Source organism: Elephas maximus, chromosome 6 (assembly GCF_024166365.1).
Source record: "Elephas maximus indicus isolate mEleMax1 chromosome 6, mEleMax1 primary haplotype, whole genome shotgun sequence".
NCBI classification, from domain to species: domain Eukaryota; kingdom Metazoa; phylum Chordata; class Mammalia; order Proboscidea; family Elephantidae; genus Elephas; species Elephas maximus.
In genome coordinates this window covers 33,955,605-34,099,783 of record NC_064824.1, presented here as the reverse complement: position 1 = coordinate 34,099,783, position 144,179 = coordinate 33,955,605, and the positions used below count along the sequence as shown (strand labels likewise).

The 144,179-nt window shown below is 38.9% G+C and overlaps 1 protein-coding gene across 1 annotated transcript; it reads right to left on the bottom strand.

Annotated features, from left to right (window-relative positions):
- Positions 1 to 31,618: 31,618 nt before the first annotated feature.
- SPOPL (speckle type BTB/POZ protein like) lies at positions 31,619 to 103,933 on the bottom strand. Its single transcript, XM_049889255.1, has 11 exons — positions 103,693 to 103,933; positions 58,578 to 58,706; positions 58,276 to 58,397; positions 57,841 to 57,992; positions 56,203 to 56,330; positions 49,676 to 49,853; positions 49,540 to 49,595; positions 47,106 to 47,228; positions 40,550 to 40,692; positions 40,407 to 40,460; positions 31,619 to 36,085 (listed from the first exon to the last, which is right to left on the bottom strand). Exons 2-11 carry the CDS (start codon positions 58,653 to 58,655, stop codon positions 35,941 to 35,943), a joined length of 1,179 nt encoding a protein of 392 aa, XP_049745212.1. The 5' UTR covers positions 58,656 to 58,706; positions 103,693 to 103,933; the 3' UTR covers positions 31,619 to 35,940.
- Positions 103,934 to 144,179: the final 40,246 nt, after the last annotated feature.

Here is a 144,179-nt window from a genome sequence, read left to right as displayed (position 1 = left end):
AATGGTTTGGCTGGATGGTTAGGGACTTGGAAGGAACTTGATTGGAAAATTGGTGACAAAGAGGTATGGGGAAGAGACATGTAGACAGACCTCTCTGAATGGTCTAAAGAAGTGAAAATATTTGTGTCTCATGTGAATGCTCACCAAAGGGTGACCTCAGCAGAGGAGGATTTTCACAGTCAAATAGATAGGATGACACGCTGTGTGGATACGAGTCAGCCTGTTTCCCCAGCCACTCTTGTCATTGCCCAATGGGCTCATGAACAAACTGGCCTTGGTGACAGGGATAGAGTTTATGCACGGGCTCAGCAACATGGACTTCCAGTCACCAAGGCCAGCTTGGCTACAGCCTCTGCTGAGTGACCAATCTGACAACAGCAGACACTGAATCCCTGATATGGCACCATTCTTCAAGGTGACCATCCATCAACCTGGTGGCAAGTTGACTGCATTGGACTACTTCTGTCATGGAAAGGGCAGTTTTGTCCTTACTGGAATAGACACTTACTCTGGATATGGATTTGCCTTCCCTGCACGCAATGTTTCTGCCAAAACTACCATCTGTAGGGTTACAGACTGCCTTATCCACCATCATAGTATCCCACACAGCATCGCCAAGGATAAAGGGACTCACTTCACAGCAAATGAAGTGCAGCAGTGGGCCCACGCTCATGGAATTCACTGGTCTTACTATGTTCCCCATCATTCCAGAAGCAGCTGGCTTGATAGGATGATGGAATGGTTTCTAAAGACACAATTATAGTGCTATCTAGGTGGCAATACCTTGCAGGGTTAGGGCAATGTTCTCCAGGAGGTAGTGTATGCTGTAAACCAGTGTCCAATATACTTTGCTGTTTCTCCCATAGCCAAGATTCATGGGTCCAGGAATCAAGGGGTGGAAATGGGAGTGACACAATTCACTATTACCCCTAGTGACCCACTTGCAAAATTTTTGCTTCCTGTTCCTGCAACCCTATAGTCTGCAGGTCTAGAGGTCTTAGTTCTGTAAGGAGGAAAGCTCCCATCCGGAGACACAACATTGATTCCATTGAACTGGAAATTAAGAATGCCACCAGGCCCCTTTGGGTTCCTCATACCTCTGGATCAACAGGCAAAGACGGTAGTTACCATATTGGCTAGTGTGATTGATCCTGATTACCAAGAAGAAATCGGATTGATATTACATAATGGAGGTAAAGAAGAGTATGTCTGGAATGCAGATGTATCTCTTAGTACTACCATAAACCAAAAACCAAACCCAGTGCCGTCAAGTCAATTCCAACTCATAGCGACCATATAGGACAGAGTAGAACTGCCCCATAGAGTTTCCAAGGAGCGCCTGGTGGATTTGAACTGCCAACCCTTTGGTTAGTAGCCATAGCACTTAACCACTATGCCACCAGGGTTTCCAGTACTACCATACCCTGTGATTAAAGTCAATGGAAAACTACGGCAACCCAATTCCGACATGACTACTAATGGCACAGACCCTTCGGGAATGAAGGTTTGGGTGACCCCATCAGGCAATGTACTATGACCAGCTGAGGTGCTTGCTGAGGGCAAAGAGAATATGGAATGGCTGGTGGAAGAAGGTTGTTCTAAATACCAGCTATGACCACGTAACCAATTCCAGAAACAACAGTTGTACTTGTTATGAGTATTTCCTCCTTGTTTTATTACATGTGTGTTTGTATGTATGTACATATATATACATACATATGTATATGTGTATAAACCAAAAAACCAAACCTGTTGCCATCATGTTGATTGCAACTCATAGCAACTACATAAGCAGAGTAGAACTGCCCCATGGGGTTTCCAAGGAGTGGCTGGTGAATTCGAACTGCTGGCCTTTTTGTTGGCAGCCATAGCTCTTAACCACTGTGCCACCAGCTCTCCATAGATATGTGTGTGTGTGTGTGTATACATATATATAGTATTTTTGTTTTCTTCCCTCCCTTATACCATCACTTATAAAATATAAGATGTAAATTGGGCGAGTACGTTTGCAGTTCTCCGTTTACTAGTTGCATCATGTTAGGCACAAGTATGACTTTATTACTGTCTTAATTAGGGATTTCTTATGGTTTAAGTAGATGTGTCCTCACATGCCTGTCAGTTTGTCGTACTGTGGGGGCTTGCATGTTGCTGTGATGCTGGGAGCTATGCTACCAGTATTCAGATACTAGCAGGGTCACCCATGGTGGACAGGTTTCAGCTGAGCTTCCAGACTAAGACAGACTAGGAAGAAGGGCCCAGCAGTCTACTTCTGAAAAGAATTAGCCAGTGAAAACCTTATGAATAGCAGTGAATAATGTCTGCTATAGTGCCAGAAGATGAGTTCCCCAGGTTGGAAGGCACTGAAAAGGCGACGCCTCAAAGGAGAGTCAACCTTAATGACGTGTATGGAGTCAAGCTTTTGGGACCTTCATTTGCTGATGTGGCATGACTCAAAACGAGAAGAAACAGCTGCAAAAATCCATTAATAATCAGAACCTGGAATGCACAAAGTATGGATCTAGGAAAATTGGAAATCATCAAAAAATGAAATGGAATGCATAAAGATCTATATCCTAGGCATTAGTGAGCTGAAATGGGCTAGTATTCACCACTTTGAATTGGACAATCATATGATCTACTATGCTGGGAACAATAGCTTGAAGAGGAATGGTGTTGCAGTCATCGTCCAAAAGAACATTTCAAGATCTATCCTGAAGTACAACGCTGTCAGTGATAGGATAATATCCACACACCCATAAGGAAGACCAGTTAATACAACTATTATTCAAATTTACGCACCAACCACTAGGGCCAAAGATGAAGAAATAGAAGATTTTTATCAGCTTCTGCAGTCTGAAATTGATCGAGCATGCAATCAGCATGCATTGATAATTACTGGCGATTGGAATGCGAAAGTTGGAAACAAAGAAGAAGGATCAGTAGTTGGAAAATATGGCCTTGGTGATAGAAACAATGCCAGAAACCTTATGATAGAGTTTTGCAAGACCAATGACTTCTTCATTGCAAATACCTTTTTTCACCAACATATACAGTGACTATACACATGGACCTTGCCAGGTAGAATACACAGGAATCAAATCAACTACTTCTGTGGAAAGAGACGATGGAAAAGCTCAAAATCATCAGTTAGAACAAGGCCACAAGCTGACTACAGAACAGACCATCAATTGCTTCTATGCAAGCTCAAGTTGAAACTGAAAAAAATTAGAACAAGTCCACAAGAGCCAAAGTATGACCTTGAGTATATCCCACCTGAATTGAGAAACCATCTCAAGAATAGATTTTATACTTTGAACACTAATGACTGCAGATCAGACAAGTTGTGGAATGACATCAAGGACATCATACATGAAGAAAGCAAGAGGTCACTGAAAAGACTGGAAAGAAAGAAAAGACCTAAATGGATGTCAGAAGAGACTCTGAAACTTGCTTTTGAATGTCAAGTAGCTAAAGCAAAAGGAAGAAATAATGAAGTAAAAGAATTGAACAGATTTCAAAGGGTGGCTTGAGAAGACAAAATAAAGTATTATAAAGACATGTGCAAAGAGCTGGAAATAGAAAACCAAAAGGGAAAAACATGCTAGGGATTTCTCAAGCTGAAAGAACTGAAGAAAAAATTCAAGTCTTGAGTTGACATAGTGAAGGATTCTCTGGGAAACATATTAAATGATGTTGGAAGCATCAAAAGAAGATGGAAGGAATACACAGAATAATTATACCAAAAAGAATTGGTTGATATTCAACCTTTCCAAGAGGTAGCACATGATCAGGAACCCACGGTACTGAAGGAAGAAGTCCAAGCTGCACTGAAGTCACTGGCGAAAAACAAGGCTCCAGAATTGACGGAATGTCAATTGAGATGTTTCAACAAACAGATGCAGCGCTGGAAGAGCTCACTCATCTATGCCAAGAAATTTGGAAGACAGCTACTTGGCCAACCCACTGGAAGAGATCCATATTTATGCCTATTCCCAAAAAAGTTCATTTAACCAAATGTGGAAATTATCAAACAATATGATTAATATCTAATGCAAGTAAAATTTTGCCAAAGATCATTCAAAAGTGGCTATAGCAGTATATTGACAGGGAACTGCCAGAAATTCAGGCTGGATTCAGAAGAGGACATGGAACCAGGGCTATCATTGCTGATGTTAGATGGATCTTGGCTGAAAGCAGAGAATACAAGAAAGAGGCTTACCTGTGTTTTATTAACTATGCAAAGGCATTCGACTCTGTGGATCATAACAAATTATGGATAATATTGTATAGAATGGGAATTCCAGAAGACATAATTGTGCTCATGAGGAACCTGTACATAGATCAAGAGGCAGTTATTCAGACAGAACAAGGGGATACTGTGTGGTTTAAAGTCAGGAAAGGTTTGCATCAGGGTTGTATTCTTTCACCATACCTATTTAATCTGTATGCTGAACAAATAATCCGAGAAGCTGGACTATATGAACAAGAATGGGCATCAGGATTGGAGGAAGACACATTAACAACCTGCGTTTTGCAGATGACACAACCTTGCTTGCTGAAATTGAAGAGGACTTGAAGCACTTACAAATGAAGATCAAAGACCACAGCCTTCAGTATGGATTACACCTCAACATAAAGAAAACAAAAATCCTCACAACTGGACCAATGAGCAACATCATGATAAATAGAGAAAAGATTGAAGTTGTCAAGGATTTCATTTCACTTGGGTCCACAATCAACATCCGTGGAAGCATCAGTCAAGAAATCAAAGGACGCACTGCATTAGGCAGATCTGCTGCAAAAGATCTATTTAAAGTGTTGAAAAGCAAAGACGTCACCTTGGAGTCTAAGGTTCGCTGACCCAAGCCATGGTGTTTTCAGTCGCCTTATATCCATGCAAAACCTGGACAATGAATAAGGAAGGCCGAAGAACTGACAAGTTTGAACTGTGTTGGCGAAGAATATTAAATATACCATGGACTGCCAAAAGAAGGAACAAAACTGTCTTGGAAGGAGTACAAACACAATGCTCCTTGCAAGCAAGAATGGAGAGGCTATATCTCACATACTTTGGACATATTATCAGGAGGGATTGGTCCCTAGAGAAAGACATCATGCTTGGTAAAGTAGAGAGTCAGCAAAAAAGAGGAAAACCCTCAATGAGATGGCTTGACACAGCGGCTGCAAGAATGGGCTTAAGCATACCAACGATTGTGTGCATGGTGCAGGACTGGGCTGTATTTGGTTCAGTTGTACATAGGGTCACTGTGAGTTGGAACCAATTCAACAGCACCTAACAACATGTGTTCCTATATATATATATATATATATATATATATATATATTTCACTAGTTTTGCTCCTCTAGAGAACACTGCCTAAGACAGTACCTTATGAGTATTATTTCATTTAGACATTATTAGAAATATTTTACAGATAAAAAAATAAAGACTCAAGAAGTTATATAACTTATACAAAGTCACAGAGCTGGTAAGGATTAGAATCAGATTTGGATCAAAAATTAGTCTGACTATAGAATTCATGCCCTTAAAAACTATGTTGCATGATATTTAACAGGACAATACAGTACCAAACATTACTCTATTTTTCCCCATGTTTTAATTCTTAAAATTAAAATAATTACACAAGTAATGAAAGACAAAATTCCCATGTTAAAAGATTCAAGAAACACAAAACTATATAAAGCAAAAAGTGAAGATCTTCTTTTACCTTCCTCTCATGATTGTTTTCCCCTTCCCAGATAACTACTGGCTATAACTTCACGTGTTTTCTTTTATATAAGTCAAGAATTATGTATTATTCAGTGACCTCTTCAACATAGCAATATTACTGAGATCTTTTTACATCTGTATCTATAGATCTACCTCATTATCTTCAATGGCCCAGAATTTTTACTTTTCCTCTATCACTAGAATTTAGACCATGTATTTTTTTATTTTGCTATTAAAAAATGTTACAGTGAACAACCTTGTACATACCTATCTGTGTACATTCAAGCATTTTTGAAGGATAGATGAATAAGATTTGTATTTTTATATTTTAAAATATATTCATTTTTAACATTTTAATTAAAAAACCAAACCATTTGCTATCGAATTGACTCTGACTCATGGTGATCTCATGTGTCTCAGAGTAGAACTGTGCTCCATAGGGTTTTCAGTGACTGTTTTTTGCCCTCTAACAGTATTTTACTAATTTATACTCATACCAAGAGCATGCATGACTTTTTCTGCCATAGGAGATGTTTTTGTTCAAGAAAGTATATTTGGAACTCTGTAGCTAAACCATGTCACCTATATTTAAATGGTGCTAAAGTTCCTACAAACCTGTTCAATGCATCCAGCTATCAATAGCTAAAGGAGTAATAAATGATTTTTCTATAAACTTAGCCCCTCTGTCTGCACAAGTCTACTACAACATACTGCCCATAACTTTTTCTTCCTCAAGAAGGTATCTACTGCTTGCCATTGAGTTGATTTCAACTCTTGGTGACCCAATGTGTGCCAGAGAAGAATTGTGCTTCATAGGGCTTACAATGTTGATTTTTTGGAATTAGATTGTCAGGTGTTTCTTCCCAGGTGCTTCTGGGTGGATGTTTTGGTTAGCAACCGTTAGCCTTAACCGTTTGTACAACAAAATGCGAAATCAATGGCAAATTCAATTTGAATTTGATGTCTTCCAGGCTTAGGCATGGTCATAATAAAACTTGCATTAGTATTACACTTTTTATTTTCAAAATACTTCCATAGATCTCATTTACTCCAAAAAGGCATAGAATTTTAAACATGGAAATAATCTGATAAATTTTTTTTTTGTAGTTGGCTGCATATGTAATTAGATAATGAACTTTACCCTGGCAGTAATCTGATCTCAAGAGTAAGGACTTGTGTTTTGTTCTTCATGGTCTGTAAATTGTTTCATCCTTTATTTGACATTTAGGAGGCAAATAAATGAAATAAAATCTACTCCAAAGTTTCCTTTTGTAGAATAGGAAAGAGAGTCCTGGGAGTCTGAATTACTTACCCAAGGACATGGAGTTTATTAATGGCAGAATCAGAAGTCTTAGCAGCTAAAAATATAACACTGTCTAGGCCACAGTTTGGCGTGTTCTGCTGTTTAAACATAGCTTTGGTCACATGTGGAAACTTCACCCATGACTGAAACTTGCCTTGTGGGTTGACCATCTGGTTCTTCAATCTGAGGATTTCTCTGAAAGTATTTTTCACTTGCCCCCTGTGTGTGGAATGGGAAGTTACATTCAGTTCAAATTTTCATTTTCTAATTTACAAGCCAAAGGCATTCAGTAATATCGGTAGACAAAATAAACAATCTGGCTAGGCATCCAACTAGCTTTCCCTACAGACTCATTTGGAAAGGTTTCATTCTTCCCCTCCTCTCTCACTCCCTCACCACTGTATTTGAAATTTAATCTGGCATTTCATGCAGATTAGAAGTTTGTGGGGAAAGACCATACATATCTACCTGAAACTTCTAATTTATTTAGCCAAGGAGCCTGATGTTAAAGAAAGCCAGGTGGAAATTTAGAGCAGAAGTAGACCAGACTGTCATGGAGAGCTTTTCCCTGAAGGATTGGCTCACAGATGGGCACACAGCTGCTGGTGACACTCTGACAAGATAGGGGCTCCTGAGCAGAGAAAATCCTGAATACTTACCTTTCCATACTCTTTTTAGCTTGGGGCTTCCATTGGCAGTCCACAAGAACTTACTCTGGCAATCTAGGTACTCTTGTTCAAAGCATTTCAAATTTAGAAGGTCCTGGAGCCACATATGGAGCTCTAGTGGTGCTGTGGTTAAAAGCACACTTGCTAACCAAAAGGTCAGCAGCTCAAATCCACCTGTCACTCCTTGGAAGCCCTGTGGGGCAGTTCTACTCTGCTGTATAGGGCCACTATGACTCAGAATCGACTCAATGGCCGTGGGTTTGGTTTTTTGGTTTTGGAGCCAAATGCAGCATCAACTAGGCTACCTCCTCCAGGGAAGGCCAGCAGCGTCAGTGTTTGATAGCCCCAGTGCTGTCTCTGTCCCCAGACTTCTGGAGATTCAGAAAGCTTAATCATATACCTCCTAGTTGCTAAGCACTGGGCCAAACACAGTGGTACCTACAAAGATGATGAAGACATGGTTCCTGTCCTCAAGAGGAATGTTTTAGTAGGTGAAGTAGAATATGTCCCCAAATAACGGTACAAACTAGCATATGATTAAGATCCTAAGAGGGGAGCTCAAGCATTCTAAGTGGAAGGAATTAATTCTAGCCAGGGTGGCTCAAGAGAAGATAAAAGGCCTGGAATAGTACCACATGCATCTCATCCTTCCACCAACAGCCAACACCACCTACTGACTGTATCGTTCTTATCCAGGAGAACTACTTGAATGTAGACAATTCAGGTATTCAGGGTTATGGAGCATCAGGTCAGCAGATTATGCTTAAATACTTTTGAAGAAGTAAGTTCTTTGTTCTATACTTCCAGTTTTTCTGTAAGTGTGTGATTATTTCAAAGAAAATTTTTTTTTAAAAAAAAACAAGTATTCTATATAAATATACAGAGAGCTTGAACGGTGGTCACATTTGGGAAAGGTAGTAGATTGGGGAGGTTAAGAAAGGATTCTTGTTTGTGATTCAAAATATTTCTGTATTGTTTGACTTTTCTACAATGGTAATATATTCATGTATTGCTCAGGAGGAGAAAAAACTCAATATTTGTAGATGGTATGATTATATACTTGTAAAAATAAAAATAAAATCAACTGGAAAATTACTACAAGCAGTGAGAGAATTCAATAAGGTAGTAGAGTAGAAAATAAACATATAGAAATCAATAGATTTCACATATACCAAAAACAAGCCAGGGAAGTTAATAAAAAAATTCATTTCTAATTGCAACCACAAGAAATATATATATAATTCCTAGGGGAAAAAACAAAACAAGAACTGTGTAAGTTCTATGTGAGGCAACCATTACAGAGGACACAAAGAAGACTTAAACAAATGAAAAGACATTCCTGAGTGGAAGACTCAACAGCACAAAAATGTCTGTTCTCCCTAAATTAATTTAGAAATGTAATCTCAAAAGTACCAATAAGATACTTCTTTTTAATTTAAAAAAAGGTGATTTTAAAGATCATATGGAAAAATAAACATGAAAAGTAGCCAGGAAGATTGTGAAAAATAAGAGCATTGAAAGGGGTCTAGAACTATTGGATATCAAAACAGATTATACATTCTCCATAATTAAGACAGTATGCTATAGGTACAAAAATAGACAGCATGGCCAATGAAACAAATGTCCAGAGATAGACTTTTATAAAGGTGGCATGTGAAATGAGTGGGGAACAAGTTGGACTTTTCAATAAATGAGAAAGCACTCAAAAACTAAAAAATGTTTGTCCAAACCTTGCATTCTAAAATATGTTAAATTCTATATAAATCAAATAATTAACTGTTTTTTAAAAAAAGGTACTGGAAGAAAACATGAGCAAAATTCTTTACAACCTTGAAGTAAGGCCTTGCTAACAATGACTTAAAATCTACAAGCTATTAAAGATAAGATGGATAAATTCACCTCCATGAAAATAAAAATATTTTACATGTTAAAAGAAAAACAAAACAAAAGAAAAAAACAATAAGAAATGTGAAATACAAGGGGAATGGGAGAAGTGTTTACAATTGATATTAGAAACATAGAGCTATTCTCCATAGTTTTTAAAGAGCTCCTAGAAAATGATAAGAATAAGATCTACAACTTAACAGAAAAAGAGAGAAAAGATATTGTATGGATTGAATTGTGTCCCCCCAAAATAGGTGTTGTAAATCCTAACCTGTATGCCTGTGGTTATAACCTCATTTAGAAATAGATTGCCTCCATTAAGAGGCAAGATTAGTATAGGGTATATTTTGAATCATTCCCTTTTGAGATATAAAAAGAGATTAGGCAAGCAAGCAGAGATGGGGTAAGACAGATGCCAAGACACGTGGAGATCTCCAAGGAACAAGAAAGCAGAAGCTGAAGAGACAAGGACTTTGTTCCAGAGCTGACAGAGAGAGAAAGCCTTCCCCTAGAGCCAGCACTTTGAATTCAGACTTCTAGCCTCCTAAACTATAAGAAAACAAATTTGTTAGTTAAAGCATCCACTTGTGTTATTTCTGTTATAGCAGCACTAGAGGAGTAAGACAGAATTTGGTACCAGAAGAGTGGGGTGCTGCTCCAACAGATACCTAAAATGTGGAAGCAGTTTCGGAATTGGGTAGTGGTTACAGGCTGGAAGAGTTTTAATGTGTCTGGTGGCATAGTGATTAAGAGCTCAGGCTGCTAATCAAAAGTTCAGTGGTTCAAATCCACCAGCTGCTCCTTAGAAACCCTATGGGACAGTTCTGCTCTGTCCTATAGGGTCACTATGAGTCATAATCAACTCTATGGCACACAACAACAATAGTAAAAGCCTAGATTGCCTTGAAGAGAGTGTTGGTAGAATTACAGACAAAAAAGGCGATTCTGATGAGGGCTCAGAAGGAAATGAGGAGAGCTATAGACAAAGTCTCTATCGTCCTGGAGAACACATATGGTGCCAGCAACAGACTGTTGCTAGAAATGTGGGTGGTAAAGTGCTTTTGGTGATGCTTTAAGAGACAATGATGAACATGTGATATGACAATGGAGGAAGGGTGGTGCTTTTTATGCAGTGGCAAAGAACTTGTCTGAATTATGTTCAAATGTTTGGTGGAAGGTAGGACTTGTCAGTGATGTGCTTGAATATCTGGCTGATGAGCTTTCTAAGTATGATCTTAGGGGCCAAAAGTTTTCTCCTTGTGGCTTATAGTAAAATTTGAGAGAAAAGAGATACTTAAAATGAACTGTGCAAGAAGAAAACAGAACTTAAAAGATTTGGAAAATTCTGTTGCACAAACTAAGGACACGTGACCTAGAATGTTCACCAAGGACATGACTACACAATCTTTTGTTAAAGAGATTAAACCTGTGACTGATGGAGCTAACCAACTACTACAGCAGAAAACCCATTAGTTTAGACTGAAGGGGATAGGGAAAGAAAGAAAGGAAAGAATGTTGTCTGCTTGTTGGAATTCTACAGGCAGGAAACAGGCCAAAGAAGCTACATCTGTTTTCCTCCAAGAACAGAAAGGGATTATCCCTGCAACAGCTGGGAAATCAGCAGAACTGTTGGAGCAGCATGGGAGGCCTGGCCTTCAATTTCATGGTCTCCTGGATCTCAAAGGGTGGGGCCACAGTCTCCTAGGTTTCAAAGAGTCGGATATTCCCCAACTTGGTTCTCGAGTGTGGGGCTGCTGTTAAGGTGTGCCAGGGGGATAGAGCTGCCACCCAAAGCTGAGGGGGTGGGGATGCCATGTCCAAGGGGCAGGAGAATATAGCCTGCCAGGACTGAGCGGGTAGGGTTCACTTAGATGGGCTAGGAGAGTTGGACCTCCAAAGCTGAGGAAGCAGAGTTGCCATCCCAGTGGGTCTGGAAGGCAGAGCTGAAACCCAGGGCCAAGGGGCTTACACCCAAAAGCCAGAGGGCGTGGCCAATACCCAGAGTCTGGAGGGCAGGGCCATTGCCCAGATGTTCTCAGAGAACAGAGGATTATTTTCAAGACTTGTTGGGTGCCCCTTATCCCTTCTTTCCCTCTAATTTCTCCCATTTGTAATGGAAATGTCTACCTTGTACCTATTCCACCGCTGTACTTTAGAAACAGATAACTTTTTAGATTGCACAGGTTCACAGATGAAGAGGAATTTTGTCCCAGGATGGAATACGCCTAATGTCTCACCCATATTTGATTTAGATAATTCATAAGATGAGATTTTGGAGTTGATTTAAGACTTTTGGGATGATGTGATGAGGTGAATGTGTTTTGCATGTGGCAAGAACATGAGTTTTGGGGGTCAAAAAGATGGACTGAACTGTGTCCCTCCAAAATATGTGTTATAAATTCTAGCCTCTATGCCTGTGGTTATAATCCTGTTTGGAAATGGGTTATCTTTGTTATGTTAGTGAGGCAGGATTAGTATAGGGTGTATCTTGAGTCACTCTCTTTTGAGATATAAAAAGAGAGTAAGCAAGTGAGCAGAGAGAGAGATGGGGTAAGACAGATGCCAAGACACATGGAGATCTCCAAGAAACCAGGAAGGAGAAGCTGAAGACACAAGGACTTTCCTAAAGCCTTCCCCTAGAGCCAGCACTCGGAATTTGGACTTCTAGCCTCCTAAACTGTGAAAAAATAAATTTCTGCTTGTTAAAGCCATCCAGTCGTGGTATTTCTGTTATACCAGCACTTGATAACTGAGACGAAATTAAATACTCTTTATGGAAAAAAAAATGCAATTACTTAAATAAATAAAAAGGTGCTAAATTACATTCAAAATAATATAAATATAAATTAAAACCACATTAAGTTACTCCTTTTCCCTATCCCATTGCAAAAATTTCAACCATTTAACAACTAATTTTGTCGGTGACGCTGTGGGGAAATGGTGTTTTCATTCATTGTGGAGGCTATGTGGCAGTAACTATCAAAATTGCAAATACACTTATCATTTGACTCAGTAACTCAATTTCTGAGAATTTATCTTAATGGTACCTCTGCGCTATAGGAAATGTCAATATTACTTACTATAACATTGTTTGTAATAGTCTGAAGACTCTAAGCAGTAGGTCGCTTAACCTGAGACAATTTTGGAAATCGGTTCTCAGCATCCTTTTCACTGAACCAACTCTAAGAAGGACAAATATTGATCAGGAAAGCAAGAAATCACTAAATTTAAATGTGGGTTAGATACAGAGATAATTTTTTTTTTATATACTAAGAGATATGAAAGGAATACAAAAATATATACAGTCATCATTTAAGGGCCATTCTATGGATCTGAAAAAGAAAGGAAATTTTTGGCAAGGAAGGGAAGGAATGAAATGCTGCCTGACTGGAACACAAAAACAGGCAGATGTCTGATCCAGGCAGAAGGGATACAGACCATGTGAGGACTGTTTAATTTACAGATTAGCAAAATGCTGCAGCTTCTCCTGTTTGCTATGCTGGCTTTTTGTTCTTGGAGCTTTTAGCTCAGGAAGCTGGTTCAATATGCTTTTTTGAGAGTCGAGAAACCAGAGCACAGGCCTTCTTACTGAAGGGACAGATTGTTTCAGTCACAATAAAGGAGAGGAACATCAAATTTAAACTAATTATATCTTCCCTAAATTGATCTGATCCTGTTCACCTACTCTTTCTTTACAATCTGTGGTATTGAAAGTCATTTTTCTCTCAGGGAAACACCAACGGACTTGCCCTTAGGAAGGAAAAAATTGGTAACAGAAAACCTTGAATAAAGAAGATCACAGGCAGCTGAAAAAATGCAGAATGATAAATGTCCCAAAATGAGAACGGATCTTATTGCAAATCAGTCTATTGGGCTGGCTTGCTCTTTACAATTCTATGAAGAAGAAAAAAAAGTATCACAGTAGAAACCTCTTTCACCTCTTACTTGCAATTTTCAATGTGAATTTAATGACGAGATTATAGAAGTTAGACGTTTACAGAGATTCTTAAAGGCTGGCAACATAGATGAGTTCAAGGAATTCTTAATAGGAGTTTACATTTGAAATATGACATTGTCGATATCCACAATATCAATATTTCATTTGTAGCCAGCACTACAAAAGGCACCTGGTTTTATCTCAGATATAATTGAAGCTCAATTTCTGCTTCCTAAGACATAGACAGAATTTTCTAGATCCACTCTCCATTAAAAAAGAGAGAAATTAGTGTAAAGCATTTACATAGAACAATGGTAGACAGACCATCACCAACTTTTCTTTTGGTATCCCAAGGTATTGTGTCCTGACTGCCTCATATTGCTGGGAGGAAACAGGGAGCTTTGAGAAGCCTCATGCTAATTTGAAAGAAAAAGTCATTAAGCACAAGGACACCCAAAGGCTTTGGCCAACATCTGCTCTAGGATACAGCTGATACGTTACAGAGAATTAAGAGCCCATAGCTAGGCACTAAAAGCAAAAAAGTCATTTCTGAGAGTAGTTGTGTCTGTGGAATGATTCATTTGAGTTTAGTGATGATCTCGGATGTATAAGGAATCAACTAATGTCCCTTTCTGGAAAACCTGTTCTATTCTGCATTATCTCATTGTCAGGGGCTGTTTCAAGTTTTGAGAGACTTTATGTTTATACAGTTTGGCGGTTGGGGTAGGGCTCTTTAGGAAAAAAGAACTAAATTATTAATACAAAATTTGTTAGAAAAGTGAATATTTTGAGTTAGAAAAGAAATAACAATAAATAACAATTTTTTTAAGCTGACAAATGCAGAGATCACCAAATTAAGATAAATAACACAATTTATTATTATTATTATTAATTAACTGCCTGACACACACTATACCTTTTTTTTTGGCTGCATAACCTTTGAACATTTTCTCATAATGACAATTTCTTAATATAATAATCTCTAAAGAGAGATAGAAACATAATTCAGTCTGAAACATGACTGATGTAATTTGTTATGGCATGGCACTGAGAGTTTAGAAGAAAATTCCTTTCGGAAGCTGTTATTGGTAATGAGATGCAATATGTAAGGATGCATAAAACATGACTTCACACCCAGTTGTACCGCTGTCTATAGTAGATTTTGTACCTTACGTACACAGAAATTTTGATAAATTTCACACCAATTTCATGAAAAAGAAAAAAGTTTATGCATTAATAATTTTATGTATAATTGGTGAGTAAATTCTTTATAGGACAGAACTTCTATTGTGTTTAGGTATTAATGAGAATGGGATTTGCTTCTTGAAATTTAATATATGTGATGGCTGGAAGAGTTTTCCACAGGCTATTTGGCTTCACGCATTTCAAATACCATCTCTCCTTCAATACATGTATACTTCAACGCCAGGTGCAGTAGAACATGTTCATATCATGATACAACACCTGGCCCTGGCCCTTTTTTACATGGTATGAAGGAATTAATATCATTAATATCACACACAAGCAAAATTTTGCTTAAGATCATTCAAAAACGACTGCAGCAGTGTATCAACAGGGAAGTGCCAGACATTCAGGCTGGTTTCAGAAGAGGATGTGGAACCAGGGATATCATTGCTGATGTCAGATGGATCCTGGCTGAAAGCAGAGAATGCCAGAAGGATGTTTACCTGTGTTTTATTGACTATGCGAAGGCATTCGACTGTGTGGATCATAACAAACTATGGATAACACTGAGAAGAATGGGAATTCCAGAACACTTAATTGTGCTCATGAGGAACCTGTACATAGATCAAGAGGCAGTTATTCAGACAGAACAAGGAGCTACTGTGTGGTTTAAAGTCAGGAAAGGTGTGCGTCAGGGTTGTATCCTTTCACCATACCTATTCAATTTGTATGCTGAGCAAACAATACGAGAAGCTGGACATGATGAAGAAGAGCGGGGCATCAGGATTGGAGGAAGACTCATTAACAACCTGCGTTATGCAGATGACACAACCTTGCTTGGTGAAAGTGAAGGGGACTTGAAGCACTTACTAATGAAGATCAAAGAGCACAGCCTTCAGTATGGATTACACCTCGACATAAAGAAAACAAAAATCCTCACAACTGGACCAATGAGCAACATCATGATAAACGGAGAAAAGACTGAAGTTGTCAAAGATTTCATTTCACTTGGGTCCATAATCAATAGCTGTGGAAGCAGCAGTCAAGAAATCAAAAGACGCATTGCATTGGGCAAATCTGCTGCAAAGGGCCTCTTCAAAGTGTCGAAGAGCAAAGATGTCACCCTGAAGACTAAGGTGCGACTGACTGAAGCCATGGTATTTTCAATCACATCATATGCATGTGAAAGCAGGACAATGCATCAGGAAGACCGAAGAAGAGTTGATGCCTTTAATTGTGGTGTTGGCGAAGAATGTTGAATATACCATGGACTGTCAAAAGAACGAACAAATCTGTCTTGGAAGAAGTGCAGCCGGAATGCTCCTTTGAGGCAAGGATGGCGAGACTGCATCTTACATACTTTGGACATGTTGTCAGGAGGGATCAGACCCTGGAGAAGGACATAATGCTTGGCAGAGTACAGGGTCAGCAGAAAAGAGGAAGACCCTCAACAAGGTGGATTGACACAGTGGCTGCAACAATGAGCCCAAGCATAACAACGATTGTAAGGATGGCGCAGGACCGGGCAGTGTTTCATTCTGCTGTGCATAGGGTCACTATGAGTCGGAACTGACTCGACAGCACCTAAAAACAACAACAACATAAAGGAATTGGCACAGTGGGCAGTAGGATTATTCCTGGAAGCTATTCTTACACCAGAACAGATAGCAATAGCTTTGGAAACCCTGGTGGCGTAGTGGTTAACAGCTATGACTGCTAACCAAAAGGCTGGCAGTTCGATCCACCAGGTGCTCCTTGGAAACCCTATGGGGCAGCTCTACTCTGTTGTATAGGGTCACTGTGCTTAACTATACATAAATGTTTCTGTGAGTCACATATATATCTCACAAAGCTCAAACTAAATGTATTGCCAATTCAGTTTCCTTAGTTAGAGCCCCAAAATAACTACGGCCAGTCAATCCAACACTAGGGGAAGAGTAGCAAGGTTGGAGTAGAAAGAGGCAGAAGTCTTAACCAATGGCAATCAAAATATCTTATTTTGCAAACTTTAGGAAAACATGAATATGTAATCACATTCCAGGGTCTCTTCCAGGGCCTTGGAAGGTGCTCACCTGTGCAAGTGAGAGGTCTTGAAGCTTCAACTTGATTATGGTAAATCCACATTTGCACAATGACCACATCAGCAGTTTGGAAATATTGGATCTGCCCTTCCCTCCACACTCATGGTTATCAACCTGAGTTATGGCTTCAGAATCTGATGTACAGCAACAGCTCTCACACTCACTTTTCTGTCTCCAACCTTGACCTCTCCCTATTCCTAACCTTACAAGTTAGCCTCATCTTTTTCCATTTTATCTTCTAACTTCCTGCCTTAGAAACTTAAAGTGATTGCCAATTGCCTTAATGAAAGGTAAAAACTCTTGATTCATTAAAGACCAAGTTTCTTTAAATTTAGAAGAACTTAGTGTTTTGTTTAACTAATCAACAGTTATTCTTAACTAGTATTAAGAGACAATGTTTATTTAATTAATGATTAACCAGTTAATGGTAGCGTTGGGGGGTTGAAAGCTACTTTACCCTGAGAGCCCAGCAGGTATCAGACGTCGTTATAGTTGCATTCACATCCATTCTATCATTCATTCCTCACAACATTTCTAAGAGGTAATAAAGTTATCAGCATTTTTAAGGATGAGGCAATAAACTCAGAGTTTAAGTAATTTGCCCAAGATCGTACAGTTAATAAGCAGTGGAGGATTTGATTGCAGTAACACTGATTCTCAGTCGCTCAGTTAAATCAATGTGTGCTCAATAGCAAAAAAAGTGGAAAAACAACCTAAGTGCACATCAACAGACGAAAGGTTTAACAAACTGTGGTACATAAACAAGATAGAATACTATGCAATATAAAGTATAATAAACTACTAAACATTGAGGGGAATGGAGCCAAAGCCAAGAAATACTTTATGTACGAACTATGGAATGGAAATCTAAATTGCTCTGTAAACTTTCACGTAATGCACACATGTACATACACACACACAAAATCTATGTGTGCTGAGACCAGGAAAATACAGCTTGTTGGCAGACCCAGGTTTTAATCATATGGCTCAGAATGAGTGTCTCTTCAAAGTCTAGGAGGCTCTCTCTCTTAAGCCACTACCATCCAGTTTATTAGATCCTTTCTCTAAACCCTGAGCACATCTATCTGGCTCTTCAAGACAGAAAGTTATGCATAGGAGGAGACTTTGTTCTACACTCCTGTTAGATTTGGACAAAGTACAACTAAGGATGCAAAGAAATCTAAGTAAAGAAAACTCCAGAAGTGACTAGTTCTTCACATGGGAGAGGAGATCCATGGTTGTTCTCTTGTGATGGAGCAGCAGGATTAAGAGGAACTCACCATAAACATAAGGGGGAAACTAGCCATCTGTGCAACTTTAAAAAACACTTAATAGCCATGTGTAGACTGGCATAACAAATTAGAAATCTGAAAAGCCACAGTCACGGAGCAAATCTGCACTAACCTGCAAAATCTTTCCCCTAAGACTTTATAAAGTGCTAGGAGCTGTACGGCCAATCTGGGGGCAGATCAGGAGAGAATATCCCTAGGCATGCGAAAAAAAAAAAAAAGCCACTGCCACGGAGTCAATTCCAACTCATAGCCATCCTATAGGTCAGGGTAGAACTGGCCCATAGCATTTCCAGTGCTGATGTCTTTATATGGAAGCAGACTGCCACATCCTTCTCCTGCAGAGCAGCTAGTGGGTTAGAACCACCAACTTTTCGGACCGGCTTCCAAATGTAAGGGAGCCACCTACTGAAGAGAATGAGCAGGGCAGAAATGCTGAGGGAAAGTAATTCAAGGTACTCAGTTAGGCCTTTTACCTACCAAGCTTTGGGGTCTGGGCCAGAGAACTGAGAGAACACTTTTCCCCATTCCGCACTCTGGGTGCTTTGAACTTTCGGCTTCCGAGAGGTGGGGTGAGGTAAGAGATCTCTCTCCACTGGATTTTTCTAGCCTAAAAACTTTTTTTTTTTTTTTTAATACAAACTAGCATTGAATTGTAAACCTCAATTTGCCAGGAAGATAATCTTATATAATTTTCAAACACTTATTTGGCCTCTTTTCCTATATGTTTACTTCTGGTTTTTGTTCTGTTGTGCATGGGGTCACTATGCATCCCCAAATAAAAAACAATTTTCAATAATAAACATATTGTCAAGTTTCCTCTGCTTTGATTCTGATTTTAATGGGAAAGATTCTACCGCGTCACCATTATGATGATGTTGACTACTGGTATGAGAGTGATACTTTTAAGAGTTGAAAAATTATCTCCCATATCTCATCAGTAAGGATTTCTTTGCATTTAATGGATACGGATTTTGTATATTCTACTAGATGGGCATGGCTTTTAGTTTATCTTTTGATATGGTGTAAAACTCACGCCCTAATACTGAATCATCCTGAGTCCGAGTTAGCCTCAGGTAATATGGCTTGTTTTTTATTTTTATTACTGAATTCTAATTATTAGCATTTTCTTTAGGACGCTAACACTCATATTTACAACAGAGATGGGTCTGTGAATCTCACTTTTCGGTTGTTCTACTGGTAAAAGGGGAAAAGTGACTGGGAGCCAGCATTTATGAGGCTATTATTCTGTTTTATGTATATTATCTTATTTTTCAGTTTTTTAAGGCTGTTATCTGGTTTATGCTAGCTTGATTAATAAAAGCACTTGTTTTATTTTATTTTTCAGTATTTATTTCAATTGATATATCACAATTCCTATAAAGTTTGAAATCTCACATAAAGCCATCCTAGTTCCAAGCCTTTTGTGGAGGTAATTATTTGATAAGTGTTTCAATTTCTTCCTTGACTTAGTGTCTTAGACTGGGTTCTTTAGAGGAGCAAAACCAGTGAAATATACACACACACACACACACATATAAAGAGAGAGAGAGAGAAATTTAATTCAAGGAAATGGCTCACACAGTTGTAGAAGCTGGCAAGTCCCAAATCCATGGGTCTGCCATCAGGTTGGAGGCATTGCCTGACTCACATGGTTCCAGTGGCTGATGAACCCCAAATTGGCAGGTCAGATGGTAGGCTGCTGGCTCATGGGCTTTGGGAGCCAGTGAATCCCAAAATCTGCAGTCAGGCAGTAGGCTACTGGCTCATGCCCCAAGAAACAGAGGTCAGATGACCCCCAAGGAAACTCCCCTTTCAATTGATAGGCTGCTCATAGCAGATCTCATCATGGAGGTGTTTACAGTATATCAGAGCTCATCATGGAGGTAATTACATTATATTAACGTTATGGAAGAGCAATCAGTTGAATGTCTTCCATACCAGTGAGAATCGTAGCCTAGCCAAGTTGACTCATAACATTAACCACCACAGTCGTTTGGGCAATTTAGAGCTTAAAAGGGCTTTCTTATCCTAGTCCTACCTACTTACTGCTTCAGAGTTCTCTCATTTGTATTCCTACCTCCATCAAAAAGCAACACACACACACACACAAGCATCAAAAAGCATCACTCTCCATCACTGCCAAATTTCAGTCACTTGAATTACCATGTCTCTTACCTCTCAGCCTTCACACTTGTACCTCCAAGAATACTCTTCCTCCTGGCCAGCAAATAGGTACCGTGGAGATGTGTCCCCTAATGCCCTCTATTTCCCCTTTCACAGTGCTTATATTTTTTTGTTAAGTTTCATCAGACCAGGGCATGTCTCTGTCACTATTACATGCCCAGCTAGCATAGTCTGATGAGATCATTGCTAAATAAGTTTTTGTTTGTTTTTAGTAGGTGAGTTTAACCTATTGAATTTGTCATATTAGTTCTGCTAGACCCTTGTAACCTTATCTTTGTTTTCCCTTTTAGTGTTCTAATTGTTTTAATATTTTTCTCTCTCTCAGACACACACACATACACATGCACACAATGTTTTTGCTTTGAAGGTTTATACGGTCTATTTTAGGAGCCCTGGTGGCGAAGGTGTGCTGCTAACCAAAAGGTCGGTCGTTTGTATCCACCAGCAGCTCCACAGGAAAGCTAAGGCAGTCTGCTTCCTTAAAGATTTATAGCCTTGGAAACCCTATGAAGTAGTTCTACACTGTTCTACAGAGTCGCTATGAGTTACAATTGACTCAATGGCAATGGGATTGGGTGGGTGGTGCAAAGGATAAGTGCTCAGCTGTTAACTGAAAGGTTGGCAGTTCAAACCCACCATTGGCTTCATGGGACAGAAGCTGTGGCAATCTGTTCCTGTAAAGATTTATAGCAAAGGAAACCTTATGGGACAGTTCTGCTCTGTCCTGAGGGCTGCTATGAGTCTGAACTGACTTGACGACACACAGCAACAACAGTCTATTTAAATTCTATCAGAGGATATTTAAAGTTTACTATTATTAAAAGAAAAAAAAACCTTAAATGTTTACCACTTGAAGTTTAAATATCATTAAGAAACTATTTTTAATTCTCTTTTATGGAAGAAGAAATCTACAATTTTATTTCCCTCCTTTCTCTTGATTAGTTTCCTTTTTATTCATATCAAAGGATCATTTTGTCTTTTGCACTTATATTTATAAATAATACTACAATAAATTAGACTTCCTTCTAACAGTTCGATTATTTTAATACTCATTGCCACTACTTTTAAGCCTCAACTTTCTATGCTTGGATTAATTTTTATCAAGTTTTGGCATTTTCTATACTATAGATACTATGTTAATATACTTTTTAAAATGCTTCTATATAATGTACATGCTAATTTTAGAAATGAATCACTAAATAAGAATTCTTCTTTTTGTCTAGAAAGAATCAACAAGCCCAGAGTTAGGTCTTTGAAAAGATCAACAAAATCAACAAACCATTGGCTAAACTGACAAAAGAAAAACAGGAGAAGCAAATAATCCAAATAAGAAATGAAATGGGGGACCTCACAACAGACTAAACTGAAATAAAAAGGATCACAGAAGAATACTATGAAAAACTGTACTCCAACAAATTTGAGAGCCTGTATGAAATGGACAAATTTCTAGAAACACACTACCTATCTAAACTAAGACAAGCTAAAATAGAAAATCTGAACAGACCCATAACAAAAGAAGACATTGAAGAGGTAATGAAAAAACTCCCAACAACAACAACAACAAAATGCCCTGGCCCAGATAGCTTCACTGGAGAATTCTACCGAACATTCAGAGAACACCTCACACCAGTATTATTCAAATAATTTCAGAGCATACAAAAGGAAATGATACTCCCAAATAATTTTATGAAGCCAGCATAACCCTGACAGCAAAGCCAGGCAAAGATACAACAAAAAAAGAAAATTATAGACCAATATCTCTCAAGAGTATAGATGCAAAAATTCTCAAAATTCTACCCAGCACAATTCAGCATCATATAAAAAAAAAAATAATAATACACCAAGACCAAGTGAGATTCATACCAGATATGTAAGGATGGTTCAACCTTAGAAAGTCAATCAACATAATCCACTACATAAACAGAACAAAAGAATCACAAGATCATCTCGATCTACACATAAAAGGCATTTGATAAAGTCTAACACCCATTCCTGATAAAAACTCTCAATATAATGGGAATAGAAGGGAAATTCCTCAACATAATAAAGAGCACCTATACTAAACCAGGAGTCCTAGTGATGCAATGGTTAAGAGCTACGGCTGCTAACCGAAATGCCTTCAGTTCAAATCCACCAACCACTCCTTGGAAACCTTATGGCGCAGGTCTATTCTATCCTATAGGGTTGCTATGTGTCACAATTGACTCGACAGCAATAGGTTTGGGTTTTTTTTTGGTATACTAAACCAACAGTCAACATCATTCTCAACAAAGGGAAGCTAAAAACATTCCCCATGAGAAGAATAGGGCATGGACACCCTTTATCACCACATCTATTTAATATTGTGCTGGAAGTCCTACCTAGACAAGAAAGCAAGAAAAAGAAATAAAGAGCATCCAAATTGGAAAGGAAGAAGTAATACTATCTCTATTTGCAGACAATATGATATTATACACAGAGAACCCAAGGATTCCATAAGAAAACTACTGGAACTAATAGAAAGATTCAGCAGAGTAGCAGGATATAAGATCAACGTACAAAAATTAGTTGGATTCCTATACACAAAGAGAACTTCAAAAAGGAAATCAGGAAAACAAAACCATTTATAATAGCCACTAAAAAGATAAAATACTTAGGGATAAATCTAACTAGGGACGTAAAAGACCTATACAAAGAAAACTACAAAACACTACTGCAAGAAACCAAAAGAGACCAACATAAATGGAAAAACATACCATGCTCATGGATAGGAAGGCTCAACATTGTGAAAATGTCAATCCCACTCAAAGCAATCTACAGATATCACACAATCTTGATCCAAATACCAAAAGCATTCTTTAGTGAGATGGAAAAACTAATCACCAACTTTATGTGGAAAGGAAAGAAGCCCTGGATAAGCAAAGCATTACTGAAGAAAAAGAACAAAGTAGGAGGCCTCATGCTACCTGATCTCGAACCTTTACTATACAGCCACGGTAGTCAAAACAGCCTGGTACTGGTACAGCAACAGACACATACACCAATGAAACAGAATTGAGAACCCAGATATAAATCCATCCACCTAGGGTCAGCTGATCTCTGACAAAGGCTCAAAGTCCATTAAATAGGGAAAAGACATTCTTTTTAACAAATGGTGCTGGCAAAACTGGATGTCCACCTGTATAAAAATGAAACAGGGCCCATACCTCATACCATACACAAAAACTCAAAATGGGGCTTGTGGACCATGATCTTGGGGACCATCTAGCTCAATTGGCATAACATAGTTTATAAAGAAAATGTTCTACATCCTACTTTGGTAAGTAGCATCTGGGATCTTAAAAGCTTGTCAGTGGCTATCTAAGATACTCCACTGGAGCAAGGGAGAATAAAGAAAAACAAAGACACAAGAGAAAGATTAGTCCAAAGGACTAATGGACCACAAGTACCACAACCTCAACCAGACTGAGTCCAGCACAACTAGATGATGCCTGGCACCACCACCAACTGCTCTGACAGAGATCACAATAGAGGGTCCTGGACAGAGCTGGGGAAAAATGTAGAGCAAAATTCTAACTCATGAAAAAAAAAAGAACAGACTTACTGGTCTGACAGAGACAGGAGAAACCCCAAGAGTATGGCCCCTGATACCCTTTTAACTAAGTACTGAAGTCACTCCCGAGGTTTACTCTTCACCCAAAGATTAGAGAGGCCCATAAAACAAAATGAGACTGAGTGGGCACATCAGCCCAGGGGCAAGGATGAGAAGGCAGAAAGGGACAGGAGGGGACAGGAAAGCTGGTAATGGGGAGCCTAAAGTCAAGAAGGGAAGAGTGTTGACACATCGCAGGGCTGGCAACCAATGTCACAAAACAATACGTGTATTAATTGTTTAATGAGAAACAATTTGCTCTGTAAACCTTCATCTAAAGTACAATAAAAAAGTAACTCAAAATGGATTAAAGCCTAAACATAAAAACCTAAAACAATAAAGATCATATAAGAAAAAATAGGGACAATACTAGGGACCCTAATACATGGCATAAATAGTACACAACCATAACAATGCACAAACACCAGAAGATAAACTAGATAACTGGGAGCTCCTAAAAATTAAACACTTATGCTCATCAAAAGACTTCACCAAAAGAGTAAAAAGAGAACTCACGGAGTAGAAAAAAATTTTTGACTATGACATATCTGACAAGGAACTAATCTCTAAAATCCATAGAACACTTCACAACACCTCAATCACAAAAAGACAAATAATCCAATTGAAAAATGAGTAAAAGAGCAAGCGGCCATCTAATATGCATCAGTTGGTCTCCACCCACCTGGAGCAAAGAAGAATGAAGAATACTAAAGACACAAGGTAAATCTGAGCCCAAGAGACAGAAAGGGCCACATAAACCAGAGACTCTATCAGCCTGAGACTGGAAGAATTAGATGGTGCCCGGCTACCACCGATGACTGCCCTGACAGGGAACACAACAGAGAATCTCCGATGGAGCAGGAGAACAGTGGGATGCAGACCTCAAATTCTCATAAAAAGACCAGATTTAATGGTCTGACTGAGACTGGAGGGACCCCAGAAGTCATGGCCCCCGCATCCTCTGTTAGCCCAAGACTGGAACCGTTCTTGAAGCCAACTCTTCAGACAAGGATTGAACTGGACTATAAGACAGAAATTGATACTCATGAGGAGTGAGCTTCTTGGCTCAAGTAGACACATGAGACTGTGGTGTACACAAGTTTTTGTATGAGAGACTGACTTGAATTCTAAGCTTTCACTTAAAACACAATAAAGAAAAAAAAATGAGCAACGGATATGAACAGACACTTCACCAAAGAATACTTTCATGCAGCTAACAGACACATGAGGAAATGCTCACAATCATTAGCCATTAGAGAAATGTAAATCAAAACTACAAATGAGATACCATCTCACCTCAACATTACTATCACTAATCAAAAAAACAGGAAATAACAAATGTTGTAGAGGTTGCAGGGAGAACTGAAACTCTTTTACACTGCTAATGGGAATGTAAAATGGTATAACCACTATAGATAACAATATGGCGCCTCCTTAAAAAGTTAGAAATAGAAAAACTACATGATCCAGCAATCCCACTTGTCTAAGTTACCTAGTCCTGCTATAACAGAAATACAAGTGGATGGCTTTAACAAAGAGAAATTTATTCTCTCACAGTTAGCAGGCTAGAAGTCCAAATCGAGAGTGCCAGGTCCAGGGGAAGGCTTTCTCTCTCTGTCGGTTCTGGGGAAAGGTTCTCGTCATTAATCTTCCCCTGGTCTAGGAAGTTTTCAGTGCAGGGACTCCAGATCCAAAGGACGCATGCCCCTGGCTCTTCTTGCTTGGTGGTAATGAGGTCCCCCAGTTTCTCTGCTCTCTTATCTCTTTTATATCTCAAAAGAGATTGACTTAAGACACACCCTAATTTTGTAGATTGACTCCTGTCTCATTAATATATTTGCCTCTAATCCTGCCTCATTAACATCATAGAGTTAGGATTACAACATAACAGGAAAATCACATCAGATCACAAAATGGTGGACAACAATGCCATACTGGGAATCATGGCCTAGCAAAGTTGATACACATTCTTGGGGGGACACGATTCAATCATGACATCACTGCTGGGAATATATCCTAGAGAAATAACAGCCATCACATGAATAAACATATGCACACCCATGTTCATTGTGGCATTATTCATAATAGCAAAAAGATGGAAACAACCTAAATGCCCATCAACCCATGAATGCATAAATTAATTATGGTACATACACACAATGGAATACTACCCAACGATAAAGAACAATGACGAATCCGCAAAACATCTCACAACGTGGAGGAATCTGGAGAGCATTATGCTGAGTGAAATAAGTCAATCACAAAAGGAAAATTGTTGTATAAGACCACTATTACAAACACTCAAGAAAAGGTTACACACAGAAAAAAACAATCTTTGATGGTTACGAGGGAGGGTAGGGCTGCGGTGGTAAAATCACTAACTAGATAGTAGAGAAGTGTTAACGTTGGTGAAGGGAAAAACAATACACAGTGTAAGGGAGGTCAGCACAGCTTGGCCACGGCAAAGCCATAGAAGCTTCCTAGACACAGCCAAACACCTTGAGGGATGGAGATACTGGGGCTGAAGGCTGGAAATCATGGTCTTGGGGAACATCTAGGTCAATTGGCATAACATGGCTCATAAAGAAAAAGTTCTATATCCTGCTTTGGTTGAGTAGCTTCTAGGGTCTAAAAAGCTTGCGAGCTTTTAAGATACAGCTATTGGTCCCATCACACTGGTAGCAAAGGAGAATGAAGAAAACCAAAGACACAATGAAAATATCAGTCCAAAGGACTAATGGCTCACATGAACCGCAGCTTCCACCAGCCTAAGCCCAGAAGAACTAGATGGTGTCTAGCTACAGAGGGTCCTGGACAAAGTAGGAGAAAAATGTAGGACAAAATTCAAATTCACAAAAAAAAAAGACCACATCTACTCATTCGACAGTCTGGAGGAACCCCCAAGAAAATGGCTGCCGCTCCTGAAGCCTGCCTTTCAGCCGAAGATTAGACAGCTCTACAAAACAAACAAGATACATACGTGAGACACATGGTTCTTATTTCAATCAAGTATATGAGATCAACTGGGCAGCATGTACTCAAAAGTAAAGATGAGAAGGCAGGAACGGACAGGAAAATTGGATGAATGGACACAGAGAACTCAGGGCGGAAGGGAAAAGGGAGACAGTGCTAACACATTGCAGGGATTGCAACCAATGTCACAAAATAATTTGTACATTAATTTTTGAATGAAAAACTAATTTGTGCTGTAAAGTTTCACCTAAAATACAATAAAATTAAAAAAAAAATTTTTTCCACTTTTAAGTTTGGTTAATTCTCTACTGTCCACTTATGGAGAAAAGGGTTATCAGGGAAATATAACTTTTAAATATTTATTGCTTGGATGCTGTTATTATCTTTTCAATGTAAAAGTCATCCAGTATGTCTCGGTTTGGATATCTATTCATGAAATCCACCTGGAGCGCTATGAATATTCTCATTTCTAAAATTCATATTTTTTTAAGAAGAATGATTTTCTAATACCTGTAATCACTACTTCTATTCCAATTATTTCCTTGGTAACAAATTATGCAAATATTGGGTCTTCTCAGCTCATCTTCCTGTAAAGTCATGGCCTCCAGTCTCAACTGGTCCATCCGTGTTTTTTTTCCACTTCAATGATTTCTTTGTTCTCCTCAAACCTTTAAACCAGGGGCCAGCAAACTATGGCATAAGGGTCAAATCCAGTCCATTGCCTGCTTTTGAAAATAGCTCTAATAAAAGACAGCAGCACTCATTTATTTAAAATTGTCGCTGGCTGCTTTTTGTGCCACAATGGCAGAGTAAAGTAGGTGGGACAGAGGAGACCCAATGGTCTGCAAAGTGTAAAATATTTACTATCTTGCCCTTCACAAAATAAGTGGTGTGCTGACCCCTGATCTACACCCATCAGCCACCCCCTTTACTCTCAATAGATGACTTCAGAAGGAATAAATAACATAAAATGAGTATAACATCAACTTCAAGGGGGGGAAAAAAAAAGGACAAATCTTATTCTAAATATATCCATTTCTTCTTCCTTCATGTTATGAGCATCTCCCTGTCTGGGATCTGATTCCATTCCTCTTCTCTTCTGATCAGGACCTCATAAGTCCTGTTTGTATTCTATTTTAAGACTCCTTAATATATTGACACCTGTCCCATGGAAAAGAAAAGAAAAAAAATAAAAAAGGCCATCCTTTAACCCCATCCTTTAGCTACAGTTCCCCTTTGCCATCGTCACCAAACTTCTCATGTTCTATACCTGGAGCATCCATTTCCCCACTCACTCCAGTGATTCTTCCCTCGCTCCGAAGACACCGTTCATCTCCTCTCTGAAGGAGTCTTATACTTGAACACTCATCAGCATTTGACACTATTAGCCACTCCTCACAAAACATTCTCTTCCCACCTTATAGAGCGGACTTTCTTCTGGTTGTATCTTTGATTATTCTTCCACTTTTGCATGCTCCTTCTTTCTCTGCCTGCCCATTTAATTTGTATCTGCTCTGAGTTGTCTTCCCCTCACCCTATATACAGCAATTATCGTTAGTACAGACAATTCCTGACTTTATAACTGAGATCACTCTCAAGTTTAAGATTTGTGTATCCAACCAGAATGCCCCATATGGACCTTAATGTCAACAGGTTCCAAATAAAAATAACGTTTTTCTTCCAAAACTGCTCTTACTCTTGCGATTGCTGTATCAGTGAATGGTAGTACTCTCCAGCTGTTACTAATGCAAAACCTGGCAGTCACTCTTGCCTCCTTTCTCCTTTTTACCATATGCAACTTATTTCCAAGTCCTATCAATATTTCGTCTCAAACATCTCCCTTTTTCTCCATCTCAATGGCACTAGTCTAGCACAGAGTACTAATATTCTTCACCTCTCAAGAGGATCTCCCTGCTACCAATCTAACTAACCAACTGCTGTCGAGTCTATTCGGACACATGGCAACCCCACTGCTGCAGAGTGGAGCTGCACTTCATAGGGTTTTCATGGCTGTGACCTTTCGGAAGCAGATCACTAGGCTTTCTTCATAGGTGCCTTTGGGCGGGTTTGAGCTGTCAACCTGTTACTAGCCAAGCACAAACTGTGCCACCCAAGAACTCCTGCTACCAATCTAGCCCCCTTTAAATTGTCTGAAGATTGACAGCTTGTCGAACATCATAGCACAACCTCATTTAAAATTCCTCAATACTCTTGGGTTAAGTCCAACCATGGTCCCTGCTTACTGGTCCTCTTTTCCTCTTACACACTTGGGATATAACCATTTTCATTCACACAAATGTTCCACATGAACCTTGCCCCACATGTGGCATGTCATATCATGGATTAGATGACACCCCCACTAAACAGCCTAACTTCCACTCAATCTCAATTAGAGATCACTGTTTTAGGACGGCTATCTGGGACCTCCACACCCAGCTCAGATTGGGTGCTCCTCTTGCACTTCTGTCACAGCCATGTCCACACACTGTATTACTTAATTGTGCTTTCTCTGAGACAAGAGACTTCATGAAGACACGGACCTTTTCTCCTTTGCTTACCACTGTAAACAGAGTTCAGCAGAGTGTCAGCCATTCCATTTAATCAACTGTTGATATATATTAAACTGAATTATTTTTCTCTATTCTTGCCCTTATGATCTGGGGGCACCTCTCAACTTTGTCATCTACTGATTCAAATTTCTGCTTTATTATCTCTCAAGTTTTATCAAGCTAATGCATTTTATTATTCTTTTTCAATTGCCTGTCATTTTTAATCTATGGCAGTTGTTTTCATAATTACCTGTACTTCTTTTTCGCACTTTACAAAGTATACAGATTCTAAAACCTTCTGCTTATGGCAATGAATTATTTTAAAACAAAGTGAATATCAGAGTCTTCAGGGCACTGGATGCTTTTTTTTTTTTTTTGGTATTGAAATTGTTATTCATAAGCCCAATTTTTCTCTCTTTACTTTTTATTAAGGCCTGGTTTGAATTTGGTCAAAAGGTGTGGTTAGATACTGTGGGAATTATTTCGCTGCTATTTCATGGACTGGCACAAGGCTACACCTGAATTCTTTACAAAAGGAAGAAGAAGGGTGCGGGACAAGAGAGTTAGAGGTGGAAAGGAAGTAGTCACAACAGGAATGACCAACTTTTTGCCAATATCCACTGCAAACCAAAAACCTGTTGCCATTGAGTTGATTCCCACTCGTAGCAACCCTATAGGACAGAGCAGAACTGCCCCATAGTGTTTCCTAGGAGTGGCTGGTGGACCTGAACGAACCTTTTGGTTAGCAGTCGAGCTCTTAACCACCGTAAAACCAAGGCTCCAATATTCATTGCGGATGCACACAAATTTCCCTAGTACCAAAAAAAAAGCACCAACAGATTATGTCAAAGATTTCCACCAATGTGTCTTCTATTTAAAAACAATGATCAAAACAAATACCACTTTGTCTTCTCTTAGGAAACAACTTTTTTTAATTCTTATTGTGCTTTAAGTGAAAGTTTACACATCAAGTCAGTCTCTCACACAAAAACTTACATTCGCCTTGCTACATACTCCCTATTGCTCTCCCCCTAATGAGACAGCCCACTCCCTCCCTCCACTCTCTCTTTTTTGTGTCTATTTTGCCAGCTTCTAACCCCCTCTCCACCCTCCCATCTCCCCTCCAGGCAGGAGATGCCAACAGTCTCAAGTGTCCACCTGATCCAAGAAGCTCACTCCTCACCAGCATCCCTCTCCAACCCATTGTCCAGTCCGATCCCTGTCTGAAGAGTTGGCTTTGGGAATGGTTCCTGTCCTGGGCCAACAGAAGGTCTGGGGGCCATGACCACCGGGGTCAGTCAGGCCTTTAAGCTGGTCTTTTTACGAGAATTTGGGGTCTGCATCCCACTGCTCTCCTGCTCCCTCAGACGTTCTCTGTTGTGTTCCCTGCCAGGGCGGTCATCAGTTGTAGCCAGGCACCATTTAGTTCTTCTGGTCTCAGGCTGATGTAATCTCTGGTTTATGTGGCCCTGTCTCTTGGGCTCATAATTTTACCTTGTGTCTTTGGTGTTCTTCATTCTCCTTTGCTCTAGGTGGGTTGAGACCAACTGATGCATCTTATATGGCCACTTGCTAGCGTTTAAGACCCCAGACGCCACTCTTCAAAGTGGGATGCAGGATGTTATCTTAATAGATTTTATTATGCCAATTGACTTAGATGTCCCCTAAAACCATGGTCCCCAAATCCCTGCCCCTGCTACACTGGCCTTCAAAGCAATCAGTTTATTCAGGAGACTTCTTTGCTTTTGGTTTAGTCCAGTTGTGCTGACCTCTCCTGTATTGGTTAAGCACTAATTTTTGAGTTACTGTTACCAAGCTGGCCCATGGATGTTCTGCCCCAAATGTGCTGTTTTTAACAGCAGCAAATGATTAATTTGTCTGTGATAAGTGAGATTAAGAAGGGGTAGGAGGGCTAGGTAGAAGGTAATCTTAGAAGTTACATTATTGGTACATGGTATTAGAATAAGTCATTCAATATTGATGGTATGCATACGTTAAAACAAATATATGTATATATCTCATAGTTAAGGCCTAAGTCTTCAGTAGGTTCTAAAAAAACTAGCTTCCTTATGTCAAAAAGACAATTACTATACATGATTTAAAAGTCAGCATATCAAATATGGCTCTTTTGAAAGATATCATACTGATCTGAGTTAATATTTTTCAAATAAACACATAATAAACCAACTTATTCTGAATAAGTAGTAACAAGTTTATTTCAACTCGACACGCTGAAATGCAAAAAATATTTTCAGCAACAAGATACAAAAAGTATGTATCTCACCCTTAACATCAACTGATTAAAAATGAGGCTGAAAAGTTCATTTTAAGTCTTTACACATGTGAACCTCGAAAACCAGTTCCCCCCATAACTAATTTTTAAATAATCTTAGCATAATTTTATTTTCAAAAAATGGGACTCACTTAAGTTCTATCTTCATTCTAAAAACCTGAATTCAAAATTAACTGGGGTACAGTATACAATGATAAACTCTAAAAGAAAAAGATTTAAATATAAGAATTTCTTTTCAAACACAAAGTCCACATACTGCCAACAGAAGACACAGTATGGTGATTTCATTCCCAGTGAAGAGGAAGTCTTGCATATGGTAGGCACTCAATATTTGTTCAACTGGACCTAAAATTTACATCACTCCATGAACACTTAAATAAAGCAGAGCTCATAATCTGTACAGAAAAGGCTTCGGAAACACTTGTGTGTGTGCTGAAAGTGCTGTCTTCACAGCCTGAGAACACTGCAACAAACCCACCATCCACCTGATTCTGACAGAGTAGTGAGTATGTTTATTTTATCCATCAAAAGAAGAATACAAATGTCCAAGTTAGAATAATTCACTTCTTCAGGTACACATGACTATGAAAAATGCTTGTTGAGTTGGATTTTCACAAAACTTTATTCAACAAAATTCCTGTTCCACTTAGAAACACTGGGTAGCAACTATGATTTTATAAAGAATTCTTAGATTTTAAATTTTGCACAAAAAATCAAAGGGGCACGTAAATTAGTAATCATACTTTATATAATTTAAGCACTAACTTAGGTCTAGTTTAAAAATAAGCCAATAATGTTAATGACAACTTTTTAAGAGATCGTTAATATCTTTAAACTTAATTTTACAACTGATGTCCTAAAAAGGCACTGTTTTCACATTTCATCATGCAGTAAATTGGTCACATTTTTGAGAATTATAATTTCCTCTATCAGCTGTCCCCAAAATAAAGCACATTTAAATGAAATATTTCAACCAACCTGAACTTTCAACATTTAATTGAGTCCTATTTTCAGAAACTCATTCTTTTGAACATACCACACACAAGCGAATATGTATACACGCACACGTACGTACACACACCCAGACACAAATGACCACATAATACATGCAATGTTCTCCAATTACTATTTCAAGACAATGACACGAGTATTCAAGGAGGTAACATTGGCAAGCCATAATTTATGGCACCTTCATATTTGTGCTCCAAATACCAATGCATGTTAAAATTGAAAAAGAAAAAAAGGCACAAATATAGTGTTTCCTAATCTTACACTAAAGAACAGTTCTCCAATGGTTATTTTTATAATATGTAACACTGAAAACCACTGACTACATTTCTAAGGAGAAGCCCTGTTTAGGTGACAAAAGAGAACCAGGAGCAGGCAGATAGTTCAAAAGGCAAGACTGTTCTGGACAGAATCTGTTTCTACTGAAAACAATGTGTGTGGTCTAAAACTTTAAAAAGAAAAAAAAAAAAAAGCTATTAGAGTACTCATTTCAGAATAAACAGTTTTTTTATCATTGCCTCAAGAACCCACAATACCAAAAATATACATAATAAATAAAAAAATAAATCAAGTCGTATACGATTCTGTTAGTAAAATGGTAGGCATTATATTACTTAAAAAGTGGACATTTCTACAAATGTGGATATTCTTACATTTACAGCACAGTGTTTGACATTTTTGGTAAAAAATTTGCTACTTAAAAAAAAATAATAAAATCCTTAAGATTTGCAATAAACATTAAAGTAAGGACAAGCTGAAATGTTCATAATACCGTGTTATCACTGAAGTCACTGTGGCCAGAGCTGCAGATTCTAGCAGCAAATTCATTGACAATGTGCCTGTGTGCGTTTGATATAAATGGAGACACCAGTATTTTTATAATATACGATGACAAAATTCTATAGCCTGAGGAAAGCATTTTTTTCTTGTAAGACCCTAGCAAGTTCTTAAATTAAAAGTGTATGTGTGTGTTTTAAATTTCATACTGTAAACTTAATGGGCTCAATCTTACAGTGGAGTTAAGAAAGTGAGCTTCTGAACCCCATACGATAGAGTCTATTAACTGGTAAAAATCTTTCCTCTAGCCCAAGGGATTCTTCCAATCTCAAATATAAGTTAAAATAACAGATTCAACTGAACTACACAGAAAGAAACTAAGATATCTGAAAATATGATCTTTTCAAACTCCAGTTCGTTGTGGATAACAAATGCTCATCTGACAGTGTTTTTTCACTGTAAATATGAATCACCCTTTTGACAGAACAGCTTCAGTGAATACCTAATAACAAGACAGCAAAAATAAAATCTAGTTTAAAACCTCAAGCTTCATTTTTTTCCTTTTGTCCTGAATTCAAACACTAAATAAACAAATGATACAAATTTTAATCTGAAGAATACAGTTATATAGGCATATATATATAGGCATACGCATTTCTTTTTCCAGTGACACACTTCTTCCCTTGTGGTCAAACAGAAATCTCACCTAAGAGGCATACGGTCCCTGTTACAGCGAGGCAGATGCAGTGACCTGACACTGATCTCTCCTGCTTCTCCAGGACAGGGTCACTGGAACAGACCGCCACTGGGAACGGTTATCAAACACTGAGCAGGTGTATGTGTTTAAAGCTAAAACTCATTTATGAGAAAGAACTGGCCCATGAAAAGCAGTTTATATAAATAGTTTATCCTGTTCACATTATGCAGAATTTCAACATCATCCATAATGTTAGTACAGTAACTGAAACAGTAAGGAAAAGTAGGGGAAAGAAGTTTCATAGTGTGCCCTGACATACTCTAAGGGCTCTCTCCTTTAGCGTGCACACCCCACAGGCATGTAGTATCAGTTCATTGTTTCTAGAAGGAGAGTAGACTGTCCAGGATTTCTTATTGTTCAGGTGCCTTCTCCAAAGTGTGATAAAACAGGAATGAATTCAATAATGAATATCTGAAATTCAAACCAATTTAACTATAATCAAGGGTATCTTTCTTATCTATTATCACAAACAACCCAGTTGCCGCCATCTGTCTTAAAAAAAAATTCTTTCAAAAGTTAAGACACAATTGATTATACCTTATTAATTCCCTCAAAAGCAAAAAAATATATGTACCATTCAGCATACAAAAGTTACACATCAAAAGTGCATATATAGCTTTCTTAATTGGCCCACTCATTAAATTTACATTTGGTCGTCCTTACTTTTAACATCTACAGAATTCTTCATATAAATGTAGGTCAATAAACCCAAAAAACCAAACTCAATGCTGTTGAGTCGATTCTGACTCATAGCAACCCTACAGGACAGGGTAGAACTGCCCTGTAGGGTTCCTAAGGCTGTAAATCTTTATGGAAGCAGACTGCCATTATCTTTCTCCCATGGAGCGGTTGGTGGGTGAGTGGCTGGTGGGTTCCAACTGCCAGCCCTTCGGTTAGCAGCTGAGTATTTTAACCACTGCACCCCCAGTACATATAAATTAAAAAAAAAAAAATTACTTCAGCACAAAACATGCTTTCATTGTAAACATGGGATAAACCCACAAAGAAACACAAGCAAAAGTTTATGTTTCTCTTAGTTTGTTGAACAGTTACATACAAACATCACAAATTTTACTAAAAATTCAGGCCAATTCATTGCATATTTGCCCCCTGAAATGAAAAATAAATTAGAATTGAAGCAGTGTATTGCCATAACTTACCTTGAAGGTAAGCAGATTCTCCTGTATTCATAGAACTTAGACTGGAGACACTCTTGGTAATCTCCAATACAAGTGCTTTTAAGGAGAACCTAGTTTTAACCTTTGAAAAGATAGCATAGGACAAACCCTATAAAAATTCATTTTGTTTTCCTCAAAATAATGGAAGATCCTTTTGAAACTTAATATCTTCGGTTATCAATATTACTGCATTATGGAGCTAGTGCAATCCTGCATAGCCTTGGTCAAAATGACAAGGCACAATAAAAAAATTAAAGTATTATATGAACAAGAGAAGTCATTGAAGATAATTTAAGGCCTTGAAGTGAATTAGAGTATAATCAGTCTAATTTAAAGCTGAAGAATAAACCATAAATTATCCACCTGAAAAGCTAGCAATATGCTTTTTCAGTTTCTGCTCCGTGGACAAGAAAACAGAAACAACTCTTGCTTATGCTTTGTGTACTAGCATCCTTCTGGACCTGGAGGAGTAAAAATCATTTCCATTGTTCTACAGTTCATGGAAGATTTCAGGACTGTTTTAGTCGTTTGCGTGGAACGCCAAACTGCGGACACTGGGCAGATGCTAGTGCTCGGAAGGCTTCTGCTACCAGATGAGGCTGAGACTGAACCATGGATTTCCACCCTGCTGTTTCCATTATGTCCGTTGCTTGGCTGAAAAATAACAATAAGAAAGGTTTACTTAAGAGTATTTTTCAAAACGACATTGTTGCGATCTCATTTTTTTTTTAATTTATGGATTGCAGTCTACCTCAGTGCATTCAAATCATTTGAATTCATTAAAGTATTATTTTTATCTTACTAGTATTTTCTGTTGCAACTGAAACTATTAAATTTTTCTGGAAGTTCTAGTCCCCTGAAGTATGTGATATTAATTCCCATAGTTCTACTTCCACTGCTACCATTTTTGTACCAGCTGTTCCAAGAACTCGCTCTTCTTTTATTTGCTCCTTTCACACAGGTTTTTCCCTAGAATTTTAACAGTTGTCCTCTACTCTTCTCCCTTCGGAATCCCTGGGTGGCACAAATGGTTAAGCACTTGACTACTAGCCAGAAGGCTGGCCGTACAAACCCACCCAGAGGTGCCTCAGAAGACAGGCCTGGCGATCTGCTTCCAAAAGCTGACAGCTGCGAAAACTCAATGGAGCAGTTCCACTCGGCACACATGGGGTTGCATGAGTGGGAATCGACTCGACAGTAACTAACAACTTTCCCCGTTACATGCTTCATTCACTCTATCTCACCCACTCTTCACAGTTTTAAGATCATATTCTATGATAATTATTGATTCTCTAAATCTCAGGCCTCCTACAAGGTTTGGTTCCTCAACTTGCTCTCTTGGATGTACCTCTCTAACAACCATAAATTCAGTATTGTCAGATGAGAACTCATCAACCCTCCCCTCAAATCTATTCTTCTTCCCTCATGTCCAATCAGCTAATGCTTCTACCATCTACCCAGTGATTCAAATCAGAAACCTGGGAGTCATCCGAGACTCTGTCCTCTCCCATCAATTATCAAAGCCCTATTATAACCCCCAAAGACATCTTGAATCCCTGGTTAAGGCTCACATTATCTCATGTTTGGATTATCACCACGGTCTCCTAATTTGTCTTCTTGCTGCTCTCAAATCCAGCTTCCATCATGCTAGTAACATAAACACAACTATACCACAACCTGTGCTGGATCCAAGTTCTTTGCCAGTTCCCTATTTCCTCTCTCTAGTTTCCACCTCCCACTCCTGTGTGCTGACATGTTAGACTCGGATACTGAACTGCTTACTGTACTTGATGCACAACATGCTCTGGGCAACCAAAGCAAACACCTAAATGCTCAGGCAAGAAACCTAGTTACCCTTGCCTCCTCCTTTCCCTTGCACCTATCCACCAGCCAAAAAATATCCAAATATTGTAGATTCTTCCTCTAAAAAGTTCTTATATCCTTTAACTTTTCTCTAGTCTCACTGTCACTGATCAGGTCTAATTTCACCCTTCATCTCTTGCCTGAACTACTTCAACAAATTTCCCACTGGTCTACCTTGTTCTTCGATATGCTTTTACCCACCACAACCTCTCCAGTATCCACTCTCCACCCTTCATGCACAGAGACTGTTAAAAATGCAAACCTGATCAAGCCCAACCCAGGTTAAAACCGTTACTGACTTCCATTACTCGTCGAATAATGTCAAATAATGTTACAAGGCCTTCCAGAACTGCATCTCTACCTACTGCTCCAGTTTCTTCTCATAACTTTGTACTGCTCTTTCTCATCATCTCATCAAAATTTTGTCTAAACTTAGCACATCTCATTCCCTTATTTTGGGGATACACCCTCCCACCTCTCTTCACCAGGATAAATCCTAGCAATGCTTCAGGTCTTTGTTTATATACTTGCTTGGAAAGGCTTTCTCTGACCCCTAGATTAGATAGGTTAGGTGCCTTTGCTATATTCCCTATCATTACATTTTATTGCAATTATTTTTTTAATGCCTATTTATCTGCTGCTAAACCAAAAACCCCATAAAAGCAGGGAAAACATCTGTCATATTCATCACTATATTCTCTGTACTGAGCAACATGCCTTGGGAACTTACTGGACAATAAGTATCTGTCACGTGAATGATCAACCACTGCTTCATGCTTCCGTACTTGGGTCCATGCTATCCTTTCTACCTGCAATGCATGTTACTTCCTTCGTAAATTTTTCTAACTCATTCATTTCATGTTTTAAGACTCAGCTCGTCTCCAGGAAGCCATCCTTAAATCTCTAAGCTTAGCCAAGTGCCCTTGCCATAGCTTCCTCTATCATATAACTTACCATATTATAATGAAGTGATATCTACATGTATCTGTCTCCTTCAGTATATAATTTTCTCAAAAACAAGAATTTTATCTCAAAATTCTCTTTACATCTAGCACCCCAGGCATGGTGCTTGAGACATAACAGATACTAGATAAATGTTTGTTGATCTAAATGGTAGCTGATATCAACAAAACCTTTTTTTTTTTTTTTTTTGTATAGTAAACCCTTATCAGGTTTTTTTGTTTGTTTGTTTGCTTTGCTTTGCTTTTATTGTACTTCAGACGAAGGTTTATAGAATTAGTTTCTCATTATACAGTTAGTACACATATTGCACTATTGTTTTACGACATTGGTTAACAACCCCATGACATGTCAACACTCTCCCTTCTCAACCATAGGTTCCCTGTTGCTAGTCTTCGTGCTCCTCCTGCCTTTTGGTCCTTGCCCCTGAGCTGGTGTGCCCCTTTAGTTTCATTTTGTTTTATGGGCCTGTCTAATCTTTGGCTGAGGGTTGAACCTCAGGAGTGACTTCATTACTGAGCTAAAAGGGTGTCTGGGGGTGGTACTCTCAGGGTTTCTCTAGTCTCTGTTAGGACAGCAAGTCTGGTCTTTTTTCGTGAGTTAGAATTTTGTTCTACATTTTTCTCCAGTTCTGTCTGAGGCCTTCCATAGTGATCCCTGTCAGAGCAGTCAGTGGTGGTAGCTGGGCACCATCCCGTTGTATTGGACTCAGTCTGCTGGAGGCCATGGTAGATGCGGTCCATCAGTCCTCTGGACTAATCTTTCCCTTGTATGTTTAGTTTTTCTCACTCTCCCCTGCTCCACATGCAGTGACACCAGTGGAGTATCTTAGATGGCTGCCCACAAACTTCTAAGACCTCAGACGCTACTCACCAAAGTAGAATGTAGAACATTTTCTTTATAAGCAATATTATGCCAGTTGAGCTAGATGTTCCCTGAGACCATGGTCCCCACATCCCTCAGCTCAGCAATTTGGTCCCTGAGGCACTTCGGATGTGTCTATGGAGCTTCCATGACCTTGCCTTGTACAAGTTGCGCTGGCTTCCCCAGTATTGTGTACTGTCATACCCTTCACCAAAGTTACCACTTATCTATCTCAACAAAACCTTTTTTAAAAAATTTACCTGATATCAAATTGTCATTATATTTATAATTTTAATTAGTTGTTTAGAAACATACATTGCTGTGGTTGCTGTGTGCTGTCGAGTGGATTCCAACTCTCAGCGACCCTGTAAGACACAGCAGAACTGCCCCATAGGGTTCCCAAGGAGTGGCTGATGGAGTCAAACTGCCGACCTTTTGGTTAGCTGCCTGAGCTCCTAACCACTGTGCCACCAGAGCTCCTAGAAATCTGTGTATGTGTGTGTGTGTGTGTAGAAAGACATATATACCCCTTAATATACCTTATACTTATTTTCATTTATTTATTCAATGAACGCCTTTTTGAAGGCCTACATACACAGCACACCTTCTCCAGGGAATATAAAATAATATTTTTTAACACCAAAAAAGTTACATAATGCATTTTATATTTTCTTAACAGTAAAATTACAATTTCAAAGTGGCTAAGTACAAGGAATCTCAGAACTGTCATTTGTTCAAATTGTCCATATTCCTAAGATCCAGGCTTAGAAAGATGTATCAACTACTTCACCCTTTACAGTTTTACCAGGGAGAAGTACAAATCAAGTTCTTAGTACTTTTGGAATATTAGGTAGCTATCAATGTAAGACACTTGGCTAACCTAAGAGGCAGTGGGTTAGCATTCAAATGTAAAGACTTTGTAGGCAGATCTGCAGACCACACTCCCCATGGGATAAAATAAATATTCCACACGTTTTAAAAATTACTTTCTGAAGGGGCAGGGGTTAAATCTCTATCAGCCCTTAAATATCTTGATTTGGATATACATTATGTGAGTGCCTGCACTTAGGAAATTAGAGCACCCATCCCAGTTTGTACTGGAAGCTGATCTACATGGGAGCATAGGCTCGAGAATCCACTAAGTAGTCAAATGACTTTTTAAAATAACTGATAGCTTTCTTCATATAACATATGGACTTGTATTTACTGTAGATGAACCAAAGCCTAGGCAAACATTTAATCTCATTTATGCAGATCAACTTTAAGTCAAAAACTGATGGCATCTTACTTGCTGTTCCAGTTTTTCCCATCTTTACACCCAAGCTGTCGAAGTACACTGCACCTGCATTGAAGATTTAAAAACACTTAAAAAAAAGTCTGGAGGAAAAATGCTGAAGGTGTCATGCCCACTGAAAGACGAGCACAGCTTACCTATTAATAAAGTCTATGGCTTGTGCTTTCAACTGCTCTGCGCTGTGCAAATCTGCAAGAACAAGGGTATCAGCAACATTTTCTACTGAGAGGTTACTACACAGAGCTTCTTCACACATGACCTTCAGCCTTTCCAGTGCATACTGTCCAAAAGAAAAACGTCATCATTAAACATTTACTCAAATTACCAAGATTGCAAAATGCATATTTTTAATTTAAAAAATAAAGGAGACAATTCTTTCAACTGAGGGTACTTTAAAACTTTAAAAGTCTTTAAATCATTGTTTTAACCTAATGTGAAGAAAATATAAATGGATATATTTAGGAGAAAAGATTAATTTTCTTTAGGAAATTTCCATTTGCACAAGTGTAATATATTTTGTATATTTTCAATACAAGGTTTATGCTAAAAAGCCACATTATTAAATAAATTGAATATTCTCTTAGTGTATTTCTCTTCTCTACTATTTCAAACACTGGACTCTATCACCCAGTACACTGAATGTTGCCACTATTCAATCTTCAAGAATTCATTAAGCAAAACAAATCATATTTATAACTACTAAAACGTCGTGGGGTTGTTAGTGTATATGTTATGTATTTTAAACATTTTTAACAGCTTTACTGAGGTAAAATTAACATACGAAAAACTATATAAAGTTTATATTTGTAAGTTTTGACATATGCATACACTCATAAAACCATTATCAAATTGAGATAGTGAAATTATCCATCATCCCCAAGTTTCTTGCTACCTCTTTACAATTCTTCTTCCTGCCCCACACCAGGTAACAACTCTGATATGCTTTTTATCACTGTAGATTACTTTGCATTTTCTAGAGTTTTCTATAAATGGAATCATACAGTATATTCTCATTTTTGTTTGGCTTCTTCCACTCAGTACATTGGAATTACTGAGGTTCATGCATGTTGTTGCTTTTATCAATAGTTCAATCCTTTTTTATTGCTGAGTAGTATTCCACTGCATACCCATTGTTTTAAGTCAATTCCAACTTAGGGCGGAGTAGAACTGCCCCGTGCCACATCTTTCTCCCATGGAGCAGCTGGTGGGTTTGAACCATCAGCCTTTTAGTTAGCAGCCAAGCATTTAACTGGGCTCCTTATTCCACTGGCCATTCATTTGGCCATTCACTTACTGATGAACATTTGGGTTGTTTCAATTTTGGTCTATTAAAAATAAAGTTGTTATGAACACTAATATACAAATCTTTATATAGGCATATGCTTTTTCTCTTGGTTTTTGTAAAATCCTAAAAATAGAATTGCTGGATCATACAGTAAGTGTGTATTTAGTTTTTTAAAAAGCTGCCACACTATGTTCGAAAGTAGGTGTACCATTTTACACTCCCTCCAGCAGTGTATGAATCCTAGTTCTTCCACAACCTTGACAACACCTGGTACAGTCTTTTTAGATTTTAGCCATTACAACTGGTGTGTGAGGGATCCCATGATAGTTTTAATTTACATTTCCCTAATGATTAATGATGTTGAGCATCTTTTAACATACTTCACATTATTTCATGAAGTTTGTTCCAACTTTTTGCCCATTTTAAAAAATGTTTACTTTCTTATAATTGAGTTTTGAAAGTTCTTGATATATTGAATATAAAAGTTCTTTTTCAGATCTATTCTGAATAAAAGTTCTCAGATAAATGCTTTGCAAATATTTTATTCCAGTCTGTGGCAAGTCTTTTTATTCTACTGCGTTTTTTGAAGTACATGGCTTTATATTTAAAGTGAGTTTCTTGTGTGCAGCATATAGTTCGGTTTTGCTGTTTTGTCCAATCTGACAACTTCTGCCTTTAAATTGAGGCTTTCAGATGTTTACATTCAGTATGATTGTTAAGACTTAAGACTGCCATCTTGCTATTTGTTTTGTTTTCTCACATTTTTTTCTGCCTTCTTTTGGATATATATCTTTTTATTATTCCACTTTACTTCCTATGTTGACTTATTAGCTATAATCCCTTGTTTTGTGACTTCTCTAGGGTTCATCAAGTTCACTATCTTTTTGCCCATAATTATTAATCTACCAATTCTAGTGTATTTGACTTGAGGTTTTTTGTTTTTTAAATCTTCCATGTCTCTAACTTTTGAACATCTGAGAAACAGTTAAAACTGTTATTATTGTCTGCTAACATCTGTCAGTTCTTAGTTGGCTTCAGATTTTTTTTTTCTCATTATGTATTGTAATTAACTGCTTCTTTGCATTCTTGATTTTTTTTTTACTTTTTATTATTGTACTTTAGATGAAGCATTCTCAATCATTTTTGATTGGATACCACTGTGAATTTTATGTGGTTGGCTGATGGGTATTTTTAAATTATGTATTCTTGACCTTTGTTCTGGGGCAGTATGTTACCTGCAAATAGTCTAATTCTTTCAGATCTTACTTTAAAGATTTGTTAGGCAGGATCAGACATTTATTCCAGAGTTAATTATTAATTATTCTTTACTACTGGGGCAAAGAGGCATACTGTGATGCAAGACCATTCTTAGTGCTCTATTCAATGCAGCATAAACTGATGATTTCCAGTCTGGCTAGCATAAATTGCCAATATTCTCAGCCCTTATGAGTGCTGGGCATGACTAGATATAATCCACTCAAATAGTTCTTTTCCCAGCCTGGTAACTTGCTCACACATGGAATGATCAATCCTTTGCTAAATATTCCAAGGAAGACCCTTTATGCAGTTTTCTCTATGTGCACATCTCTCCTCTCTAGTACTTCTCCTGCAAACTTGATCCACTTTGTTCTTCCTATACTTTCAGCTTTGTCTCCTCAATTCAAGGAATCTGTCTGCCTCTGTCTGAGTTCCTTCTCTCTGCCCCATGGCCTGGAAGCCTTTCTCAAGGCAGTAAGCTGGGACAATCATAGGTTTCCCAGGGATTAGTGACCTTCATTGCCAGAAATCCAGTATCTCCAAAACCATTTTTTCATAAATTCAGACTCTTTTTGTGTGTTCTTTTGTTTTATTTACTTATCATTGCTTCAGGTGGAATAGTAAATCTGATCCCCATTACTCCATCTTAGTAAGCGATGGAAACAGCTATGTTATTTAATTTCTGGGATGCTTTTCGACCATCTTTATCACAACCAAATTAGTCTAGAAAAGTAATTAAGCATTGTCTTAGTTATCTAATGCTGCTATAACAGAAATACCACAAGTAGGTGGCTTGAACAAGCAGATATTTATTTTCTCACAGTTTAGAAAGCTAGAAGTTTGAATTCAAGGTGTCAGCTCTAGATGTCTGAATTTAGGGTGCTGGCTCTATGGGAAGGTTTTTCTCTCTGTCAGCAATGGGAGAAGGTCCCTGTCTCTTTTCAGCTTCTGCTTCCTGGTTCCTTGGAGATTTCCATGTGGTGTGGCTTCTATCTTCCTCCATCTCTGCTTGTTTAATCTGCTTCTTTTATGTTTCAAAGAGATTTACTCGAGACCTCATTAATATAACAAAAAAACGATTCTCAAATGGGATTATAACCACAGATAATAGGGGTTAGGATTTATAACACATATTTTGGGGGGGACACAATACAATCCATAATAGGCACCAAACTTCAACTACCTAAAGCAGTAAATTTATAAATTCTGATGGTAATCTTTGTGGGAAGCTGGAAATACAGAAATAACTTCAAGGTCTTTTAAGAAACTAAATGTTAATAGGATGACAATATATTTCAGTGTTCCCTGTTGCTTAATCAATGCTCAAAATTTTTTAAGAATCAAAGCCATAAATTTCACTGATTAATGCTGGCATGATGGGGAATTTTAACTAAAACATGAGAAAAGGTAGAATGAAGACTTTTAAAAAGGGGCTTAAGAGGGTTTTTTTTTTTAAGTAAAACTAATGCACTTTTACATAAGAGAAGGCAAAGCGGCTTATGGTAAATAAGGAAAAGCAGAAATATAAGGCAGGCTTTAAGAATGTTACCCAAAGGGCACTAAATGTTTATCACATAACAGGTAATATCCCCAGGCCCATGTAAGCACTGGGCACTGTTGCATGTAACCTTCTCAGATGGTTCCTTCCTCAGCCTTAGGTATTGCATGCACAAATCAGTTACTAAAAGCCAGAAGTTTAAGAATTATATTTTCAAATATTTAATAGCTAAGTTTAAAAAGTGGAAACCCTGGTAGCTAACAGTTAAGAGCTATGGCTGCTAACCAAAAGGTCAGCAGTTACAATCTACTAGGTGCTCCTTGGAAAACTTATAGGGCGGTTCCACTCTTTCCTACAGGGTGGTTATGAGTCAGAACTGACTTGACAGCAACGAGTTTTTTTTAAGTTTAAAATAAATGAGAGATTAACATTTGTTCAGATTTTTCTTACATATTTTAATTTTATATGAATCTTAACTATTTTGTCTAAGTAGCCCAAATGGAAAATATTATTCTAAAAACAATACAAAGAGCAATTTTTATGGTATCGCATTGAGTTTATAGACTTGTTACTTGGTAAAACATCTCTTACGATTAATTTCAGGGATAAAATATATAAATAATAGTTTAAATATGTTTGGCATTTTCCAATCATTATGTATAAAACATAACAGTAAATTATTACTATTAAGAAATGAACATGACATTTTCATAAACTGTTTCTTATAAATCTTTAAGAGTAATGCTGATTATTTAGACAATTCCTTTCTAGATTAAAGATAGAGCCCCGGTGAGCTCAGCTGCTAACCAAAAGGTTGGCAGTTTGAATCCAGCCACTCCTTGGAAACCCTATAGGGCAATTCTACCCTGTCCTATAGGGTCACTATGAGTCAGAATGACTCGACAGTGACGGGTTTTAGATTAAAGATAAAATAATCCTAAGTATGCATTTCCGTAAGTTCCTCAAATTTTACATATTTACAAATGTACTTTAATTTGCAAAATCACCAAGTGGCCTGCTTGTCAATGTATGTGCACGTGTGTGTGTCTTTCTACACCTGTACCTATCTATCTATCTCTGTATCTATATATAAAATGTTGGTAATAAAATTTAAATAATAGGTTTTTAAATCATTAATCATGCTAACATATGAATCAGGCCATCATAAAGAGATTTGTTTGTTATTCCTTTTGCTTTAACACTTTCTAGTGAGAGCCCCGGGGTGACACAAATGGTTAAGCACTGGCCTACTAAACAAAACGGTGGTGGTTCAAACCCACCCAAGGCACCTCAGAAGAAAGGCCTGGCAATCTGCTTCCAAAAGGTCATAGCCATGAAAACCCTACAGAGTATAAGAGTATTGTTCTACTCCAAAACACATGAGGTTACCATAAAAGTCAGAATGGATTTGACAGCCAGGGTTTTTTTTTTTTTCTGTAAGAGGAATGATGCTGTTACGCACTAACGATGTTGCTTTTATACTGTGTGTGGACTGTTAGTTACACATTCTTAATTTTTTAGACTTAGGTTCCCCTTTGGTTCTTTTGGAATCATCTAGCCCAGTAATCAGTTTATGTGCTTAAAAAATGGTTATAACTAGCAAAATCATTTTGCTAAAGATAAAAAGGACATGAAATACAGTTAAAACAGTAGTTTAGAGCAGTGATTCTCAACTTGACTAAGCCTCAGAATTACTTGGCAGCTTTTAAAACGAATACCAAGGCCTATGTCCCCTCCCGCTCTAATGAAATCAGGTTTTTTGCTGGGGAAGGAGTGGCATGGGCATCAGTATTTTTGTAGAAAGTTACCCAGGAGATTCAAATGTGCTTTCAGGATTGAGAAACACTGACTTCGAGATTTTCTGATATTTTTGCAGCTTCCCTACCTCCAAGAACCACCACGACAAAAGAATACTGTAAAATTGATAACATCATTTTTACTCTTTACGCTGTCTTGAAGGAGCCCTTGGTGGCACAGTGGCTAAGCACTTGGCTGCTAACTGAAAAGGTGGTGGTTCAAATCTACCAGCTACTCCACAGGAGAGATGTGGGAATCTGCTTCTGTGAAGATTTACAGCCTTGGAAACCCTATGGTGCAGTTCTGCTGTCTCCTACGGGGTTGCTATGAGCTGGAATTGACCCGACTGCAGTAGGTTTGGTTTTTTGGTTTATGCCATCATATTAAAAAAATTAATCTATGAATACAGAGAATTGAATTATACAAAATACTTAATATTTTCTCCTTTTTTAAAGACAAAGGTCATACACTATTATGTTTTAAAAACAAAGGTCATGCACAGACTGAAAATACCTGAAAACTGCAATGACATATATGCTACCAGGTACATGTTCTTATGAAAGGCTATAAAGATGCACTCAAAAATACTGAGTTTACAGTTTAATCTCCCATGAAATATTCAATCTTTTTCATATACTCTGACTATAGATATTTTTACGTTTTGATTTAAAAAAAAAAAAAATTCTCAATTCCATATTGTCCCACTGTATGCTAGTGCATACATCCTCAAGAGCCATTTACAAATAGTAAAAATTAATAAGTATTTCAAGTTATTTGGGGTTTTCATTTGATGATAGCTCTCCATATACATCAAGCTTGAGGATATTTTTCAGCTCCTTAAGACCTAATTACTTACTTTGTCTGCAGCTGCCAACAAGTTGTCAGCCATTTTGTCAAGGTTTGGTGCTTTCCCTGTGTAAACGAATCCCATCATTTCTTTAAAAACCTCAGGGTCTACATCATTTATTTCCACTCGATTCTGATATTAAAAAAAAAAGAAAACACACAAAAGTAATGTCTAAAGAAAACATGCACACAAATGAACCAAAGTGAATTTTGACAGTAACTTGTAAGTCCAAATCTGTACTAAAGGACTTTACGACTCAAATCTGCATTTAGAGATATTTCTAACCTCTGTTATAAAACTGAGAAAAGTATATCTTCAGTAAACTGAGCAGGCCAAGTAAAGCAGGCAGGTCTGAGAGGAGAATCATATACTGTGTAAGAGGTAGGACTTGACCAGCTGGAGAGCCCACGCCCTGACACTTGGACTGGCCAACACTACCATGTGGGAAAATAAGCACCAATTTCTCAATCTGAAGCAGTAAAAAAAGAAAAAAAATTACTGTAGGCGGAACAAAACAATTCAGATTCTGACCTCCCACTTACACGATGATGGCAATTAATTTTTTCTTTGTTAAATTCCTAAATTCTAATACATACAATGCCTAAGGTCCTGTAACCAATGGTTCTATTCCCAGCATTAAACAAAAGGAGGGCGGGTATTTCAGATATTGCTGGAACCTACTATCTCAGAACACTCTCTTTTGCAAAATGGCATGCTTACTTAACTTGTGACATATTCAAGTCCAAAGGGGACTAAGTTGCCTTTTTACTCCTGTATCTCTTTGCATTTGGTTTCTTTGCTGGGATCAACAAAGCTAAATCTCTGACACTAAATAATACCAAACTTTTCTGATCCTTTGCTGTCAATACTTTTGACATTAATTTCTCCACCCCAATTGGAAGTTATCAGAATTCTTCTGGTAACTTCTAAATTCTTCTCATAACTTCTGATCACAACACTTGCCCAGGTCAGTAACTGTCAGAGGAAAAAACACAACTATTTTGTCGTGGCCTCTAGTTCTGCAGAAAGAATAAAGCTCTGTCACGTGAAAAAACTCTGGAGTTGTCCAACTGCCTCCTTTGCCGTGAGACCAGAACTGGACGGTGCCCAGGTACTATTACTGAACATTTTGATCAAAGATTCCACAGAAGAATTCCGATCAAAAGGGGGAAAAGGTAGAACAGAATTTCAAATTCTCACGGACTCTAGACTTTCTGGAGCCATGGAGGCTGAATGAACCCCTGAAACTACTGTCCTGAGATAATCTTTAAACCTTAAACCAAAAATATCCCCTGAAGTTATCTTAAAACTAAAACAAGAGTTTAGTTTAACTAGTTAAAAAGGCCCGTCCTGAGAGGTTTTTTTTTTTATTTATACTTTAGATGAAGGTTTTCAGAACAAACTAGCTTCTTATTAGTTAGTACACATATTGTTTTATGACACTGGTTAACAACCCCATGACATGTCAACAGTCCCCCTTCTCCACCTTGGATTCCCTATTACCAGCCTTCCTGTCCCCTCCTGCCGTCTAGTCCTTGCTACTGAGCTGGTGTGCCTCTTTAGTCTCGTTTTGTTTTATGGGCCTGTCTAATCTTTGTATAAAGGGTGAACCTCAGGACTGACTTCATTACTGAGCTAAAAGGGTGTCTGCGGGCCATACTCTCGGGATACAGTATGCTCTTTTGAGAACTATCTAGATGGGATCAAACTGACAATTGCAGCTGGAAAGATAGGAACCTTAGGGGGCAGTGATTTTATGTTAATGAGGGAGGACCAACTCAGAAAAGGAAGGTGAGAATGGTTGCACAACTCGAAGAATGTAATCAATGCCACTAAATTGTACATGTAGAAATGTGTATGTTTTGTTGTATATATCCACAACAACAACAAAATAAATAAAATTTAGGGGGAAAAAAAAAATCTAGAGTTGTCCAGATGGACATTATGCAACCAGCAGAGAGACTCAAACTCTGATCTCTAAACTGGCTATATTTTAAGATGGTGGGTAAAAGAGAAAACCTCTGAAGATGCCAAATTGGTAAGTCTTCTTTTAGTGATGGAAAGAATATAAACATTATTTTTGTTTCTGGAAAACAAATACCAAAATCAACCCATAAAGTCTAGAAAGAGGGAATATACACTTCAACGAAAGACGTTTCAAACAGCTATGGCCAGAACAGTCCTTCTGGTAACAACTACCCAATTATTTACCCACCAGAGTGGCATCAAAATAGCTGTTACTTGGAATATCCACTGAATATCCACATTGGGCTACATTTACTATTCTAAGAACATATTCTTTTTCCATCTTCCTATTTGTTTCTAAACTTTTTCTCTTCTTATAATAGAATGACAATAAGAGTACGCACCGTTACTTTTAAAATTCACATTTCATTATTCTACATTTGTACAAATTAAATATTAGCCCTTAAAGTATGTTTACCTTTTTGCTTTCTTCCATTTCATGTTCAAACATTGCATTAAAAACTGGGGAACGAGCTGTAACAAGATTAAGCATTATTATTTAATGCATTAACTTATTAAAAAAAAATATGGTATTACTCAAAAGTAGAAAGTACCTGCAAGCACAGATTTATGAGCTTTAAATTCTTGTCCTCTTACAAAAAAACTGCAATCTGTAAATCTTGTGTTTTCCCAGAGATTACCTAAATCTTCTGCTAGTCGACATTCAGGAACCTTCAAAGTATTTGTATTAGTATGTCCTGATATATTTACTGAATCTTGGACCACACTCACCTAATAAAGAGAGCAAGAAAAACATTTTCACAAACTGATATCAATAATCAGTTACTGAATATATCTAATTTATGTTTAAAATTATTTTTAAAATCATTTGAAAAATTCAATGTACTCTTGATAAAAACTCCTAGTACCTGGAAACTGAATTTACGGATACGATTTAAAGGAGAGAAATGATATAGAGAAAAATTAGAAACAAACTAGATTTGTTTCAATAGTGAAATACTATCTAAATAGCTTATCGGTTAGAAGGCTTGATTATTACAGCAATTACAAAAACTATTTCTAAACAAGAACAAAATGCTATGATATGACTTCAAAGGCAAACAAGGAAAAGTCATTTATGTGAGGTGGAGAAAGAAATTACTTTTTATTTTCTCACACTTCAAGCCTACTGACTTTGAAATTTTGCTACACGTACAATAAACATGGCATCAGACTCACAAGGACTTTTTACACTATAAAAAAAAGTTATAAAACTATAATCTACAACATGCAAATTGGGAAGTATTTTAAGTGTCACTCCGAGATGTTCCAAATCTAGTAAAATTAATTTAAATATGTTTATTTAAAATTACAAAAATTCCCACAAAATCTACCGTAATTTTTTTTTAAAATTCATGGATTGTTTATAGAAAATCAGTGGTAAGAGCAATACGAATATAATTTAATTCAATTTGCAGACCTTGGATATTTTCCTATGAAATAATAAATAAAGGCTGTTAAGATTACAACATTGCTTTTATGAAGATTCCAATGTAATGCTTATTAAATTAACTTCCGTTAAAAATGGCTATATACTGAATACTTTATGGAAACTCTGTAACAAGTCTTCCAATACCACTTTTAAGAGGTATTCTACTGTATTATTGGAAATTTTACATTACATTTAATAAATTGAAAAATAAACACTACCTCAACTAGTAAGGCAAATGTTTCAAAGTGAACTTTTTTTTTTTTTTAAACAGAAAGTACTGTATTAGTTATCTATTTTTGTTGTTTTAAATGTTAAATCTTGGGGTAATGTGTTATACAGCAATAGATAACTAACACAAGTTCATTCATTTAAAAGACTTACTGGTCTGAAAGACTGGAGGAACCCCAGGGACTACTGCCCCAAGACATCGTCCTAACTTGAAACTGAAGACACTCCCAGAGGCCACGTTTCACCCAAATAATACATGAGATTATAAAATAAACAATAATACCCAGGAAGAATGTGTTCCTTAGAACAATTAACTATAAGAGATCTAAAGAGCAACAACTGCCCAAAACTAAAGATGAGAAGGCAGAGAGGGACAGGGAAACTGGACTAATAGAAATGGGGAACCCAGGGAGGGAAAGGGAGTGCTGGCACATCACTGGGATTGTAACCAAAGTCACAGAATAATCTGTGTAAGAATCATTGACTGGAGAACTAATTTGCCATGTAAACTTTCACCTAAAGTACAACAAAATGTTTAAAAAAAAAAAAAAAAACTTTCATAAGGTTTTTATTCAATGAAGGTAAGTTTAAATAAGAACATATATGTAAAATACAGTTAGCTACGTACAAAATACAAATTAAAAGTGATAAATTAGAGCAAATCCTATGCTAACACATAAAGTACAATAACGTTCCAGTGGAAAATGCCTAGAGAATATTAAGTCTCAGAAGTCCTCATTCACCTCAATGTACAAACATGTACCTTATATGAATTAATGAACATTTCTATAGAAAAACTGGAAAATCCGTATTTTTCGGAGGCTATTTTCATTAACCACCTTTCTCCCCCCAACCTGGATACTAACCTTTTAGAATTTTATGTGTACAGAAATCATCTAATACAATTACCTTATTTTACAAAAAGGTCAAAGTGAGATCAAGAGAATGTAAATAAAGTACCCTAAATCACATTCCTTTTTAGGGTTACTTGTACTAGCCCTGGTGGCACAGCACTTAAGAGCTACAGCTGCTAACCAAAAGGTTGGCAGTTCAAATCCACTGGCTGCTCCTTGCAAACCCTGTGGGGGCAATTCTACTCTGTTCTATAGGGTCGCTATGAGTCGGAATCGACTCGACGGCAACAGGTTTGGTTAGATTTTTGTGCTACACCATACTTCTTTGGATATATTTTTAAAATTAATTATATTACTTTAATACAGTTATGGTTCAGAAAGCATTTGTTACAACAATCTTCTGAAATATTTTTCTAAATTTGGGAACTAAGATATTGTGTACATCAACAAATCTACCAATAAAGCTTCTCCTATCCTATTAAGTTTTTAATCAAGTTGTTTCTAAAATTTTAATAACTACAAAACAGAAACAAGCTTCATTAATCCTTACCTAATTGCCCTACTTTATCATACATTAAAGTAGGGCAATCATACATTATAACCTAATGATAAACAAATCAAAAACACTGGTGTTGATATTCAGGGTTCAGTTAGGATCTGCTTTTTATTACATACAGTACTTATTTGTTAACGTCAAGCACTGCTCTTGAAATTGCTAGAGAACAGGAACTGGATCTGTTTAATCAGTTGCATAAATAAAGCAAGCAGTGGAATTAAAAAATGTGATTCTGTATTTAATTTAGGAAAGAATTTCTTAAATTCTTTAAGTAAAAAAAAATATTTAACATGAAAATTTGGCAAAAATCAAGTGATAGAAGAAATAAAAGGATAAAAAAATTAGACATCAGATATAGATACTGATAATGCTAAATATGCATTTTGTATAAGCAATCATAGTTCAAAAGGCTTCACGTTACTGACATATACATCTACATATGCAACCATAAATTTTAACCAAGACACATAATTAACATTTCAGACACCAAAGAGTATCCAAGGGACTATTTATAGTAGAAATTAATTATCTAATTAAAAATCAATATAAAAGAAATTCTTGATACCTATGATTAAGAAAAAATTCAGTCTTAGATTAAGGTAAAAATTTAGTTTTCTCTACTATATATTTAAATAATACAGGTAACAAACATCTCTGTTTGAATGAACCTAGAATGAAAAATTCAGAAAAAAGGCTGACATTCTTTCCTGAGGTTAAATTTGCTTTTCTTTCATTAAAAAAAAAAAAAAAAAAATCTGGGTTTCCTCTGGTGTGGAGCTAAGGTTCCCATTTTTAAAAATCTGAATTCTTTAAACTGGTTCTGAAAGCTGGGAATTCCCGAAGTTGCACAGTACTACAATTTCTCCGTTCTATTTTTTAATCAACTACCTAACCTCTCACTCCCCTCCCCACACTGCCTCCAAAGTGAGGAGCTTTTCACAGTCCAACTTCATTATTTTCTAGAATAATGGGTCCTACACATTTTGAATTTCCTAAGTAATAATTCTTAAAAATTTAGATTATACAAACGGTTGTCATCTTTTCATTTTGCGAAGAAAGAGCCTTTTAGTGAATAAAGCATCATCTACTATCACAAGTATTTTAAAACAGAAAGGCTATCTTAGCAACAGAAAAAATAAGATGGAAAAAAAGATGCATGCTTAAAAATGAATTAGCTTATTTAACTTTATAAAAAACACATTATATATATTTTATCCATGCATATGTATTGTTTCTATATATCATGAAATGGTACGGGTCTGCAGACTAGGAGAGTATTTAAAATCTATTTGACTTCAAAAGCTGATTTAATCTAAATGTTTTGTTTTTTTTTTCCCTGCTTATTCCTCAATTTCTGTTTTCTACATCACTTTGTGGGAGAGAGGGCAGAGCTGTTTACAGTACTAGCAATCTGTTTACCTCTGGCCATCTGAGACACTGTATGGAACTTGCAAGATTTAGCTAGTTCTTGCACAGAAAGGGGAGCACCAAACTGCCTTACCTGTCTACAGCACCACTTGCAGGGGAGGGGGAGGAGGCAGTTCTTTAGGTAGGCTCAGTGCAACGCTTCCTCCTCTTCTGCAAGCAGTGCAGGAGACGCTGCAGAAGGAAGGGGCATCCATGAGAGTGGTGGAAGAAATGATGGAGGGCACGAGGAATCTTTGTTAAAAGTGCTTTTAGCCCAACTCTGCTAAATATGGTGCCCAAAGTATAAATACGTACAGCAGGAAAAAGATGCATGTTTCAGGATTCAAAACGGAATCTGATCAATCCCAACTTAAAATCGTTTGTCGTGATGGGTTATCTTATTAGGGCCATTAGCACGTACAATCTAGCATATGGATACCAAGCACACTTAAAAAATATATATGAAAAAAAAGGATCTTAAACTTAATTTCAGCCTTAATTCTGAATTTCTTAGTCATCTAGGTTCCAATAACATATGCTAAGGAAAATAGCTGTAAACACTATTTCAAGTCTAAAAAAAGGAATACTTCCTAAAGATGTTCACTCCCAAATGACTTTTGCTGCATTTAGTTTTCTTTAAACTGGGTTAAATATTAAATAGCCGTTAAAAAAACCAAAACCCACTGCCATTGAGTCGATACCGACATAGTGACCCCACAGGACAGAGTAGAACTGCCCCCTAGAGTTTCCAAGGAGTGCCTGGTGGATTTAACTACCGACCTGTTGGTTAGCAGCTGTAGCTCTTAACCACTACGCCACCAGGGTCTACAAATAGCCTTTAAGGTCCTTTAAATTCTAACATTACATGATTTTTAAAAATTAACACTTAGAAATTTAAGATAACTGCTAAAATTCAGGGAGTTTCTAATTAAGGATGCTAAAAATTTAAAACCGCATAAACTGTAGTAAACTGTATTTATTTAGAATACTACTTAGAGTATTTGTCTGTTGGCAACAAATGCTTCAACAGTCCCTTCCCCTCAAACCATTTAATGGTTAAGTCCTATTCAAGACACTTGTATATGGTTTATCAGCCAAATAATTTTATTCATAACAAATTCATCATACAGTTCATTTAACTTGTCTATGTGAAAATAAGATGCACTCTATTTGCACTACGTAATCTCTAGAGCCATATTTCAATTATTATTCTGACACAGAATAATGACATACAATTAAGTTGTAATCTTGCCAGGAAAATTTTACACACTTCCTATAAAGAGATTAAAGCTACCTAAGTAGCAGTTAAGGAAATCATCATGCTTCCAAGACACTCGTCTGTCCACAATAACCTTTTGAAACCTAACATGGAGTTTACTGGATCATAACCTCTTCCACTGCTTTCAACATTTCACTAAAACTCTGTTACTACTACATATTCTCTACAAACTGTATTGGTAATAAAATAATCTTTGAATCATTGCAAAGATGAATCTCAGAAATTCGTATAGATAAAACTCCTTCATGATACTAATGACAGAAGAAAATCAAAACTTTAAATTAAGAAAAATCTTAAATGTAAATTATCCAATAGGGCAAAATACAATGTTTTGCACATATAAATACACCTCATAAATCTGTCAACCGACACAGGCGTATCTTAAAAACTTGAGCAACTACTGATTAGAATAAAAAACAAAAACCCGTTGCCGTGTTACAGCGATTCTATAGGACAAAGCAGAACTGCCCCATAGGGTTTACAAAGCTGTCATCTTTATGGAAGCATACTGCCACATCTTCCTCCTGCAGAATAGCTGGTGGGTTCGAACCACCGACCTTTCAGTTAGCAGTCGAGTGCTTTAACCACTGTGCCATGTGGGCTTCTTATTTCTTAGAATACTAACATTTGATTAAATTAATCTAATTATTTGAATTAACAAAAAGCTTCCCCAATCCTTCTCAGGTAGTTTTCATTACTGTTCACATACAGATTCAAACTGCTAAACTTTCAGTAAAAATTCTTAATATGATCAATCTGATTATGACAAAAATATTGACTATATGTTAGTTATTCAGAATGTAGAAGAAATTTGGAAATTTTCATAAAGATATGCACATTCGTAGTCTTTTCAAAAGGAAGGAGTATTTAATACATAACAGCAGGAGCCCTGCTGGCGCAATGTTAAACACTTGGCTGCTAACCAAAAGGTTGGTGGCTTGAACCCCTCAGCTGCTCCACAGGAGAGAAGACCTAGCAATCTGCTCCAATAGTGATTACAGCCTACAATACCCTAGGAGAAGTTCTACTCTGTCCTATAGGTAGCTATGAGTCAGAATTGGCTCGACAGCACATAACAACAGTATGACTGCATTTACGATTCATAGTAGATATGACAATTTTTTCAGTAACCAATTTCCAACTGGACTACTATATTGATCTATAAGACACAATCTAGTTAGCTCTTTCTAGTCAAGTATTTACAAATGTAATCTTATTCACATACCAATCAATTTTTAAATTATACCTAATATTATTCCAGTTAATACTTTTGCTAAATCACTAAAGTTAACCATGGAGTTCCTTAAATGAAAAAATGTACCCACCTCACAAAATAATGTAAGCTTGTCATCTGGTAAAAGACCATTAGCTTCATCAAGCAAAAAATCCCTTCTAATGAATTTTTTAAAACCCCAGTCCTTCCCTTGCACAAATCGATATGCTCTTTGGCTTTCTGGTGGAAAACAGAATAGAAGTTTAAATAAATCAAGTATTCAAGAAGCATCTTTCTTAATAACAACACAGTTAAAAAAAATGCGCAAAAATAGGGCTTGGCCAATACATCCATCATAAAAATTATAGATATGTGTGCTAAACGAAAGGTTATCAAAGTCAAGTTGGGTAGCACCAGATCACTCCACATAACCACTCAAATTTTGGCCATCATCAATGAGCTCAATTTTAGATTTCTGGATCTCTAAAGAGATAAAAACCACATCAAATCTCATGGAGAAGGAAGGGATCTTTCTTAACAATCTAGGTCCTAGAAGACAATGAAGTATGATCAAAAACACCGGCACCGGCATACTGGTCATCATCTCATATCAGAACTCTATTACATCTATACCTTTCATTTCCTGCTTCTCCCTTGAAAAATGGATATCTGAAATCACTAAGGTACCCTCTTTAAGCTTTCCTAGGACACTCATGCCAATGATTTAAGTTTCAATGGACTACAGAAAGACCCATTAAGTGGTGAAAAAGCATTCTTATGTCTCTGGATATAATCTCTTAATCCTTCCAAAAATTTTCATAAAAGTCCAAATTACACTTTTAGTATAATTTTGTAAAGGATTTAATAACTAACTAAAGTGAATGTCACAAATGCCTAACATGTTGCATAACAACTGTATACTCTGAAATAAAATAATCTACAGAAAGTATTCATTATCTATCACACAAATAATAAAATGGAGGTGGAAAACTAGTAATAAGTCTAATTCTGACACACTTCCTTATCTTAAAGGTGAGACAGTGTGAAAATAAGTATTACTTTGGCAATAAAAGATATTATTTTGAAAATGAGTATGCAGAGTAGGTTTTCTGTGATAAAAAGTTACTTGTTTCTGTGATTCACTTCTAGAAAACATAAAATTTAATGTGGCAGTTTATGATTTCCCTATACATTGCTCTTCTTTTATGAAGTTCCAGGTTACATCATTTCAGCTGGCTATATATGTGCATCTTGGACTGAATTTAATAGGCCCTGTGACTGCCTTTCAGTCAGTATTTTGTCCACTGCTCAAAAAAATTCTATCGACAAAACATCAGGATATTTTATCTCCTTTCGCATTACCCTTCAGATTTTATTACCTGGCAAAAATAGCAAGAAGAGAAATATTTCTTGAACACCTATTATATGCCAAGCATTGAACAAGGCACCTTGCCCTAACAGCAGTTATTTTTTCCAAGTGACAAGTGAATGTCATTTGAGGGCATGGAAGAATTAAATTTTAATATCATTTCAAATTATTTGTATAGGTCTTGTGAAGTCCAGGATTTAGTAAAACAACTACATCTCCACACTGGCATTTAAAACTAATTAAATATTGGCCAAATTAAATGCTTTAAATTAAGCAAACTTTGGTCAAAAAAAAAAAAAGCCCCGATTTTCTTGGTAAAGTGCAGAAGTCACATAACATAGTTACACAGAGACTTCTTCACTCAGTTTGCAAATCACTTACCCATTGCTTTTGTTTCTTCCCTTTTAGCATTCAGAAGGGAAAATTTGAATTTTGCTCGAACTTCACTTTTTGGGCAGCTGACTAAAAGCAAATACAAGGACAAGTAGTCTTTACTTTCATCATCTAATCCCTTTGGGTTTACCCTCAGGCACCTAAAATAAAACAACAGGCTCACATGGAGGAATATAATACTTGAAGCGTTTAAAATAAGAGAGGCAATAGTGAAATCATTCATTAAATAGTATCACAAAGAGTACTCCCAGCAATCAATACACCCACAATTCTTTACAATTCTCTATACTACTAGGAGCTTACTACCAAACAAATATAAAATTAAGTTAATATCCACTCAGGAACAACGACAAAAACATAAAGTAGCGGATGAGAAGAACATCAAAAACAAATAACAAACATAGAAACAAGTAAAAATCTTACCATTTCATTTTGTCATTTGGGCCAGATGAAAATGTTGAACTTTTTAACACCTCACCCATTTCCTCTCGACAAAAACTGAAGTTATTAATGGTCCACATGTAGGAAAACTTTACCACTTTAACCTAAGAAATTCAGAAAACCATATTTAATGATGACTTTTATGTTTTCTAACTGGTCACATCCTATAATCTATTTTTCTAGCATTTCTAATAACTATGCCACGAGTTTGACAATAATTCTCAAAAAAGCATAAAAGTTGTAAGTGACATATAAAAAAGTAAGGCATTTTTAACAGCATGTACCTGTGTATAACACCAGCTTTCTGCTATAGGACCAGCAGACATGTCTCCAGGTAGAGGTGGGGTGGGTTCCCGAGACATTGCCACTTTATTGCAGTCTTTTAGGATTTATGCAGTATCTGAGTACTTTACCTATAAAAAAAGAAGTTCCCTTTACTGATCAAAAAGTTTAACTGAATGAACCAAGATGGACAAAGTATTTAAATAGTCACAAAACAATTACTTTCCTCAAATTAGATTATAAAGGAACAACTGAGGATTTAAAATTTTAATAATTTTTAAGAAATACAATCATTAGCCTTTGTGACATATAATGCCTGAAATCTGAGTAACAAAAATTAGTATTTGTAGATAAGAAATTATATTGCCAAGGCATATTTTCCAAAGTATTACAAATCTTATATAACATATAGGTTAATGGTATGATCATAAACACAAAATTACAAAGCAACCTGGAAACTTAATGACAGCAAATGATGATACTGATTCACCTTCCCTCACCTTTTCACTGACATATTCATGAAAACCAGAAGCCCTGAAAATTACAAAATATAATTATTCATATATCAAGACCCCAGAACTTCTCACCAACGAAAACATAGACTGGGCGACACTCTGTGAGAATAATAATACAGATTTCCACAAGAATCTACCTTTACTTCAGACAAACAGATTCTCTGATAAGACTTCATCCCTATCAGAGTGCTTCCTACAGAGATGAACTATAAATTTCCTTCCAGTAAGCTGTTCTTGTACTACATCCACGTGGACACACAGTTAATTCCTCATAACATGACCAGGGCATTAGTGACTAGATGATGATGCTTTGCAACCAGGGAAGTCTATTTAAAAAAAAAAAAAGGCAAAATCAGAAAGAGCTACGTAAGTAGTGTACTTTGCAGGAGCAGGGAGTTTTCAGATCATATTCTAACATAACTCAAGTCTGGAGAACCCTCTTTTCATTTTAAGAATAACTACTGGAAGAAGAAAAACACATGAGTCCCATGGGGTGGGGGGGGCGAGGACTACTAGGCAAAGGAGAGAACCTTATCCAAAATACAGAAGAAAAATTTCCTCTGTGACTATACTCTATGAAACAATAGTGCAAGATGAGAAAACAAAGATTACAGAAAGTTGTCTGAATGATACACAGAAATAAACAGAGTTAGAAAAGGTATAAAAAAGCTAAGAATAAAGAAGCATATTAAAAATTTGCATTAGAAATAAGGGACACATTCATCACTGGAACAAAAATTAAAGCAGCATAAAGTTCTCCCAGAAGCAGAGAAAAATGATAAAGAAACACAAAAGAGATCATTACAGATATAGAATACAGAGACCAAAATCAGAGCTACTCATCAGATGACTGCTCCAAAAGGAGCCAAAACAAATGGAAAAGTGCATTTATAATCAAAGATAAAAGAAGGTGTATTTCCTGAGTTGAATAAAAAGCCTGGGTGACAGTCTGAATGAGAGCCACAATAACCAATCATAACAAGAGATCATCACTCAGATATATTTCTGTGAAATACAAAATGAAAGAGGGAAAAAAAAAATCCCTACAAGTATATACGGCCCATCTTTCTACTCACCACTAAAAGCCTGAAGAAAACAGGATCATTACTATTAAGTTCTAAGAGAAAAGAGAATTAGCACAAGGATTCTACCTTATCATTTGTTCCTCATGTCTGAAGCAGCAAAAATACATTTCCAGATGTGCGGGACACGTATACCATCCCCATAACTATTTGGCAGGGAGGATGAAAACATTCAAGGTATTTTCCAGTCAAAGACAGATGTGTCAAAAGGAAAAACAAAATCTCCATAATGGAGAAGTTCTGACTTCTATTACCACTGAACATGTATGAGAAGCCCTGGTAGCACGGTGGTTAAGAACTCGGCTGGTAAACGAGAGGTCAGTGGTTCGAATCCACCAGCCCGCTCCACGAGAGAAAGATGCAGCAGTCTGCTTCTGTAAAGATTTACAGCCTTGGAAACCCTATGGAGCAGTTCCATTTTGTCCTATAGGGTCACTATGAGTCTGAATCGACTCGACGGCAGTGGGTGGGAACACGTACAACAAATCCATAATATGTTTTAAAACTGAATGGATATGTCAAAGATAGCTCTAAAACATCATGACAAAATTAATCAACTGAATAAAATATTATATAAAACTATGAAATAACAAGAGTTTTTCTTGAGGCAAGACTTCAAGCGTGCCAAGGACTGAACTTTGGAATACGTATGTACGTGAAAGGGAGACGTTCCTCTGAGCCTTATAACCAAAAAACAGTTGATTCGAATCAGAAGCCAGGTGTTGTAAATAAAATCACCAACTTATGTAAGACTTGGCTGAAAGGAAGAATACCTGCCAAATTAACTACAATTCATCCATCCACAAGTATTTATTAAGTAGGTTTTTATCTGCAATATATTCTTCAAGCTCAGGAAACATGTTAGTGAAAAAACACAAACTTCTATTTTTTAAAAAGTTAACAGATAAAGCTAAAAGAAAATAAGAGAAATAAGACCGGGAGTAACTGCTACACAAAAAAAACACAAAAGGTCCCTAAAAACCAAAAACCCATTGCCAACTCACAGCAACCCTATAGGATAGAGTAGAACTGCCCCACAGAGCTTCCAAGGAGTGGCTGGTGGATTTGAACTGTCAACCTCTTGGTAAGCAGCCGAGCTCTTAACCTGCACCACCAGAGCTCCTAGGAGGCACAAACAGTACACACTTGACTGCTAACCTAAAGGCTGGCAGTGGTACAGTAGAAGAAAAAGCCTGGTGATTTGCTTCCATTAAGATTACAGACAAGAAAACCCTATGGAACAGTTCTACTCTGTAACACATGGGGTCACCAGGAGTAGGAATCAATGTGATGGCAACTTAAAACAACTGCTATGCAAAAGCTAAAAATTCTTCACTTGGATAACAGTTTCCCTGAAAGGTTGATGCCTGAGTTGAGAACTAAAAGATGAGAAAAAGGCAGAGCAGAGTCAAGGGAAGGTCTGTAAAGAAGGGAAGAGTAAGAACAGTAAAGTCCCTAAGGCAGGGAAGAATGTGAAATAATTTCAAGAGGAAAAAGGAGTTCAGTATGCTTGAAGTTACTGAGAATTTTGAATAGGAAAACAATGGCGTAATTTTGATTGTAGTAAGATCGATTGACAGCCTTCCAGAGAATGGCAACAGAGGATGGGGAAGAATAAAACCAGGATAACAAGTTAGGAGGTTATTGGAGTAGTCTGGCAAGAAAACATGGTGACAGACTAATATGGTACGACAGTGGAAATGGAGAAAGTGGTCCCAAGGATTGAAGAAAATATTTTAGAATCAACAGAATTTGTGATGGGAGGGCAGCAACTGGAAGGGCGGCAATGCCAAATACTAAAGATGGGGGAGACTAGAAAGAGTAATTTTGTGTTGCGTAGGTAAATTTAATTCCAATTAAGTAATCAAAAAATACTTCAAATGGAGAGTAATTTCAAAAATTAACCCTTTATGATCAGATTCTGTATGTAACTTCCCTTTTCAGTGATGTACCACATTGAGCTGGGAAATCAGCAAGATAGTCAGGCAAGAAAGTTAGGATAACATTGGAAATATTCTATTAGGAGCCCTTAAAAGTTTCAATCAGCATTAAAGGAGGGATGAAAAAGAGTAATTATTCCTTATTAAACAACAGCAAGAATAGAGGAAATAAATGACGGAAGAAAATAGTGCCTTAAGAAAAGTGAATACACAATTCATTTTAGGGGCATTGCATACTGTCTCTTTAACAAGAATTATTCACTGCAGTGGTGGTTCAGGGATAGAATTCTCCTCTTCTACGCAGGAGACCCAGGTTCGATTCCCAATGTACTAGTGCAGTGGTGGCCACCATGTTGCTCTGATGTTCAATATGTTTCAGCGGGGCTTCCAGACTAAGTCAGGCTAGGTTAAAAGGCCTAGCGATCTAATTCTGAAAAGTCAGCCAATGAAAACCTTATAAATCACAACAGTCCAGTACCTTGTGCATAGGGTCACCATGAGTTGGGGGAAGAATTGATGATAGCTAACAACAACATATAAAAAAGTAGGTGCTGTTCTTAAGTAGTTGCAAAAGACTTAAGTTACTGCCTTCAGTTGCTTTCAAAACCCACAAATATAACAGATTAAACTCTCCAACTAAAAGGTAGAATCGGCAAAAAAAAAAAAAAAAAGGTAGAGATTGGCAAAATGGTTTAAAAAGACATGGTATCACTAAACACTAGAAGAGAGACAATTTAGGTTCAATAATACAAGTAAGTTGACTTAAAAGTAATGCAAGTAATTATAAAGTTTCTCCTATAATCTTTGAGTTTAAATTAGCCACTATTAGAGAATAAAGTACTCACTGATTATTTTTATGACTCAAAAGAAAAACAATTAAGGTTCTTTAACAATTGCCTCCAATTGTGCTTTATTCTTGGTGTGTTAGCTATCAAGCTTCCAAGCCAAAGAAATATGTGATTACCCAGCATGGTAAAGTTTTTGAAAATCACATTGTCTGGAGGATATCATCAAAATCTTACCCAACTATAAAATGTGGCTAACATGTTTACAAGGTACCTCTTTTGTACTGTTATCTGTAATCAGTTCAAGTCTTCTAGGAGGCAGCTTAATCACCTGTGGTGTTAATTATATTGCATTCTTGTTTAACTCTTAGTTAACAAAATGTAAATCACTCTAGAACTAAGAAATACTATCATATTTATGGTAAAAGTCCTCTTAAGTGCTTCATGAAGTTACAAATGAAAATGCTGTTGAGGTATCAAAACAATTTTATATATATGATGGCTGTGTAATGAAAGGAAAATGAGTTAATATGAGACAACATATAATGCTCAGTAGTATTCCTAAGACTTTAACAGGAACAGTGAGAATCATTTACTGGTTGAAAGAGAAGAACAAAGTAAGGGGACTCACACTTCCTGATTTTAAACCATATTACACAGCTAATCAAAACAGCTTGGTCCTGGTATAACAACAGAAATACAGACCAACAGAAAAGAATTGAGAGCCCAGAAATAAACTCATACATCTACAGTCAACTGATTTTTGACAAGGGTGTCAAGGCAATCTATGGGGAAAGGAGAGTCTCTTCAATAAATGGTATTGGGAAAACTGAATTTCCACATGCACAAAAGTCAAAGAGGATCCATGCCTCATGCCATACACAAAAACAAATTCAAAATGGGTTATGTGAAAACTACAAAATTTTTAGAAGAAAATGCAGGGGCAATGCTGTCAGGCCCTGCCTTTAACAATGGATTATCTAATATAACAAAAGCACAACCAGCAAAGACAAAATAAACAGGACTTCATAAAAATTAAAAACCTTTGTTCATCAAAAGATTTTATCAAAAAAAAAAAAAAAATCAAAAGACAAGCTACTGACTGGGAAAGTATCTTTGGAAACCATATATCCAGTAAGAATTTAGTAACAAAGATACATATAAAACTTTGACCACTTAACAAAAAGACAAATAACCCAATCATAAAACGGGCAAAGGACTCGAATAGACATTTCATCAAAGAGCACATTCAAATGGCTACCAAACACATGAAAACATGCTCAACATCATTAGCCATTCAGATGCAAATCAAAACAACGATGAGATACCACTTTATTCCCAGTAGGATGTCTATTGGTGAAGTAGAAGGTCGGCGAAAAAGAGGAGGACTCCCAACACACGGTCAGCGAAAAAGAAGGGGACTCCCAACACAGTGGCCACAAGGATAGCCTTAAGCATAACAACAATTGTGAGGATGGTGGAGGACCACACAGTGTTTTGTTCTGTTGTGTATAGGGGTGCCGTGAGTTGGAACCGACTCAATGGCACCTAACAACAGGATGTCTAAGATTAAAAAAAACAAAATAACAAACGTTGGTGAGGATGTGGGGAAATCAGAACCCCTATCTATTGCTGGTAGAAATGCTAAATGATACAGCCGTTGCGGAAGACAGTGTGGTGGTTCCTCAAAAAACTAAAAATAGAACTTCCATAAAAAAAAAAGAAAACAAAACAAACCCACTGACTCCTAGCCACTCTATAAGACAGAGTAGAGCTGCCCCATAGGGTTTCCAAGGAGCACCTGGTAGATTTGAACTGCTGATCTCTTGGTTAGCAGCCATAGCTCTGAACCACTATGCCACCAGGGTCATATGACCCAGCAATTCTACTCCTAGGTATATACTCAAAAGACTTGAAAGCAGAGATTCAATCAGACTTGTACACCAGTGTTCACTGCAGCACTATTCACAATAGCCTAAAGGTGCAAAGAACCTGAACGCCCATCAGTGGCTGAATAAACAAGATACCACTCAGCCAGAAAGAGACATGGAGTCTTGATACATGGTACAATATGGATGGAGCTTGATGACACTATGTGAGTGAAAGAAGTCAATCACAAAAGGACAAATATTGTATGACTCACTCATATAAAAAGAAAAGGCAAATGTACAGAGACCAAAGTTTATTAGTGGTTACCTGGGGTGGGAGGGAGGGGGAAAAGGGGAGGTAACTGCTTATGGAGTACTGAGTTTTGGTTTACAGTGATGAAAAAATCACATTGACTAAGGGTTGAGTTGCACAGCTGATTAATATAATTGCTGTCAATATGATGTACACCTGTAAAAAGCCGAATTTTCAAAAGTTGTATGATACATTTACAAAAAGACCAAAAATAAAGTAAAATAAAATAAACAACACACACACACAAAACAGAGTTGCTGAAGCTTGTGTATAACCAAACACCTCATGGGATTTGGCTCCTTGGTTTAGAGGTATAGGTCATAGTTTCATTGGAGAACCCACACGTTCAGTGCTTCTGTTCTACCTCCTAGTTTGCTACGTAGTGCCTGGGGTCTTAAAAGCTTGCAAGTAGCCATCCAAGACATTACAATTAGTCTCTATTTGTCTGGAATAACAGAGGAAAGAGAGTCAGGATTAGGAGGAAGATATGGAATGTATGGCTAATTGCTTCCATGAACAACTGCCTCCTTTGCCATGCAACCAGAAGAATTGGATGGTGCCCAGCTACCATCAAAGATTCTACAGAAGAAACCTGATCAAAAGCGGGGCAATGCAGAATAGAATTTCAAATTCTCACGGAATCCACATTTTCTGGAGCCATGGAAGATGGATGAAACCCTGAAACTATGGCCCTAAGATATTCTTTAAACTTTAAACTAAAAATATCTCCTGAAGTCTCCTTAAAGCCAAACAACAGTTTAGCTTAACTAGTAAGGAATGTCTGCCTTGAGCATTATACTATGCTCTTTTAAGACCTATCTATATGGAATCAAATTGACAACAGCAACTCAAAAGATCAGACAGAACTCTGGGGACAGTGAGTTTATGTAAATGGAGGAGGAACAACTCAGAAAAGGAGGCTGAGGATGGTTGGACAACTCAAAGAATGTAATCAATGTCACTGAAATGTACTAGCAACTTGAATTGGTATGTTTTTGCTGTGTAAATTCTCAACAACAAAAAATAAAAGAAAATATTAAAGAAAAAATAAATCGTATACTAGATGTCCTGAATATGGTGCCTGTCATGGATTGTGTCCCCCCAAAATATCTGTCAACTTGGCTGGGCCATAATCCCCAGTATTGTGTAACTGTCCAACATTTTGTCAACAGATGTGATTTCCCTAAGCGTTATAAATCCTATCTCTATGATGTTGATGAGGTGGATTAGCAGAAGTTATATTAATGAGGCAGGACTCAATCTACCAGATTGGGTTGTGACTTGAGCCAATCTGTTTTGAGATATAAGAGAAGTGAGCAGAGAGACAAGGGGACCTCATATCACCAAAAAAAGCACTGCTGGGAGCACAGCGCATCCTTTGGACTCAAGGTTCCTGGCAGAGAAGCTCCTAGACCAGGGGAAAATTGATGACAAGGACATCCCTCCAGAGTCAAAAGAGAAAGGCTTCTCCTGGAGTTTACACCCTGAATTCAAACTTCTAGCCTACTAGACTGTAAGAATAAACTTCTGTTTGTTGAAGCCATCCATTTGTGGTATTTCTGTTATAGCAGCACTAGATAACTAAGACAGTGCCTGAGTTGGATTCTGCAGGAAGCACACAAGATTATAGGAAGACCACAAACTACAGCACAGTTCTATAGTGAGACCAATGTGAGTCATTGGGCCTTACTGATACTGAGCTTTTACTTTGTTAAGTAATTGTAGTACGACACATCTCCTATGATTCGAGAATGGATAGCATGAAATAATACGTGTTTACGTTTAGCACAGAGTGCTGGAACAGACACACCCAGAAAAACTTCACAGGTAATCTTTCAGGATAAGTTATTTGGGTAGGGAAAATATGAGAAGTTATGGACCAGGAAGACAGATTGAAAAGTTCTAATGGTCATCTAATAAGTGCTTCTGAATGGAGTAAAAGCAGGAACAATAGAGTAAAAATATATAAAAGAGGAAAAAAATAGATTATTTTCATGATCTCAAGAAAAGACACAGCTCACAGACAGGTCTCGACAAGCACCAAGAATGATTACTAAAAAAAGATCTATAGCTAGAGACATCCTGATAAAACTTCAGAACTCAAAAAAAAAAAAAAAAGACATGAGAAGTTCTAAAATTTCCCACATTATCTACAAAAGTATAAGTCAGACTGAGAGCTGGATTCTCTAAGACAATGGAACGATGCTTTCAAAGTTTTTGAGTGGAAAAAAATCTGAACTTAGAATTCCATGCTCAGACATTCAAGGATGGCAGAATAAAGGACGTTTTGATATATGCAAAAACTCGAAAAGTTTACTACTGTATATTCAGTATTACTCAACAGGGTATTCTGAACCCAATGGACTCCAAGCTTTTTTTGCATGGCAAACCTTTAGGGCTAAAAACATATTTGAACATATGACCTCAGTATGCATATGTTTATTTACAAATTATATATACGTATCACTGTTTGATGATGTCAAATTAACAACTGAAAATAACTGGGAGATGGGGGTAAGAGGAGGAACAAGACTTATCTTACATACAGGTGGGTAATACTGTCTAAAGCTAATAAATAAAAAAGAACACTATAATAGAAACCACACACAGGACAATTTACCTTCCCACTCCCAGTTCCACTTTCTCACTGTAAACTGTGCCTGCTTTCAGTTCTGTGTTTTTTTTTTTTTTTAAATATTATAAAAAGAAAAAAAAAAAAGGCTGTACATACCACAATATGCCAATTTAGAAAACTGGAATTGGTTCCTGATTGCCATAATCAACTCACATTAAATACTCCTACCACCACTACCACCCCCTTTTGTTCCCTGTCTTTTTCTAGAGTTTTATGTACTTGTTTGTGTTCCTACCTAAACTATTACCTTTACGGAGACGGAGTTTTACTCATGTCTATCACAAAGTCTAGCACGATGTTTGGTGTTTGTTTAAAGGGGAAAAAGGGGGGGAGGGGTGTTATTAGATGGCCTGAGGGAATTATTTCTGGCCTAGACATGAAAATAGGCTTAAACAAGTTTACCTAAAGTTGACTGAAATCTGTTGTAAATAGAAAGTTTCCTCTTCAAATTAGAAAAAGATGTGACTCTCAGTAGAGTGGTTAGATTTAGTAGCAGCATATTCAGGCACAGCTGCTACTGAGAAAAATCTTAGAGGAGTAGCAACAAGGGGTGTTGAAGACTACAGCAATGGCAACATTCTGAACCCCAAGAAAAAAACTGGGTAGAGACAGGAAGAATATTCCTCCTTCCTGGCTATCTACAGTCCTATATAAGCGGAAAGTAAAAGAGCTAGGGGAATCAAGGGTGGTAGTGATGAATTTACGCAAGACCTAAGTATAAAACAAATAAAAGGATGCATAAGGAGCTGAGCAAATACCTTCACATACCTTATAATCTACTTACCTCTTCACATCTTCCTACTTTGGCTATTAATGAGAAAGAGCCCCCACGGTGCTGTATTCTTTACCTGGCTTCCTCCCCTACAGTATTGAAAAAATCCTTTCCTTTGCTGGACCCCTCCTCCCCTCCTCAGCTTTGCATTTGAATTCCGCTTTTACTTAGAAGTTATACTTAAACACCATTGCACCTGTGTAGTATGATTGAGAATGTTGCTGACCGAACTTGTATGAATCCCCTACTGGTAAACCCCTTTAAAAAAGTAAGCTTTAGCAGCAGCTCTGACTGGCTCCATTTCCTTGTGCAACAAAATAAAGGTGCCTTTCCTGCTCCAACACCTTGGTGTCTCAGTTATTGGCCAATACAAGTCATGCCTAGTAAGAACCTGAGGTTTCCACCTGGTAACATTTCTGGTGAGCCAGCTAGGAGCCATCTGTTCCATTCCTGAGGTGGACAGGAAAACAGAATGGCCCCGATCTCTGGCACCACCAGGAGATTTCTCCTGGAGACCTTGAAACAGCTCTGGAAGCCCACCTTCCCTGGGACCCAACGATGGCTGTGAGAGACATGAAAACCACCTGGTTTGTTTGGTAAGTGCCTAGGTAAGGCCCTAGAAGAGTCCCAAGAAGTGGGAGAAATTGACCATCTGAGGGCATTAGGAATCTGAGGTTATTTGTTAAGTAACAGGGTAATTCCTGGGTTAAGGCCTTAGAAGAGTCCCAAGAATTGGGAGGAATTGACCGCTGAGGGCATAAAAGGCTCAGGTACCTGTTAAGTTGGTGCACCGGATTAGGTTGTGTGAGTGTGTATCTAGAGAATAGGGAACGTTCAAGGAATCCCAGAATGTGGCCTGCTAAGATGCATCCTTAAGAAATGAGAACAGAAACTCGGACAAGCATGGCTCTGGCAGCATGCCTGTCCCTTTCCTACTTTTGCCTCTTTAAATATATGCCAAATAAAACCTTTCTTTTGGCTTTACTGAACTCTGGTGTTTTCACCCTGCAAGAGTTAATGGTGCAGTTGCTGCAGGGATTCTAAAACCATGAATCAGGTCGACCTCGAGGAGACCTGGACTGTGGAGCAGAAGCCAGCAAAGAGATAGGTCCTATCTTCTGGACCCAAGGATTCGCACTCTACTTCCCTTCGACACGGAAGGGGTTAGTGCTCTCGGAAAACGAGCCTCTGCTCCTTCTTTTTGTTCTTTTCTCAAGTTTTCTTTGGCATATTTGTTTGGAAAACGAGTTGTTTCATTAAGGAGACTCTTTCTTAGATTTCTGCTTGATCGTTTAAGAGTAATATCCAGTAGCTCTTGGTGAACTGTAGTTTAGTTCTGGATTTGGGCATTTGAAACATTAAAGAGGTAATTCTACTTTCAAAGAGCTCTGAGCCACTATAAGCCGCAAAAATTCGGGCATGGGTCTCTCAGTAAATGCCATTAGAGTGGTCACCAGCGCTCATCATGAGTGTTAAAGACTCCCGTGACAGGATAAGCTGGTAGGTGAGACAGGCTAGAGCACTAGGCTGCCTGCCACCCACAAGCCAACTTTCACACAATGAAGGTACACACTGGTCTAAGCAAAACACTGTCCAAACCCCATGGCATTCCTTGTTAGGTTTCAGTTTGTGGCTCAGAGAAAACCTGGAAAACAGTCCTCTGTTCTGCCAGATCGCAGGGAGAAGTGGTAACTTCCTAACTGTTTTATGATAGTTTCTCCATAAAGAATCACAATAATATTCCTTCGACACTCTAGCAAGTTATTAAGTTTTATCTAAAACCTGTTATTTCTGTTGAATTGAGTCAGTCTTACCAAAAACTGTTTATATACACTTTTAAGAAACCAGAATCCCCATACCCTTGGTTTGTGTGGTATTGTTCGACAAGTTTATGTGATCTTTCTGTCTTCTTCTGTTCTGAGAGCTTACTTCCAGTCTACAGCATTGAGTCTGTTCTCTGTCTTGTCTCAGGTTGGAGGCTATGGCTGAGAATTGCTGTTTTTTTCTAAGGCTCTCTTAGAACCTCAGTTCTTTCCTCATTCAAGGGTAACTGTCTTGTGTCTCTGTGATTTCTGTGATGATTTAGATTTTTCGTAGCTACATTGAAAAACTTTATGTTTAAGTCAATCATAAAAGCAAAGCCTCTCTAACTTAAAAAAAAATTTAAGCTAGATATTATTGAAATGTGTTTTATTTAAAGAAAAAGGATAATTTTGTTTTAAAGTAAAACAGTTCCAGAGTACAAAAAAGAAGAAAAGCCTGAAAAAAATTGCTGAAGGGCTTTGGAATTTACTGGGTAGATAAAAGGTTGTGATAAGGAAAAAGCAAAACTGCTTTCTAAGAGAATAATAAAACAAAAAGAAATTAGTTATCTTTTGGATTCATTTACAAAATTGCTCAAGAGCTTTGGTATTTACCGTGTAGACAGCCTTTCCAAATGCCTAGATCAATTTAAACACATGTAAATAAATCAGAATGACCTAATCTTGCCTTCTACCATGAGTCAAAAAAAATAGAGTAGGGCAGCATTAGGGTTCTCCAGCCCCCAGTCTCCAAGGTCATATAGCTCCAGTGAAGCTTTTGAAAGCCCCTTTCCAACTAGATGGAGACCCTTTAAGACAAAAAGAAGAAATATTGCTATTTTACTACAGTTACCAGAAATTGGGTGGATCCCAATCATAAAAGAACTGTAAACAAGTTCTCTCTATGGTAGGGGAACTTTAAGATGCCAACAGAAAAAAAGAAAGAAATCACAATGAGACACACCTGAAATGGCCTGGGAAAATGTTTTCAACCCTCACCAGACACTTAAGGTTATATTCATATCAATGAATTGGGCAGTTGAGCAGAGACTTTCTGATGTCCAAAGCTAGTTGATAAAATCTTTAAGGGCTAAAACTAGACTGGAAAAATATGAGAAATAGTAAAAGTTGAATGAAAACTTAGAATGTTTAAATAGACTTTCAATAACAGTTATGTTTTATCGTATACAGGCTTAAAATAATTTCTAAGACCTTTTAAGCAACTTTTTTTTTTTTTTTTAAGTAACTTAGGAAACCCTGGTGGCATAGTGGTTAAGTGCTACGGCTGCTAACCAAGGGTCGGCAGTTTGAATCCGCCAGGCACTCCTTAGAAACTCTATGGCGCAGTTCTGCTCTGTCCTATAGGGTCGCTATGAGTCAGAATTGACTCGAGGGCACTGGGTTTGGTTTTTTGGGTAACTTATTTTTTTATTGATGCTAAACTGAATTAACAGATATTTGTCATAATTTAAGCTTAAATACTTCTGCTTTTTATGGCACAAGAGAAAGGGTACATGTATGTGTGTATTTGGGTCTGCTAATGAGTGTGTTTATGTTTGCCATTTAAAAGGATGCACTCTAAGAGATACGCAACAAACACAACATTTAAGAAGTTGGAAAAAAAAAACAACTTTATTTGATATAGTCAAAAGTTTTATCTGTCTGACTAAAATTTAATGGTTTAATTTGAAAATTTTAAGAGCTTTACTGTTAAATAAAATATAAAACAAAGAATTGGGTTATTGCTGTTAAGATAACAAAATTTTCTTTAATTTCTGAGCTGAAGGGTTAATTTAGTCTTTGTGTAATCTGCCTCAAAGGCAGAGGTTTGGCCTCTCATTAGAATAAGATCCCTGAACCGAAAACCAAGCCGCATGGCTCTTAGAAAGAAAGAAAAAAAAAGCCAAAGTTGTTACTTTAAGATCTTTGGTTAAACAACTTAAGTATTGCTTCACCACGACCTATAGAATAAACTCCTGACAACTCTGAAACTTCATGGAAAGCCACAAAGAAAAATTTCATAAAGTGCTAAAAAATTTTATTCCAAAAAATTTTATTTAATAAATTACATGGAGGTATAGTCAACATCAAGAAAAATGCCTGATTCCCTTTAAGATTTAGGTTAGCATTTCCTCTTGTGTTTTTGCCTAATATTAGATAGCAAACACACATTATGTCATAATTTTCATAAAAGCCACTATTTTTCTTTTAATATTTAGTAAACAGTTATAAACCAACAAGAAGTCAGCAGCCACAATGAAATGCCTAGGTCCAATATTTGCCCTTCCTCAAAAATATGCCAAACAATTCCAAGCCGGGCTATAGTTCAAAATGGACACTGGCCTGGAATGACCAATGTCCAAAAAGAAATAAGAGTAAGGCAGAGCCCCCACAGTGCTGTATTCTTTACCTGGCTTCCTTCCTTACAGTGCTGTACTGAAAAATTCTATGCTGCCTCCCAGACTCCAGCTTTGGATTCGAATCCTGCTTTTCTTGGAGGTTATATGTAGGTCCCGTTGCACCTGTGTAATGTATTAAGAATGTTGCAGACTTAACTGGTATGAACCCCCTACTTGTAAACCCCTTTAAAAGTAACCTGCCTGACTGCCCTTGGTGAGCAGTCTTGGCAACAGCAGCTCCGAATGACTCCATTTCCTTGTACAACGAAATAAAGATGGCTTTCCTGTTCTCCCACCTTGTTCTCACATTTATTGGCCAATACGAGTCACGCCAAGTAAGAACCTGGGGTTTCCACCTGGTAACATTGAGGCCTATGTGAAACAGCTTAAGCTCTCTGCCCCAAAGTAAAAGGAGACTTTCCTTCAAATTTTACAAGTTTTTTTTTTTTTTTTCCAATTTTTATCAGGTCAAACTATATGACATAAGCGTTTTTGTGGGTCAAATACAGGAGTATATTGGCAGTTTCATATAATTCCACCTAATAGTCCCAGCCTCCAAATGATTACAAGGCAGTCCTCAAACACTATTCTTAAAGGTTTATATTTCTCTAGGGCAGTGATTCTCAAACGCAGGTGTGCATTAGAATCACCTGGAGAGCTTGTTAAAACAGAATGCTGGGTCTACGTTGAGGCCAATAATCTGCATTTCTAAGAAGGTCTCCAGTGATGCTGCCACTGCTGGTCTAGGGACCTCACGCTGAGAACCACTGATCTAGTTTGAGGGCCGAACCAGGAAGCTATTATCATTTGATAGAAAAACCAAATCACCCCTGGCCAGTTATCCTTCATTTGTCTTCCCCCTGGCAAAGTCTCCCAATTTAAAAACCAGTTGCTATGGAGTTGACCCCAACTCATGGCGATGCCACGCAGAACTTGCTCCAAAAGGTTTTCCATGATTGATACTTGGGAAGTAGATCATGAGGCCTTTCTTCTAAGGCACCTCTGGGTGAGCTAGAGCTTCCAACCTTTCAGTTAGCGGTCGGGCATGTTAGCTGTTTGCACCACCCGGAAACTGCCTCCCATTCTACCTGGGTACTATCCTGAGGGGCTGGCCAGTTTCATCTTCTTTGCTCAAGGCTCTTAGTTTTATGGAACATAAATCTCTTTTGAAACCCACCACATCCTCTAACAATAAAGTAACTAGGTAGTTATATACATATATATATATATATATGGAAACTGGTTTTTGTTTGGGGTTACAAAATTAGGCAAAAAAACTTCCAGGCATTTTAAAACCAACCCATTTTCTATTAGATGATTCCTAAAAGCCATCAGTACAAGCAGAGATGTAATTACTTAAAAGATCTGCTTACTGTTGACTTGGCACCTAACACCAAGGTTCCCCTAAAAACAAACCAAAATGTCAACCTCTGTGTACACAGATAACTCTACAAATTCACTGTATTTGTTGTTCTAACATATTTTCAAAGAAAAGATTTTAAGAAATCATTTAACAATATCTACATATAGGCATAATTATGTTACTTTCCTTGGCAAGGGTAGCATGGAAGAAAACACTGAGATCTACGTATTCAGAGACCTGGTTTCTATTTCCAGCCATTTTAGGTATCAGGCCATGCGCCCTTTGGCACATCACTCCCTGAACCTCTTGTTATACAAGGGGTTGTAGGCAAGAGTGACTAAGTCTTTTCCTGTTCTACCATAAGTTAATACAGAAAGATTCATAAAATATAGTCTAAAACTCATTCAACATCACCAAATAATTTCCTCACACTGTAACTTCTTAAAAAAATCGATGACAGGTCACTCCAGGACCTGATTGTTTTTCCTACAGCGTAACATAGGAAGGACATGCCAGATCTTTTGAAATCATTTTAAAAATCACCATTTCCAAACAACTACATTTATATGTCATGCTAGTTGCTATTAAGTCCAACTGCTGTCTTACTACTTATGTAATAACTTATATACAAAGCACAACAAGAAAAGTATGTGCCTATCTGTAGTTATGTTAATAGCCATAGCCCTAAATATACAGAATACTTTACTTTTTAAAAGGACACAATTTCCATAAATGTTATAAAGACAGTATTGTGATTGTTAAAAATCAGCTTTATTTAATTAGCAGCATGGTTTATAGCTATGATCATTAAACCTTATAAAAATTTAAATTATAATAATATACAAACAGTATGGTGGACTAAAATGGGGCCAGGCTAGCAGTCAGAAGGCCACTTACTATGGCCAATTTGTATGACCTCTCCCTTCTTATCTCTCATTCACTTAGTCTCTTATTCACTCATCAGTTCAAGTTATTTGGTGGGGGGGGCTACGGATAAATGAAAGACAGCCCTTGTCCTCATGATTTGAACTAGATCTCTCTGAGTTCTTCATGTAAAATCTACTGTAACTTTGAATGTGCTTAAGAAAACTGCAAAAAACCTGACCTGGCCTTTTTTTAGTAAAAATTTCTAATTTTGTAAAAATTTCAAAACCAAATGTGGTTGTATGTATGTATGTATGCATGTATGTATATGCAGCAAAAAACATGATAAAAAGAATCAACCAGATACCCTTAACGCCGAAGCATTACCTTTAAATTCACTATCGCCCCTAAAAGTAAACTAACCTGGGTACAGGCCTACAAAGTTTAGCAAATTTCCGCAGTGGCTTAAAGCTCTTAAGACACAAAAAATAAAAAATTACCTATGCAGAATTTGCTTTTGTAAAGTATTATGGGTGAAATTTCATGGAAATATATGCATTATATGAATTGCTGATAAAAATTTTAAAGTCAATTTAATTTCAGCTCTAATTTATAAATAGTAGTAGCACACTTTTATCTAGTTCATGTGGGAATAAGCTATTTCTATTAACAAAGTTATCTAGATAATTTAACTTTATCTCTTCTTTAAGCATCAACACTGTACTTTAATCTGTCCATCTTAAATGTCACCTCTTTTCTAAAGCTTTCACTAACCATCTTGTGGCCCTATACCATTTTTCTCAATAAAATGAATTATTTTCTAGTTACCTAAGCATTTTTATAATGAATGCCTCTAACATAGAATTAACCAAATTTATTGCAATTATTGATATAATAATTCATAAGACTTTACTTCACACTTTGGAATTTGAAATTACTCTTACATACATTACCTCATTTGATCCTCTAAACAACTCTGTGAAGTAGTTACTTCTATTACACAAACAGGGAAACTGAAACACAAAAAAAGCAATGTGACCTACCTAAGGTCCCAACCCAGTGCCATCGAGTCAATTCCTCAGAGGGTACAAAACAACAACTCAGCAAGTCAGAACTTAAATCCAAGATTTCTAGTTAAAAAGGTTAAGATTTTGTTCAACTCATCCAATATACTAAGAAACCTGAGGTTACTATAACTTCGTCTTTATGTAACCACTGTCTAAGACAGACCAAAACCCACTGCCATCAAGTCAATTCTGACTCGTAGAACTGCCCCACAGGGTTTCCAAAGCTGTAAATCTTTATGGAAACAGACTGCCACATCTTCCTCCTGTGGAGCGACTGGTGGGTTCGAACCTCATACATTTCAGTTAGCAGCTGAGTAAATTAACTACTGCACCACCAGGGCTCCTTGTAGGACACACCATGGTAGATAAGAGGCAGAGATTTTTGCACTAGATTTAAAGTTCAACACTAGTCTGTCAGTCTGTTGTACCTGTTTGTTGATTGGATGCTCAAAGGTATGCTGCTGGTATTTCAAATCCCAGCAGGGTCACCCATGGTAGACAGGCTTCAACAGAGCCTCCAGACTAAGACAGACTAGGAAGAAGGGCCTGTTGGTCCACTTTTGAAAAAACTGGCCAACGAAAACCTTATGAATTGCAGCACAACACTGCCCGATATAGTGCCAAAAGATGAGCCCCTCAGGTTGGAAGGTACTCAAAGAACAGAATGCTGGAAGTTATTGAACAATACCCTTAATATAACATGCAAGTAAAATTTTGCTGATGATTATTCAAAAGCCATTGCATCAGTATATCAACAAGGAACAACCAGAAATTCAAGCTGGATTCAGAAGAGGACAGGGAACAAATGATATCACTGCTGATGTAAGACAGGCATTGGCTGAAAGCACAGAATACCAGAAAGATATTTACTTGTGTTTTATTGACTATGCGAAGGCATTTGACCATGTGGGTCACAACAAACTATGAATACCATTGCGCAAAACATGACCTCCAGAACACTTAATTGTGCTCGTGAGAAACTTGTACACAGACCAAAAGGCAGTCGTTCGAACATGTTGTTCGAACATAACAAGCGGATACTGCGTGGTTTAAAGTCAGGAAAGGTGTGTGTCAGGGTTATATTCTTTCATCATACTTAGTCAATCTGTATGTTAATAGTCTGAGAAGCTGGACTACCTGAAGAAAAACTTGGGATTGGAGAAAGGCTCATTAACCACCTATGATATAGAGATGATACAACATTGCTTGCTGAAAGCAGAGAGGACTTGATAAAGATCATACGCCTCAACATAAAGAAAACAAAAATCCTTGCAACTGGACCAATAAGCAACATCATGATGAACAGATAAAATACTGAAGTTGTCAAAAATTTCATTTTACTTAGATCCACAATCCACAGCGATGGAAGCGCAGTCAAGGATTCAAACAACATACTACACTGGGCAAATCTGCTGCAGATTTCTTTAAAGTGTTAAAACGCAAAGATTTCACTCTGAGGACTAAGGTGCGCCTGACCCAAGCTATGGTATTTTCAATCATTTCAAATGCACAAAAAAGCTGGACAATGAATAAGGAAAATCGATGCCACTGAATTATGGTGTTGGTGAAGAATACTGAATATATCATGGACTGTCGGAAGAATAAACAAATATCTCTTTGAAGAAGTACAGCCAGGATGCTCCTTGGAAACAAGGATGGCGGAACTTCGTCTTGTATACTTCGGACATATTATCAGGAGGGACCAGTCCCTGGAGAAGGACATCGTACTTGGTAAAGTAGAGGGTCAGTGAAAGAGAAGAAGGCCTCCAACAAGATGGACTGACACAGTGGCTACAACAATGGACTCAAGCATAGCAAGGATTGTGAAGATGGCACAGAATGGGCAGTGTTTCCTTTTGCTGTACAGAGATGCTATAAGTCAAACAGATGCAACGGCACCTAACAACAACTGGTAGGGTAAGGAGCCCTGGTGGCACAATGTTAAGTGCTCAGCTATTATCCAAAAGGTCGGTGGTTTGGACCTACCAGCTGCTCCAGGGGAGAAAGATGTGGCAGCCTGCTTCCATAAAGATTACAACCTTAGAAATCCTATGGGGCAGTTCTGTCCTGTCCTATGGGATAACTATGAGTCAGAATCGACTTGACAGCAGCAGGTTTTTTTTTTTTTTTTACTGGTAAAGTATTACATTTATTATACAGTAAAGAACATATTGCCTCCTAAAACAAAGTCCCAAATATAATTATTATAGAATGATCCAGGAAATGCCATCAAAGTTAAGAGTTTGGATTCTGAAGTCAGACTTTGGGTTCAAGACCTGAAGCAGTGTGAGCTCTCTGAGCCTCAGCTTCCTAGTCTGTAAAATTGTAATAACAAATGGCAAGTATCGCGAATGATTGGTGTATTGAGTGGAAACGTACAGAAGACACCTAGTACAGTGTCTGGTATAAAGAAAGTACTCAATAATTACTTTTACATGTATGAGTATCAATATGAAACTCAAAGACAGAACAGTAATCATCTCAGAACTATAGACAGCAGAGTTAAATTTGCTGAATTATGGTTTTTGAGGTTTTATTTTTGCTTTTTGAAATTGGATCACTTGCTTCTCCATCAACTATTTTATCAGCTATTAACTCTGCTCCTCTCACATTGGTTATCTCTAGCAGCTTCCATCTCCCTTTTAATGCAAGTAATGTAGTGGTGTAGTTGGAAAGAGACTGGTATCCAAAATGTTTCTTAGGATTCCTGTAACCTTTGATGAGTGAACTCTCTGGAGTGATGGAAATAATCTATACCTCAACTGGGTTGTTGTTACACAGGTGAATACATCTGTCAAAATTCACTGAAACGTACAAGATCTGTGTATAAAAACTACGTAATTTTTTTTTTTAACTGAATTGTATAACTCTTGAATAAGTCGCTTACTTTCCTTTTCTGGCCCTTAGCTTCCTCATCTACAGATAGGGAATAACAACTCCTCACTCAGAAAAACTGCTGAGTATTAAAAGAGATAAGGTTTGTAAGTAATTAGGGCAGTTTCCACACAGTTGTCAATCCTGGATCCACTAACATTAATCCTAGGCATTCTTCGAATTTACCTGAGTCCTAATTCATTCATCTAAAATAAAAGCTATGTTCTCAAACTCTCATATTCTCTCTCCCCACTCCCTCTTTCTTGCTCTTGTCGTCTCTCTCTCTCTTGTTTTAGGAAAACAGGCTAAATATATGATTAAAGCTTTTTTCTTCCCAGTAGCTTTGGACAGAATCATGAGTCTTATGTCATCACATTTCTCCTCCTGCTTCATTCAGCAATGGTCAAAAAAATTGTACCTTAAGTTACTGAAGACTTCTTTACCCATCTTGCCCCAATGTTAATCTATTACAATTCACTCCTCAAAAGTCTGATGCTATAATGAAAGAAAACAAAGTAACCAGTGGCCAGATATTGAAGTTGCAATAATTGTTGAAAATTCTGAAAAATATGCATCAATTGTGCAATATCCTTTGCCAATTTGTAAAAGCCAAAATATTCTCCCAAACACCCTAAATATCCTTAATAACCCATTAAGAAACTGCCATTCACTAATTTATACAGAAATTTCTGTCATTTATTTCCTGTATCATCACTCTGAGTACAAAAATGTCTCATTACACTTGGGATAATTAATTCCATGCTTTGAAAATATAATTATGTTAAAACTAGCAATTGCTTTCACTGGTCTTCAAATCACTTTTTAAAAGAATCTGAGCGTGATGGTTAAGGTTGTGTGTCAACTTGGCTGGGCCATGATTTTAAGTGGTTTGGCAATTATGCTGTAGCTTGGCAGTTGTATGATGTTGTGATCACTTCCATGATGAGATTTCATGTAATGTGATCACCTCCACGATGCGACCTGCTGTGAGTAGCCAATTGGTTGAAAGGGAGTTTCCTTGGGTGTGTGGCCTGCATTGAATATAAGTGGGCATTCTGGCAAGACTCGTGGGCTTTTGCTCGCTCTGGATCCTGCAGCTGGCTCCCGTGTGTCAGGCCTCCAGTTCTTGGGACTTGAGCTAGCAGCTTAGCTGCAGTCTTGCCTGCTGATTTTGGGATCCATCGATCTTCGAAGCCTGTGAGCAAGAACCCTGCTCTCTGATCTGTTGATCTTGGATTCGCCAGTCTCTACGGCTACAAGAGTCAGGAAAAGCCTCTATCCTGACTGTCATGGATTGAACTGTGTCCCCCCAAAATATGTCAACTTGGCTAGGTCATGACTCCCTTTTATGATTTTCTATCACTTTATCTTCTGATGTGATTTCCCTATGTGTTGTAAATCCTATCACTATGATGTAATAAAATGGATTAGCAGCAGTTATACTGATGAGGTCTACAAAATTAGGTAGTGTCTTAAGCCTCTCTTTTGAGACATAAAAGAGAGAAGAGAGACATGGGGACCTCATGCCACCAAGAAAGCAGCGCCAGGAGCAGAGCACATCCTTTGGACGTGACGTTCCTGCACTGAGATGCTCCCAGACCAAGGGAAGACTGATGACAAGGACCTTCCTCCAGAACCAACAAAAAGCCTTCCCCGGGAGCCTGCACCCTGAATTTGGACTTCTAGCCTACTGAACTGTAAAAGAATAAATTTCTCTTTGTTAAAGTCATCCACTTGTGGTATTTCTGTTAGAGCAGCACTGGACGACTAAGACACTGACCCAAAGACTTGGGACGCTCCATCCTCTACAATCATCTGAGCCATTTTCTTGATGTCAATCTCTCTCTCTGTCTATATATATTTACGTGCTTCACTGATTCTGCTTCTCTAGAGAACCCAACCTAAGACACTAAGCAACAGTCTTTGTTCTAAAATTGTAGGACTGTGGAACAATTTGACATTCATCTAGCATTTACTGAACAAACATTAAATATCTGAACAGACTGAGCACTGGAGAAACAGATTACAAGATATGCCAGTGAGGCCAATAACTATGGCAGATAAAGTTGTTAGCCGTCTTCCAGTCAGCCCCAGACTCATGGTGACCCGAGCACAACTGAACGAAATGCTGCCTGGTCCTGTGCCATTCCCATGATAGGTTGTGGATTAGACCGTTGTGATCCACAAGGTTTTCACTGGCTTTTGGAAGTAGGTCACCATGCATTTCTTCCTTGACCATCTTAGTCTGGAAGCTCTGTTGAAACCTATTCAGCATCACAGGAACACACAAGCCTTCAATGACAGACAGATGGTAGCTGCTCATGAGGAGCACTGGCTGGAAATCAAACACAGGTCTCCAACACAGAAGGTGAGAATCCTGCCACTGAAACATCAACGTCCCCATAAGGCAGATAAAGTAGAATAGCTAAAATAACATGCTTTCGTACATCTGTCATCTAGAAAAAAAGCTGAGAGTAGTCAGAGCTCCCCTAACTCCCCACTGTTGCTTCCAAACCGTGTTTCCATTATTCTACCTAAACTATCTACAGTTGCATGAGCCAAGTGTTGTATTCTCTTCCCCCACTATCACCTATTCCCTCCCTTCCAGTTAGGTTCCTTCATTGAGGGTTTCACCACATATCTCCACAGTCTTTTTCACTATTACTGCCATCACCTTGAATAATTTCATTCCTGTGGACTTTCGACTTAACCAGCATCAAAGTTCCTTGACCTTTCTGAATGATCTCACCCACTTAACATTTTAGTAATTTTTTCCAAAGACTCTAACTTGGAACTTATTATCTAGAATAGCTTGACCAACTCTGAAAATAAACCTCAGTATATTATTCTCCAAAAGAGCTTATTTTGATCCTGTCATCAATTTAATCCCCCAAACTTTTTATTGCAAACATTGCCTTGACCCCTCTGCTTTTTTCTTAAACTATCATCCCCATTATGGCTTCACTTTCTTCCTTATCAAACCCAAAACGCATCACTTCAGACCACTCTCTAAAAAGCACGGTAAACACTTCACCCCTTCGTTCCTTTACAACCACCCTGCAAACACTCCAGTCCGTATCAATCTAACCACCCCTGTATGCTCCTGAGTTGCTGAACAATACTGTAGAAAATCTTTAAAAATAAGCAAATAGTGACTTCAAAAGTGTATGGTTTCATTAAGCACAAAGTTGTCAAAAAGATCTATTCCCAAAGTTTTACCAAATAATGAAATAATTAGTTGTAGATTCACACCTAAAAACACTGTAGCAAGGCTTTTCAGACTACTCTCTGTACCTGCACTGTCTATTATGCTGGTCACTACCCATATTGCCTATTTGAATTTTAATTAATTAAAATTAAATTAAATTAAAAATTCAGTTCCTCAGTTGTAACAGACTCATTTTAAGTGTTCAACAGACATATATGGCTAGCGGCTACTGTATTGGAAAGCAGAGATTACAGAACATTTCCATCACTACACAAAGCTTTATTGAACATTGCTCTCTGTACGTTCTTTGGCAGGACTGCTGAGCCACTATTTCAGTTCACATAACCTCTAATTCCCCCCAATAACCTCACCTACTGGCATCCTAGGGGCTCCATACGTCTTCCAAGCTACAGCAATGAATAAGGCACGACAGGCTACCATTCAAAGTGGCCAGTAAGGGCAGCAGCAGTATCAGATATACCTCCTACTATCACCCAAGACCTGAAACAGTCGGCTGCCCCTGGTCGTTTGTGTCCTACCCCACTTTCAATCATGAAGATCTTGTCTCTTCCATACTGTCCTTGTAGGCAAGGTGTTGCTTACATTTTATCTAGGATAAGTTAAGTAAATAGAAAGGTTCTTAAAAAATGTCTTTCAGATTTTACTACCCATTACTGACAGAACTCTGATCATTACACATATATTTCATACTTTTCTAGACTAGACCACGGCACAAGCTGGAAGTAAAAAAGGTCAACGTCTACCAAATCCATTCTCTTTAATTTTAATGCGCCTACTCATAATAGTACTTGATTAAAAATGAAATACCCAGTACAAATTCTAAACTGCACAGCATGCTGTGACAAAAGATAGAAATTGACACTTTCCTTGGCAAAATGAGAATCCATCATCATCCTGGGAAAAGATAAGCAGGATTGTCACTTTCTGAACCTCTAAGTTACAAAAGTTCTAGGGGAAAAAAATGGATAAAATAGCATGTCTTAGGGTAAATAGTAGTTAGAGATCTATCATTTTATGGTACGTGTTGCATGTCCATAACCATTAAACTGGCTCAACCATCCTTAAGGAAAACATATTTACCATATAGCTGCTTAATTTAAGCGGGGGAGAAAAAAGAAAAATGAAGCAAAATGATCCATGGAGAGCAATGTGTTAAAAGACTCCTGGATTTTAATCCAATCTTTTCTAAAATGATGTAACACATGGCTAAATTAGATTTAATAAAAGGAGGTTACTGCCATCCACTTCTATAATGTAACTATCAGCCCTGGCTCCCTCATAGGAAAACGCTTTGTGAAATAAGCTGAGTTGTTCTTGTACCTCAAAGGAACATGTCTGCTCTTTTGATGATATATCTAATAATTCCATAATTCCTGTGACTATCAATAATCAGTAACAATTTATAAATATGTACACCACAATTATGTATCAAAAGGCTGCTCTACCTTGGAACAGCACCTTGCAGCAATAAGAAATGATGTCAGATATAAAAATATTAGCTAAAAAAAAGTTAAACCAAAAAAACCAAACCAATTGCCATCAAGTTGATTCCAACTCATAGCGACCCTATAGGGCAGGGCAGAACTGTCCCATAGAGTTTCCAAGGAGCACCTGGTGGATCTGAACTGCTGACCTTTATGGTTAGCAGTCGTACCTCTTAACCTCTATGCTACCAGGATTTCCAAAAAAAGTTAGGCATATGGAAATGTTAAAAAGGGAAAATTGTGGACTTATCTGGAGTTGAGTCTACACTGAGAGGAAATCAACAACTAATCGTGATCCCTAAAAAGTACAGGAAAGGCCCTTCCCTACATAAGATTCACTGAAAAACAAAAAGCTTTCACTGAAGAAAGAGAAGAGACGAACCACAATGCTAACACTGAAAATTCTTCATGGGCAGAGAAAGTTTTTGCAATCTTGATTTTCACTACACAATTAGTAATGAAAAATACAGATTAGCAAAGCAACATTTCCTTCTGTGACATTTCCGAGATAAACTCCATAAATAACAAGAAATTAAATGTGAAATAACACACAGCATGCTGTGAGCACACGGTAATGTATATTTTCTCTACAGTCAAGTTCTGAAAACTGAGTAAGCTTTGCTCTGTAGACAGTGTTTCCCTTCTTTAAAGGGTGGCAAAACCTCACAGAATAATGAATGAACATAACCCTACAATCTGGGTAGCTAGTCAAGTAACAACAAGTGTATTACTGCATGTGTAATTAGAGCTTTGGAGCAATGTTGCAGATGCACTCAATAAAATAAAAGAGCCTACAAACTTTTCACCAGCTTGCAGAATCTTAAAACCTTTCTGTGTTTAGCAATAGTTAGGCAGAAATGCATCATTTGTCAGAAAGTCAGTAAACTACACAGTGAAGCTATAATTTTCATTAGTTTCATTTTCCTTATAGTTAAATTTATTATTCTGCATCTTATCGACTGGCAAGGAAACCAGAATCATATGATGGATTTGGTGCAATAACACAAACATCTATTACCACAGTCTTTCCTTGGTGTGCACATGGGAGGCGTAAGTGGGTAGGAGTGGAAAAAGGCAGTGTTTATTTTGAAAAAGCTGCCAACCCATAATGTAACACCACTTTATACACACACACACACACACACACACAAACACACACAAAACCAAACCCACTGCCATCGAGTTGATAACCATCAGAATGGCTAAATAAAGGAGATAACATCAAGCTAATGTTACAGAGTATGTGGGACAACTGGAATTCTCATTCACTACTGATAAGGCTATAAAGTGCTACAACCACTTTGGAAAACGCTGTGTATACTAAAGCTCATAATAAGCCTACAACATGGCTCAACAACTCCTCCTCAAGGTTACTCTACAGAAATATATAAAATCAAAAAACCAAACCCGATGCCATCAAGTCAATTCCAACTCATAGTGACCCTACAGAACCGGGCAGAACTGCCTCACAGAGTTTCCAAAGAGTGCCTGGTGGATTTGAACTGCTGACCTTTTGGTTAACAGCTGTAGCTCTTAACCACTACGCCACCAGGGTATATTCATGTGCATAAAAAGATATGTACCAGAATATTCTACAGGGCCACTATTCATTACGGCCCAAAACAATCTGGATGTCCACCAACAGCAGAATGGATTAAAAATTATGGTATATATAGTCATATAATGGAATGCTGTTGGAGCCCCGGCAGAGCAGTGGTTAAGAGCTATGGCTCCTAACCAAAGGGTAAGCAGTTCAAACCCACCAGCCACTCCTTGAAAACCCTATGGGGCAGTTCTACTCTGTTATATCGGGTCACTCTGAGTCAGAATTGGTTTGACGGTAACCAGTACAAGTACAGGTATAGAGCAACATGGAGTCCCTGGGTGGTGCAAACTGTTAACATGCTCAGCTGCTAACTGAAAGGTTGGAGGTTTGAGTCCACCCAGAAGCATCCTGGAAGAAAGGCCTGGTGATCTACTTCCAAAAAAAGTAGCCACTGAAAACCCTATGGAGCATGGTACTAACTCTGACACACACGGGGTTGCCATGAGTCACAGTCAGCTGGACAGCAACTGTTTTATTTTTTAATACACTAGATGGATGGATCACATAAATGTAAATGTTGATGAAACGAAGAAAGGTACAAAAACGTACATGCTATATGATGATACATGTATATCTTTGAATTTATACTTCAATAAAGGTTTACTTAAAATAAAAAAAAGCAAAGAAATTTTTAACAGCTAAAAAAGGCAGCCTTGATGTCCCGATGTTTTTAATAAAATCCTGTACCCAAAGCCATATTCCCTCCACCTCAAAATTGGGACAGGACACTTTTTTTTTCCTCATGATAATTTAAAATACTCTGATATTAAAACAAAGAAGCCTATATTAAGATAATAGAATGCAAGAGTCACATCATTTTTAAGAGAAACAAAAAACTTGGAAAAGAGAAAATTCAACAAAGCCCTTCCCCACCACTACCATGGCCACACTACTCAAATATTCACCTCCCTGCACATACAGTGGAGCCCTGATGGCATAGTGGTTAAGAGCTACGGCTGCTAACCAAAAGGTCAGCAGTTTGAGTCCACCAGCCGCTGGAAACCCCACGGGGCAGTTCTACTCTATCCTATAGGGTCACTATGAGTTGGAAACGACTCAATGGCAATGGATTTTTTTTCCCCCATCGTTTGAGAGTTCACTCTTCTTTGTCATTTATTTAGTAGAAACACTTAAGAAGCACTGACTCCTTAGCACCACTCCTAAGCACTAAATAAGCTGAAACTATTAATGAATTCCAAATAATGAGTTCTAAATCAAGGACTATTTCCAACTCACTGTTGTAAACACAGAACCTCCCAGAGTAAATGAACGGTGTCAGCTTGAAATAAAGAAACAAAATAAAAACAAGGCAAAAGTGACAATAAGGGAAAAATCAAGAAGTTCAAAGGAAAGTCTTAACCTATTTTTTAATCAGGATATATGACAAGTTTTAAATCCCAGGATGAAGCAACAAAATCATGTACGTACATGCAGGGCAACAGGTTTCTCTTTAATTGGCCGGGCCACAATCTTTCAAGAGATTGGTTAGTTTACTATACAAATAAAGTTGACTTTTGGTCTACTGAGGGGATTGGTTAGTTCCTGGTCTTACTGAGGGGGATCGAGGTACATCTTGAAACTGATAAAGAGCTTGCCATATAAGCAGCTTACCGAACGGGGCTTTTAGAGAGACACTCGGAGACAGGAGGAGCTGTGATACTGAACATAGCAAGAAGTGGCTGAGAGGCACCAACAGGCCAGACCAGGTCCAGCAGCCCAAGCATGGCCAAGATGGAGCTGAGAGCTGTCTTGGCTGGAAGCTGTCCTAACAGACAAACTGTATCCTGTCTCTTCAGTTGCTCCTGTTACTTCCAAGTTGATCCGGATCCCGAGTTGTAGCCTGTTACTTCCCTAACATTTAACTGTAAGTACACCCCGTGAGTTTTGTGGGGTGTTGCAAGGAATTACTGATCCCAAAGACAGAAGGAAGAGGCATACTGAGTGGAGGAGTAATAGCTGGTATTAGAGATGACAGAGCGGTACAGCAGCTTGGAGAGTTGGACATTTGGGGTATCTTTAACCTCCACCTCATAGCAATCAGCTTTGTGCTGATTCTTAATAAAGAAATCATTTGCTTAGCACAAAACCACTAAAATAAAAACTTTCTTCAGTATTACCTTTCCTCAATATACTTCGCAATGCAGAAGCAGTATCTTTTAACTAAAATGAGTCTTTAATATTGAAACTCTTTAAAAATATTTCCAAATGAGTTCCTTATGAGGCTGACAGGAATCATATCACAGGTTATTTTCAACACATCCATCACTGCACATCAATATGCTGACAAATGTCAGAGATGAAAGGAAAGCAGATTCCAGCTGAACCTTTGTGAAAATAAAAATGTAATCTAAACACCAAAGTCATCCCAGGCTGCAATTTACATTAGTTTTAATAATCAACAAAATGTTTTAACCTTTGTGTGTATAATCAATGAACCATTTGATATGGTCTTATTCCCTCTTTTAACCACATCATCTACTTATATAACCTAGAAGAGAAACATCACTGTTTTTATATTATTTCATCTACAGTTACACAAATCACTTCACTATGTAAAAAGCAGTTTTAAATGTAAATATGTTTCATTTAATTCTTATACCTAGAAGCCTTGTGATGCAGAGGTTAAGCACTCGGCTGCTAAATGAAAGGTTGGCGGTTGAAAGCCGCCAAGGGAGAAAGACGTGGCAGCCTGCTTCTGTAAGGACTTACAGACCTTGGGAACCCGAAGGGATAGTTCTACTCTGTCCTATAGGGTCACTACGAGTTGGAGTCAACTCGACAGCAACATGCAATTCTTATAACAACTCTATGAGGTAGGTCCCATTATTATCCCCATTTTATAAAGCAAGAAACAGAGATAGCTGCTCTGTAATTTGCCTAAAGTCACAAAGCTATTAAACAGCAGACTAGCTGCATGCTCTTAACCTATATGCTATAGTGCCTAGAGAGCTCTGGAGTAAACCAGATCTAAATTTGTCCTCATTTCATTCGGGATGCTGGGAGACTAGCTGTTTTGAGGATCTGAGGTAATAACTATAAAACCAAAAACCAAACCTGTTGTTGTTGAGTCTATTCTAACTTACGGTGACTGCATGTGTTAAGAAGTAGAACTGCTCCGTGAGGTTCTCTTGTTTGCGATCTTTACAGAAACAGATCACTAGACTTTTCTCCCACAGCGCCACTGGGGGAATTCAAATTGCTAACCTTTAGGTCAGTAGTTGAGAACAAACGACTTGCACCACTTAGGCACCTAACCATAAGATAAAGGGTAGTACTAATTCTTCATTTCACTGACCCAAAGACACCTATGGAGCCTTGCTTGCACACTGGTTAAGAATTCGGCTGCTAACCCAAAGATCTGCAATTCAAATCTACTAGCTGCTCCTTGGAAACCCTATGGGGCAGTTCTATGCTGTCCTATAGGGTCACTACGAGTCAGAATTGCCTCAACAACAACGGGTTTGGTTTTTTCGTGAAGACACCCACATTTTTCAGATTTGGACACATCTGAAATTGACGGCATCTTACAACTATAACTGACAATGTTTCTCTCTCAGAGGTACATACAATAATGGTGCATGTGGTAACTGATGGTAAAAAATTATGGTATCATCAATATTTCATGGGTTAGTGATAAGTACATCAGATAAAATATCTAAAGTCCTTGACACAGTATCTGGTACAAGTGCTTTTCAACACCTTGCAGGATTGGTTTACTGGATTTGAAGGCTTAGGATCATAGCCTTGTGGGACCACTTGGTCAACTGGCACAACACGATCTATAAAGTTTATGTTCTCTATCCTAGTATGGTAAGTAGCATCTGGGGTCTTAAAAGCTTGTGAGCATCCATCTATGATAAAATCACTGGTCTCTATTTGTCTGGAGCAAAAGAAAAAGGAGGAAACCAAAGACTCAAATTGCCTACATGAACCACAGCCTCATCTATCCAGAGCCCAGAAGAACTAGATGGTGCTTGGCTACCACTACCAACCATTCTCACCAGGGACACATTAGAGGGTCCTGGATAGAATGGGAGAACACTGTAGAACAAATTCTAATTCTTATTTTTAAAAAGGCCAGACTTACAGAACCAGTAGAGACTAGAGGAACCCTGAGACCCCAAGATACCCTTTGAACTTTGAACTGGAACTAGTCCCATAGGTCACCTTTCAGTTAAATAACAGATTGGCTTATAAAATAAACAATATCACCTGTGAGTCCTGTCCTCCTTAAAAAGAAAAAAAAATCTATATGAGACCACATGGTCAACATTTACCCTAAAGCATAGTGAGAAGGTCAGGGATGTGGGAAAGCTGGATTAATGTTAAGTGGAATAACCAGAATGGAAATATGAGAATGTTGACAAAATGTGGAAAACGTAATCAATGTCAATGGACAAATATGTATAGAAATTGTTAAAGGGGAACCTAATTTGCTGTATAAACTTTCACCAAAAACTCAATATTTTTTAAAACGTAGTTCTTCCCTTCCCTTAATCAAAATGTTCTATGACGAAATTCAGTATAAACATTATCTTTACAGTGGAGTTTAGTAATGTGATCGTTAAGGTTGTGTGTCAACTTGGCTGGGTCATGATTCTCAGTGGTTTGGCAACGGTATGATGATGTGATCACTTCCACGGTTTGATAGAATGTGATCACCTCCATCATGGGATCTGCTGGGAGTAGCCAATCAGTTGAAAGATAGTTTTCTTGGGGCTGTGGCCTGCATCCAATATAGCTGCACTTTCTGGCTAGGCTCATGGCCTTTTGCTGGCTCTGGATCTTGCAGCTGGCTCCTGTTCGTCTGACCTCCGGTTCTTGGGACTTGAGCTAGCAGCTCACCTGACATCTTGCTCTTGGGATTTATCAATCTTTGCAGCCTGTGAGCAGGAGCCCTGCTGTCTGACCTGCCAATCTCAGGTTCACCAGCCCCAGTGGCTATGTGAATCAGGAGAAGTCTCCAGCCTGACCCATGGATTTGGGATGTTCCAGCCTCTACAACCACATGAGCCATTTCCTTGATATAAATCTCTCTATGTACATATTTATGTGCTTTACTGGTTTTGCTTCTCCACAGAACCTAGCCTAAGACTAGTAACTTGTCAGTTTCTCATGCCTGTGTGCTCAAATAAACCTGGTTATACGCTGCTAAGAAAAAATACTGGTTTAACTACATTATTTGAAGAAGAAATTTTTTTGCTAAAGGGCTGGGTGTGGGGGGAGGTGGATAAACAAAACAACAGTGAAAATAAATCAATTAGATAACTGAGAAAACAGACAATAAAGCATGAAGCAAGATACCCCAATATATGATTCAATCCAAGCCAATTTACAAATGTCACTGATATCAAATGCTCACAAGAAGTATTTTCACATTTTTAAAACATGCATTTTCAATGCAATCACAAATCTGCTTAGTATGTGTGCCTGTGTCCCACTTGAGTTTTTCTAACAAAACTGGATATACTAAACTTAACTGTTATGTTCAATACCTGGTTTAATAAAAAGTTTAAACTGATGCTAAGAGTCGTCACTAAGAAAGGACTGAAGCTTGCCTGACTCAAACCAGGGTGTTTTCAATTGCCTCATAAGCATGTGAAAGCTGGACACTGAATAAGGAAGACTGAAGGATCATGGATGCCTTTGAACTGTGGTGTTGGCAAAGAGTATTCAATATGCCATGGACTGCCGGAAGGACTAACAAATCTGTCTTGGAAGAAGTACAGCCAGAATACTCATTAGAAGCAAGGATGGCGAGGCTTTGTCTCACATACTTTGGATACATTATCATTAGGGACTAGGCCCTGGAGGACATCATGCCTGGTCAAATAAGAGGGTCAGAGAAAAAGAAAAAGACCTTTAATGAGATGGACTGACACAGTGGCTACAACAATGGGCTTAAGCTAACAAGGATTGTGAGGATGGCACATGCCCAGGCAGTGTTTTGTTCTGTTGTACATGGGGTTGCTATGAGTCAGAACCAACTCCATGGCACCTAACAACAAGAGTTGTCACAAAGAACGATTAGGAACCCTGGTGGAAAATTGGTACTTGCCTTGACAATGTCAGAACAAATGTATATTCACTGTTACTTTTATTTTATCTTATAGGATGACAACTATGTACCTTTCAAGGGAATTCTCAAAGAGAATTATACCAAAACAATGTAAACACTGTATCCAAATGACAGCTGAGAGATAAACCTTAAGACCACAACAACTTTTACCTAAAATTACTAAATTACTTTGTGTGTTTTGGGGGGGCGGGGTCTCAAATGTATTTTACACAAGAAAAAATTGTTAAACTTGCTTCAGAAAACATACCCACACAAGAAACACTGGTCACGTCTTTGCTAGCAAATTACAAATAATATTCAAAAAGCAGGATACTACATTTCAGTCACACTATTTCAGAATTGGCATTATTTAATATGAGACCCCCCCCCACCCCATGCCTCTGTCAGTTTGTCGTACTGTGTGGGCTTTCATGTTGCTGTGATGCTGAAAGCTATGCCACCGGTATTCAGATGCCTGCAGGGTCACCCATGGAGGACAGGTTTCAGCTGAGCTTCCAGATTAAGACAGCCTAGGAAGAAGGACCTGGCAGTCTACTTCTGAAAGGGCTTAGCCAGTGAAAACCTTCTGAATAGCAGTGGAACATTGTCTGATATAGTGCCAGAAGATGGGCCCCCCAGGTTAGAAAGTACTGGAAAGACGACCAGGGAAGAGTCGCCTCCTCAAAGTTGAGTCGACCTTAATGACACAGATGGAGTCAAGCTTTCGGGACCTTCATTTGCTGATGTGGCGTGACTCAAAATGAGAAGGAACAGCTGTAACCCAGAGCCATCGAGTCGATTCCGACTCATAGCGACCCTATAAGACAGAGTAGAACTGCCTTATAGAGTTTCCAAGGAGCGCCTGGTGGAATCGAACTGCCGACCCTTTGGTTAGCAGCCGTAACACTTAGGCACTATGCCACCAGGGTTTCCGCAACAGTTGTAACCATCCATTAATAATTAGAACCTGGAATGCACGAAGCATGAATCGAGGATAATTGGAAATGGCAAAAAGGAAACAGAACACACAAACATCAATATTCTAGGCATTAGTGAGCTGAAATGGACTGGTATTGGCCATTCCGAATCAGAAAATCATATGGTCTACTATGCCAGGAATGACAACTTGAAGAGGAGTGGTGTTGCATTCATCATCAAAAAGAGTATTTCAAGATCTATCCTGAAGTACAACACTGTCAGTGATAGGATAATATTCACATGCCTACCAGGAAGATCAGTTAATACGACTACTATTCAAATTTATGCACCAACCACTAATGCCAAAGATGAAGAAACTGAACATTTCTACCAGCTTCAGCAGTATGAAATTGATCGAACATGCAATCAGGATGCATTGATAATTACTGGTGACTGGAACGTGAAAGTCGGGAACAAAGAAGAAAGATCGGTAGTTGGAAATTATGGCTTTGGTGACAGAAACGATACCAGAGATCACGTGACAGGATTCTGCAAGACCAACGACTTCTTCATTGCAAATACCTTTATTCACAAACAGAAACAGCAACTATACACATGGACCTCACCAGATGGAATACACAGGAATCAAATCGACTACATCTATGGAAAGAGGCGATGGAAAACCTCTATATCATCAGTCAGAACCACGCAACACACCACTGATTGCTCATATGCAAGTTCAAGTTGAAACTGAAGAAAATTAGAACAAGTCCACAAGAGTCAAAGTACAACTCTGAGTATATTCCACCTGAATTTAGAGACCATCTCAAGAACAGATTTGACACCTTAAACACTAATGACCCGAAGACCAGATGAGTTGTGGAATGACATGAAGGACATCACACATGAAGAAAACAAGAGGTCATTAAAAAGGAAAGAAAGAAAAGACCAAAATGGATGTCAGAAGAGACCCTGAAACTTCCTCTTGAGCATCCAGTAGCTAAACCAAAAGGAAAAAATGATGGAGTAAAAGAACTGAACAGAAGATTTCAAAGGGCGGCTTGAGAAGATAAAGTATTATAATGATATGTGTAAAGAGCTGGAGATAGAAAACCCCGAAAGGAAAGAACACACTCTACATTTCTCAAGCTGAAAGAACTAAAGAAAAAATTCAAGACTAGCGTTGCAATAGTGAAGGCTTCTATGGGGAAAATATTAATACAGGAAGCATCAAAAGAAGATGGAATACATAGACTCACTATACCAGAAAGAAATGGTCAAGGATCAATCATTTCAACAGGTAGCATATGATCAGGAACCGATGGTACTGAAGGAAGAAGTCCAAGCTGCACTGAAGGCACTGGTGAAAAACAAGGCTACAGCAAGTGACACAGTATTGAGATGTTTCAACAAATGGATGCAGCGCTTAAGTGCTCGCTCATCTATGCCAAGAAATTTGGAAGACAGCTACCTGGCAACCAACTGGAAGAGATGCGTATTTATGCCTACTCCCAAGAAAGGTGATCCAACTGAATGCAGAAATCATTGAACAATATCATTAATATCACATGCAAGCAAAATTTTGCTGAAGATCATTCAAAAGTGGCTGCGGCAGTATATCGACAGGATCTGCCAGAAATTCAGGCCGGATTTAGACTAGAACATGGAACCAGGGATATCACTGGTGATGTCAGACGGATCTTTGCTGAAAGCACAGAATACCAGAAAGATGTTTACCTGTGTTTTATTGACTATGCAAAGGCATTTGACTGTGTGGATCATAACAAATTATGGATCACATTGTGGAGAATGAGAATTCCACAACACTTAAGTGTGGTCACGAGGAATCTGTACATGGACCGAGAGGCGGCTGTTCATACAGAATGAGGAAATACTGCATGGTTTAAAGTTAGGAAAGGTGTGCGTCAGGGCTGTATCCTTTCACCATATGTATTCAATTTGCATGCTGAGGAAATAATCTGAGAAGCTGGACTATATCACGAAGAACGGGGCATCATGGCTGGTGAAAGATTCGTTAACAGCCTGTGTTATGCAAATAACACAACCTTGGTTGCTGACAGAAGAAAAATGACCACAGCCTTCAGTATGGATTGCATCTCAACATAAAAAACAAAAATCCTCATAACTGGACCAATAAGCAACATTATGACAAATGGAGAAAAGACTAAAGTTGTCAAGGATATCATTTTCCTTGGATCCACAATCAACACCCATGGAAGCAGGATTCAAGAAATCAAAAGACGCACTGCATCAGGCAAATCTGCTGCAAAAGACCTCTTTAAAGTGTTGAAAAGCAAAGATGTTACCTTGAAGAGTAAGGTGCTCTTGAACCAAGTCATGGTATTTTCAATCTCATGATATGCATGCAAATGCTGGACAATGAATAAGGAAGACCGAAGAAGAATTGAAGCCTCTGAATTGCGGCATTGGAGAAGAATATTGAATATACCATGGACTGCCAAAAGAACAAAGAAATCTGTCTTGGAAGAAGTACAACCAGAACGCTCCTTAGAAGCAAGGATGAGGAGATTCCGTCTTACATACTTTGGACATGCTGTCAGGAGAGATCAGTCCGTGGAGAAGGACATCATCTTTGGTAAAGCACAGGGTTAGCGAAACAGAGGGAGACCCTCAAGGAGATGGACTGACACAGTGGCTACAACAATAGGCTCAAGCATAACAATGATTTGGGGCGTGGCACAGGACTGGGCAGTGTTTTGTTCTGTTGTGCACAGGCCTGCTATGAGTTGGAACCAACACAAGGACACCTAACAACAACATGAGACTGAAACCGGATTGTTTTTATTTTTGGTGAAAATACACAGCAAAACCCTCTGCGTTCTCTAGACATAATAAGCAGTGGCATTGGTTACATTCTTCACATTGTGTCAACATTCTCGTTATTTCTATTGTGTTTTACTTCCATATACTCCCAACCTGCTTCCCAACCTTTGCATCTATGCTTTAAAATAGTTGTTGACCCTACTCAGTTGCTTTTAATCATTTATTCCTAATTAATTTTTATTCATTTATCTAATCTACAATGAAAACAAATGAAACAATCCCAAAGATGTAGGAAGGGAAATGCGGGGGGAGGCGAGGAGGTTATTTTCTAACTACATTTCATATTGCATGTACGTATATACAACCTAGCCAATCATGGTTTGAAGCAATGTAATTTTATATTTGTAGATAAAAACATTTTAAATCCGTTGTTTTACCTGTGTAAAGTTCAGTTTCACCTAGTTATGTTATAAAATTCAGACACAGTCATGCGCTGTATGACATTCATTCAGGCAACATCCGATTGCATGTATGTCCATGGTTTTTTTTTTTTTTCCCCTTGAAATCTGATTCTTTTTAGAACTCTTTGAATTTGTGTTTGCAAACATTTAGCACAGAAAAAGAAAAAAAAAAACCTACCCGTCCTTCTTACCCAGGCAGTAGAAACAGGACATATAAGGAGGTTCAAGACAGGGCTTCCACTTTAACCTATGCATGGCTCCAGCCCTAGGGGAGAAACTACCTTTAAAACTTGGTAAGCCAGACCTGTGCAGTATCTGGAGCCTGCTGAGTGCTGGCCTCCCAGGCTGCCTCTAGAGCCTGTTAGGTGCTGGCCTCTGGGGCAGGGCCCTTCTCTGAACTTTGCATACCAGCACTGGTGGTGATAGTTGGCCAAGTTCATGACCACCTTAGCTATGTCCTTCTGATAATAAAACCAAAAAAAACCAAACCCACTGCCGTCGAGTTGATTCCGACTCATTGCGACCCTATAGGACAGAGTAAAACTGCTCCATAGAGTTTCCAAGGAGCACCTGGTGAATTCGAACTGCTGACCTTTTGGTCAGCAGCCACAGCACTTAACCACTATGCCACCAGGGTTTCCTCTGATAATAAGGTCACCCAAATATCAAGATCTCGGCCTCACCTTTGAGGTCCAACTGACACACGTGGAGAATGGTCTGTGACACACACTCAATGTGCGGGATGTGCTCTCCACCCAGACCAAAGATTGCTTCCACCAGCCACACCTCGAAGTGTACTCTATGGTATATAATACGGTGTTTGTACAATGTCCAAATCACATAACGTCCTATTTCCCAGAATGTATTGTGGACATTAAGCAACACATGACTTACAGTGCTAATTATTCTGTCCTCCTTTAGAACATGTAGGCAGGCCCAATGACTATTCAATAGAAAATCTACTTATATTCACTACATAGATAAAAAGCCTGGAGAAGTGTCTATAAGAACTATAATAATACATGAAAAATACTTTTTACACAAGTACTTAGTTGGGACTTACAAATCTAAAAGCCAGGGAGAAGCCGAGCAAAAAATATTAAAGCCAGCAAGAACCAGTATGAAGACTTTTGAAAGTTATAAATTTTCTAACACAAAATTTAAGGAAGACTTTGCCTCAGCGGAAACCCTGGTGGTGTAGTGGTTAAGTGCTACAGCTGCTAATCAAGAGGTCGGCAGTTTGAATCCTCCAGGTGCTCCTTGGAAACTCTAAAGGGCAGTTCTACTCTGTCCTTTGGGGTCGCTATGAGTTGGAATCGACTCAACGGCAGTGGGTTTTTTTGGTTTTGCCTCAGCAGATTCGGGTAACACAGCAATGTTTCTAGAATAACTCAAGAAGGCATTTCAGAAGCAAATTTTGAAAGCCCCCGCTTTAAAGCAGATGCCTTCTAATATTTTAAAAATCCATTTTAACATCATTTTCCCTTCTAACCCACTATTTTGATCTTGCCAATTAACGTTCTACCAACTACAGTATTTTTCAGAAAGTAAAAAAAAAAAAAAAAATTTTTTTTTTTTTTTTAATCCCTGCAGGTGACGTGTGTTCTACATATGGTGGAAGAGAGAAGTCCAGAGACCTACAGCCTCTTACGACATTATCAGGTGACTGTTCTCATTCTACCGGGCACAAGAGAAATATCACTGACTACTGTACATAAAAAAACATATCTGAGGTTTAATAGTAAACTCAGCATTCCTTAGCAAGGTTTTCATTTTCAGCACTCTTAATTTGAGAAAAATAGTTATATGTACAAACCCCCCCAATTAAAAAAAAACCATTAAAGTATAACTTAAATATTTTAGCTATGCTATCATGATTTAGTCTAATATATAAAATATAAAGCTAACTAAAAAAAAAAAAGCTAACTAGCAGAAATGATAGAATCTTGAATACTGTGAACTAAGATAATCTCTAATTTTAAAGATATTCAAAAGGTATCTCCATGTTCAGTGGCTGATATTAATCAAAACAGCAAAAAGGAAGAGGTTCAAGGGAAAAAGCTTTGAAAGACATGGTCAACCTCTCCACCCTACCACCCATATATTCTAGCCTCAATTTCCTGCCTTTGCACCAAGGCTTCAAAAGAGTTCAGGTTTGAGCCCCTGCTGAGAAATGCCATTTCTGACAAGCTGATAAATGAAACAGTTTGAGGCCCTGCTTTGCACACTTTCAAAATACAGTACCTAAAACATCATATCTTTAAACTCGTCTACCACTGCATTGCCCTTTCCACCAGAAACACCCTGCTCAAGTATCATTTTCTTTAAAAAGCCTTCCCTGATGCCCATCTTTTGTGCTCTTCATGGCAAATTGAATGTTATAGGTTGAGTTATGTTCCTCCAAAATATGTCCTGGAATTCTAATCTGTGGATGTAATCCAATTTGGAAATGCAGGTTTTCTTTGTTACATTAAAAAGGTTATCTTGGTAGTGTTCCTCCTAAACCTAATCACTTCTGGGTTATAAAAACAGCAGATCAGACACAGGCGTGCACACAGCCAGGGGAAGACAGGTGCCACGTGAAGATCACCAAAGAACCAAGGAGCATCTGGGCTAGGATTCCCCCCACCCCAGCACACAAAGAGCCTTCATTATAGGCCATACCCTAATTCAGACATCTAGTTTCCTAAATTATAAGAAAATAAATTTCTGTACTTTAAAGCCACCCATTTGTGGTTATTTGTTATAGCCACATTAAAAAACTAAGATACTGAATAAACTGTTATGATAGCAGTCGTTGTGTGTTGTGAAACTGATTGCAACTCATAGCGACCCTTTGTGACAGAGCAGGACTACCCCCACAGGGTTTTCTAGACTGCAATCTTTACAGAAGCAGATTCACCAGGTCTTTCTCCTGCAGAGCTACTAGGTAGGTTCGAACTGCCAATGCTTTGGTTAGCAGCTAAGCACTTAACACTGTGCCACTAGGGCTCCTTTTAACAGCACTATATCAAACTATAATAAATATTTGTCAGTTACCTCTAGTCTCTCAGCTCTAAATGCATTCCTAAAAGCCCAATACCTGATAAATAGTACTTCAAAAACATATTCTGAATGAATAAGTTGTAAACAAAACGAGTTTGAAATGCATACAGAACACTGAGAGGGTGATAAATGGAAACATAGGCCTGAAGCTCAAGGAAGGAGATATGTATGGCTCATGCTAGACATATGATTCCGTTCTAAATTTAGGACTGTGGCTTTGGCAGAATGAAACAAAATTTATCATCAAATAGTTTATGGATGGAATGACTACAGAGAAATAAAATTTTTTCTTCATGTTCCTAAATCCAATGTATACTTTTCAGTTTTCATCTTAAAAGGTTCTCAGCAGCATTCAACATAGTTCATTGACTACTCCCTCTTTTCTCAAACTGTTTATTTCCTTTGGTTCAGTGATATCAAAGAAAATTTCCTTCAACTTCTGGCTACTCCTGTGTCTCCTTTGCTGACTCCGTTTCTTTTCCCATATATAAAAGTTGAGGCTTCGATATGGTTTAATCCTAGCCCTCCTCTCTTCTCTCTATATATTCTCTCCTTAGGCAATCTGACCTCATACCTGCCCCCCCCCCTGCAAAAAAAAAAAGACATCAGTCATAAGCTATACATCAGCCATTTCCAAATTTACCTCCAGTCCAAACTTCTTTGCTGAACTCTCAGTTTACATGTCCAATTGCTGGCAGACATCTCTGTTTGTATATACCATTGTCAAGTTTTGTCTAAAACTGAGTTATGATCAACAATCATAACGAACACTATAACACACAAAAACTGATTCCCTGAAACTAACAAAGAAAAAACTGCTCCTCCTCTTCCAGTATTCCCCATCCCAGATACAAGAACTACTAACCCTGGAAATCAACCTTCCACTCTACCTAGGCCCCCAAAACTAATCCATCATCAAATCCTATCAATTTTACCCTCTTGAGTATTTGTTAAATCCAGCTATTTTATTGTTATCATCACCATTCTGGACCAAGATCCCACCATTTCTTGCCTGAACTACTCTAATAGCTGAATTCAATGCTATTCAAATGCAGTCTGTGGATCAATGCTGGTCCACAAACTTTTGTTATTTATCTGGGACAAAGTAAATACAGAAACTAAGAGGAAGCATGTAGAAACTTTTATAGCAACAATCTGAGACTAACACACCATCCATTTTATTCTTTTACAAAATAATCAGTCTCCAACAGACTGAAAATTAAAACAAAACTGGTCCTTCAGTGCAGATAAGTTTGAGAAGCACTGGCCTAACTTGGTCTCCTTGCATGCACTCTGATCTCTCTCCAATCGGACCTCCATGAGCAGCCAAGTGATGTCTTAAAGCAAAAATCTGAGTGTATTACTCTGTTGTTTAACATCTTTCACTGGCTTCCCTGTACAGAGCTCTGACTATTAAGAACAAAATAGTTAGCATGGATCCTGGCCATCGTGATCTGACTTCAGTCTCATTTTGCATCATCCAAGCTCATGTGCTAAGGTCCAGCCCTTACTGCACTTATCAGTTCTAGAAAGCTGAACTCACCATCACTTGGGTGACTCCAGTTCATCCTTCAGATTTCAGCCTAAAGGTTAAAAGTCATTTCTGCAGAGAAGCATTCCCTTATACCCTTGACAGAACATTATCTTTTCATTGTATATAGTATTTTTCCTTTGTAAAAAATATGTAGCACTTATCATAACCATAATTAGTATTTTTTACTATTTGTTTAGTTTCCTTATTCTCCAACAGACTTTCACCTCCATGAATTAAAAACCAAAACTCATTGATGTTGAATCAATTCCGACTCATAGTGACCCTACAGGACACAGCAGAACCATCCCACAGGGTTTCCAAGGAGCAGCTGGTGGATCTGAACTGCCAACCTTTTGTTAGCAGCTGAGCTCTTAACCACTGTGCCACCAGGGCTACCTCTTATTAACATGTGTCACCAGAGCCTAGCACAGTGCCAGGCACAGGTCACTTGTTCAATGAACTTTTGTTAATGAACAAATCTAAGTCACAAAACAAAATGATGAGGAGAATCAGCACATGCAAATGCCTTCCGTAGGCACAGTAGTCAGATATAAGGCCTGAGATAAGACTGTGTATCAGGTGTTTTACAAAAGTTCAATCTCCTTTACTTCCATGACTAACTTAAAAAAAACAGGTAAATCCCACTGTCAAAATGAACAAAAAAAACATTTTCAGAAAGGTGAAGAACGTGGTCTACAGTAATCCAACAAGGAAGTGGAAGGTCTGAGATGCAACAAAGGGCTCTAAAACCAGATTGCCTGGCTCCATTGATTTCTTAGCTGTTTGATTTTGTGGAAGCAATCTGTTTCTCAGGTTCCTCATTTGTGAAATGTGGATAATAATAAAGTCTTCTTCAAAGGGCTGTTATAACGTTCAAATGAATTGATATACATATCAATCATTTAAAACAGTGCCTGACAGTGTTTTATAAGTGTTAGCTCTCACCATTACCTTTAATAATCATCAGTGCTGCTCACTTATAATTTTATCTGCTTATTTGCTCATTATCTGTAAATGCCATACTAGAATATAAATTACAGAAAAGAGGAGATTACATCACTATTATTCTCTGATGGAGTTTTCTTAACCAGGGTACTGCAAGAATTAAGTCCTGCAAAAACAGATGTGAGTGACAATTTTCTCAGTTCTCCCAAGGATAGTTAATAGCTAGTACCATTCTAGGTGTTTAGGATATGAGTTAATTCATTACATACCTTCCAGTACTATGGCTTATTACTGGAACCCTGGATGAGAAGGGCTGTTCTCGGTTATCCCCAATGTCTGGCACATAGTAGGTGCTCATTAAGTATTTGTGGAGAAATGTATCTTTCCAGAGGAACAGTACTCAGCACAGAGTAGATGCTGAACATCAATTTTATTCCAACCCTTCAAAATTCCTGTAAGCTTTAGAAGTCTGACTCTAGGTGGACCATTTGCCTTCAATGAGGGGCTTGCCTATCTAATATTCCAGGTAAAAATGCTAAGAAGAAATAGTAGGGACACCAAGAAACAAAGTTGCCAGTTGGAGGAAACTAAGTGGAAGACAGGTAGAATTCAGATATGCAGAGGAAAGGGCAAAGTAATTCTAGGCCAGGGAACAGCATAAGAAAGGCAGTGTGAACCAAAGTCTGGAGCACATTGCACTGGTACTACAGAAATGAATTCAGGCCATACACGGACAAGTATTTTTTTTCTGATAGTTACATACATACACATTTTACATGTAATTATAACAACAAATGGTGATTTCAAATTTCTACTATTTTTAACAACACTAATGTAAATAGTCCTTATTTAGATTTGTTTTTTTAAATGAGTTGTTTAAAAATGTATTAAGCAAATAATACTGTACAGGCAGTAAGCAAATATGGTAAAAACCATCAGGTTTTTAAAGAGTGAAACTTGGGGAATACGGAGCAAAGGCACAGTCACACGAAGGAACCGATCATATTGAGAGAGAGAAGCCATCAGTCTTCTGAATGAAGCCAAAGTTTTATCTTAAGTAGTAATTCCCACCAGTTCTGAGTATCTAACTTGCAGCATTCAAATTTTTATCTTTAAAATTCTCGTTTTCCACTAAGATGAATCTGCCACATATTTCAACTTCACTTATTCCCAAACATTAGAAGTTTAAAATATCCAAATAGATATCTGAAATTTATTTGAAAACAGGAAGCTAAAACCTTGTATTTTGTCAACAAAAAGGAATTAATGTATACAATAATAAAATAGGAATCATACCTACATCAGCAAAGTGTTAAATATAAGAGTAAAAACGCAGTTTCCCGTTTCCACCTTTCTCTCCCATTAGGATGAATCTACCAATAGCCAAACTAAGCAAAGCTAAGACATGATAAAAATAGTAACACTGAAGGCTTACCATGTGCCCGGCACTGTTTTGAGTTCTTTACCTGCATTAACTTATGCAATTACCATGACCATCCTATGAGGTATATCGGTATCTCCATTTTATAATTATAAGGCGATTAAGGTAAAAAAAAAAAAAAAAAAAGACTGGTAGATGGCAGGGCAGGTGGCAGTTTGCTTATAGAGTCTGAGCTGCTAATCACTAGGCAACATTTCTCTCAAGAGTGATGTAATGATGATTTGAAATATTCCTCCATTCCCATCATGGCAGGAGAGACATAACTTTCTAAGGTATAAACCTTGTTTTACTTAAGTTTCCAGTCCGAGATAACAGTGGATTCCGTTGGAAGAAAGTGGGAAGAGTATTATTAGAGATGTAAGGCCAACTAGGCCCATGATTATTCAAATATAGACAAGGCATCAGAATTCTCAAGAGGATGGCTGAATGACACCATCCACAGAAACGAAAAAAAAGCGTCCGAAAGTTGGGATAAACAGAAGGTGAATCTTACCTCTACTGGGCCCTCTGACTGTGAGTGCTTTGAGGGAGAAAATCCTACCATCTCCCTCCCTTTATGTGAGAGTCGGTACACAGATACACAGAGTGAAGACAAGGTGGAGTTAGAAGAAAGGGTATTAGAAGAGGGAAAGCCAAGACTTGACCCTTGAACCGCAGTGTTAGCTTGATGTAAGCGGCGAACATGAGCGAGAATTTATGAGAAGGGAAGTGGGTGCTTGAAGTTAAGGGGTGAAGCGCATGAGCTCTAGGGTGGAAGTACTGGGTGGTCTGGGGAGCCGAGAAATGACCCTAAAATGGGCTAATACGAATGACAGTATCGAGTGTAAGTGTTTGGGAAGAGTAGGAATGGATGTGGACACAGGTGTGCTGGGGATGCCAGGAGTTCCTCGCTTTGGGCAATACTCAGAGTGGGTAGGTAGGAAAACGACAAGGTATAAAGGGGCAGTGGTGGAGGTGTGCCGGTATAAGGGAGGAGGGAGACTGGCAGGAGAAAAAGAAGGGGCGAGGCCTCTGGAGGAAGGTAAGGGGGATCCTAGTAGACGGAGGAAGGGACATCATGGGGGGGGGGCGACGGAAAGGAACTCCTCACGAGGGTGGGGCTGCAGGGAGAGCGGGTCCGGGGGACAGAGGGGGCCCCCGAGAAGGCCGAGGGGCACGCCGCAGGAGCAGGGACTCCGGGACCAAGTGGGGAGGAAGCGCAGTGAGGGAGGAGAGGCCGCCCGGCGCAGGCTGGCCCCGGGGAGGAGGAGCTGGGAGGGAGAAGGGAGCGGCCAGGGCGGCGGGGGGACCCCGGAGGGGGAGGGGCACCTACCGGGACGTGAGAGGCCGCGGCGGGCAGTCCCGGCGACGGATCTTCGCAGCCTGAGGCGGTGGCCGCGGCGGCCCCGGAGTCCGAGGCTGCGGCGGCCGCGGCGGCGGAGGTGATGGCGGCGAGTCTCTGTGGCGGCCGCCTCCGCCGAACCGCATCCCTCCTTCCCGCCCTCCTTCCCTATCTCCCGCTCCTAAACTTCTTCCCCGGGATAAACAAATCCGCCGCCAGGGGCGGCCGCCTCCGCCGCTCCCGCCCCCGCGCAGCCCCCCCGCCCCGGGCCCGTCCGGGCTCCGGCTTCCGAGTTGCGACTCCGGCCCCAACCCGCGAGGGCGCGTGCGCGCGGCGGCGCCGACGGCGGCGACGGCGGCGACTCGCGAGGTTCTTCCTCCCTCCCTCCCTCCCTCCCTCCCTCCCGCGCCAGGCACTTCCGGGCGTGCCTGGATCCGCCGCCGGATTTTGGAAGTCGCCGCTGCGGCCGTCGGCGCCTGGCACTGGGCGGCTCAGCCTGGCAGGCTTAACAGTTCGTACCTCACGGAGTGGGGAAAAGGCGGGACCTGGCTTTGCAGAGACCCTTCACCGCAGCAGGGGGAAACTTGCCTTCTTTAAAAATCCGTCTGTTGCACCTCCTAACTGGTCTAATCCACGTAGGGTGCGAAAGGAGGCCATCGTTCCAGCGCACACTTTTCTTGGGGCTGCACCGGTCTTAGAAAGCCGAGGTACAACTTTTCATTGAGCCCCCGTTGCGAGCCGAGAACTGTATGAATTGCTAAACCAAAAACAGCAGGATACAGCCTCCAGCGAGAAATACGGGGAACAGTTCCAGTAGTCAGATGAAGCGCCACAGTGGAGCAGTTTGCGGTTGGAGAAGATGAGCCACAGATGGAGGAAGTCTCAGGCCTAGGAGAGGGGGCGGCCGAGGATACTGGGGAAGCGCAGAGGAGCGGGCAGCATCTCCAGACGTTGGTAGTCAAGCTGCTTCTAAGCACAGACCTGAAGAAATGCGGGACTGCCTCCCAGAGTTTAGAAAAAGGGATGGCAATGAACAGAACTTTATTCAGCACACCCATGGGAAAAAGATCCTTGACCTAGCTGCCAGGGGTAATTTCATTAAAGAGGTTTGAGGGAGCAACAACTGGGGCTTTGCCGTATTAGGCATAAGTGTCTTTTAAGGACCCCAACTCCTTTTACCTGAATTGACCGTGCGTGAATCACCTTCTAAGCTGATCCTTCACCTGGTTTCCCGAGAAAAGAGGGAGGGAGAGGAACTAACATTTATGAAGCATTTACTATGTGCTGGGCACTCTGTAGAACACAGACGTGTATTTGATTTTTTTTTTTAATCTCTCAACTTTTTGGCATCTTCGTAGTAGAAGTTACTCCCATTTTACAGATGAAAAAAACGAAATGTTAAGTAATTCATCCAAGGTTACTGGCGTTTGAATACTGGAAAGGCAGATCTCCCCCACACTTAAATCGACACTGTATTGTCAGTTTTATGGACGTATTTAAAAGACACAAAAACCAAACACCAAACCTGTTGCCATCAAGTTGATTCTGACTCATGGCGACCCCATGTGTTACAAAGTAGAACTGCTCCTTAGAGTTTTCTTGGTTGTAATCTTTATGGAAGCAGATCGCCAGGGCTTTGTTTTTCGATGCTGCTTGGGTGGGTTCAGAGGCAGCCACCAACCTTTAGAGTAAAAAAAAAATTTTTTTAACTTTTAGAGTAGCCAAACACCAACTGTTGTGGCCACTCAGGGACTTCACAAAGCGTGTGGAATATAATTAGTGCCAAAGGTTTTCAGAAAAGGAAATGATCAGCATAAGCTAAGACTTCAAAGTTACTTTCATAAAACACATGGGACTTGGACTGAGCTTGGTAGAATGTGTATGCGGATCAGGGAACTCCAAAAGTTAAAAACCAGAAGTGGAAGTGAGCCTGGTGTGCTGGGGGCTGGTGGAGAGAGGAAATACTGGTGAATTTCATCACCTCGAAACCCAAACAAACAAAAAACAGTTAAAAATATTTGCTGTACTCATTGTGGGCCTGTATTAACTTTACGTGACAGAAACAGTGGAAATTACAATTTTTGACTAGGCTTTTTAGCTATTTCAGCCCCTTAATATCATGACCTCTCATGAGTCAGGAGTTATTGGACACACACTAAGTGTAATGTGCTCAAGGGAATCAAATTATAATAAGTCCTTGCCTTCAAGTAAATTTCCAATCGGGAGTTAAGATATGAGTGGTACTTGGTGACCCCTCACCCTTGATTGGTTTCAGGTTCAGGACTGGTTCAATTAACTTATACCACAGGATGTCAAATTGCTCCTTAGGGTGTTCTTAAAGGATCTTTCCTAGGCTTGATCTCCTTGCAGAATTTGATGACTTTATCCACTGATAAAGTGATAGGAAATAGTAATAGTAAAGATGGCTTATAATAAATGCTAATAGAACTGTTATAGTTTGGCAAAGTAAAAGATGACTTTGTGGGCAGTACACTTCCATTAAAGCTTAGTGCTATATCACCAGTCTGCTATAGAACTACTTCTCTTGATTTGGTTTTCTACTTAATGGATACCTGTTGGGAAACGAAACCCTGGTGGCGTAGTGGTTAAGTGCTACAGCTGCTAACCAAAGGGTCGGCAGTTCAAATCTGCCAGGCACTCCTTGGAAACTCTATAGGGCAGTTCTACTCTGTCCTATAGGGTCACTATGAGTCGGAATCGACTTGACGGCACTGGGTTTGGTTTGGTTTTTATTGGGAAACTAAACGGTTATGATTTACTTAATTGCTGCCATAAATAAATTTTAAAAATAGAGAAATAAGTAACTGCTTTATGCGAAAGGTCGGTGGTTTGAAACCAATAGTCAATCCAGGGAGAAAAATGTGGCAGTCTGCTCCTGTAAAGATTGCAGCCTTGGAAACCCTGGGGCAGTTCTACAGGGTTGCTATGAATTTGGAATCAACTTGATGGCAATGGGTGTTATTTCAGTCAGGTATCAGGTTTGCATCACTTAAGGTACTAGCAACATATGTGACTGACTTGGAAGTTATGCTTATTGTAATTAGTAGGTTGCCAGTTAGTGAAGATCAGAGCAGCCATTCTCTGAGCTCGATGAGTGCAGATAAGAACCAGACTTAACCTACCCCTTGGAGGCTCTGCCTGAAGAGCCAGCCAAATGTCCCACCTCGATATTTTAGTGACTGCAACATCTTATTCCTCTTCATTAAATTAACCACCACACGTGCTCCCATTTCATGGCTGGGTGTGCACAGTGGACTCACCACTGCCGTATATACTGCCACCTGTTTTGTACTGTCACTTTCCAGTTTTAGTGGTCAAAAACTGAAGTATCTAGATCACGGGAAAACAATTCACAAATCTTTAAATTATTTTCTCTTTAGAGGTCAAAAAAATAGTAATATGTTCGTTCACAAATGTCCTATTTTATGAATCTGAAATAATATACTCTTTGAGCATTTTGCTGATGCCCCTAGCCCTTTGGTTTTTGGTGTGTTTTTGTGATGAAAATATAAACACCAAAACATTCCCCAACACGACATCTTCCCCATATACAATTCAATCACATTAATTATAGCCCTGCCTTTTTTAGTGCAGTGCACTAAACTCTACTCTTGTTTTTGTTTAAAAAAAATGTTTTTGATTGCTGTGGAATAATTCTGACTCATGGTGAGCCCGTGTGTTACAGAGTAGAACTGCTCCGTAGGGTTTTCAAAGTTGTGACCTTTTGGAAGCAGATTGTCAGGCCCATCTCCTGAGGCCCCTCTGATGGGTTCAAACCACCAACCTTTGGGCTAGTTGTTGAGCATTCAACCATTTTTGCCACCCAGGGACTCCATCTTCTCAACTAGGGGGCTGATTTTCATATTTTTGTAGCCATTATCCCCTCCTGTTAACCTTTCTACAAGGGAACCAAACTCAGGCCTTACTTCCATAAGCTCACACGTGTGATCAACTATTTCAAATAACATTTAGTTTTCAGAATTAGTGTGGAAAGAAAAGGACAACTCATTGCCAATTATTTTCCCTGTTATAAATATTAGCCCTTTTATATGAAAGAAAACACAAAAACCCTCATCTGCTTGGAAGTTATTGTACACATAATTTCATTTTCTCTTCCTGCGTCTCCATTTCTTTTTCTCTGGCTTTTCTTTTCATTTTACTTGTAAAGTCTTGGTTGTGTAGTGGTTCTATATTATATGATAACTCACTTTTTAAGGATACAGAGAACTTCAGACCACAAGCCTTACATCTATACCCTTGTGTAGTGATGCCTACAGCACAAAAAGTCTAGTCAGTTTGATGTACTTATCATTCAGTCATTTTCAAAGAACTGAGAATAGGTGGTAGTTATTGTTCTTAGGTGCTGTCGAGTTGGTTCCAACTCCTAATGACCCTGTGTACAACAGAACAAAGCACTACCTGGTCCTGCACCATCCTCACGATCGTTGCTATGTTTGAGCCCATTGTTGCAGCCACTGTGTCAGTACATCCCGTTGAGGGTCTTCCTCTTTTTCGCTGACCCGCTACTTTACCAAGCATGATGTTCTTCTCCAGGGATTGGTCCCTCCTGATAACATGTCCGAAGTGCATGAAACGAAGTCCCATCATCCTCCCTCCTAAGGGGGATTCTGTTTGTACTTCTTTCAAGACAGATTTTTTTGTTTTTCTAATAGTCCTGGCATATTCAATATTCTTTGCCAATGCAGTAATTCAAATGCATCAATTCTTCTTCCTTGTCTTCCGTATTCATTGACCAGCTTTCACATGCATATGAGGCAATTGAAAATCCCATGGCTTGAATCAGGCACACTTTAGTCCTCAGTGACATCTTTGCTTTTCAACACTTTAAAGAGGTCTTTTGCAGCCAATTTGCTCGGTGCCATAGATCATTTGATTTCCGGATTACTGATCCCATGGTGTTGATTGTGGTTCCAAGTAAAATGAAATCCTCTACAGTTTCAGTCTTTTCTCTGTTTTTCATGATGTTGCTTATTGGTCCAGTTGTGAGGATTTTTGTTTTATTTATGCTTAGGTATAATCCAGCTGAAAGCTGTAGCCTTTGATCTTCATCAGTTCAAGTTCTCTTCACTTTCAGCAAGCAAGTTTGTGTCATGTACATATTGCAGATTCTATCTGCATATCACAAGATCTATCCTGAAGTATAGTGCTGTGAGTGATAGGATAATATCCATATGCCTGCAAAGTAACCAGTTAATTAGACTATTATTCAAGTTTATGCATCAACCATTAATGCCAAAGATGAAGAAATTGAAGATTTTTACCAACGTCTGCAGTCTGAAATTGATGAAACATGCAATCAAGATGCATTGACAATTACAGGTGATTAGAATGGGAGGAGCCCTGGTGATGCAGTGGTTAAGTGTTTGACTGCTAACCAAAAAGTTGGCTGTTGGAATATACCAGCTGTTCCTTGGAAACCCTATGGAGCAGTTCTACTCCGTCTCATAGGGTCTCTATGAGTTGGAATTAACTCGATCGTGGTAGGTAGGCAGAATGTGCAAGTTGGAAACTCTCTTAGGCTGGGTTCTCTAGAGAAGCAAAACCAGTAATGTGTATATAGATATATAGATATATAGATATATAGATATATAGATATATAGATATATAGATATAGATATATATAGATATATAGAGAGAGATTTATATCAAGGAAACAGCTCACACAGTTGTAGGGATTGGAACATCCTAAATCCTTTGATCAGGACAGAGTCCTTTCCCAATTTACAGAGCTGCAGAAGCTGGTGAACCCAAGAGGAGTAGGTCGGAGAGCAGGGCTTCTGTTCACAGGCTGTGACGATTGAGGAATCCCCAAGGTCAGCAGGCAAGACCGCAAGGTTTCTCCTAAGTCACGTAGCTGCAGGAGCTGGCGAACCCAGGATAGGCAGGCCAAGGAGCAGCACTCTTGCTCCCAGGCTGTGAAGATCTGCAGATCCCAAGATGGATGGGTGAGCTGCTAGCTCAAGTCCCAAGAACCAGAGGTCAGACAATAGACAGCTGCTGGATCCAGAACAAGCCAACAACCTTTGCAAGGTAAGCAGGAAGAAAGTAGGCGGTGTAAGATGGAGAGATGATGGCTGAGGGGGCGGTGAGCCGCCACAGGCCCCACCCCCACCAGTACCTGTCAGCAGATTCCACCATGGGGGTGATCACATATCAAATTTCAACAGATCACATATCAGATTTCATCACAACATTATACAACTGCCAAAACACTGAGACTCGTGGCCCAGCCAAGTCGAGACACAATCTTAACCATCACAGAAACAAAGAAGGATTAGCACTTTGAAAAAAGGACACCGGAGATCGCATGATAGAATTTTGCAAGACTACCTATTCATTGGAAATACTTTTTTTCACCAACATCAATGGCTAATCTACACGTGGACCTCGCCAGATGGAAAACACAGGAATCAAATCAACTACATCTGTGGAAAGAGACCGTGGAGGCACTCATTATCATCAGTCAGAACAATGCCGGGGCGGACTGTGAAACAGACAATCAGTTGCTCATACGCAAGTTCAAGTAGAAGCTGAAGAAAATTAGAACAATTCCACCAGAGCCAAAATACAACTTGAGTATATCCCACCTGAATTTAAAGACCATCTCAAGAATGGATGAGAATAAGACCCACCCAGAATTTTGAGAACAGGGACATTTTCAAGTGCTTTGTTTAATTCCTTCATGTCTTTAGCCACATTATGTCAAATATTTCAGAATGTTCCCTTGTTTCAAATTAAATATAAATTCATATATTTAATGTAGGTCCTTTGGATAATCTGTCAGGCCTATTGTAGGAGAAATCACTTTTGCTGTTTTTCTATCACCGTGTGCAGTTGACTGTTGACATATCTTCTGTTTAATTAAATACTAATTTTAATCAGCTCTGAAACATTTTGAGGCTCTTGAAAGGCTAGTAATCCCTATTTTCTAGATCAATAATGCCTAATGTATTACAAATAACTACCTCTGCCTGAGGAATGTATCGTCTTGGAAAAATCTGGGTCTCCCTGCTTGCAAGTCCTCCATCCCCAATGTAATACAAGAAAAACAATTGGCCTCTTCTGCAAGATTATCCGAAGCACCTCCAGCATCCCCCTGGGCATCCCCTGAGAGCTCACCTTCAGGGTTACTTACAGCTGCTGGAAGTCTTTTACTGTGCCAGGATGCGAGAGGTTGCCTCTGCCATGATTATTCCCTGATTGCCTCTCTCTTCTTTAGCTTGGTCAGCTAAACCCTCTTTCTCTGCTGGTGCCTTGGCTCTGCTCTGCTCTGCTTTGCTCTCAGGTAGCCTGAGAAGTCTCATTTGACTCTGGATAGTGGAGATTGTCCCAGGGGAAGCCTAGAGCTCTCCACTTTGCTCTCCAGCCAGAGGTCACCAGCCTCTGCAGCAGCCCCAAATGGCTTTAGAGGTGCAGCTTCTCATTCTCCTCTGAGGCCTGTTTTATCTCTGCTCAGTCATCACAATGTCTCCAGGTCAGCGTCTGTGGTCCCCTCCCAGGCGTGGAGGGTGTCCCCTCCACACCCTTCTCCCTGTCAGGGCAATTTCTTGCCAAGAGGAGCTTATTTAAACATCTGCCCCCTGCAACACCCACTGGGTAGTTCCCTGTGCCTGTATCCTTTTCCCCCCAAGTTGGGGCCACTTCACCCCACTCCACTATGAACTTGACTCAAGAAATGGCAGCACCATCTCTGTTTTCTCTGGGCACACTAAGGGGCCCTGCCTCCAGGGTAATCTCAGTCGCCTCCAGGGTAATCTCGGTCACCTCCTATTTCACTCTGTCCAAGGCACCCCTCCTCCCAAGGGAGAGGCATGTAGAATGAGGCCCTGCTCCCAGACCAGCAATCTAGAAGTCCAGTCTCATTGGCCAAGCTCCTGTGGTGTTCCTGGGATACGGTGCAGCCAGTCAGACAGTGGATGAACCAGGGAGCTTTGGAACCCCTGAGCCTGAGTGTTCCTTGCTTCACTGATTTTCCATTGCTCTGCTGCCAGTATTCACAGGTTTTTTCTCTTCAGTTCTCACTTCCCTTCTGTCTCCTCTCTGGAAATTCAGCCCTACTGTCTAGCATTTGCCAACTCTGCATTCATACCCTTGCACAACACCGAGTGGCCACCTGCCTCCAGATGGTTCTCTGCTATTCAGGATCCTTTGCTGCCAGCCTGCCTGCCTGATTGGAAACTCTAGTATGGCTATTTCCAAAATTAGAAACCAGACTGTCCTATCTCCAGAGGGACTGTGCCTGCACATCCCGGCACCTGGTCAAGGCCAGCCCCACCGCTCCCTGCAACTGTCCCCTCCTCCATACTCTGGCCTTAGTGATTTGGGTTTTTGCCTTCCCCTTCTTGCCTGCCCAGCCTTGTCAAAGTTTTAGCACACTCTTGACCTTCTCTGACTGAACTATGCCAGGCAGAAGCAGGGCTAATTCGAGGACTACATAAAGCCTGGATACTCTTAGAGGTATCATCAGGTATTGTGTCACACACATGTTAATGTAAGCCATATCCAACATGAACAATAAAATATTTTGTTATGAAAAATTGAAGGGACTTACGTAACTTTCCCGTTGAAATATTTAATTTTATTTTGCTTTATTTGTGTGTGTGTTTTAGTGGCAATATGTTCTGATTTTTTGCTCTCAAACAATTTTGTAAAACTCAGAAAAGCTTGTGGGCTCTGGGCACTGTGCCTATAGTGAGACCCTAAGTCCTAAAACCGAAACCACCCAAACTCATTGCCGTTGAGTCGATTCCAACTCCTAGGGACACAAATCACTTTGCCACCAGGGCTCCAAGCCTTAAGGGATTTAAAAAAAAAAAAAAAAAAAAGGTCTGGGAGGGAGGAAGGTAAGCACTCCTACTTCACTGTGACTCAGTTTCATCGCTTAAAATCTCTTTCTTCCCCAGTTTTAAATAACTGGGCTTCTTCAGCTCGATCCCCTGCCTCAGTCTTCCACCTTTTGCCAGTGGTGCCCATACAGTAAACTAGTGGCCATCGAGTCAGTTCTGACTCACAGTGACCCTATGTATGTCAGAGTGGAAACTGTGGTGGCGCAGCAGGTAAAGGGCTCGGCTGCCAACCAAAAGGTCAGCAGTTCAAACCCAGCAGCTGCTCCATGGGAGAAAGATGTGGCAGTCTGCTTCTGTAAAGATTACAGCCTTGGAAACCCTATGGGGCAGATCTCTGTCCTCTAGGGTCTCTGTGAGTCAGAAATCAACTTGATGGCAGTGGGTGTGTCAGGGTAGAACTGTGCTCCATAGGGTTTTCAGTGGTTGATTTTTTGGAAGTAGATTGCCAGGCCTTTCTTCCAAGGCATCTCTGTGTAGACTCAAACTTCCAACCTTTTGGTTAGCTCCTAATCATGTTGACAATTTCCTCCACCCAAGGACCTGCCCACACTGACACTCCCCTTATCCCAAATGCCAGCTGCCCTGCCTGGATTCCAGAACATTACCTGGATTCCCTTCCATCTCTGAGGAACCATGGTTATTGTCTTGAACAGCCTCTTCCCTCACCCCCCTACAGGGGACTGCTGCTTGACCATGGAGATGGGATGATTTTCTTCTAAAACTGGATTCTTTAAGTCTGCAGCTACATCCAGCTCTCTGGTAGCCACCCCACTCTGAAAGACAAGCCTAGGACTGCATTTTGGATGCCTGTTGGGACTGACCTGTGAAGCCCATTTGTGTCTGAAGCCAAATAGCTACCAGAAATCACACTTTAATTTTTCCAATGTAAGCACCTGCTCGTGTTTCTCTGTGCTTTGGACATCTCTTTCAGTAAAGAGGCTGTGTCGTGCCTCAGTTACATACAAGACCACTGCTATGTATCTCTGGTGGTTTTCCTGGTCACTCGTGATGCTGATTGAGAACATATACGCGAAAACCACAATATCCCCAGCAATTACCACAGATTACATCACTGCTAAATATTAACCATTATTTACTTGAAATAGTCATTAGCAGTTTGGCTTCACTTTCCTGAATTTCCAGTCTTTATACTAGTAATTCTATAATTTCAATATATTTTTAAATTGATATATGCACTGCACACAGTAAGCCAGTTAAGAGGGAGAGCCTGCAACAATACACTTGCCTGTTTAGTCTCCTTTCTGAGGTTTTTTTTTTTTTTTTCCAGAAAGAAAATTAAGCCTTTAAAAAATTGCGTTCTGCTACAGTCTATAATTTTGAGAGGAAAGGTGATGAATGTTTTTATTTTCATGTTGTCAAGAGCTCAGGAAGAATTTGTTTCTGTTTTGAATGTGCAGCCTACTGTGTGCAAAACAGGTGTGACAAAATCCCAACTTCCTTCTGAATACCTGTTAGAGCTGTTTTCTTTCTTATTTTTCCTTTCAATTTTTGTTTCAACTATAATCACTTAACTATTCAAAGTTCTGGATTATTTATACAAAATGTTATTGTGCTTCACTTTCCCAATTTCCTCTCTCTTGAGTTGGGTCTTTATTTTATTTATTTGTTTAGTCCAAGATAGACTTAAAATATTATATATAGTAGTAAGAAATCATTATTTATTCATTGATGCCTTGAACTAATTCTTGGCATTCTTTCATTGGTGTAAAGTTCATGTTGCTGTTGTTGTGTGCCGTTGAGAAGATTCCGATTCATAGTGACCTTATGTAACAGAGAAGAACACCTTAGGGTTTCCTAAGGTGTAACATTTACAAGAGCAGATAGCAGGTCTTTTCTCCCACGGAGCAGCTGTTGGTTTGAACTGCCCACCTTTGGGTTAGCAGGCAAATACTTAGCCATTGCACCATCAGGGCTTCTTAAATAATGTCCATGTTGTTATTAGGTACTGTTGAGACGTTTTCGACTCCTAGTGATCCCATGTGACAGAGTAAAACTGTCCAATAGGGTTTTCTATTATTTAATATTTATGGTGGCGCAGTGGTTAAGAGCTTGGCTGCTAACCAAAAGGTTGGCAGTTTGCATCTACCAGCCACTCCTTGGAAGCCCTATGGGGCAGTTCTACTCTGTCCTATAGAGTTGCTCTGAGTTGGAATTGACTTGTTGGCAACGTTTTTTTTTTTTTTGGACTCTTTACCGGAGCGTATCACCAGGTCTTTCTCCCGAGGAGTAGCTGGGTGAGTTCGAACCACCGACCTTTTGGTTAAAGCCGAGCGCTTAGCCATTGGACCACCAGGGCTCCTTAAATAATATCCATGGTATATGTGATTGTCCTGAGCCTTTTTGGTTTTAGATCCATTCCTTGACCTTCTGCTTCTCAGCTCTGGATCTCAGCTGGCTGTTGCAGCCTGTGCTGCCAAGTTCCTGTGTTCATTGGCTTCCTGCTGGGTTAGGCTAATGGTAAGCACTGGCAGGAGGTTGGAAGGTGAGGAAGCCAGTATATTCTGTACCCCCGCAGTCCCTCCCCGCCTCTTTCTGCCCTGAGCACTGTCCTCTGAAGAAGCAACTGTGTCTCCTCCATAGCTCCAGCTCCTTCCATGGACTCAGTCCAGGGCTCTGGTAATAGCTCCTGCTCCCTCCTGCCAATTTAAAAAGTGTGATGGCTTCCTGTGGCTGTTAATCCCTGGATTCTTCTCAATTTTTCCATCACTACTACAACGGATTCCTTGTATCAGATTCCCTCTGTTGGAAGTAATTAGTGTAGTTTCCATTTTTTTGATTGAACCCTGAAAGACTCAGCACATTTCTCCATTTTATGTTTTCATAAGGGTCTTATCCTGTTTGTAGGGGAAGGAATGATTTTCACAGGGAAGTTGTCACTTTAAATTTAGGGATCTGTCTGTGCTACATGGTCAACTAATGTCATTGTCCTTTCCACTGCGTACCTCCCAGAACTTGCCCCCTACCTCCCACACCCAACCCCTTGCCCTCTCTTCTCCCACCTCTCTCCATCCTTAAATCATATGACTTCAGGCTTCTGGAGTCACACTCCCTAAAATGCAACAAAGATTTGCTTTTGTTTAGTTTTAAATTCCTCTTTGTATACTACTCTTAACAAGAACGTCACAGCTGTGGAATAGCAGAAAGAGCACAGGGATTTTAAGCCAGAATTTGATTCTGTATGACCTTGCTTGAATCCCTTAACCTCTTCCTGTACATCAGTGCCCTTGGTAGTAAAACAAGGAAAATAACTCCCTCACAGAGCTATGAGGTGCAAATGAGATAAAACATATGAAACCAAAAACCAAACCCACTGCCACTGAGTTGATTCTGACTCGTAGGGACCCTATAGGACAGAGCAGAACTGCTCCATAGCATCTCCAAGGCTGTAAATCTTTATGGAAACAGACTGCCACATCTTTCTTCCACAGAGCAGCCAGCGGGTTCAAACCACTGAGGTTTCTTTCAGTTAGCAGCTGAGCACTTTAGCCAATGCACCACCAGGGCTCCTAAAACATATGAAGAGACTAGTAAATCATAAAGTGTTAAGCAAATGAAAGAGGTGATTATTTAAAAACAGTAAATAAGACTTTTTTTTTAAAATAAATCTAATTGTAAAGGTTAGTGACAAAGGTATTTCTCAGAATTTATTTTGAATTTAGTTCATTGTCACACAGCCTTCATCTAACACAAAATTTCTCAATCTCAGCTCTATGAACATTTGGGGCTGGATAATTCTTTGTTGTAGGGGCTGTCTTGTGCATGGTAGATGTTTAGCAGCATCTCTGCTTCTACGCACTAGATGTATGTAGCACCATCCCCCCAACTTATGACAATCAAAAATGTGTCTAGTGCCCGGCCACAACCAATGACTGCCCTGACAGGGAGCACAACAGAGAACCCCTGAGGGAGCAGGAGATCAGTGGGATGCAGACCCCAAATTCTCATAAAAAGACCAGACTTAATGGTCTGACTGAGACTAGAGGAATCCCGGCAGTCATGGTCCCCAAACCTTCTGTTGGCCCAGGACAGGAACCATTCCCGAAGACAACTCATCAGACATGGAAGGGACTGGACAATGGGTTGGAGAGAGATGCTGACGAAGGGTGAGCTACTTGTATCAGGTGGACACTTGAGACTGTGTTGGTATTTCCTGTCTGGAGGGGAGATAGGAGGGTAGAGAGGGTTAGAAACTGGCAAAATTGTCACAAAAGGAGAGACTGAAAGGAGGGAGTGGGCTGACTCATTAGGGGGAGAGTAAGTGGGAGTATGGAGTAAGGTGTATAGAAGCTTATATGTGACAGACGGACTTGATTTATAAATTTTCACTTAAAGCACAATAAAAATTATTAAAAAAAAAAATGTGTCTAAATGTTCCCTGGGTCCATTTGAGAATCATTGATCTAACCTACTTGGAAAAATGTACCTCCATATGTTTGAGCCAGAAGTCTTTGAGGAAAATAATTCGATGGTCCAAAAGGCTTCATAAAGACCACTTCTTTTCTATTGAAGTCATTAAAATAAACAAAAACATTAGAGGAGTTTGACTTTGCAAAGATGATTTTGGGAACCACTTTTAAAAATTCAGGTCAGTCATAAAACATATCCTGTCTTAAGAGAACCATAAATCTTGCAGTAAAAGCCAGTGATTATTGTCATAGCAGTGGTATGTTTTACTAAGTGCTTATGTTGAAGAGGCCAGTCTTGTTGAGCATTGTGATTGGACTGACTAACCAAGATGGGCTTTCTTGTTCATATAGTTAAATACTTTTGTCATTTTTACTAGGTATTAAAAAGCCACACTAATACTTTGTATCTAGCTATCATAGTGTTGAAATCCTTTTATGTCCTTTAAAAGGCAAGGAAATTCAGCTTGGATATTAGTAAAAAACATATTAATCATAGTATGACCCAGGTAGTCTAGTTCTGTACTTGTATAGGCTGCCCTGAGTAGCTGCAGGAGTTAGAATTTTATGAGCATCAAGGCTTGGTCATAATCCTACGTATTACTACCGTTCCTGATTAAAAATACCAAAACCAAACCCAGTGCCATCGAGTCGATTCCTACTCATAGCGACCCTATAGGACAAAGTAGAACTGCCCCACAGAGTTTCCGAGGAGTGCCTGGCGGATTTGAACTGCCGACCCTCTGGTTAGCAGCCATAGCACTTAACCACTATGCCACCAGGGTTTCCACAGTTCCTGATAGTGTACTCTTAATATCACGCAATTTCTAGGATACTGAAAACCAATAGTTTAGATAGTTATGGAACTATTTAAAATGGAGACATTATTATTTTTAAAATGTTGATCCCAGCTCTTCAAAGATGTCTGAGACCAGTTTCCCATCTCTGACTGTGTCAGTTTTCTTCTAGTTTAAGAAAATATTAAGTAAAACAGGAGAAACAAGTTGTAGTACAAGCGTTACTTTTTCTGGAGAGACAGAAGAGATGTGCTGACCTTGATGAGGGCATACTGCTAAGCTTTGGGGGATGCACAATGTCTCCAGGATTGGCAAAAAGAATAGTTCTTGCTTCATGAAAATTAGGTTCATTTCCTGTATTATGCTTTTGCATTCTCCTGGTTAACCTTCCTTTTGAGGGACTATGGGCCTCCTTTGAAGGACTTACCAGCATTAATAATACTAATATCACTGTCATGGATTGACTTGTGTTCCCCCCAAAATATGTGTCAACTTGGTTAGGCCATGGTTCCCGGTATTGTGGTTTTCCTCCATTTGGTGATTGTAATTTTACCTTAAGAGGATTAGGGTGGGATTGTAACACCACCCTTACTCAGGTCACCTCCCTGATAAAGGTAAAGGGAGTTTACCTGGGGTGTGGCCTGCACCACCTTTTATCTCTCAAGAGATAAAAGGAAAGGGAAGCAAGCAGAGTTGGGGACCTCATACCACCAAGAAAGCAGCACCTGGAACAGAGCATGTCCTTTGGACACTGGGTCCCTGCACCTGAGAAGCTCCTCGACCAGGGGAAGATTGAAGACAAGGACCTTCTTCCAGAGCCCACAGAGAGAGAAAGCCTTCCCCTGGAGCTAATGCCCTGAATTTAGACTTGTAACCTACCAGGCTGTGAGAAAATAAATTTCTGTTTCTTAAAGCCATCCACTTGTGGTATTTCTGTTATGGCAGCACTAGATGACTAAGACAATCACTATAATTATTAAATATATATTGCTCTTCTTTGTGGAAACCCTGGTGGTATAGTGGTTAAGAGCTACAGCTGTTAACCAAAAGATCAGCAGTTTGAATCCACCAGGTGCTCCTTGGAAACTGTATGGGGCAGTTCTACTCTGTCCCATAGGGTTGCTTTGAATCAGAATTTACTCGACGGCAACGGTTTTTTTTTTTTTTTGCTGCTCTTTTAAAGATACTTTTGTCACTGGGTATTTCAAAAATAATATAACTTTTGATTTAGGTGGGTAGTGGCAGCTTAGGATGCAGACAGTGAGATTAAGTAGAGCCAGAAGTGAGGGCACTGTTCCATTTGCTGTCATACTATCTTAGTCGAATGCCTTTGGACCAGACCTGCCTCTCCACTTCACTGCCCTCTTCCCAGGTCACCGCATATTATATCTGAGTTACACTGCTCATCTCTCGGGGCCCTATTCAGACATTGTGTTACCAATCACCAGCCTGACACAAAGAGTCCTTTTCTCTTCCCAAGTAAAAATACACACGGAAGACAAACTTTATCTTCAGCAAGCTTTATTTTGCTTGAGTCAAGCAAAAGGAGTCAGAGGGGATCTATGCCTCTCCAGAAGACTAACTCAAAAAGGGAAGCAAGTCTAGGGCTTATATGGGTTCGGTGGAGACAATAGAGTAATGAATATTTAGTGGCCTTCTTTCAAGGGGTGTGTACTGCTCAGAATGGTGGTGTATATTAATTAGGTTGCTTACGCATCTGGAATGCAAAATGGCACCTGCTGATATTCAAGATGGAGTCCTCTTGGCAGCCCTTGGCATCATATGGGGTATAGTGCAAATGCACTGATCTTTATCACTACATTGCCGTCTTTGGAGGGCTACAGAAGGTTAAACAGTGGTCACACTTTGTTCTGCGCATGTGGGAGCCTGTAAAGGGGGAAGGGACTAGAAAAACACTAAGAAAAAATTCATGGTTGTTTCAACTTTATCTCATGTTGACAAGGTGTGGTTCCTGTTTACCCAGCTTCTAGATGGTAATCTTTTAACAGCTCTTTTGTTCTGCCAGCACAGTTAACCCTATCTGTCTCAATTGGGTTTGTAAACCCTTCAGGACAAAGTTTGGGCTAGCACTCTACACTATAAGTGGGTATCCCTCAGAAGAATTCTTTTGTCTCCGGAAAATGAGTCCATTTGAGGTATTAGTGCTTGTCCCATCTTTTTTTTTTTTTTTGAAATCTGAGAGACAAAAAACTATGTAAAAACACATAGAAATAATATGAACCAAATCCTGCATTCTCATCATAAACAAAGAAGGAAAGGTGTTAATACTGGGCCATTTTAGAGTCTTTCCTATAACCTCGATTAAAAAAATTTATGTGACCCAGATGGCGTACCTGGGACTAGATTTACCAAAAACAAACAAACAAAATACATGAGATAATGGTTTTCAAGACATTGGACATCAGGCAATAAAGCATGGTGATTCTTATTTATTTTTAGGACAGTGATTCTTGAAAATAGAAAGCAAAAGAGATAAGACCTATGATTACCACAGCTTACTGACTTGTGAGAGTTCAGGCCATGGCATACAGAAGGAAAACTGAGGTTGAGCCCACTGAAGACTTCCCTGACTAAGGAGACAGAGCTAAAAGTGCAGGGAGACCAAGGCAGAGAGAATTCGTAGGACGGAGTAACAAAGAGGAGAGAGATGCACAGAGGAAATCCTGGCGATATGCAGAGGGACCCCACTCAAATATTCAAGACAGTCCTGTTCAGCACATACCTGTGAAGAAACTACATGAGACCTAGGAAAGAACATCTGGAAGGAATAAGGGAACCAGTGCCTGGAGTGCACACACGATCAGGAATAGTGCCTGTTCCCACCAAGCAGACTAGAAAATCTCATAATTTATAAGGCTTTGGTGGAGTGGGAACCCCTGGTGGTGTAGTGGTTAAGTGCTACGGCTGCTAACCAAAGGGTCGGCAGTTCAAATCCACCAGGCGCTCCTTGGAAACTCTGTGGGGCAGTTCTACTCTGTCCTATAGGGTCGCTATGAGTCGGAATCAACTTGACAGCACTGGGTTTGTTTTTTTTGGTGGAGTACTCGAACGTCTTACCTCAGTGAGGAATAATTAGTCCTAGATTGAGAACTACTGCATAAATCATAAAAGACCTGAAAGGATCAAACTGTTTCCAAGTAACGTAACAGCATTCCTAAAAAAATGCAAGAAGATTCATAGGGATTCAAAAGTATCCAGCACTCAACAAGGTACAGTTCACAAGGTACACATGCAATCAAAGATTACCAGGGTCAAATTGACATCAGCAGCTCAAAAGGTTAGAGAAGAACCTTAAGGGGCAGTGAGTTCATGTTAATGGTGGAGGAATAACTCAGAAAAAGAAGGTGAGAACAGTTGTGCAACTTGAAAATGTGACCAGTGTCATTATAGCCTACATGTAGAAATTATTGAATTGGTGTATGTTTTGCTGTGTACATTTTCAACAAGAACGATGAAATTAAAAAAAAAAAAAAAAAGATTACCAGGTATGATGGTTAAGGTTGTGTCAAGTTGACTGAGCCATGATTTTCAGTGGTTTGGCAATTACGATATAGTTTGGCAGTTGTGATGTAGCTGTGTAATGATGTAATTGCCTCCATAATAAGCTCTGATATAATGTAATCACCTCCATGATGAGATCTGTTATGAGCAGCTAATCAGCTGAAAGGGAATTTTCTTTTGGAGTGTGGCCTGCATCCAATATAGGTGGATTTTCTGGCAAAACTTCATCGGCTTTTGCTCACTCTGGATCCTGCAATTGGCTCCTGTTCCTTTGACCTCCAGTTCTTAGGACTTGAACTAAGAGCTTTTACCTACCGGTCTTGGATTCACCAGCCCCTGTAGCTACGTGAGTCAGGGGAAGCCTCCAGCCTGACTCACTTGTGACTTTCCAGCCTGTACAGCCATGTGAGCCATTTCCTTGATATAAATCTCTGTCTATATATTTATATACGTTTCACTGGTTTTGCTTCTCTAGAGAACTCAGCCTAAGACTCCAGGCATACAAAAACACAGGAAAAACACAAAGTATAAAAATCAGTCAATCAAAATTGACCCAGAACTGACATCAAAACCAAAAAGCCAGTTGCCGTTGAGTCAATTCCAACCCAAAGCGACCCAATAGAACAGAGTAGAACTGCCCCCATAGTGTTTCCAAGGTTGTAAATCTTTATAGAAGCAGGCTGTCACATCTTTCTTCTGTGGAGCAGCTGGTGGGTTCAAACTGCCAACCTTTTGGTTAGTAGCTGTGTGCTTGACCACTACGCCACCAGGGTTTCTTTTAGAACTGACATAGGTGCTATGATTACTAGAGAAGGACATTAAAGCAGTTATTATGACTATATCCTATATACTCAGAGGAAACCCCAGTGGCGTAGTGGTTAAGTGCTATGGCTGTTAATCCGAAGGTCTGCAGTTTGAATCTGCCAGGCGCTCCTTGCAAACTCTATGGGGCAGTTCTACCCTGTCCTATAGGGTCGATGTGAGTCAGAATCAACTCGATGGCAGTGGTTTGGTTTTGGTTTTTTTAATATATTCAAAAAGTTAAGCAGGGACATAGAAGATATTAAAAAGACCCAAAGCAAATTTCTAGAGATAAAAACTACAAGATCAGAGATAAAAAATACATTAGATGCTGTTATAGATTGAATTGTGTCCTTCCAAAATATGTATCAATTGACTAGGCCATGAGTTCCAGTATTCCGTGGTTGTCCACCATTTTGTGACCTGTTGTGATTTTCCTATGTGTTCTAAATCCTACCTCTATGATGTTAATGACGCAGGATTAGAGAAAGTTATGTTAATGAGGCAGGACTCAATCTATAGGATTAGGCTGTATCTTAAATCAATCTCTTTTGAGATATAAAAGAGAGAATTAAGCAGAGAGGAGAGGGACCTCATGTTACCAAAAATGAGGAACCAGAAGGGGAGTGCATCCTTTGGATCCAGGGCCCCTGCACTCAGAAGTTCCTAGAACAGGGGAAGGTTGATAACAAGGACCATTCCCTAGAACCGACAGAAGGAGAAAGTCTTCCCCTGGAGCTGGTGTGCTGAATTTGGATTTTAACCTCCTAAACCATGAGAATAAATTTGTTTGTTAAAGCCATCCACTTGTGGTATTTCTGTTACAGCAGCACTAGATAACTAACAGATGGAATTAACAGCAAATTAACTATGCCAGACAGTAAGATTAGTGAATTTGAAAGCATAGCAGTAGAAGCTATCCAAAAGTAAATACACAGAGAAAAAATCCAAAAAAAAGAAAGAAAAGGAAAGTGCATCAGTGAGCTGTGGGACATCATTAAGTGGCCTAATGTATAAGTAGTACTAGTCCCTGATGGAAAGTGGGGAGCAGAAAAAAATACTTGAAGAAATAATGTCCAAAGGCTTTCCAAATTTAATGAAAAATATAAACCCACAGATCTTAGAAGTTCAATGAAACTTGAGCACAGAAACATGAAGAAAATTACAACAAGACCCATCATCATAAAATTGTTCAAAACCAGTGATAAAGAGGAAAACAAAAACAGCCAAAAATAAATGTTACGTATGGAGGAGCAAAGATAAGGGTGACATCAGGTTTTTTAACTGGAAATAATACAAGCAAGAACAGAGTGGAGCAGCATCTTTACAGTAATGAAAAAAAGAAAAATAAACTTGTCACCTTTGAATTCTATGCCCTGCTACAGTATTAAAAAAAAAAAAAATGGTAAAGTTGTTTTCAGATACACAAAAGATGAAAGAATTCATTACCAACAGACTTGTACTACAAGAAGAAATGTTAAAAAATGTTCTTTAGGCAGAAGGAAAATGATACCAAATGGAAATATGGATATACAAGAAAGGAATGAAGAGCACTGGAATTGGTAACTACATAGGTAAATATATAAAACCTTTTTTCTTGTTCTTTAAATCTCTTTAAAAGATAATTTACTGTTTAAACAAAAAAATAATAACACTGTATTGTGGGGTTTATAACATATGTATGAGTAAAATGCATGACAATAGCAAGTAGCATAAAGGCCAGGAGAGGAGAAATGGATGTACAGGTAGTCACCAGTTTACGACTTATTCGAGTTGTGAAGAACTACACATATAATAGTCAGTGTAGCTGGAACATTGCATCCTCCTGGGAGGAAGTTACAGGAAATACACGCAGGGGGTTTGGAAAAAAATTGCTGAGTTATGTGAACACTCTCCAAGCATTTGATCAGGATAATATGATGGAAGAGATGGGTGAAAAAATCATACATATGGCAAGAATGTTGAATTTAGAACTTAGTCAGTCACCGATGTGGGATAGATCACAAAGAAGGAGACTTGACAGATCAGGACTTAATGGATTTTGAGGAGGGACTTTCCAGCCTCTACAACCATGAAATGCTGAAGAAATGCTGAAGAAGAAAGAAATAATGAGGAAGAGGAAAGAAAGAAGTTGTCAAAAAATTTTTACAGTGAAAGGATTAGCTGGAATTTTTTCTAAAATAAATCAGAGGCTTCAGATGCTTGAAAACATGGACTCAAGTGCTGACTACTTTGCCAAAGGTGATAGGCAGATTTGGGAAGCCATGAGATGTCACCACAAAATGCACCAAGAAAAAAAGAAAAGTACCATACAGATAACTCTCACTAATTTTCTAGCTAGGAACTCCATCCTCACTCCCAGGGATAATCCAGACGATCAAGAATCTTCCATAAATGGAATTATTACCACAACTGACAAAATACGAATGTTGTCCAACTCTTCTTCATCATCAGAGTAAATTTTTATGATTTATGGAATTTTCTTAATAAGTCGGAATCAACTCGATGGCAGTGGCTTTGGCTTTGGCTTGGATTTTTTTTATGTATGTATGTGTCACGGGTTGAATTATGTCCCCCCAAAAATGTGTGTGTCAACTCGGTTAGGCCATGATTCCCAGTATTGTGTGGTTGTCCTCCATTTTGTGATTGTAATTTTATGTTGAGAGAATTAGGGTGGGATTGTAACACCACCCTCACTCAGGTCACCTCCCTGATCCAAGGTGAAAGGAGTTTCCCTGGGGTGTGGCCTGCACCACCTTTTATTTCTCAAGAGGTAAAAGGAAACAGAAACAAGCAGAGAGTTGGGGACCTCATATCACCAAGAAAGCAGCACCAAGAGCAGAGTGCGTCCTTTGGACCCAGGGTTCCTGTGCCTGAGAAACCCCTCGATCATGGGAAGATTGAGGACAAGGACCTTCCTCCAGAGCTGACAGAGGGAGAAAGCCTTCCCCTGGAGCTGACACCTTGAATTTGGACTTTTAGCCTACTTTCCTGTGAGGAAATAAATTTCTCTTTGCTAAAGCTGTCCATTTGTGGTATTTCTGTTATAGCAGCACTAGATAACCAAGACAGTATGTATGTATATTGACTTGATGGCAATGGGTTTGTGTATGTATTAAAATATATCTGTAAGTTTATATGCAATGTTTCCAACCCCCAAAGACAAATAAAAATCGGATTTGTAGAGATATTGGTAATAAAAGGCAATAGTAAGAAAACAAAAACAAACAAAAAAATGAGGTATTCAACTTATGTCAGAACCAACTTACAATGGAGTCATCGGAATGGAATCCTGATATAAATTAGGAACTACCTGTATACTATTGCATACTGAACATCACTTGAAGATAGACTGTGATAAGTTAAAGCAATCACTAAAATAACAAAACAAAGACATATAGCTAATAGCCCAACAAAGCTGATAAAATAAATCCATAAAAAAATAGTCATTCCAAAAGAAGGCAGAAAAAGAGGAAAGGGGGAACAAAAAACAGATAGGATCAATAGAAAACAGATAACAAAATGATAGGTTCAAACCTGAACATATCCTAATCACAGTAAATGTAAATGGTCTAAACACCCCAATTAAAACATTGAGATTTTTGGATTGGATAAAAATGCAACTCTATACTGTCTACAAGAAATGCATTTTATATATAAAGATGCAAATATGTTAAAAGTAAAAGGATAGAAAAAGATATACCATGCTAGCACTAGTCAAAAGAAACTGGAGTGGCCATATTAATATTAGACAAAATATATTTCAAAGCAAAGAATATCACCAGGCATGTTGTTGTGTGCTGTCAAGTCGATTTTGACTCATAGTGACACTATAGGACAGAGTATAATTGCCCATAGGGTTGCTATGAGTTGGAATCGACTTGACAGCAGTGGGTTTGGTTTTTTTTTTTTTGGTAATCTTTACAGGAGCAGGTCACCAGGTCTGTTCTCTCACGGAGGGACTGATGGGTTTGAACTACTGACCTTTACATTAGCAGGTGAGCCCTTATGCACTGTGCTACCAGGGCTCCTTGTAACCTAGCATAATGAGGCCATTGCATAATGATAAAGGTGTCAATTCATCAAGAGGACATAACAATTCTAAACATTTATGCATGCAATAATAGCACTTCAAAATACATGAAGCAAAAGCTGCTAGAACTGCAAAGAGAAATAGACAAACCCACACTTACAGTGTGAGATCTCAATACTTCTCTCTTAACAGAACAACAACAAAAAAACATTGCCGTTGAGTCGATTTCGACTCATAGCAACCCTATAGGACAGAGTAGAACTGTTCCATAGGGTTTCCAAGGAGTGCCTGGTGGATTTGAACTACCGACCTTTTGGCTAGCAGCCGTAGCTCTTAACCACTACACCGCCAGAGTTTCCTTAATAGAACAAGCAGGCAGAAAATCAGCAGTGAAATAGGAAACCTGAACAATGCTCTTGACCAACTTGACCTAAATGACCTTTATATAACACTGCTCTCGGTGAGAAAGGAATGCACATTCTTCTCAAGTACACATGATTACTTTCCAAGACAGATCATATTCTGGGCCATAAAACAAATTTCAAAAAATTCAAAAGGATTCAGGTCCTAAAGAATATGTTCTTTGACTACAATGGAATTAAATTAGAAATCAATAACCTAAATAAAGGCTCTTGGAAAATCCCTAAGTATGTTGAAACTAAATGATATGCTTCTAAATGGCACAATGACCAAAGAAGTAGTCAAAAGGGAAATTAAAAATTATTTTGAGCTGAATGAAAATGGAAACACAACATATAAGAATCTGTGGGGTGCCTTTAAAGCAGTATTGAGGGGGAAATCTATACTATTATACACTTGTATTTAAAAGAAAAAAAAATTTTCAAATCAATGACCTCATCTTCTACCCCAAAAAGCTGTAAAAAGAAAAGCAAAAGAAACAAAAAGTAATAAAAAGAAAGGAAATAATACTGATCAAAACAGAAATAATTAGTTAAAAACAGACTGAAAATAGAGAACATCAATGAAACTAAAATATGATTCTTTGAGGAGATCAATAAAATTGATAAACTTCTTGTCAGACTGACCAGGAAAAAAATATAAAATACAGATAATAATCATAGCAGGAAGAGAGAGGGGACATCGGTACAGATTCTACAGAAAATAAAAACATAATAAAGGAATATTATGAACAACTTTATGTCAATACATTTGATAACTTTTATGAAATGGATATATTCCTTGAATGAGACACTGAAAAATACAAACCAAAAAACCCACTAACGTCGAGTCGATTCCAACTCACAGTGACCCTACAGGACAGAGTAGAACTGCCCCCACAGGGTTTCCAAGGCTGTAAATCTTTATGGAAGCAGATTGCCACATCTTTCTCCTGTCGAGCTGCTGGCGGTTTTGAACTGCTGAACTTTCAGATAGCAGCCCAGCACTTTAACCACTGTGCCACCAGGGCTCCATTACCACTCAAGAATAGATAACCTGAATAGACTTACATGCATTAAAGAAATTGAAAAACTGTAGTTTAAAATTTTTCCATATAGAAAATTTTAGGCCCAGATAGACAGTTTCACAGATGAATTCTACTCCTCCTTCTCCCACCTTAAGCAATAAAGAATACCAGTTCTACCCAAACTTTTCCAAACAATTTGAAGGGGAGAGAATACATCCCAACTCATTGTATGAGGCCAGCATTATCCTAATATAAAAACTAAACAAAGATAATACACAAATAACTCAGAAAAAGAAAAGTAAAGTTGGACTGCTAATATTACCTTATTTCAAGTATTATAAAGCTACAGAAATCAAAACAGCGTGGCAGCTGAGATCATCAAGGTTTAAGGAAATAAGATTAACACAGAAAAATCAGGTGCATTTCTATATATTAAAAAAAAAAATTTTTTATACTAGCAATGAATAATTCAAAAATGAAATGTAGAAATTAATCCCATTTACAGTTGTATCAAAAAGGTAAATACCATGCTACATGTCTTAGTCATCTAGCACTGCCATAACAGAAATACCACAAGTGGATGGCTTTAACAAAGAGAAATTTATTTCCTCACAGTAAAGTAGGCTAAAAGTCCAAATTCAATGTGTCAGCTCCTAGGGAAGGCTCTCTGTCTCCGTCAGCTCTGGAGGAAAGTCCTTGTCCTCAGGCTTCCCAAGGTCAAAAAGCTTCTCAGGCCCAGGGACCTCAGGTCCAATGGACCCACTCTGCTCCTGGTGCTGCTTTCTTGGTGGTATGAGGTTCCCAACTCTCTGCTTGCTTCCCTTTCCTTTTATCTCTTGAGAGACATTTTCTCTCGAGAGATAAAAGGTGGTGCAGGCCACACCCTGGGGAAATTCCCTTTACCTTGTATCAGGGAGGTGACCTGAGTGAAGGTTGTGTTACAATCTCACCCTAATCCTCTCCACATAAAATTACAATCACAAAATTGAGGACACAATACTGGGGATCATCTCCTGACAAAGTTGATACACACATTTTTGGGGGACGTGATTCAATCCATGAAACTACATATACAAAAATTAACTCAAAATGGATTAATAACATAAATGTGAGAGCTAAAACTATAAAACTCTTATAAGAAAACATAAGGGAAATCTTCATGACCTTGGAGAAAGCAATGGTTTCTTAGATATGAAACCAAAGGAGAATAGATAAATTTGATTTCATCAAAATTAAAAACATTAACATATCAAAGGACATTATCAGGAGAGTAAAAAGACAACCACAGAAATAGAGAAAATATTTTCAAATCATGTATCTGATAAAGGTCTAGTATCTAGAATATAGAAAGAACCCATACAAGTCAACAATAAAATGATATATAAACCAATTTTTTTAAATGGACAAAGGATTAGACATTTCTCTACACTAATGGAGAATAAACACATGAGAAGATGTGAAGATACACTAATGGACAATAAAAGCATGAAAAGATGCTCAACATCATTAGTCATCAGAGAAATGCAAATAAAAACTACATAAGACAGCACAAATCACCAAAAAAAAAAAAATGCTGTCGAGTCAATTCCGACTCATGGCAACCCATGGGACAGAGTAGAACTGCCCGGTACAGTTTCCAAGGGGTGCCTGGTGAATTTGAACTGCCGACCTTTTGGTTAGTAGGCGTGGCTCTTAACTACTATGTCACCAGGTTTTCCACAATCACCAGGGTGGCTATAATAAAAAAAGATAATTACAAGTGTTAAAAATGATGTAGAGAATTTAGAACAGTCATGTGCTGCTGGTGGGAATGTCAAATGATGTACACACTTTGGAAAACAGTCTGGCAGTACCTCAAATTGCTAACCACACAGTTAACATATGAGCCACCAATTCCACTCCTAGACATACACCAAAGAGAAGCGAAAACTTATGTTCACACAAAAACTTGTACACGTATGTTCATAGCAGTATTATTCATAATAGCCAAAAGATGGAAACAACTCAAGCAAATGTCCATCAACTGAGCATTGAATAAACAAAATGCTGTAAATCCGTACAGTGAAATATTATTCATCCATAAAAGGGAATGAAGTGCTGATAGATGCTACAACATGGATGGACCTTGAGAACATTACACTAAGTGAAAGAATAGTCACAAAATGCCATATATTTTATGATATCAGTTATATGAAATATCCACAATAGTTCAATCTACAGAGACAGAAAGTAGACTTGTGGTTGCCTAGGGCTCTGGTGGTCCAATGGATAAGCATTTGACTACTAACCAAAAGGTCCATGGTTCGAGCTAACCTGGCGATCTGCAACTGTAAAGATTACATACAGCCTAGGAAATTGTAAGGGGCCTTCTACTGGGTCACATAGGGAAGATCACTGCGAATTAGAATCAACTCCAACGCACACAACAACAACAGGGTTGGGCGGGAAGGATGGGAAGTAACTGTTAATGGGTACAGGGTTTCTTTTTGGAATGAGGAAAATGTTCTGAACTTAGATTGCAGAGATGTTTGTACAACTCTGTAAACATACTAAAACCCAATGAATTGCACGCTTCAAATGGGTGAATCTGTGGCGTTTTAATTATCTCAATAAAGATGTTTAAAATAGATGCAATCACAAGGGAACCGACTTCTCTTGCTATCGTAAAGTTAGTTGTTTAAACTCTGTTTCTCCATTTAACTCTTTTTGTTCTCTCCTTAACCCATTCCAATAAGGTTTCAATCCCCCCACTCCACTGACAAATTTTCTCAAGGTTATCAGTGACTTGCCGTTGTCTAATCCACTGTCAACCTCTGTCCTAATTTTACTTAGTCTCTCAATAGCATTTAAATAGTTGAGAATACCACCCTACTCTTTTAAAAAAAAAAATTTATTTTACTTTTGCTCTTAAGAATATATACAGCAAAAACATGTACCAATTCAAGTTTCTACATGTACGTTTCAGTAACATTGATTACATTCTTCAAATTGTGTAACCATTCTCACCCTCCTTCTCTGAGTTGTTCAGCCTTCATTAACATAATGTCATTGCTTCCTAAGATTGCTATCTAATCTTTCGAGTTGCTGTTGTCATTTTGATCCCATATAGATTTTAAAAGAGTATAATGCTAAAGGCAGACATTCTTTAGTTAAGCTAAATTATTGTTTGGTTTTAAGGAGACTTCAGGGGATATTTTTGGTTTAAGATTTAAAGATTATCTGAAGGCAATAGTTTCAGGGGTTCATCTAGCCTCCATGGCTCCAGAAAATGTGGATTCCATGAAAATTTGAAATTCAGTTCTGCATTTTCCCCTCGTTGATCAGATTTTTTTTATAGAAACTTCGACCAAAATGTTCAGTAATGGTAGCTGGGCACCATTCAGTTCTTCAGTCTCATGACAAAGCGGGTAGTTGTTCATGGAGGTAGTTAGTCACACATTCCATTTTCTCCTCCTATTCTTGACTCTGCTTCTTCCTCTGTTGCTGCAGGTGAATAGAGAAAAATTGTTGTGTCTTGGGTGGCTGCTTGCAAGCATTTAAGACCTCAGGCACTACAGAGTGAACTAAGAGGTAACACAGAAGCACTAAATACATTATTAGCCCACTTAACTGGGATGTTCCATGAAAGCATGACCCTAAACCTCCAAACCAAGGAACCAAATCCCATGAGGTGTTTGATTGTACATAAACAGCCCAGAAGCTACTCTTTTCTTTCTTTTTGTCGTTGATGTAAATATATCCACTACACAACTTTACCAATTTAACTTTTTACGGGTGTACAACTTATTGACAGCAATTACATTGATTGGCTGGGCAAACCTACCCTTAATCAATGCGATTTTTCCACTAGCATTGTCTTAGTTGTCTAGTGCTGCTATAACAGAAATACCACAAGTGGATGACTCTAACAAGCAGAAATTATTTTCTCACAGTTTAGGAGGCTGGAAGTCTGAATTCAGAGTGCCACCTTTAGGGGAAGGCTTTCTCTCTCTGTCAGCTATGGAGGAAGGTCCCTGTGTCTTCTGAGCCTCTGCTCTGGTAGGTAATATTCATGTGGCTTGGCATCTCTGTTTCTCCACCTCTGCTTCTTTCACTTGCTTGGTTAATCTCTTCTATATCTCAAAAGAGATTGAATCAAGACACACCCTATACTAATCCTGTCTCACCAACATAACAATGACAATCCATTCCCAATGGGATTATAACCACCAGCATAGAGGTTAGGATTTACAACACATATTTCTGGGGAACACAATTCAATCCATAACATTCTGCCCTGTGGTCCTTGCCACCTGTAAAATGCATTCACCCCGTTGCATCATCCCAAAAGTCTTAAGTCAACTACAGGTCTAAATTCCATCCTGGGGCAAAATTACTCTTCATCTGTGAACCTGTGAAATCTAGAATACAGGTTATCTGCTTCCAAAGTACAATGGTGGAACAGGCATAAGGCAAACATTTCCATTACAAATGGGAGAAATTGGATGGAAAGAAGAGTTAACAGGCACCAAGCAAGTCCAAAACCCAGTAGAACAATTTACATTAGCTCTCAAGTCTTGAAAATAATCCTCTCTTCTCTGAGACAATCTAGACAATGGACCTGCACTCCAGAATCTAGGTGTTGGCCATGCCCTCTGGATTCTGAGTGGAGGCCTCTCAGCCTTGTGCTTCAGCTCCTCCTTTCAGGTTCTCTAGGACAACAACTCTGCTCCTTTGGGTTTAGGCAGCCCCAAACTCCTGCTCTGAGTGACAAAAACACCCCCTCAGCCCCTATAAGCCCCATTCTTCTATCCCTTGGACATGGCAGCCCCACTCCCTCAGCTTTGGGTGGCATACCCATCCACCTGGCACACCTTAACAGCAGCCTCACACCCTGGAACAGAGTTGTTGAAGATCAAGCTCTTCCAAACCTAGGAGGCTGTGCCCCCCACCTTTGAGATCCAGGAGACCATATCCCCACCCTGTAAACTGAGAAGGCCCTACTTCCTGTGCTCTTTCCAACAGTTCTGCTGATCTCCAAGCTGCTCCAGGGATGATCCTTTTCTTTCCTTGGAGGACAACAGATGTAGCACCTTTGGCCTATTGCCTACCTGTAGAATTCCAAGAGGCAGACAGCATTTTTTCCTTTCATCCTTTCTCTGACCCCTTCGGTCTAAGCTGATAGGTTTTCTGTTGTAGTGGCTAGTTAGATCCATCAATCATAGAGACTTAATGTCCTTGACAAAAGATTGTGTAGCCACGTCCTTGGTGAACATTCTAGGACACATGTCCTTAGTTTGTACAACAGAATTTTCCAAATCTTTAAGTTCTGTTATCATTTTGCACAGTTCATTTTTAAATCCAACTCTTTCCTCTTGCATTTTACAAGGAGAAACATGTGGCCCTTTTAAGATCATGCTTAGAAATCCCAGAAGCCAGACATCCAAATTCATAATTTACAAGTTCTACTTTCCACCAAACATTTGAACACAATTCAGACCAGTTCTTCACCACTGTGTAAAAAGCATCATTCTTCCTCCATTGTCCAATCCATGTTCGTCATGTTCTTTTAAAGCTTTGCCAGAAGCACATTTAACATCCACATTTCTAGCAATATTCTGTTGCTGGAGCCATATGTATTATCTGAGACAATGGAAACTTCCTCTATTGCTCTCTTCACTTCCTTCTCAGCCCTCACAAGAATTGCCTTTGACATCCGAAATTCTACCTACAGTCTCTACAAGGCAGTTGTCTTAGGCTGAGTTATCTAGAGAAGCAAAATCAGTGAAATGTATATATATATAAAACCAAACCTGTTGCCATCGAGTCAATTCCGACTCATAATGACCCTACAGGACAGAGTAGAACTCTCCCATACAGTTTCCAAGGAGCACATGGTAGATATGAACTGCTGACCTTTTGGTTAGCAGCCATAGCTGTTAAACACTACGCCACCAGAGTTTCCATGTATATGTTATACATATACAGAGAGAGAGAGAGAGAGAGATTTACCTCAAGGATATGACTCACACTTTGTAGAGGCTGGCAAGTCCCAAGTCTGTGGATCAGGTATCAGGCTGGATGCTTCTCCTGACTCATGTAGCTGTAGGGGCTTACGAACCCAAGATCGGTGGGTGAGAAGGCAGACTGCTGGATCATGGGATGTAGCAGCCAGTCAATTCCAAGATCAGCAGGAAGTATGGCAGGCCACTGGCTTTACTCCCAAAAATCAGAGGTCAGATGATGATGAGTCAGACAAAGAAGCCAGAGTGATCAAAAGCCCGCAAGCTTTCCAGGAACATGTATAATATATTGTATGCAAGCCACGTTCCCAAGGAAACTCCCCTTATGAGTGATTTTTTTTTTTTTTGTGTGTGTGCGTTCTTTAGAAGAAGGTTTACAGAGCAAATTAGTTTCTCATTAAACAATTAATATACCTATTATTTGTGACATTGGTGGCCAACCCCATGACATGTCAACACTTTCCCCTTCTCAACCTTGGGTTCCCCATTACCAGCTTTCCTATTTCCCCCTGCCCTCTCATCCTTGCCCCTGGGCTAGTGTGCCCATTTAGTCCCATTTTTTTTTTTTTTTATGGGCCTGTCTAATCTTTGGCTGAAGGGTGAACCTCAGGAGTGACTGTATTGAGTTAAAAGGGTGTCTGGGGCCATACTCTCAGGGTTTCTCCAGTCTCTGTCAGACCAGTAAGTCTGGTCTTTTTTTGTGAGTTAGAATTTTGTTCTACATTTATCTCCAGCTCTGCCTGGGACCCTCTACTGTGATCCCTGTCAGAGCAGTCAGTGTTGGTAGCTGGGCACTATCTAGTTGTGCCGGACTCAGTCTGGTGAAGCCTGCGGTACTTGTGGTCTGTTAGTCCTTTGGACTAATCTTTCCTTTGTGTCTATGATTTTCTTCATTCTCTCTTGCTCCAGATGGGGTGGGACCAGTACGGTATCTTACATGGCTACTCACAAGCTTTTAAGACCCCAGATGCTACTCACCAAGAGTAGATCATTTTCTTTATAACCCTTACAACTGATTTGCTGATCACATCATGAAGGTGGAGGATAACTGCATCATTACATAACTGCTAAGCTACATCATTACATAACCAGCAAACCAGTGAGAATCATGGCCCAGCCAAGTTGACACACAACCTTAAGCATCACATTCCACCCCTTGTTAACTTGGCACCTGTACATATCTCCTTAAACTGTATACAATGTCAAAATAAAGACAACTACAAAGTCATACTTGTGCTTAACATGACACTACTAACATGCATACAACTGAAAATGTACTAGACCCATTTACATCTTATATTTTATAAGTCAATAAAACAAAAATATTTGATACACACATATAAGGAAGGAATACTCATATCAATTATAGTCATCATTTCCGCAACTGGTCATGTGGTCGTAACCGGTATTTAGAACTACCTTTCTTCCACCACCCATTCCGTATTCCCTTTGTCCTCAGAAGCAACTCAGCTGCTCATGGTTCTTTGCCTGGTGAGGTGACTAAAGCCTTCATTTCTGAAAGATCTGAGCCATTAGTTGTCATGTCAGTATTGGGTTGCCATAGTTTTCCACTGACTTTAATCACAGGACATGGTAGCATTAAGAGATGTCTTAAGGGATTCCCTGTTTTCCAGAAATACTCTACTTCTGTTATGTACTATCTATTATCTACCAATTTCCCGTCGGTAATCAGGGTCAATCACCACAGCCAATACAGTAACTCCCTGCTTTGCCTGTTGATCCAAAGGTATGAGGAGCCCCAAGTGGCTGAGTGGCATTCTTAACTTCAAGGTCAATGGAATCAGTGTTGTATCTCTTGCTGGGACCATTCTTCCCTTGGGAATTAAGACCTCTAGATGCAAAGACCACCAGGTGTCTGTCAGTTAGTTGTATAGTGGCTTGCATGTTATTGTGATGCTAGAAGCCTTGCCACCAGTATTTCAAATACCAGCAGGGTCACCCTTGGAGGACAGGTTTCATTGGAGCTTCTGGACCAAGACATACTAGGAAGAAAATGCTAGCAGTCTACTTCTGAAAAAATCAGCCAGTGAAAACCTTATGAATAGCAATGGAACATTGTCTGATATAGTGCTAGAAGATGAGCCCCTCAGGCTGGAAGGCTCACAAAATAGGACTGGGGAAGAACTGCCTCCTTAAAGTGAGCCAACCTTAATCACGTGGATGGAGTCAAGCTTTCAGGACCTTCTTTTGCTGATAAGGTGTGACTCAAAATGAGGTGAAAGAGCTGCAAATGTCCATTAATCATTGAAATATGGAATGTACAAAGTATGAATCTAGAAAAATTGGATGTCATAAAAAATGAGATGGTACTCATAAATATCTGTATCATAGGCGTTAGTGAGCTGAAATGTACTGGTATTGGGCATTTTCAATCAGTCAATCACGTGGTCTACTATGCTGGGAATGACTAATTGAAGAATGGTGTCACGTTCATTGTCAAAAGAACATTTCAAGATCTATCCTAAAGTACAACACTGTCAGTGATAGGATAATATCCATACGCCTACAAGATGAGCAGTTAATATGACTATTATTCAAATTTACATACCAAACACCAATGCCAAAGATGAGGAAACTGAAGATTTTTACCAACTTCAGCAATCAGAAATTGATCAGACATGCAATCAGGATGCTGATTGGAATGTGAAAGTTGGAAAAAAAGAAGGATTGATAGTTGGAAAATACGGCCTTGTTGATAGAAATGACACCAGAGATCACATGATAGAATTTTGTATGACTAAAGACTCCTCACTGCAAATACCTTTTTTAAACAACATAAACGGCAGTTGTACACATGAACCTTGCCAGATGGAATACATGGGAATCAAATGAACTATATCTATGGAGAGAGACTATGGAAAAGCTCAACATCGTCAGTGAAAACAAGGCCGGGGGCTGACTGCAGAACAGACCATCACTTGCTCATACGCAAGTTCAACTTCAAACTGAAGAAAATTAGAAAAAGTCCATGAGAGCCAAAGTATAACCTTGAGTATAACCCATGTGAATTTAGAGACCATCTCAAAAATAGATTTGATGCATTGAACACTAATGACTGAAGACCAGACGAGTTGTGAACTGACATCAAGGACATCATATATGAAGAAAGCAAGAGGTCATAAAAAAGATGGGAAAGAAAGAAAAGACCAAAATAAGTGTCAGAGGAGACTTTGAGAGTTGCTCTTGAATGTACAGCAGCTAAAGGGAAAGAAAGAAATGATGAAGAGCTGAACAGAAGATTTCAAAGGACGGCTCAAGAAAACAAAGTAAAGTGTTACAATGATATTTGCAAAGGCCTGGAGATAGAAAACTAAAAGAGAGGAACATGCTCGGCATTTCTCAAACTGAAAGAACTGAAGAGAAATTTAAGCCTTGAGTTACAATGTTGAAGGATTCTCTGGGGAAAATATTAAACAATGCAGGAAGCATCAAAAGAAGATGGAAGGAATACACAGAGTCACTGTACCAAAAAGAACTGGTTGACATTCAACCATTTTGGAAGGTAGCATATGATGAACCAGTGGTACTAAATGAAGAGGTCCAGGCTGCCCTGAAGGCACTGGCAAAAAACAAGTCTCGGGGGGCGGAGCCAAGATGGCGGACTAGGCAGACGCTACCTCGGATCCCTCTTACAACAAAGACATGGAAAAACAAGCGAATCGATCACATACATAACAATCTACGAACCCTGAACAACAAACACAGATTTAGAGACGGAGAACGAACTAATACGGGGAAGCAGCGATTGTTTCCAGAGCCTGGAGCCAGCGTACCAGTCAGGTACGGCACAAGCACAGAGAGCTGCTCCACCCCCCTGAACTAACCCCGGGAGGGGTACCAGCCGGTTCCACGGGCGGCGTGGGACGCAGCCGGTAGGAGAAGTCCCCGGGAGGCAGTGACTGGTCTTGGAGCAGAAAGAGCAGCGTCCGAGCCGGGGAACCGTCCCACAGGGATTTGGACTGGACGCAGGTACGGCATAAACACAGAGAGTTGCTCCACCCCCCTGAACTAACCCCGGGAAGGGGACCAGCCGGGTCGTGCGGGCAGCGTGGGACGCAGCCGGTAGGAGAAGTCCCCGGGAGGCAGCGACTGGTATTGGAGCGGGGAGAACAGCATCCCAACCGGGACACTTGGTCAGGGCACAAGCACGGGGAGCTGCTCCACCCATCTGAACTAACCCCGGGAGGAGGCCCAACTGGCTCTCGGCTGCGGCACGGCCATGTGGCTGGAGGGACGAGAAGTCCCCGGGAGGCAGCGACTGATTTTGGAGTCGAGAGTGCACCGTCCCAGTAGGGGAGCCTTGACGCTGGGCGTGGGGCTGGAAGCGGAGGATCTGACCGTGACTCCAGCGGGCCAGACCCCCCGGGGGCAATCTCAACACAGCCAGCACACATAGGCGACGCGCCCCATGGGAATCTCAGATATAATAGTCATTCCAAGCAAGACAAGCAACTCTGGCTATATTCTGAGGTGCTACTCTCCTATCTCTCTGTTCCCTCCCCTACCCTCCCCAGGCGGCTTCATTAACATCTGAATAGCCTGAGCCAGAGGGAGAACTCTGATAGGGATCTGACTGCATTTTTTTAGCAGATTTTCTGGAAAAACTAGTTTCCCAGTGATGGCGCGGAGACAACAATCCATATCAAACCACTTAAAGAAGCAGACCATGACAGCTTCTCCTACCCCCCAAACAAAAGAATCAAAATCTTTCCCAAATGAAGATACAATCTTGGAATTATCAGATACAAAATATAAAAAACTAATTTACAGAATGCTTAATGATATCACAAATGAAATTAGGATAACTGCAGAAAAAGCCAAGGAACACACTGATAAAACTGTTGAAGAACTCAAAAAGATTATTCAAGAACACACTGGAAAAATTAATAAGTTGCAAGAATCCATAGAGAGACAACATGTAGAAATCCAAAAGATTAACAATAAAATAACAGAATTAGACAATGCACTAGGAAGTCAGAGGAGCAGACTCGAGCAATTAGAATGCAGACTGGGACATCTGGAGGACCAGGGAATCAACACCAACATAGCTGAAAAAAAATCAGATAAAAGAATTAAAAAAAATGAAGAAACCCTAAGAATTATGTGGGACTCTATCAAGAAGGATAACCTGCAGGTGATTGGAGTCCCAGAACAGGGAGGGGGGACAGAAAACACAGAGAAAATAGTTGAAGAACTCCTGACAGAAAACTTCCCTGACATCATGAAAGACGAAAGGATAGCTATCCAAGATGCTCGTCGAACCCCATTTAAGATTGATCCAAAAAGAAAAACACCAAGACATATTATCATCAAACTCACCAAAACCAAAGATAAACAGAAAATTTTAAAAGCAGCCAGGGAGAAAAGAAAGGTTTCCTTCAAGGGAGAATCAATAAGAATATGTTCTGACTACTCAGCAGAATCCATGCAGGCAAGAAGGGAATGGGACGACATATACAGAACACTGAAGGAGAAAAACTGCCAGCCAAGGATCATATATCCAGCAAAACTCTCTCTGAAATATGAAGGCGAAATTAAGATATTTACAGACAAACACAAGTTTAGAGAATTTGCAAAAACCAAACCAAAGCTACAAGAAATACTGAAGGATATTGTTTGGTCAGAGAACCAATAATGTCACATATCAGCACAACACAAGGTCACAAAACAGAACGTCCTGATATCAACTCAAATAGGGAAATCACAAAAACAAACAAATTAAGATTAATTAAAAAAAAATAAATACACATAACAGGGAATCATGGACGTCAATAGGTAAAAGATCACAATAATCAAAAAGAGGGACTAAATACAGGAGGCATTGAACTGCCATATGGAGAGTGATACAAGGCGATATACAACAATACAAGTTAGGTTTTTACTTAGAAAAATAGGGGTAAATAATAAGGTAACCACAAAAAGGTATAACAACTCTATAACTCAAGATAAAAACCAAGAAAAACGTAACGACTCAACTAACATAAAGTCAAGCACTATGAAAATGAGGATCTCACAATTTACTAAGAAAAACACCTCAGCACAAAAAAGTATGTGGAAAAATGAAATTCTCACCAACACACATAAAAAGGCATCAAAATGACAGCACTAAAAACTTATTTATCTATAATTACGCTGAATGTAAATGGACTAAATGCACCAATAAAGAGACAGAGAGTCACAGACTGGATAAAGAAACACGATCCATCTATATGCTGCCTACAAGAGACACACCTTAGACTTAGAGACACAAACAAACTAAAACTCAAAGGATGGAAAAAAGTATATCAAGCAAACAATAAGCAAAAAAGAAGAGGAGTAGCAATATTAATTTCTGACAAAATAGACTTTAGACTTAAATCCACCACAAAGGATAAAGAAGGACACTATATAATGATAAAAGGGACAATTGATCAGGAAGACATAACCATATTAAATATTTATGCACCCAATGACAGGACTGCAAGATACATAAATCAAATTTTAACAGAACTGAAAAGCGAGATAGATACCTCCACATTTATAGTAGGAGACTTCAACACACCACTTTCGGAGAAGGACAGGACATCTAGTAAGAAGCTCAACAGAGACACGGAAGATCTAATTACAACAATCAACCAACTTGACCTCATTGACTTATACAGAACTCTCCACCAAACTGCTGCAAAATATACTTTTTTTTCTAGCGCACATGGAACATTCTCTAGAATAGACCACATATTAGGTCATAAAACAAACCTTTGCAGAGTCCAAAACATCGAAATATTACAAAGCATCTTCTCAGACCACAAGGCAATAAAACTAGAGATCAATAACAGAAAAACTAGGGAAAAGAAATCAAATACTTGGAAAATGAACAATACCCTCCTGAAAAAAGACTGGGTTATAGAAGACATCAAGGAGGGAATAAGGAAATTCATAGAAAGCAACGAGAATGAAAATACTTCCTATCAAAACCTCTGGGACACAGCAAAAGCAGTGCTCAGAGGCCAATTTATATCAATAAATGCACACATACAAAAAGAAGAAAGAGCCAAAATCAGAACTGTCCCGACAACTTGAACAAATAGAAAGTGAGCAACAAAAGAATCCATCAGGCACCAGAAGAAAACAAATAATAAAAATTAGAGCTGAACTAAATGAATTAGAGAACAGAAAAACAATTGGAAGAATTAACAAAGCCAAAAGCTGGTTCTTTGAAAAAATTAGCAAAATTGATAAACCATTGGCTAGACTGACTAAAGAAATACAGGAAAGGAAACAAATAACCCAAATAAGAAATGAGAAGGACCACATCACAACAGAACCAAATGAAATTAAAAGAATCATTTCAGATTTTTATGAAAAATTGTACTCTAACAAATTTGCAAACCTAGAAGAAATGGATGAATTCCTGGAAAAACACTACCTACCTAAACTAACACATTCAGAAGTAGAACAACTAAATAGACCCATAACAAAAAAAGAGATTGAAACGGTAATCAAAAAACTCCCAACAAAAAAAAAGCCCTGGCCCGGACGGCTTCACTGCAGAGTTCTACCAAACTTTCAGAGAAGAGTTAACACCACTACTACTAAAGGTATTCCAAAGCATAGAAAATGACGGAATACTGCCCAACTCATTCTATGAAGCCACCATCTCCCTGATACTAAAACCAGGTAAAGACATTACAAAAAAAGAAAATTATAGACCTATATCCCTCATGAACATTGATGCAAAAATCCTCAACAGAATTCTAGCCAATAGAATCCAACAACACATCAAAAAAATAATTCACCCTGATCAAGTGGGATTTATACCAGGTATGCAAGGCTGGTTTAATATCAGAAAAACCATTAATGTAATCCATCACATAAATAAAACAAAAGATAAAAACCACATGATCTTATCAATTGATGCAGAAAAGGCATTTGACAAAGTCCAACACCTATTCATGATAAAAACTCTTACCAAAATAGGAATTGAAGGAAAATTCCTCAACATAATAAAGGGCATCTATGCAAAGTCAACACCCAATATCACTCTAAATGGAAAGAACCTGAAAGCATTTCCCTTGAGAACGGGAACCAGACAAGGATGCCCTTTATCACCGCTCTTATTCAACATCGTGCTAGAAGTCCTAGCCAGGGCAATTAGGCTAGACAAAGAAATAAAAGGTATCCGGATTGGCAAGGAAGAAGTAAAGTTATCACTATTTGCCGATGACATGATTATATACACAGAAAACCCTAAGAAATCCTCCAGAAAACTACTGAAACTAATAGAAGAGTTTGGAAGAGTCTCAGGATATAAAATAAACATACAAAAATCACTTGGATTCCTCTACATCAACAAAAAGAACACCGAAGAGGAAATAACCAAATCAATACCATTCACAGTAGCCCCCAAGAAGATAAGATACTTAGGAATAATCTTACCAAGGATGTAAAAGACCTATACAAAGAAAACTACAAAGCTCTACAACAAGAAATTCAAAAGGACATACTTAAGTGGAAAAACATACCCTGCGCATGGATAGGAAGACTTAACATAGTAAAAATGTCTATTCTACCAAAAGCCATCTATACATTTAACGCACTTCCGATCCAAATTCCAATGTCATATTTTAGGGGGATAGAGAAACAAATCACCAATTTCATATGGAAGGGAAAGAAGCCCCGGATAAGCAAAGCACTACAGAAAAAGAAGAAGAAAGTGGGAGGCCTCACCTTACCTGACTTCAGAACCTATTATACAGCCACAGTAGTCAAAACAGCCTGGTACTGGTACAACAACAGACACATAGACCAATGGAACAGAATTGAGAACCCAGACATAGATCCATCCACGTATGAGCAGCTGATATTTGACAAAGGACCAGTGTCAATTAACTGGGGAAAAGATAGCCTTTTTAACAAATGGTGCTGGCATAACTGGATATCCATTTGCAAAAAAATGAAACAGGACCCATACCTCACACCATGCACAAAAACTAACTCCAAGTGGATCAAAGACCTAAACATAAAGACTAAAACGATAAAGATCGTGGAAGAAAAAATTGGGACAACCCTAGGAGCCCTAATACAAGGTATAAACAGAATACAAAACATTACCAAAAATGATGAAGAGAAACCCGATAACTGGGAGCTCCTAAAAATCAAACACCTATGCTCATCTAGAGACTTCTCCAAAAGAGTAAAAAGACCACCTACAGACTGGGAAAGAATTTTCAGCTATGACATCTCCGACCAGCGCCTGATCTCTAAAATCTACATGATTCTGTCAAAACTCAACCACAAAAAGACAAACAACCCAATCAAGAAGTGGGCAAAGGATATGAACACACATTTCACTAAAGAAGATATTCAGGCAGCTAACAGATACATGAGAAAATGCTCTCGATCATTAGCCATTAGAGAAATGCAAATTAAAACTACGATGAGATTCCATCTCACACCAGCAAGGCTGGCATTAATCCAAAAAACACAAAATAATAAATGTTGGAGAGGCTGCGGAGAGATTGGAACTCTCATACACTGCTGGTGGGAATGTAAAATGGTACAACCACTTTGGAAATCTATCTGGCGTTATCTTAAACAGTTAGAAATAGAACTACCATACAACCCAGAAATCCCACTCCTCGGAATATACCCTAGAGATACAAGAGCCTTCATACAAACAGATATATGCACACCCATGTTTATTGCAGCTCTGTTTACAATAGCAAAAAGCTGGAAGCAACCAAGGTGTCCCTCAATGGATGAATGGGTAAATAAATTGTGGTATATTCACACAATGGAATACTACGCATCGATAAAGAACAGTGACGAATCTCTGAAACATTTCATAACATGGAGGAACCTGGAAGGCATTATGCTGAGCGAAATTAGTCAGAGGCAAAAGGACAAATATTGTATAAGACCACTATTATAAGATCTTGAGAAATAGTAAACCTGAGAAGAACACATACTTTTGTGGTTACGAGGGGGGCAGGGAGGGAGGGTGGGAGAGGGTTTTTTATTGAGTAATCAGTAGATAAGAACTGCTTTAGGTGAAGGGAAAGACAACACTCAATACATGGAAGGTCAGCTCAATTGGACTGGACCAAAAGCAAAGAAGTTTCCAGAATAAAATGAATGCTTCAAAGGTCAGCGGAGCAAGTGCGGGGGTCTGGGGAACATGGTTTGCGGGGACTTCTAAGTCAATTGGCAAAATAATTCTATTATGAAATCATTCTGCATCCCACTTTGAAATGTGGCGTCTGGGGTCTTAAATGCTAACAAGCGGCCCTCTAAGATGTAGCAATTGGTCTCAACCCACCTGGAGGAAAGGAAAATGAAGAACACCAAGGCCACACGACAACTAAGAGCCCAAGAGACAGAAAGGGCCACATGAACCAGAGACCTACATCATCCTGAGACCAGAAGAACTAGTTGGTGCCCGGCCACAATCGATGACTGCCCTGACAGGGAGCACAGCAGAGGACCCCTGAGGGAGCAGGAGATCAGTGGGATGCAGACCCCAAATTCTCATAAAAAGACCAAACTTAATGGTCTGACTGAGACTGGAGGAATCCCGGCGGCCATG

Coding starts and splice junctions, on each gene's coding strand:
- SPOPL (XM_049889255.1), bottom strand. CDS start 58,655: ATGTCTCGGGAACCCACCCCACCTCTACCTGGAGACATGTCTGCTGGT. Junction 49,854..56,202: donor AGCTTACATTATTTTGTGAG/GTGGGTACATTT, acceptor TCTCTTTATTAG/GTGAGTGTGGTCCAAGATTC. Junction 49,596..49,675: donor TCATAAATCTGTGCTTGCAG/GTACTTTCTACT, acceptor ATCTTGTTACAG/CTCGTTCCCCAGTTTTTAAT.